General features: G+C 44.8%; 9 protein-coding genes and 3 long non-coding RNA genes across 17 annotated transcripts in view; 6 read left to right on the forward strand and 6 right to left on the reverse strand.

Moving 5' to 3' along the window:
• The first annotated feature begins 15589 nt into the window (after positions 1-15589).
• Positions 15590-37729, forward strand: LOC310712346 (uncharacterized protein). 2 transcript variants are annotated; one of them, XM_083515303.1, is made up of 6 exons: positions 15603-16417; positions 17983-18135; positions 19637-19765; positions 29344-29496; positions 31581-31709; positions 37223-37729. In XM_083515303.1, exons 1-6 carry the CDS (start codon positions 16240-16242, stop codon positions 37315-37317), a joined length of 837 nt encoding a protein of 278 aa, XP_083371429.1. In that variant the 5' UTR covers positions 15603-16239; the 3' UTR covers positions 37318-37729. The 2 variants fall into 2 exon arrangements, with proteins under 2 accessions (XP_083371430.1, XP_083371429.1); XM_083515304.1 differs by lacking the exon at positions 31581-31709 and having other exon boundaries at positions 15590-16417.
• A 1255-nt stretch (positions 37730-38984) lies between these two features.
• LOC310711733 (uncharacterized protein) lies at positions 38985-47284 on the forward strand. The gene is made up of 4 exons (XM_083513949.1): positions 38985-39372; positions 40783-40935; positions 41650-41784; positions 43909-47284. The coding sequence occupies exons 1-4, from the start codon at positions 39195-39197 to the stop codon at positions 43986-43988; spliced, it is 546 nt and encodes a 181-aa protein (XP_083370075.1). The 5' UTR covers positions 38985-39194; the 3' UTR covers positions 43989-47284.
• Positions 45379-52069, reverse strand: LOC310711732 (uncharacterized protein). The gene is made up of 5 exons (XM_083513948.1): positions 51941-52069; positions 50169-50364; positions 47946-48092; positions 46066-46200; positions 45379-45903 (listed from the first exon to the last, which is right to left on the reverse strand). Exons 1-5 carry the CDS (start codon positions 51941-51943, stop codon positions 45815-45817), a joined length of 570 nt encoding a protein of 189 aa, XP_083370074.1. The 5' UTR covers positions 51944-52069; the 3' UTR covers positions 45379-45814.
• A 20338-nt stretch (positions 52070-72407) lies between these two features.
• On the reverse strand, positions 72408-80060 carry LOC310712428. Its single transcript, XR_014528881.1, has 5 exons — positions 79916-80060; positions 76676-76792; positions 75151-75303; positions 73927-74082; positions 72408-72668 (listed from the first exon to the last, which is right to left on the reverse strand). It is a non-coding gene; the product is annotated as an uncharacterized lncRNA (long non-coding RNA).
• Positions 80061-84133: 4073 nt separating this feature from the next.
• LOC310712423 (uncharacterized protein) lies at positions 84134-93246 on the reverse strand. Of its 3 annotated transcripts, XR_014528878.1 has the most exons (7): positions 92941-93246; positions 92016-92198; positions 91597-91786; positions 90044-90190; positions 88043-88174; positions 86942-87388; positions 84134-84478 (listed from the first exon to the last, which is right to left on the reverse strand). XR_014528878.1 is itself a non-coding variant. In XM_083515469.1 (6 exons), the coding sequence occupies exons 2-6, from the start codon at positions 92037-92039 to the stop codon at positions 87300-87302; spliced, it is 582 nt and encodes a 193-aa protein (XP_083371595.1). In that variant the 5' UTR covers positions 92040-92176; positions 92941-93246; the 3' UTR covers positions 86883-87299. The 3 variants fall into 3 exon arrangements, 2 of the variants coding, with proteins under 2 accessions (XP_083371595.1, XP_083371594.1); XM_083515469.1 differs by lacking the exon at positions 84134-84478 and having other exon boundaries at positions 86883-87388; positions 92016-92176; XM_083515468.1 differs by lacking the exon at positions 84134-84478 and having other exon boundaries at positions 86883-87388.
• Positions 93247-93469: 223 nt separating this feature from the next.
• On the forward strand, positions 93470-97938 carry LOC310712431. The gene is made up of 2 exons (XR_014528884.1): positions 93470-93584; positions 97718-97938. It is a non-coding gene; the product is annotated as an uncharacterized lncRNA (long non-coding RNA).
• Positions 94043-101988, reverse strand: LOC310712422 (uncharacterized protein). Its single transcript, XM_083515467.1, has 5 exons — positions 101836-101988; positions 100140-100338; positions 97841-97987; positions 95237-95371; positions 94043-94364 (listed from the first exon to the last, which is right to left on the reverse strand). The coding sequence occupies exons 1-5, from the start codon at positions 101851-101853 to the stop codon at positions 94255-94257; spliced, it is 609 nt and encodes a 202-aa protein (XP_083371593.1). The 5' UTR covers positions 101854-101988; the 3' UTR covers positions 94043-94254.
• A 1460-nt stretch (positions 101989-103448) lies between these two features.
• Positions 103449-109391, reverse strand: LOC310712421 (uncharacterized protein). Its single transcript, XM_083515466.1, has 5 exons — positions 109216-109391; positions 107954-108155; positions 106571-106717; positions 104908-105042; positions 103449-103751 (listed from the first exon to the last, which is right to left on the reverse strand). Exons 1-5 carry the CDS (start codon positions 109291-109293, stop codon positions 103690-103692), a joined length of 624 nt encoding a protein of 207 aa, XP_083371592.1. The 5' UTR covers positions 109294-109391; the 3' UTR covers positions 103449-103689.
• Positions 109392-109916: 525 nt separating this feature from the next.
• LOC310712418 (uncharacterized protein) lies at positions 109917-121047 on the forward strand. Of its 3 annotated transcripts, XM_083515462.1 has the most exons (8): positions 109955-111679; positions 112065-112434; positions 112840-112898; positions 114904-115107; positions 116357-116479; positions 117213-117344; positions 118588-118740; positions 120197-121047. In XM_083515462.1, exons 3-8 carry the CDS (start codon positions 112880-112882, stop codon positions 120286-120288), a joined length of 723 nt encoding a protein of 240 aa, XP_083371588.1. In that variant the 5' UTR covers positions 109955-111679; positions 112065-112434; positions 112840-112879; the 3' UTR covers positions 120289-121047. The 3 variants fall into 3 exon arrangements, 2 of the variants coding, with proteins under 2 accessions (XP_083371588.1, XP_083371589.1); XR_014528877.1 differs by lacking the exon at positions 116357-116479 and having other exon boundaries at positions 109917-111679; positions 117187-117344; XM_083515463.1 differs by lacking the exon at positions 116357-116479 and having other exon boundaries at positions 109982-111679.
• A 4346-nt stretch (positions 121048-125393) lies between these two features.
• LOC310712420 (uncharacterized protein) lies at positions 125394-130482 on the forward strand. Its single transcript, XM_083515465.1, has 4 exons — positions 125394-125912; positions 126752-126898; positions 127595-127729; positions 130217-130482. The coding sequence occupies exons 1-4, from the start codon at positions 125738-125740 to the stop codon at positions 130387-130389; spliced, it is 630 nt and encodes a 209-aa protein (XP_083371591.1). The 5' UTR covers positions 125394-125737; the 3' UTR covers positions 130390-130482.
• Positions 129155-131629, reverse strand: LOC310712429. Its single transcript, XR_014528882.1, has 3 exons — positions 131505-131629; positions 130756-130814; positions 129155-130099 (listed from the first exon to the last, which is right to left on the reverse strand). It is a non-coding gene; the product is annotated as an uncharacterized lncRNA (long non-coding RNA).
• A 74-nt stretch (positions 131630-131703) lies between these two features.
• Positions 131704-141032, forward strand: part of LOC310712419 (uncharacterized protein) — a 10426-nt gene continuing 1097 nt past the window's right edge. Inside the window, exons 1-3 of the mRNA XM_083515464.1 lie at positions 131704-131998; positions 139489-139638; positions 140772-140906. Of these exons, the coding sequence (XP_083371590.1) occupies positions 131782-131998; positions 139489-139638; positions 140772-140906 (502 nt within the window). The 5' untranslated portion in view covers positions 131704-131781. The remainder of the gene's footprint in view (positions 131999-139488; positions 139639-140771; positions 140907-141032) is intronic.

Below are 141032 nucleotides of genomic sequence, written 5' to 3' on the forward strand. Positions count from 1 at the left end.
ATGCTGACATGATTCTCAAACTCTTTTTAAAAAATTGCTTAGAATATTTTCCCACCCCCATGTCATCAGATTCTGAAATTTCCAGGTCCCCCCCCCCAACTAAAGAGATTAATAAAACAAGCATATTTTAGAGATGAATGCACAGGGAAACATTTGGAAAGTGCTTATTTGATAAAAACTGCATGCAAAAATGCATATTTTACAGATGAGTGCATTGGAAAAACATTGAAAAGTGTGCATTTCCCCTGCATTGCACTTTGGATTTTCCATTGCACTTTTAATAAATAGTGCATTATATTTTTTTTTCCTGTCCGTTGTCTCAATGCTATCAGTCAAATCTAGTTGTGTCCTCTCTTCATTCCCCCCCCCCCAAAGTTTATTGTTTTTCTTCTTAGAGGTTTAATGACAACCCATGAATAATGAAAGAACAAACACAAACCCTCACTTAGGAACTATGATGTGGAGCAGAATATAGCCATGTTATCTAACACACCAAAGAAAAGAGTGGATGCAGCTTATCCAATGCAATAAAAGAAAACCAACACCCTATCAGAAATAATAATAATAATAATAAAAACATCATTCACTGTGTGGAGCCCCCTGTTGTCCATCTTGTTCATATGTGTAATAAAACAGTATAGTTGCACTGTAAATTGATCTGTGCCTTTTTTTCTTTTCTCCCCTTGCTATTTTTAACTTGTGTCTTAAGTTTTTTCATGTAAAGCAACCTGCCACACTTTTGGGAACCTTGCCATAAGAGTCGCCCCTTCCAAAATCTTAAAGCCTTTGTTCTCTGCAGCTTCTCCTGTTGGTTGATTGCATTCCTCAGATACTCCGGGGATTAATATTTAGGTTTCCTTCTGTTCCTCTTTCCCTCTCCCTCTGCATTCCCACATGCAAACACTACCTAAGTTGCAGCCCAAGACCTCTGTCATCATGGCAGTCTGTTGTCCTCAAGCTCATCAGCATGCCTCTCTTTCTGCTCAGCTCCCCACTGACAATCTCTGCGATTTGTACCAATCACTGGGTCACGAGACCCACCTTGTTGGGCCCTTCCAACGAAAGCCTGTGGGACGTCTGTGCACCGTGGGGATGCAGATTCCTGCCCCGAGGATGGGGTAAGTGGCTCCTTTTGTGCTCAGCAATCCAATCACCCGGTGCAATGCCTCTCTTTGCTAGGATTGCCAAATGTTTTTTTAATTGCCAGCTTCTGCTCTTCTGTCTTAAACAGCAGCATGGTCTACAGTCATGAGAAATGTTGTTAAAAATTTATTACTAATTCCTACTCTCTCAAAGGCACAGGAGTTGGCCTGGTCAGTTTCTTCCTTGCCAGTTGACAACCTTACTCTCTGGCTCTATTCTTCCTCATGAATCGGGGCCTAGCATCTACCATATTTTCCTATGTATAAGACAACACCTATTTTTTGAACCAAAAAAATTGAAAAATCAACCAATCGCTCAATCTTTCAGTCAAAAAGATTTCCAGCTTTGTACTGCTGGAAAACTCTTTAATGAAATTAAGGAAGGGGAACAGATTCCATTGTCCTGGAAAGAAACCACCTCTGAGAGGTGTACTCTTTCTCTCTCTCCCAGTGCTCGCCTCGGATCTTCTTTCATAGCTGTCAACGTTTCCCTTTTTAAAAGGGAAATTCCCTTATTCCAAATAGGATTCCTCGCAAGTAAAGGGAAAAGTTGATAGCTATGGTCTTCTTTCCCGGCCGCCCCAAGCAAGTGAGCGAGCAGGGGGGGAAGTGACCAACAGACCGACTGAGCATCCCCTTTGGTCTCTGCTTCAACATCAAGTGTGTGGAGCTTTTTTTGGGGGGGGGGAGATTGAATCACCAGCTATGGGAAGGTAACTAGAGTGTTGTTGTTGTTTTGCAACCCCCAAGCATTGAACACCTGTGTATAAGATGACCCCCAATTTTGGACTAAAAAAATTAAGTGAAAAACATCATCTTAGACACGGAAAAATACACGAATCCTCCAGCCACTGACCCCACCCTGTGCTCCAGGAACCTAGCTGGCACCTGAGATTTCAGCTCCTGAAAAAGGTGGTGAGATCTGGCACTACCTCTCCTTCTTCCTCCTCCTCCTCCCCCCCCCCCTGCTGCCATTCTTACTGCTGCCACCCTACTCCTCCCATTGTCACTTGCCTACTTTTGGTCCCTTTCGCTGCTGTTCGTGGCATCAGTGTTGGCTGCCTCTCCACCTCAGCCTTGCTTCTTTCCAAAGAAGGGCCACAGGAGACCTTCTACAAAAGGAATAATCCCTGGCTGAATGAGGTGCCTGCACTGGCTCTGCTTTCCTACAACTGGGATAACTTTGACTTAAAGGGACTCCTGACCATTAGGTCCAGTCGTGGCTGACCCTGGAGTTGCGGCGCTCATCTTGCTTTATTGGCCGAGGGAGCCAGCGTACAGCTCCCGGGTCATGTGGCCAGCATGACTAAGCCGCTTCTGGCAAACCAGAGCAGCGCACGGAAACGCCGTTTACCTTCCTGCCGGAGCGGTACCTATTTATCTACTTGCACTTTGACGTGCTTTTGAACTGCTAGGTTGGCAGGAGCAGGGACTGAGCAACGGGAGCTCACGCCATCTCGGGGATTCGAACCGCCAACCTTCTGATCGGCAAGCCCTAGGCTCTGTGGTTTAACCCACAGTGCCACCCATGTCCCTTAACTTTGACTTAACCTCGGCTAAAAATATAAATTACCTTAAAGGATATAGATCACCTGCCACAGTTAAGTACAAGCAGTGCAGGCACTTCTGAAGCCAACTTGCCCTGAATGCTTTGCTCTGAGAAAGGACCCTCCCTTGGACATTTCACAAGGTGTGGTGGGGTGTGTGTAGAATGAGAGATGGTGGAAGAGGACCCCACTGCTGCCCCAAGGCAAGTGAGGAGCCCCCCCCCCCCCGGGCCACCAATTTGCTTCCTCTCCAAGGCCCATTGGATTGAGACAATTGTCACATTCTGTCACATGTTTGGACTTGCCTTGTCTAGGTTCTTGGCTGATTTCTAATAAGACTGAAGCATGTCTGGAACTCACATATCATCGCTTCAGTTATTGTCTTTTAAGGAATGTGATCTTCAGGTGATAGGGTTCTTCCAGCCCATTGTGATTCTGTCAATCTCCTCCCCCCCCCTTCTGCAGTCTTCAACACCTTTGTCGTAGGATTCCTGGTGGTGGGGGCAATGTTCGGGTTCCTCTGCGCTGCAAGTTTTATGCTCCTCTTCATCTGCACAAAAAGCAAATGGCTACACAAGTGTTTAAGGAAAAAATTCCTCACCCCAGGTATCTCAGACACAGCTTGCCTCCAACTTTTAGGGTGGTGTTATGTGTGCCGGCGTGGTTGCTCAAGAGCGAACAGGCAAGACTCCCACTGGTCTTTTCAAGGCTTTATTATCTGTCCAAAACATTCATTGTGCAGAGCATCTCAATTCCATGTCTGCTCAGTCGCTAGCAGAATCTGGGAGTGGGCGGTCCTTAAACTTTCCCCAGCATAGCAGTCTATTGACCCCCATCCTACGCCTCCCCTCTCTGCATTTAAACAAACTGTGCAGAGAGGTCGTGGGCAAAGGGGGACCTGCCCCCCCTCACTTTGCTCAGGCTCGGTGTTGCGGCTCTATCTGGCACCCTCCAAGCCCTGCATCCCTTCCCCACTGGAGGCGTGGCTTCCCTCCTCACTGGCTGAAGAGCTGCTTCTCATGATCTTTGGAGGTTCCCTGTAACACAACTGCTCTTCCACCTCTCGCCTCTGAGCTGATGGCAGTTCCCTGACAGGCGGCTACTTTTCCCAGTGAGATCGTGGCCCTGAAAGATGCACTTTTTCCCTGGGAAAATCGCGCAAGATCACAATAACCAAAACAGTCACCCTTCTCTCATGTTAAAAAAAAAATGGGATGTTCTGGTTTTTCCAGGACACTTGTGGGGTACGCCCATTCGCATGATCTGCTTACATCTGTTCTTAAATTTGTTTTTGATGTTCAGTTGTGTTTTATTGCTTTTAGACATTTTAAATAGAGTTTTATTTCATTTTAACTATATTTTTTAAATCACAAAATTGTTTGCCACCCTGGGCTCCTTTGGGAGGAAGGGCAGGATGTGAACCAAATGAATGAATGAATGAATGAATGAATGAACCTTGGCTGGGTTGGAGCAGAAGGAGAGTCACACACACACCACAACAAAGGGGCATTAATCCTTCTTCATATGCTTCTTCCTAGCACTCACTATGATGATCGCAATGTCTATGTATACAGGGAAATATACTAGCAATGTTCCTCTAGAGTTCCGTGGCTGGTCCTTCTACTTTGCCTGGGCTAGCTTCCCACTTTTCCTCAGTGCTGGTGAGTTCAAACCAAAGGGTGTGGATGCTTATGGATTTAGGATGGACTGTGTAGAGTTAGGACCTCTGTTGACTTTGGAGTTGTGGGTTAGAAATCTCCAACCCCTTGCAATAAAAAATGGACAGGTGGGTGGGGCCTTCACAGTACTTTCATGAATGGAGATCCACAAGCTTGAAGTCACCACCTACCAGCCAATGGGTGGTGACTGGAAACCTGATGTCTGCGAGGATGGGCTGTGCAATTGACTCCCCTGCGGTGAGGGGGTGACTTCACAGCCGGTGGAGGGGTGGTGGTTTCATACCTGCTTCCTGCAGGGACCGATCCAGCCATTCTTCTACCTGTTCCACAACTGACCTCTCCTGCGATGCTATGTATGGGGAAGTAGGCAAGGTTTGGGGACAGTAGTCTCACAAACAAAGCTGGGACCCACACACAGTGAATGGACTAAGTTTAAGATGGATGTATAAAGTTCAAATGGCAATCAAAAAGCTTGAGAAAGTTCCTTACTTTGACGTTTACCGAACATAGTCAACAACCGCATTCCCTTTATATAATTTTGAGGTGCAAATGCTGTTGATTATGTAGCCAAAACTCACTTTTGGTGGTGGGGGGTAACTTTGACAGAAATATTAAAAATATTGAGGGGGGGGGAATTAAAGGGGCCTTCTGACCAGATGCTTGGAAGCTGTGGCTGGATGGTTTCATGGGAGCTGATTGAAACTAAATCCTTCGAAGACAGAGGTCCTATGGCTGGGTTGGGATGGCATGGGGATGAGGGATCAACTCCCTTCTCTTGCGGGGGCCCAATTAGTGCCATTGCCTTCCGTTAAGAGTTTGGGTGTAATCCTTGACGCCTCCCTTTCCATGGAGGCGCAAGTTACAGCAACAGCCAAGGCGACATTTTTTCACCTTCGCCGCATCAAGCAGTTGGTCCCTTACCTTTCCTGCCCCAACCTGGCCACAGTGATCCATGCGACGGTCACCTCCAGGCTTGACTACTGTAATTCGCTCTACACAGGGCTGCCCTTGAAGTTGACCCAGAAACTCCAGAGGGTGCAGAATGCTCTCTCTGTGAATATTGAATAAAAAGCAATTGATAAGAACTTTTCATTGTCTTATCTGTTCCTGGCGACCTGCCTGGGGGTTGGAGCCACTGACGCCTGATGGTTGGGCAGCCCCACCGCAAGTGGTGGTACGATTGCAATCTTTGCACCACGTTGATACTGTTCCAGAAGTAATATGGGACAACTGCACTGGTGTTCTATAGATGCAAGTGGAGAAATAGTCACTACATAGTAAATAGAAATACAATATATCTCACCACAGTGAGGAGGGCAATGACCAGATGAGCTGTGTAAACTTGCTCAATTTACTGTTGAAAGCGCTCACTGTGAGTGGGCAGCTTCAAGCCCTCCTCCTCACTTTCCTTTCATGGTGTTCTTTAAAAAAAATATATTGAAGCCAATAAATCAAATCCATACAATAACAATAATAGTGTTCTTTAAATTTAAAGCCATCTTGAACTGGTCAGCCTTCAAAACAGAGGATATCTTCAAACAGAGCAACTGTATTCTGTGACGTAGGACGTGCAGCAATCCTGCCCCTACCACCAAAAGAAACACAGCTAACAGGGATTTGGAAATAAATAAAATAAAATAAAAATTGTCCAGGAGCACCTTATAGACCAGCTAAGTTTGTTCTGGGTATAAGCTTTCGTGTGCATGCACACTTCTTCAGATACACTGAAACAGAAGTCACCAGACCCTTGTATATAGTGGGAGGGTGGGGTGGGGTATTTCTCAGAAGGGTAGTAGGAGATGGGTGATTGACTCAATGGGTATGGTAAACCTGTTGACGACTGTTAATGACTGCAATTAGTCCTACAGGGGAAAAAGCAAGAGATAGTATGCAGATGACCAAAAATAGCTTTAGCATGTATAATGAGACAAGAATCTAATGTCTCTATTCAGTCCAGGTCTCTCCATAGTTTTCAGTTTGGTAATAACTTGTAATTCAGCAACTTTGTGTATGCCATCAAATGCCAGCAGTGCGCTTCAGCTCTCTATATTGGACAAACAGGCCAAACCCTATGCCAAAGGATAAATGGACATAAATCTGACATCAGGAAATACAAGACAGAGAAACCAGTGGGAGAACACTTCAGTCTTCCAGGACATTCAGTACAAGATCTCAAAGCAGCTGTCTTATTACAAAAGAATTTCAGAAACAGACTTGAAAGAGAAGTTGCTGAATTTACCATACCCATTGAGCCAATCACCCATCTCCTACTACCCTTCACAGTGGATTTGCTCCAAGCTTAGGAAGGGCAGAGGCTAGACCCTAACACAGTGCGACAAGCCCTTCCTTCTGATCCCGTCAGCGGTAAGAAGAACACACTCTGCACATGCTCAGACAGAATATTTATTATAACTTTAGATATTCCAGGGATGAGCACTAGTGGATTCAAGAGGAGGGTTCTGGAGGAGGCCAGCGACAGCAGCCATTGAGAAGCTCAGGACAAGTGCTCAGCAGTGGCTGTGTTAGAGGGGAAAATCATGACATTCCTTGATCGAATCAGAAGCTGGGATGGCTTCTGTAATTCTGGGAGTGTCCCGGAGAAATTGGGACGGTTGAAGGGTATGCATCATTTGTCTAATGAAAAGATAAGGGCCTAAGGGAACAATGGTACTTGTCAGCTTGGAACACCATTTCATAAATGAGTGAAAGGTCAACAAGATATTGACAGCTGCTAATGCCAGCCTGAGAAAATGTGTCACACCCAGCAGCACTCAGTTCTTGACCTTCCATGTGGAGAGTCTTATCAACAAGACTCAGCTCTTTGCTGGAGACTTTCAACCCCCAACACGTGAGAGGCTGCAGCGACAGGTGTGTGCAGGTGGGGCCAATGGCTTCCCAGCTTCTCTCTCCCTTGTGTGATGTATCAAGCTGACTGGGTGGCGTAACCATGAAATAGGTCATAACACCTGCCAGAAAGCAAGAGCCGTACATTAGGCAATCCAAGGGCTGTGAACCCTGCTGCCAAACGGCTTGGAGCCCGTTTTGTTGGCAAGATGCCTTCTGCTATAAAGATCTGATGAGGGGTGGGGGAACCTTTCTGGCTGGATCCCAAGCTTCCCATCCCTGGCTGGCTGCTTTGACAGGTGGGAGCCAAATCACCCGCCTATCTAGTGCCCAATATCACGATACCAGGTGGAAAGTGCGAAGGGGCTCACTCTTAGCATCGATCAGGTGGTTGAAGCTGACTGCAAGCCTCTCTCCCGAGCTGTACTATTGTGTTCCCTAGCATAGCTAATCCCAGTGGGGATCTCTGTCAGTGCTGTTCCTTTATAGCCATGCTTTTATATGTCCCAGACCTGACAGATGTGGGGCAGCTGGGGGCGGCTTGTAGAAAACAGCCTTGTGGGTCGTGTTTAGCACTCCTGCCGGGTCTAATTTGTCTCATGGACTGGAGGTTAATCATGTTTAATAATTTATGATGATGATGATGTCTGCCCTGCTACCAACACACAGTGGTTTAAGGAAAGGAGGAGGGAACACGAAGGAAAGTCCCATTTCATATCGTTCCAATGACTTCCCTTTGCACCATGTGGGCCGACTGTATGTATGTCTGACTTTGAAAAACTTTGCACTTTGTACGCAGCTAATGATAGCTTGCATCACACACACCAGGGATATTCCTGCTATTAATATATTTGCTGCTTCCTGGTCCTTTTCCTCCCTCTTGCCTGCGGTGTTCCTAGCACCGAAGAGCTTTGACTAGTCCTGCAGTTCTTCCGCCTAAAGATCCAAGCTTAAGAAGACCGCCGGCAATGTGGCAAGTCCCTTTTCTCAGATTTGGCTGCCTGGGTCTTCTAACACTCAGCACGGCGATGCTACTTACTGCTATGTTTACTGGGCCCTGGGTTGTTTGGCCTTCCATTTTCGGACCTGCTTATGAAGACCTCTTAAGTCAGTGTTTCCTATCAACCTGCGTATCCCTGGAGCGAGGCTGGGGTAAGTGGCTGGTTGGTGACAATCACTCCAAACACCTTGGATGAAATGCCCCCATCTAGGGCTGCATGCACTCCAACATTTCTCCGATGAAAATAGGGATGTCCTATATAATAATAATAATAATAATAATAATAATAATAATAATAATAATTCTCCACCCACCTGACTGGGTTGCCCCAGCCACTCTGGGTGGCTTCCAACATACATAAAAACATAATAAAACATTAAATATTTTTTAAAAAATCTTCCCTATACAGGGCTGCCTTCAGAAGTCTTCTATAGGTTGTATAGTTACTTATCTTCTTGGCTTGGGGGGGTGGGGTGTCGCATAACTCCATACCCTCCAACATTTATCCGATTAAAATAGGGACGTCCAAAGAAAAGCAGGACATTCCGGGATCAAATTAGAAACTAGGATGGCTTCTGTAAATCGGATTACTATCTTTGGAAAATGGGGACACTTGGAGGGTATGGGTTTGCCAACTTTTCTTCTTCTTCTTGCCAGTTGCTGCTCCTCTGTTTTTTAACAGCAGCTAGATCTAGATCTCATCTTATATCCCTGTTCAGGGAAGTTTTTAATGTGTGACATTTTAATGTATTTTTAATCTTTGTTGGAAGCTGCCCAGAGCGGCTGGGGAAACCCAGCCAGATGGGCGGGTTACAAATAATTTTTATTATTATTATTATTATTATTATTATTATTATTATTATTATATTTACAATGGTTGCTCCGGTTGTGCATGGGATCCATTTCGGAGCTCCAGTTGGATCCCGAGGAATCCGCAACTGGAGGTGCTGCGTCTGCGCATGGTGCGTAGAGCGCTTCTGTGCATGTGGAGAAACCCGGAAAAATACTTCTGGGTTTGCCACGTTCACATCCTGAAGGATACACAACCGGAGGTGTGTATGTCCAGAGGTACCACTATATATCTCATCTCCATGTCAAACAGAGTGCCCTTTGCTAATAATTCCTGCATATAAAGCTCCTCTTAAATGCACACAATCAATTTTTAGCCTTCTCCTCCTGTTTCTTCTTCCTGGGTTTGAGCTAACGCAGAACCTCCCTTTTTCATGTGAGATAAATCTAAACCTGTGGCTAATTTCAGGAGGTGTGAAGGGGTGTTGAGTGGGCTATGCACATGCTCAGTCCTCAGTATAAGCAACTGACTCTGGAGATGAAAGGTAGTCACACCCACACCATACATTTAAAGCACTTCTAACAAACTACAGGGACGCGGGTGGCGCTGTGGGTAAAACCTCAGTGCCTAGGACTTGCTGATCGTAAGGTCGACGGTTCGAATCCCCGTGGCGGGGTGAGCTCCCGTTGCTCGGTCCCTGCTCCTGCCAGCCTAGCAGTTCGAAAGCACCCCTAAAGTGCAAGTAGATAAATAGGAACCGCTTTATAGCGGGAAGGTAAACGTCGTTTCCGTGTGCGGCGCTGGTGTTGGCTTGCCAGCTGTAGCTTCGTCATGCTGGGCACGTGACCCGGAAGTGTCTTCGGACGGCGCCGGCTCCCGGCCTCTTGAGCGAGATGAGCGCGCAACCCTAGAGTCGGACACGACTGGCCTGTACAGGCAGGGGTACCTTTACCTTTAACAAACTACAGTTCCCAGGATTCTTTGGGGCAGGGGGAAGCCACAACGGTTAAAGTGCTTTAAATGTACATGATGCTGTAGCATACTAGACTCATAAATTAACCTTGCAAAAGGGAAGGACAAAAACAAACTCCCCCTCCCAAGAAATTCCAGAGCATTGGTGCCACATAATGACGATGATTGCTGTTGTTTCTCTTTTGCAGTGTACAATGTCTTTGTCATAGGATTCCTTGTGCTCGGGGTAACCGATGGAGCCATTCTGGTTGTTGTTTTCATGTGCCTCTCCATCTGCAAGAAAAGCAAGAGGGTGAACAAGTTAATGAACAAACATGGTGCCGTGCCAGGTATTTCAGTCACTGAATGTCCCCTTCTGCCCAGTTCAGGGTTGACTTTCCTGACCCGTCACGCCCAGGAAGCTTCTAGGTGGGCCTGAACTGTACCTCCACTGTTGGAGGTGACCTGCTTCTGAACACCAGTTGCTGGCAGCCATGGAAGTGCCTATTTGATCTCACATCCTATTTGTAGGTTTTGTCATCGGTTGGCCACGATGAGAACAGGATGCTGAATTGGATTTGTCATCGGCCTGATCCAGCGGGCTCGTCTTACATACTTAATGTTAGCATTGCAAGTTGTATACTTCTGCCATGTTGGGGGTGGAGGATGGCTCCAACAAATTTTCCTGATCTGATAATGCTTGCAAAAATCCCCCCCAAAACCCCTAATGCATAATCTCCTAGTCTGTGATGCCTGGTTATTATTGCTCTTCTTTTTCTTCTTTTTTAAAGCACTAATTACACTCTGAAGATTGGCACAAACAGTAATGTCCAGATTGATAGTGGAACAACTTGGGTGTATTATGTGAGAATCGTTGTGGGTTGTATTCAACAAACTTTTACTCAAGAGTAGACCCATTGAAATTAACTCCGAGTTGTAAACCACTTTTTAAAACAACAACTACTACAACAAAGCAGTGTATAAATTCAAATAAATAAATAAATAAAAGACTAACCTAGGTCCATTAATTTCAGCTTTTAGTTGTATTTCTAATTACATTTAATAAATTTCCAAAAATTTCACATATACATTCCAATGCATAATATTTTTTTCTTTTGCTTGGTTGACTTCCCACCCTATTTCCCATGGTATTTTTTTTATTACTCCCCCTTGCTGCACCCTGTCTTCCCTCTCTTATAACAATCATACAATAATCTCTAATTCCTTCTGATGCTCATAGTTCAAATCCCGCTTGCGAATTCATCGTACTGTAATATTTCTTTAAATAGGTCCAGTAATTTCTATGGCTCTGCTCTGAATAAATGTTAGTTGAATACCAACCACCCTGTTCCATTAAAAAAAGGGAAGAAATGATTATAGGCTCCTGTGGGTCCTAAATACTCACCCACCGTATAAGATTATTTGCAGCGCTTCTGCATAGTTGGTTGCTTTGGCCTTGACTCCCTTCAAGCAGCTCCCAATGTTGGGATGGGGATGGGGAAGAGCAGGGTAAGAAGACGGCAAGGTGGGGGGCAGCAGCCCCACCATTGTGCACACACCCAAGTGTGGCTGCTGCTGGCAACCAAGAATAACTCTCAGAACAATGCCATCGTGCCCCTCCTGCCCAAAGAATACAGCCACTTCTAAGAGGATCCCAATGCTTCAATCTCATGAGTTGCCTTATCTGATCATCAGCTTGGACTCCATCACTTCCAGTGGGAGATGTCTTTTTGTGTCTTGGTGTGAGTCACTGAACTTCCTGCTTTCAGATGAAAGGTTCACCCAGGACCATGACTTGTGCAAAACCAGGGCAGGTTGAGGTTCCTCTTGGGACAGGTCATTTGGGCACTTGCCTACTTTAAAAGCAAACCTCTGTAGTGTGCCACCTCTGACCATGTGTACCTGTGTGGACGTTCCCCAAGTTTCTAGTAACAAGCCTTTCTGGTTTATCCACAAATGACAGTTGGAATGTCCAACTTCCCCTATATCTGCATCATTGGTTGACTGGACAGGACAACAGGGCAGCAGTCTGTAGTGAGTCAGGAGGAACCAAAAAAGCAATGAGGACCAGAGGACGAGGCTGGATTCAAGAGGCGTCAGATTAGAAACCAAGCCCCAAGAGCAAGACCAGATCTCAGGTAGAACTTGGTCACTCATGCAGAGTCCCTTAGCCTCCTTATACTCTTTCCTTCCCAGGAGGAATCGGTAGCCACCATGGAAGGCGTCAGCCCAGCAGCTGCTGTACTGAGAAACTGCAGTGATGCAGCTCGCCACACGGGGCAATGGTCAGCATTTCCCGACAGGGACAGAGTGGGGCAGGGCAACTGTGTAAACTAAGGGGTATTATGAATACTCCTCTATTTACTCCTTCCTAGTGGTCGCTACGTTGATAGGAATGTCTGTATATACTGGGAAATATACTCCACAAGTTCCTGTGAAATACCGTGGGTGGTCCTTCATCATGGCTTGGTCTTGCTTTCCACTTTTCTTCATTGCCGGTGAGTTAAACAAAGATAGAGCTATTGGGGGGTGGGGGGTGGGACATGGACTTGCATCTCTTGCAAGGAGCATGGAGACCATGGCTTCTTTCTGGAGGCGGTGGCATCTCTTGAGAGGGCCTTCTTGTTGGTTGCAAGGAAAAGATAGACATTCCCTGGATGCCTTTACCTCTTGAGCTTTTGCAAATTTGGGGGTTCCGCCTAGTCAAGTGACACCTCTCTTTTGCATGCAGGGGTTGTTCAGGGTGGTTAGAGAATTGTGACAAAAATGGAAACAGAACCAGACCTTGTGAGCTTCTCTTACTCACCCTATGTCTGGAACGGGAATCAGTCCCTGGAGTACATTTTGTATTTGCTGCTACTGTAGCTTTCAGTCCCCCAATGATGGCATAGTCAAATATGTATATTATGTAAGTTACCGCATTTCGCCACACACTGGGCACACTGAATAAAATAGTTTCTGGTGGGAGATGAACTGCAGCAGAGAAGGAAGTGTACCGCATGCAATGAATGCAGTGTGGAAGGAAAATGGCGTCTTCTTGCATCCCTAGGGCTATTTTGGTGGCATAAGGATAAATGCCTACTGTCTGAACTTTGGAACTGGAGGAAATAATTTCCTCTCCCCCCTGACATTCTGACGAACATTTCTCTCTCTCCCACAGCTATAGGAATCCTGTTTTATCAAGTGTTCCAAGAAATAGAAGAAGAACAGCTTGAGGACAATGTTGTACCCCAAGGGATGCCAAACGGCAGCTATTCCTTGGAAACGGAAGGGGCTAAAGGCTGAGCTTTCTGAGCATGGATATGGAATGCATCCAGAATGATTTGGAATTTATTCTCGCCCCCCCCCCCCACCGCCACCGAAGATTTGGAAGTTTAAAGTTACTTACTCCATGCATTCTTCTTCTTCTTCCCTGAATTAAATATGCATAGGAATTCTCTGTCATTCTGTTCATAGATCCAAATTCTGTAGACTTTGCAGCAGGTTTCAGCTCCTTTGCATCTCTCTTAAACACATGTATTAATGCACATATAACATTATGGAGACTTCGGGGAGCCCTTGCTGATGCTGGCCTTAGGGTCCAAGCTCCCCAATGTGGCTGCAAAGCATCAGGTGGCAGAATTTGTCATCCGATGTGATTATGTGTATGGGGGCAGGTACCCACATGGCTTGAAAGGAGCAATAAGGAGTTTAAAGTGGGGCCTCTTGCTCATTTGCTGGAACAAGGCGCACTCCCCCCCCCCAGCCATCAGCGCATGGGCAGTGGTGTGGAATGTTTTCCACTGGGAGCAGTCAAATACAACATTCCTTGTTTTCCTAGAGTGGACATGCAAGGGAATGTTTGGTACAGCCAGTTGAAACTTCCTGTTCTTCCTGGCCTGAAGCATCCTTCCTTGCATATGACTAATGGGTGGGCGTGATTTTTCCAGACCTGGTGAAAGGACAAGGCGTGCTGCCTCTCTCTCTCTCTCTCTCTCTTTTCCATCTTCCTTTCGTCCTGCGAACTTCCTGGATTGAACTGCTGGCTGCCAGCCAAGCAGTCCCCCAGGTCATCTCCCTTATGGGGTAAACCTGTTTTTATACATTTGTAACTTTAAGCCTAAAGCCTGCCTTCAGGGATCACACTGTGCTTTGCCTGATTGTGAGTAAACTTTATTTTTATTGCTTATGAATAAGACTGTGGTGTCTTTATTCTTTTAGGATGGATTCAAGGGGTCTTACCAGGAAAATATTAGAAGGCATTTTGTAGCCTTATGAGGCTTTGCCCTCGGGTGGGAAAAATATTGCGCCTGGGAAAGGGAAGTGGGAGTCAACAGACACTCAAGGAATAGTTTCGGAGAAAAGGCTTTTATTTCTACCATCCATGAACTGGTAGAAGGAGCAAGTGTGATAAGGCACAAAAAGCATGGACGAAGTTCACAGTCCTGTGCACAAGCATATATACCCCTTTCCAGTTCCCTCCCCCTTTCTCCTCCCTCAGGAGTCCTGCCCCATGAGTTCCTCTGAGCATGAACAGAAAGCTGTCGTGGGACTATTGGACTCTTCCCAGGGAAGGGGGGGGGTGAGAAGCCTTGCATTCAGCTTGTTCAGATGTGTTGCAACTAGAATGAGATAAGATTCGTTTCTCAGGCCTGAATATTCTTGCCAATGACAGAGTCTATTCATTAGCCTTTTGAAGCCTTCTTGTGCTGATAAAAGTAACGGTTTTGCCTTGCAACAGCAGAGCAAATGAGCAGATGCTTAGCTGCTGAGAAAATGATTTTGAAAAGCTTTGAACCTGCTTTGGGGGGGGGTGACTTCAGGCCTAGGTGGGGTCACCTGTCTTCACCTTCCTTCAATTTCAATCCAGGCAAGCCATATTGAATTGTGTATTGTCTTAAGAAACACAAGCGAGTTTGCAACTAGTTTTCTGCTGTGTAAAGGGGCAATGCACTCTGCTAAGTAAAGGAACTTGCTGGCGCAAGTTAGGAAGGATATTAATAAACAATATATCATCTCCTGCCACTCTGAGCCTTCCCACAAGTAGGAGTCTGCCTTGCTCCAGAATCAGAAAAGAGTTTGCATGGAAACTCCTTCTAAAATGGAGGGGGGAAGCTCTGTTTCAGCAAGGGTTTCAATGCCACCACCTTCCTGATCTTGGAGCAACCCTCTGCGAAGGTGTGCTGGAAGAGGGTTATTGTGCTGTCAGGTGATGGAATTTGTCATCCACCCAACTGTTAAATTAAACCCAGGATAGGTAGGTCAGAAACAGTTTTGGTCTGCTGGTGGAGGGGAAAGTTTCTCTATCACTGCATGAAATGAACTACAGGACGCGGGTGGCGCTGTGGGTTAAACCATAGAGCCTAGGACTTGCTGATCAGAAAATCGGCGGTTCGAATCCCCGCAACGGGGTGAGCTCCCATTGCTCGGTCCCTGCTCCTGCCAACCTAGCAGTTCGAAAGCTCATCAAAGTGCAAGTAGATAAATAGGCACCGCTCTGGCAGGAAGGTAAATGGCGTTTCCGTGCGCTGCTCTGGTTCACCAGAAGTGGCTTGGTCATGCTGGCCACATGACCAGCTGCACACCGGCTCCCTTGGCCAATAAAGCAAGATGAGTGCCGCAACCCCAGAGTCGGCCACGACTGGACCTAATGGTCAGGGGTCCCTTTACCTTTACCTATATAATATCCCCTTACACCCAGGCTAGTAGTTACAGTTCCTACCTCCTCCTTCTTTGTCCAATTTATATACCACCCTTTATCAAAAGATCTCAGGGTGGTGTACAACCTTCAAAACACATTACAAGACCTCAGTGATAAAAACACAGTAAAAAGCATATTGACAGACAGCATAATGGTGAAATTATAGTAATACCCACACTTCTACAGGACATAGATTATTTAATAGCCATGGGCCTGGGTAAAGAGGAATGTTTTTGCCTGGTGTCTAAAGACATGTAATGATGGCACCAGGTGAGCCTCCTTTGGGGAGAGCATTCCACAATCGAAGAGCCACCACAGAAAAGGCCCGTTCCTTGTTTCTACCCCCCCAACCTCTCTTTGGCCTTAACTTTAGTGAAGCATTGCAGATATGCTCATATGAACCTGCCCAGGTTCTGTTCTCCCAAGAGCATGGAAGTTCCATGGCAGTTGGAGTCTTAGAATGATAGAAGTAACGGGAAATAAACATTATCCCAGGACCCTTCTTGCTCTGTACTTTACCTGCCCCCACCTCCTGTGTAATTCTAGGGCAAGGCAAGGATTGGGTTAAAGGCAAATACAAGCAAAGCCTGTCCAAACTTAGGCCCAATGTCTCTGCACAGGGCCATAGGTTTTTCACTTTCCCTCATCCACATTGTTCTGCTCTTCATCGTCCATGCATCTCATGGCTGGATGATGACTGAATCTCAAGTAGACGAGTATCATGCTGGCCTCTGGACCATCTGCTCAGAAAAATTTGGATGCAAACCCCTGAGACCTCATGATGGTATGATAGATGGGGCGAAACGAAAATCAGTATTGTGGTTTTGTTTGACTTATGAATGTAGAATTTGAATTTATTGTGATTTGAAGCACCCTTTAGAAAGAAGAAAGAAAAGAATGAACTCTGTTGCAAAGTAGCCAAATTATCCACAGCAGGGATGAAGAACTGACAGCATTCCAGGTTTTGTTGGACTATAGCTCCCATCATCCTTGACCATTGGCCATGCTGGTTGGAGCTGGTGGTAGCTGAAGGTCCCAACAACTTCTGAAGAGCTATCAGTTCTTCACCTCTAATCTGCAGGCCCAGAGCAAAACATTTTGCCTCTTCAACTGGCTGCTGTGTACGGAAGTTACTAGTCCAAGAGTTCCCTGGGAAAAAGGGTTGACTGTTAAGGGTGGGGTGCGGTAACATTCATTGCTGGGTCAAACCACATCCACTGGTGCAAGAGAAATTTAGCATGACCTGCAGGTATATTGGTCAAAAAGTCATGGCTCCATAATGCCACAGTACTGCAATGTGAAAAGAATGTTAGAAAATGGTGCTGCTAGGGTTATAATCAGGAAAACTAACACAGTATTTTCCCCACATCTGAATGTACCCAAACGCTGTGGCTGAAGGAGCTGGGCTATCTAGATTGGATTCCTTGCTTTTTGGGGGTGTTTGAACACTATAGGGGACATAGTCCCCACTCTGACATCATGTAGGATTGACAGGGAGCCAAGCCACTGTATTGGAAGAGATAAAACATAACTAGCTGTATTTTCCGGCTTGCATCCTCTAACTTCTCTGCCTAGTGCCACCTGTTGGTTCGTGCCTGTGCAACTAATGTCTCCATCTTCTACTGTTGCCTGGGTTTTGGCTTCATGCTTGTTTGCTGCTGCGTCGCTTACCACGATGCCCAGGACTCTGTCTCACCCAAAGCAGCAAAAAGCTTGCCCAAAGGTCCTAGCCGCTTATCAGAAAACAACACAGACATGACACAATGCCGTATTCACTGTACATTCGAAGCACTGTGGTGCCACTTTCAAAAGTCATGGCTTCCCCCAAATAATACCACTCTGAGAGTATTCTGTCTTAAATCTCAGGCACTACAAATGTTAGAAACCCTCCCTCTCTCTTAAAGCTGGCAATCTGTGGATTATGGTTCATCCTTTGCCAGCCCCCTTGCCCCTCCCACCTCTGTGGAGAGAGATGCATCTAAGTCCTACATGTTTTTGCATGGGAGATACACAGATTCTCCCTTTACACCACATTATTTCAAATGTCACACCTCGTTTTGAGTGCTGCAGGTCTAAATTTCATAGGAAAGGGAACTGCTTTGTATAATGACAAGCTCCCACAGGGTTTTTCTTGGGGGAGGGGGCAGGAACCCCAGGAAATATATTTGTTTAATCTGTGTCATTATGAATTGATTCAGACCCATTGCCGACCTCCCCCCACAACTAGAGAACCATAGAATAAAATCTTTGTTGCCCCACCTATCCAGTTACCCAAACCTCCACTCCTCCCCAACTTTGGATGATGGAAGAGAAGAACAACTTTCACAAAATTCCCCCTTTTTCTTTTAGTGCACCTGGACCTCATGCGAAGCTTCATGGTGCTAGCAACACTTGCATCTGTCTCAGCTATGCTATGGGCAGTGGAATGGGACCACATCATCCACTGCAACTACTGCTTTCCTCCCAAATCCCTGATTACTTCCATCTTCAACTTCCTTGCAGGTACCATTGTGAACTGAATAAATTTTAGGTGGGCGTTGTTTGCGTCCTATCGCTTTTTGCATGGAATTTGTTTTGGTGTGGTGCCCTGGTGCAAGCCAATGATTCGTGCGAGAGCACGAACCTTCCCCCACCCCGGATCTTTTGGTCTGTCGCTCTGTCCCGATGCCAGACAAAAAAGGAGGATATTCCAGGATCCAATCAGAAGCTGGGGTGGCTTCTGTAATTCCAGGATGTCCTGCTCAAAACGAGACAGTTGAGAGGTGTGTCCTGCAGGCCACCATTTTGTCTGCAGTATATGAAGCTGTTGGGAGCAGTTATCTGGCATTTTGGAGCGCACATCTCTATTTCTCCACAATTTCTGAATCAGCAGAGGTTGTGCAAGCCCTGCACTGGTGCCGTATTGCAGCGGTGAACTGGATGAGGGCCAATAGACCCTACGGGTGGGTGGGTGATTCCTGAGTCTGCAAGATGGGCCCATCGCCTGTTCTGACATGGTTTCCATCCCTCTAAGGAACCAGGTACAGAGCTGGAGGGTACTCTCCTGTTTACATACCTGCCATTAGAGGCCCAAGTGACCCCTGTGGCTAAGACTGTCTTTTGCCCACTTCATCTGGCATGCCAGCTATGGCTATAACTGGAGAGTGCAGTGGCTGGAGTGCTGATGGGGGCAGATGGCCATTGGCCAGTAGCATTTGACACTTTGGCTAAGACATCACTGGTATGCTATGGGGTCAGTTTCCTGGTTCTTGTGCTTAAAGCTGGGCTCCAGGATACCTTCAAGACGGTTTGAGACCTTATTTCCCAACTCAGTCAAGGCTGTCTCCCATGTTATGGAGGTCCAAGTGGCTTCACCTAGATGGCGGTCATTTAGTGTTGCTAGTCTCATGCTGTGGAACGCTCTTCTAGCAGAGATCTGGCAAGCATCCTCATTTTTGATTTTCAGGTGTCTCTTGAATATGTTTTTGTGCCAGCAAAGCCTTTACAGCAGTTTGATTTTTGTTTAGCCCATCCCCTTAATGATTATCTCTGTTAGTTTCTGTGAATGCCACTGAGCAGCGTGTCAGTACAATCTCAGTACAAACCCAATTTCTGTACATAGGTACAGTGTTGATCCCTTGGAACAACCTTGGACAATAAATCAGCAGGAATTTCGTTGCCTGGCATGTAGGACACCATTACGAGTCCTTTCGGAACACATTCTCTAGCATGTTGCAGCTTCAACTGCAAGTGCTTTGTGCTTTGCTTACAACCTGTGCTGGAAACTCTGCTGGATGAAGAATGTGCCTGAGGCCTTATCAAAGGCTCAGGTCGTTATTCGTCAGGAGGCGATTCCGAATGGCTCGGGGGAAGAAAATGAGCTTTATCAGCTTGGTTGAGCGGAGATCCCGACAATCTCTACGTATATATGGTGCTTTATGTTTTAAAGGTGCCTTGATATTTAACGAGACAGGAATACCTCTATCAATCAATCAATCAATCAATCAATCAATCAATTCCACAGGAATCTTTGTGCTGGTTACTGTGGTGGTGTTTCACATCAAAGTCAACCAGTTATCAACAGCTGTGCCTCCTGCTAAGAAATGGGCTTTCTACTTAAGCTGTGCCATCTGCATCCTGTGCTTCTTGACAGGTGAGTGTGAACATTATTCCTGAAAGGCTAAAATTAATATTGTGAAATCTCCTCTGTTGGTATGTCACTCTCTGGTGGGCCAAAGAAAGGAAAGGGAGCCAGATTGGCTCTGTAGGCTGCTAGGCTACACAGGAAAAAAACCCACAATAAATAAGTCAGAAATTAGATCGTTAAAAAAATATATGGAAAAACGTGTATAAATTATGTTTATAGTGCATTCAAATCATTGTTTCTTTACTAATGTAGCTGAGTCCCCAGTTGCCTACCTGCTCTCAAGAGCTCAGCCCATTTACTTACAAGGTGGCCTATGAACTATGATTCTATGAGTTCAGAGACGGGACAATCCAACACACACTTTTTTAATGGATTGGACAGTCTGTTTACATTGGTACCGGCATCTCCAAGGTCTATGCAATGGAGGGAGTACCACACAGTCTCCAATCTGTCACCAGGCACCTCTGAGGAGGAGAAAGGCTCAGTGCTAGCATGGTGCCCGGGGTGGCTCTGTAGCAGGAGGAGCCCAAAAAAAGAGTGCCTGATATAACACAGGGGTGCAATCTTTCCCTCACAACCGACTTGGCCCTTCTCCTGGAGCCACATCCTTGCTTCCCTGCCTGCAGACCTTCTCCTCTGCCACCGAAACTGTTTCACATGCATTGCCTTCCAAACCCCGCTGGAACCTTTCTCTCTTTTTTTGTAAATAATTTTTATTAAATTTCCATTTACCAAACCAATCATATCATATTAATTATTCCAAATTATATCAATACAGATCACAAAGTCCAAATAGTAAACCAAATTTTAATTTTTTTGTGAGGGGTACCCATGCTTCGAGTTCGGTAGGAGTCCAATCATCTTATATTTCTGCTGCTTTGATGTTCACAGTCCCATCTTCTCATCTCCTTGTCATTATCCTTTTTCTTTTTAATAACCTTCGAGTTGTCTCCACAAGCGAGTTGAAAGAAACAGCCTTGTTTATATTTCTGTGTGAACTTTGTAATGCTCTCCCGTAATTCATCTCACATAGATCCAAGAATCCAAAAGTCCTGTTCAAGCGGCAGTCACCATTTTAGTCAGTTCCGATGAAATAGAGTCTAGGCGTCCGCTCCTTAATTTTCCCAGACCAGTTGCACCATAAACCAGTCTTTCCAGAAGGGTTATTGCCCTTTCAAATTTACGATCCAAACCTGATAACAGAACAGTGGCTCACCCCCCCCCCCCAAGACTGCGAATCTTGCAACAAGGTCTGCCTCTTAATGGCAGATCGCTTTTGTAACTATGCCACAAGAAAGCCTCCCTTCTATTATAGATCTTTCACAGAGTAAAACCTTTTATTAGTATTTTTTATTTCCGCACAGTTTATTTTTCAGTCTCACTTGCTATCAGTCATTGTGACGGTTCTTCTAAGGGGGGGAGGGTTTGGAAAGTCCCCCCCCCCTTTCCATTCCGTTCAACATACTGACATGGCTGTGATTCCTTGATGCAGTCCTCTGTTCATTCTGTTCCATCACTCTATCTTCTCAGTAGTAGATTTATTTAGCAGATAATACACTCCTGACCTCGCTCGAAACATGTGCATTTACTTCTCCAATTTTTTTTTATCTTAAGCAACGCAGCTAGTTTCGCTCTTGAAAGCGGCGTCCAGGCGCTCCAGAGCTCACACAAGGGCTTTCCACCCAGTGCTCCCACCCCCTACTTCTTTCGAACTCGGGGGTGATTTATGGGCAACCGTGGGTGAGGCAGCCCTTCTCCAGGAGCCACATCCTTGCTTCCCTGCCTGCAGACCTTCTCCTCTGCCACTGAAACTGTTTCACAGGCATTGCCTTCCAAACCCCGCTGGGACCTTTCTCAGGGTTGTGTGGTTCTCACATCCAAGCTCCTCCCAACCCTCCTCCTGATCTGACCACTCTCTCCAAGACACCACCACAGAGCTCATGGCAGTACAGTGGTACCTCTGGTTACAGATGCTTCAGGTTACAGATACTTCAGGTTACAGGCTCTGCTAACCCAGAAATAGTACCTCGGGTTAAGAACTTTGCTTCAGGATGAGAACAGAAATCGTGCAGTGGCAGTGCAGTGGCAGCAGGAGGCCCCATTAGCTAAAGTGATACCTCAGGTTAAGAACAGTTTCAGGTTAAGAACGGACCTCCGGAATGAATTATGTTCTTAACCCGAGGTACCACTGTACTGCCATATTTGTGTGCGTGCTTGAGAGATCATATAACACCTATAGGAAACCGCGGGTGAGGTCAAATGCGTATTTAGAGAAAGATGCCCTTCACTAGGCTGGCAATACACACCTCTTGTTCGTCAGAGGATGAAAGAAAGAGAGGAATGGGGAACGTCAGGTTCAGGGGCCAAATGTGGGCCCCAGGCATCTCTCATTGGCACTGGGCTACATCTCCTCCGCCTCAGACACATCCCCTCTCCCAAGCCTACACCCTTCACAGCCCCTGCTTCTCCTTCCAAGGGTTTTTGCCTGGTTGGAAGGTGTCTTTGAATTGGCCTTGAAAATGCCTCTTGCTTGCCTCAGTGCAGGACAGAGAGGGGTATTTGAGTGTGTGTGGAACCTGCCTCCTTTACAAAGGTAAAATTTACATTACAGTGGTACCTCAGGTTACAGACGCTTCAGGTTACAGATGCTTCAGGTTACAGACTCCGCTAACCCAGAAATAGTACCTCGGGTTAAGAACTTTGCTTCAGGATGAGAACCATAGCTGTCAACATTCCCTTTTTTGTGGGAAATTCCCTTATTCCAGTGCCGTTTCCCGCTGCTTCCTGCTGCTATCCCGGATTGTTAGATATCCTGTAGACTGTCCCTGGGACAGGTGAGGCTGCTGATCCCTTATTTTCAAATCTGAAAGTTGACAACTATGATGAGAACAGAAATCATGCAGCGGCAGCGGCAGAGCGGCAGCAGCGGGAGGCCCCATTAGCTAAAGTGGTACCTCAGGTTAAGAACAGTTTCAGGTTAACAGCGGACCTCCAAAACAAATTAAGTTCTTAACCTGAGGTACCACTGTACAGTAGAACCTCACTTTGCGAACATAATCCATTCCGGAAGTTCGACTTCCGAAACATTTGAAAACCAAGGATCAAAGGGCTGTCAGCAAGTTCAATGGGGGAAATTGAGAAAGCCATTCGACTTCCGAGGTGCATTCGAAAACAGAAGCATTCACTTCACGGTTTTCAGCATTCGGCTTCCAAAACAGACGAGACATTGAAAAACCGAGGTTTGACTGTAGTTGCTCTGCCTCTTTTGCCTCTGGTCCAGCCCACCACCGGCATGTTGCTCAGAAAGGACTGTGGCCCTCTGTCTGAAAAGGTTTGCCTACCCCAGGCTTAATATGTAATATGCAGCTATGCTAAGGTTCCCATCTGTCTGAGGTCTGCCGCTCTCCAGGCACCTCAAGTTAACATAAGAACCTGCTGGGTGAGGCCAGTGGAAAACTAGCCCTGCTGTACATCAGGGAGGGCTGTGTGGAGAGAGTCTCTTCCTTTAAATTCCTAGGAGTTTATCTCAGTGAAGACCTTACTTGGAAAATCAATACAACCCAGGTGGTTAAGAAAGCCCAACAGAGGCTCCATCTCCTCAGAGTATTGCGAAAGAACAATGTCAATCAACATTTGATAATCTCCTTCGACTGGTCCATAATAGAAAGTGTCCTTTCAAACTGCATCACGGTGTGCTAGGCTGGTTTGACCTCAACTGATAGGAAGTGCCTACAGAGGGTGGCGAATACAGCACAAGATATTATGGGCTGTCCCGTAAATCCACTGGATGACATTGAGGAAGAACGTTGCCTCAAGAGAGAGAGGAAAATTCTCAGGGATGATTCACACCCTGGCTGGCACTTTCTTGATCTCCTGCCCTCGGGCAGAAGATATAGAAGCATGATTAGTCGCACCAACAGGGTAAAGAACAGCTTCTATCCGTAGGCTGTTAGGCTGCTGAATGAAAAGATAACAACAGGGCAACTGACTTTCGGGTTTGGTGGGCGTGCGTCAGTAAGGGGAATTAAGACTAAGAGAGCTGAGTGGGGGGTGCTCGTGTAATCTCACTGTATACAAGTTGTACAAGTGACAATAAAGTATTTAATTTCATTTCATCTAGTTCAGCATCCTGTTCCCACAGGGGCCAACCAGAGGCCTGCAGGAAACCCGCAAGCAGGATTTGAGCACAAAAGCCCTTTCCCCTCCTATGGTTTCCTGCATGGCTATTCAGATGCATGGCTGTCTCTGACAGTGGAGGCAGTGCAATGCCATCGTGGCTAGTTGGCTGCCAGAGTGGTGCCCCTTCATCTCACAATGGAGGCAGCCGCTGTCTGCTGGTGCTAAACACCTGCGGAGTGCTCCTCACAATTCTAAGCCTCTTTCCACCACTTCTCTCCCAGGTATTTACAACTTCTTGTGCTACAAGTTCTCAGTGTGGGGGACAGGAACGTCAACCACTCACGTTGGCCCGGATATCGAAACACCTGTGCTGCTTCCAGAAAGACATAAGGCTGTGCGGCCTTCTCTGCTCTGAACGAACCAGGTTCTTAATGTCCAAATTCATCTCATCGTGTGCGCATGCTCAGTGGAGGAGCCTCATCCTTGCAGGGCAGTTCACCATCTGCACCAGCTTCTTTGAGATGTCCTCTGCCATCCAGTTGGGAGGACTCTTTGATTTTCTGAACACTTTGGGAACTACTGAAGATCTCCCTTCCTTGCTTTGTGCTACTCAGCAACACTGGAGAACATTTTACTTCAGGAGCACTTTTCTTGATCAATGAAATATTCCTTTTGTTACCTGGACTCTCGTCCCCTATGTTAAACATCCATTCACTCGATATGTTTCTGCTGACTGTACTTCAATGGATAGACGTGTACCTCCTACCCCATCTATTGCTATTAAATATCCCTTTACTGACCAGAATACTTTCCTGTTATGCCATTGGGATCCTCTCCATTTTGTCTGTGTGATGGTGTGTGTGTGTAGGGTATATTTATATTTATAAATAACTAGGCAGATAGATGGGGACACGGGTGGCATTGTGGTCTAAACCACAGAGCCTAGGGCTAGCAGACTGGAAGGTCGGCAGTTCGAATCCCCGCGACGGGGTGAGCTCCCGTTGCTCGGTCCCTGCTCCTGCCAACCTAGCAGTTCAAAAGCATGTCAAAGAACAAGTAGATAAATAGGTACCACTGCAGCGGGAAGGTAAATGGCATTTCCGTGCACTGCTCTGGTTCACCAGAAGCGGCTTAGTCATGCCACATGACCCGGAAGCTGTCTGCGGACAAACGCCAGCTCTCTTGGCCTATAGAGCGCGAGGAGTGCCGCAACCCCAGAGTTGTTCGTGACTGGACATAATGGTCAGGGGTCCCTTTAGGCAGGTAGATTGAACCTGCATTGCAGGTTCAATCTCCTTCTAATATCAAACTTGGGTGAAGAGGGCTGTACATTTGTAGCCAAAATGGGGCCGCTGAGGAATATGAGGAAGTTGGAAGCATGCCTGGAGGATTCTTGAAATTCACAGAAGTATGGGAAAATAATATTTACAAAGTGAGTGAATCACATAATAAAGCATAATACAATATATACCAAAAAAAATCCGATATAAAATCCGCCCCCCCTCCCCCCCAAAAAACAAGTACAGTACCAACAAGAAAACCAAATCAGTTGTGGAGGTAAAAGGTAAAGGGACCCCTGACCATTAGGTCCAGTCGTGACTGACTCTGGGGTTGCGGTGCTCATCTCGCTTTATTGGCCGAGGGAGCCATTGTACAGCTTCGGGGTCATGTGGCCAGCATGACTAAGCTGCTTCTGGCGAACCAGAGCAGCGCACGGAAACACCATTTACCTTCCCGCCGGAGTGGTACCTATTTAGGTTGGCAGGAGCAGGGACCGAGCAACAGGAACTCACCCTGTCGCGGGGATTTGAACCGCCGACCTTCTGATCGGCAAGTCCTAGGCTCTGTGGTTTAACCCACAGCGCCACCCATGGTACTTAAATAATTCCCCATCCAAATCAACCCCAATTAAAACAGCTTTTCCTCACAGTTCCTCTTCAGCTGTTTAGTGGAGGGAAGCAGAATCTGGAGCCTTCCAGATATGGCGGGACCACAGCTCCTATCATCTCTGACCGATGGCCATTCTTGCAGTGGCTGATGGGCGTTGGAGTCCAACAATAGCTGAGGGCTGATTTAGCCCCTCATTCCCCTGAGTGCCCCCCCCCCAAAAAAGCAAGAGGCAGGTAGCTGCTACCCACAGAAAAAACTGTATTTTAAGGGTACTTTGTTAACAGCACCAGGGTACTTTGTAAGCACAGCACAGAATGTACACCTCTTGTTATCTTTCCCCTTTGATCTTCGGTTTGCAGATAAGTAACAGTGTGCACCTAGCCTGGGTCTTGATGAGCTTTGAGGGTAAGCTATGTAACTGTCACCCTCTTCTTCTCTCAAGTTCTCCCTCCACCGCTGCAGCTGGAAGGACACTAAGTTGTATTCAGTCATGGTGAATGAGCTCTTCACGGTTCCCTTAAGTGGAGCCCAACCGCTCTTCCCAGAGACACACTCTCCTCTCTTTCCTTGACCTAAGAGGAAACCTAAACTACAATTCCCACCAACCCCAGTAAGCATGCCTAATGACCAGGGATGATGGGAGTTGTAGTTCAGAAACACCTGGAGAACCAAAGGTTCACCCACACCTGGCCTAAGGGTTGAGCAAAGAGCCCTGTTGGTGAAAGGGGCCAAGTTGGTGAAGGATGGCTTAGCATTATGCACAGACCAGACCTGTGTCCTTATTGCCCATTGAACCTTTGGTGATTGAATTCCAGCTCCACACAAGTACTGGTGATTCAGCTGATTCATTGACAGCATTCCATGGAACACTCTGGCAGGACTGCTTTAGATAAGCCTACAGGAGGCTTTCTCTTAGGACAAGGGAAGGAAGAGTGTGCATCTGTGTTGAGACTGTCTCAGCTCCACTTAAGGCAGCGGTTCGCAACCTGTGGGTCCCCAGATGTTGTTGGACTATAACTCCCATCATCCCTGAGCTCTGGCCTTGCTAGCTAGGGGTGATGGGAGTCGTAGTTCAACAACATCTGGGGACCCACAGGTTGAGAAAGGCTGACTTAAGGGAACAGTAAACAGCCAACTGACCAAGTATAACTCAGTGTCCTTCCACCTGACGTGGGGGATTCACAGAATCTCCACCCCTTGTTCTAGGTGTTCCAGACTACAACTTCCAAGCTGGCTGGGGCTGATAGGAATTGTAGTCCAAGACATCTGCTGGATTGCAGTCCATGTAGACATTGCAGAGCATTGGGTTAAACATGCCTAAGGCAGCCTCCCATGTTACTTAGCAATGACCTGGCATCTCAAAGGTGGTTCAGTCATAACTTCTTGAGAACCATTCCATACTGCTCTGTTCCAGAAGCAGAATGGAAGTTCCATGGCAGTTGAGGCCAGAGTGGAGGGAGGTGTATAAAACTGCCACCCTTGGCAAGAACTGGGTGCTGCTATCCCCATGGTGGGGTGGAGGGTGTCCCTCCTGTTCCAGACCTCCCTTGCCAGCTCCCCTCTATCTGTCTAAGGCTGCAGTTGAGGCAAAAGGAAGATTAGCTTGGAAGGAAATTGTGGAGATGCCATTCGTGGCCTCGGGTCCTTTCTACAGAAGCACCAGCGTTCTCTTTTCCATGATTAATTTTCTGCAACTTGTCATTGCCCATGCATCTCCCACTTGGACTTCGTATATTGCAGATGTGGACCATTTTGTTATAGGACTCTGGCTCCTCTGCTCAGACAAATATGGATGCCAATCCACAGGAACTCGTGATGGTATGGTATATGGCGGGGTTAGGGAACTGTTGTTAGCTCAACCTTTTCAGCAACCTTCACATGTGGGTGGGGCCAGAGGCAAAAGTGGGTGGGGCACCATGTTATCTTTGTACAAGAGCCTAGCTTCTACAGACACCTGCACATCCCTCTCTGACCTCCATCCAGGCATGCAAAAAGGTGTTATCCATGTTCAATGACAAATTGCAGCCGGGGGTGGGGGTGGGATATCCAAGAAAGATGCAAACCAGGACCCAGCAGGATGCTGACCTGTGAAGAGAATCTGAAGGCCAGATGGAAAGGGTTGAAGGGCCATATTTTGCCCCTGGGCTTGACATTTCAAACCCTGCCCCAATATATAAGGTGCAACGAAAACCAGTATTGTTGTTTTATTAACATATGAAAGTAGACCTGCGTCATTTGAGCATGCATTTGAAAGTATGAGAGAGAATGGGGGCAGCATTTTCCTTTGCAAAATAAAGGTCTTGATCAGGTGTGGGGAACAGCCCCAACAAGCATGGCCAATGACTAGGGATGGTGGGAGTTAAGCAACTTCTGGAGGTATGACGGTTCCCCACACTTGCTCTAGAGGTCTGTCCTCAAATGTTTTGCTACTCTAATTAGCTGCAGTATATGGTCTGTCCTCCCAGCATCCCTTGCAATGTCCCAAAGGATGTTGGGGGCACAACTCTTGGATTTCATGGGACTTTGCCAATGCATGTACAAATACTCTGGTCCTGAGCAGCTCGTTCCTACTTTTAAAACTCAAATGCAATCTGGGGCCCAAGTTGTTTACCCTTTCTGCATTAATGTTGGAGCAGCCATGTCATTGAACTGAACTCGATTTCCCATCAGCCCCAAACAGCATAGCAGGCCAACAGTCAGAGATGAATAGGACCTGGATTCTAACAACATCTGGAGGGCAAGATATTGGCTGCCCCTGAATTGATGTAAGCACCTTGAATTGGGCTCAGAAGCAAATGGGATGCCAGTGCAGATGCTTCAGGATAGGTATACTATGGGTCCTCGCAGGCATCCCAGATGACATTTGGCACAAGTTGCAGCCTCTGCGCCATCTTCAAGGGGAGCCCCACATAGAGTGCATTGCAGTAGTCCAATCTGGAATTTACCAGGAATAGAATGCAGTTACCCAGTCATTTCTGTCTGTAGCTGGCAATCCATCTAGAACTTGAAATAGGAGTGCATACATTTGAATAATAAGAAAGGTACACAAGTTATTCTATTGCACATTATACAATGGGCACGGTAACTTCTGAGTGTTCCCTGGGAAGAGGGACCATTGGTTAAAGCACACTGCCATTTATAGCTCTGTGGGAGAATCGGGGTCTCCTAAAAACTTTCACTATCCTAAATGAACTACACTTCCCAGGATGCTCTGTGGGAAGCCATGACAGTTTAAAATGGTGTCACGGTAGTTTAAATGTATAGTGTAGATGGGTTCTTACAAAGATGAATCCGTTTCAATGGGTCTGCTCTTAGTAGGGTCAGCACTGGGATGTAACCCATACTTTTCAAGTGAAAATCAATTGTATATTCCATGTGAAGTCACTGAATTTGTTCTGCTTGAAGTAGCACCAAAGGAACAAGCGAGTGTAAAGGCCAAATTATAGATCTGACCAATTTTCCCATGAGTACAAACTGATGTGGCTGTGACCAGGCTCTTGCAAGGGGGAAGAAAAGGCTCAGAATTAGCCTCCGTTTTCACAATATCTCTCCTTTTTATCTCTCTCTCTTTATAGTATCCCTCAATATCACCCGGATCTTCATGATACTTGCTCTCATTATGTCCTTCGTAGCTTTGGCATTATCAATGCCATGGGAGTGGATTGTTCGCTGCTCCTCTCCTTTTCTTAGCAGGCCTCTGCTTATTTCCATCTTCAGCTTCATTGCAGGTATCATGGAAAGTGCATAAATATACAGATGACAAAGCTCTAATTTGTGACAGGCACCGTGAGTTGAAAGGAGCCTCCCTGTTCCCCTCAAGGAGCTGCAATTCCCAGAGTTCCCTGGGAAGAGGGATTGATATGGTATGACAAATGCAAGGTGTGGATGTGGCCAAAATTGTACCACATAATAATATTACTTTAATAACAATTTATTAAATTAAATTTATTATCGCGTTTTTAATATTCTCCTGGGAGCCACCCAGAGTGGCTGGGGAAACCCAGCCAGATGGACGGGGTATAAATATCTGGCTGAGTTTCCCCAGCCACTCTGGGCAGCTCCCAACAGAATATTAAAAACACCAAACATTAAAAACTTCCCTAAACAGGGCTTCCTTCAGATGCCTTTTAAAAGTCAGATAGTTGTTTATTTCCTTGACATCTGGTTGGAGGGCATTCCACAGGGTGGGCGCCACTACCAAGAATGTGCTCTGCCTGGTTCCCTGTAAACTTGCAGTGAGGGAACCGCCAGAAGGCCTTGGAGCTGGACCTCGGTGTCTGGGCAAAATAATGGGGGTGGAGATGCTCCTTCAGGTATACAGGACCAAGGCCGTTTAGGGCTTTCAAGGTCAGCACCAATAGTTTGAATTGTGCTCAGAAATGTACTGGGAGCCAACATAGGTCTTTCAGGACCGGCGTTATGTGGTCTCAGGGGCGGCTCGCAGTCACCAGTCTAGCTGGAGATGCAGCTGTTTTTAGGGAAGAGCAGTGAAACGTCTCTTCCTCCTCTGGGGAGTGGCAGGAATAGTTCTGTGCACTATGGCTTCCACAACCACCTCAGTGTATTCTGAGGTCTGCAACTGCTGTCCTTGCCCCTTTGGCCCAGAATTGGTCCGACGTGACAGCATGGAACCAATTTTGCAGCTCCAGTGACACAGCATGGCTCCTGGCAGTCCTGCTTCCATGTGCCACTTTCCTCCAGGGCTTCATCACCTGCAATGGGGAATCTTCCTCCTCCCTGGGGGCAGCTTGCCTGTTCCACTGTTCCAGGACACTTGACTCTGCTGTGTTGAGAAATTCCACATCCTGGCCAGTAGCTTGAAATGTGAATAGGTGGACCTCAAGGTGCTGTACCTTCTCTTCCAATGAGGAAGACAGCTTGCAGTTGCTGCAGGTGTAGATTTGTGCCTTTGTTGGGTTTGTTGGATTAAGTTGCTCACTTGGAGCTGTCCGCGATCCAGAAATCCACACACCCCACCCCACATTGGTCCTGTCATCAGACCAGAACACAGCATAATCTCACCGAGGGCTTTTGCCAGGCTGCCACAGGTTAGATTTTATTGTGTAGATCTGGAAGCTCAGTGCCAGAGGCATGATGTCAGCATCACTCCATGGATAGAGGCCAGCAGAGCTCTGTTGGGCTGGCAGGGGTGGGGAGACCTATGTCCCATTCAACCTCCACCTCACCCCAGTTGCAGAAAAGGGTTGAATTGCAGCCTTACCTTTTTGAAAAAGCAGCATTCTAAGGGTCATATATAATATAAAGCACATCTTAAACAGAACAGTTTTGATAATGTTTTTAATGTTGGCGGAGGAAAGGTGAAATTAGCCCCCTGAGAGGCTGAATTTGAGCCAAGGGGCCATCAGTAAGAAGGTCCTGTCTGTCAGATTCACATTTTTCCAATCTTTCAGTTCACCCCATTTCTGTATCAGCTTGTGTTGCTGTTTTTTTTAATCATGAAGATTCATGAGCAAACATTTTTTGCAAAAAAAAATAATCCCCAAACATAATACATTTGGGTATTTTCTGCCCCTTCCATTAATACAAGCACTTTCATGGACACTCTGCCTCAAAACTACTTAGGGACCATGCATAAGAGTTTAAGAATTCCCCCTCTTTCAGGTTTCTAATAATATCATACGGAGGCCAGAGGTGGGGAACCTGTGGCTCTCCAGATTTTGTTGGACTTCAGCCCCCACCAGCTCCAGCCAGCATGGCCCACAGTCAAGGATTATGGGAGCTGGAGTCAAACAACAGATTTCTCCATCGCTTATCAAAATGGAATTCTAAGTATCTCCTTTGTGTTTTGTAGCAATCTGTTCGCTAATTGCTGTGGTGGTATTTGGGGTCCAAGTTGATCGGAAGTCAGACTCTGCACATCCTTCTGGGAAATTTGCTTTTTACTTAAGCTGTTTCACCTCTGCTTTTTCCTTCTTGGCAGGTAAGTATCAGTGGGGGGGCTTCTTCTTCATCATCATCTTCTTCTCCTTCTCCTTCTTCAAATTTATATACTGCACTATACCCAGAGGTCTCAGGGCAGTTCACAGAATAAAATCACAATATAAATCATAGACCTCACCATCAATTATATTCCTTTCCTTGTAGGAAACTGTGTTGCTCACTGTGAAGTCTAAGATTTTGACTTTTTGCTTTATCTATGCCTTCTCTTTCCTGTGCTTCTAGTTTCAGCGTTCCCCATGAAGAAGGATTGATTGTTTAACTACTCTGGGAGCTGTAGCTCTGGGAGGGGAATAGAGGGTCTCCTAGCAGCTCTCAGCACCCTTAACAAACTACAGCTCCCAGAATTCTTTGGGAGAAGCCATGCCTATTTACAATGGTATGATACTGCTTTAAATAGATGGTGTGAATGTGGCCTTGAACATAACAAGGAGCCCATTGTATACCTTTGACACTGTACCTATTTATAACTCACAGGGGGCTCTTTCCTTGGGCATAAGTGTTCTGAAATGGTGAAATGTACTTGTGCAGATCATCTTTATTTTAGTGGGGCTTCAGCAGGAGATTTTCCTAATGGATTGCTGCCAATCTTGCAGGCTTATTGGTTTGCTATGTGGTTCCCTTGTTGTTGTTTAGTCGTTTAGTCGTGTCCGACTCTTCGTGACCCCATGGACCAGAGCACGCCAGGCACTCCTGTCTTCCACTGCCTCCCGCAGTTTGGTCAAACTCATGCTGGTAGCTTCGAGAACACTGTCCAACCATCTCGTCCTCTGTCGTCCTCTTCTCCTTGTACCCTCAGTCTTTCCCAGCATCAGGGCCTTTTCCAGGGAGTCTTCTCTTCTCATGAGGTGGCCAAAGTATTGGAGCCTCAGCTTCAGGATCTGTCTTTCCAGTGAGCACTCAGGGCTGATTTCCTTCAGAATGGATAGGCTTGATCTTCTTGCAGTCTGTGGGGCTCTCGAGAGTCTCCTCCAGCACCATAATTCAAAAGCATCAATTCTTTGGCAATCAGCCTTCTTTATGGTCCAGCTCTCACTTCCATACATCACTACTGGGAAAACCATAGCTTTAACTATATGGACCTTTGTCGGCAAGGCGATGTCTCTGCTTTTTAAGATGCTGTCTAGGTTTGTCATCACTTTTTCCCCAAGAAGCAGGTGTCTTTTAATTTTGTGACTGCTGTCACCATCTGCAGTGATCATAGAATCATAGAATCATAGAATCATAGAGTTGGAAAAGACCACAAGGGCCATCGAGTCCAACCCCCTGCCAAGCAGGAAACACCATCAGAGCACTCCTGACATATGGTTGTCAAGCCTCTGCTTAAAGACCTCCAAAGTAGGAGACTCCACCACACTCCTTGGCAGCAAATTCCACTTTCGAACAGCTCTTCCTGTCAGGAAGTTCTTCCTAATGTTTAGGTGGAATCTTCTTTCTTGTAGTTTGGATCCATTGCTCCGTGTCCACTTCTCTGGAGCAGCAGAAAACAACCTTTCTCCCTCCTCTATGTGACATCCTTTTATATATTTGAACATGGCTATCATATCACCCCTTAGCCTCCTCTTCTCCAGGCTAAACATGCCCAGCTCCCTTAGCCGTTCCTCATAAGGCATCGTTTCCAGGCCTTTGACCATTTTGGTTGCCCTCCTCTGGACACGTTCCAGTTTGTCAGTGTCCTTCTTGAATTGTGGTGCCCAGAACTGGACACAGTACTCCAGGTGTGGTCTGACCAGAGCAGAATACAGTGGCACTATTACTTCCCTTGATCTAGATGCTATACTCCTATTGATGCAGCCCAGAATTGCATTGGCTTTTTTAGCTGCCGCGTCACACTGTTGGCTCATGTCAAGTTTGTGGTCAACCAAGACTCCTAGATCCTTTTCACATGTACTGCTCTCAAGCCAGGTGTCACCCATCTTGTATTTGTGCCTCTCATTTTTTTTGCCCAAGTGCAATACTTTACATTTCTCCCTGTTAAAATTCATCTTGTTTGTTTTTGCCCAGTTCTCTAATCTGTCAAGGTCGTTTTGAAGTGTGATCCTGTCCTCTGGGGTGTTAGCCACCCCTCCCAGTTTGGTGTCATCTGCAAATTTGATCAGAATGCCCTTGAGTCCATCATCCAAGTCGTTGATAAAGATGTTGAATAAGACCGGGCCCAAGACAGAACCCTGTGGCACCCCACTAGTCACTCTTCTCCAGGATGAAGAGGAACCATTGATGAGCACCCTTTGGGTTCGGTCAGTCAGCCAGTTACAAATCCACTGAGTGGTAGCATAGTCAAGACCGCATTTTACCAGCTTCTTTACAAGAATATCATGGGGCACCTTGTCAAATGCCTTACTGAAATCAAGGTAGGCTATATCCACTGAGTTCCCTTCATCTACCAGGCTTGTAATTCTGTCAAAAAACGAGATCAGGTTAGTCTGACATGACTTATTTTTCAGAAATCCATGCTGACTATTGGTGATCACAGCATTCCTTTCTAGGTGCTCACAGACTGTTTTCTTAATGATCTGCTCCAGAATTTTCCCTGGTATTGATGTCAGACTGACTGGGCGGTAATTATTTGGGTCCTCTCTTTTCCCCTTTTTGAAAATAGGGACAACATTTGCCCTCCTCCAGTCTGCCGGGACTTCGCCTGTTCTCCAGGAATTCTCAAAGATGACTGCCAGTGGTTCTGAGATCACATCTGCCAGTTCTTTTAATACTCTTGGATGCAGTTCATCTGGCCCTGGAGACTTGAATACATCTAAACTAGCCAAGTATTCTTGTACTATCTCCTTAGTTATTCTGGGCTGTGTTTCCTTTGCTGAATCATTTCCTCCAAATTCTTCAGGTCGGGCATTGTTTTCTTTATCGGAGAAGACTGAGGCAAAGAAGGCATTGAGGAGTTCAGCCCTTTCTGTGTCCCCTGTTTGCATTTCACCATCTTCTCCTCTGAGTGACCCCACTGTTTCTTTGTTCTTCCTTTTGCTACGAACATACCCATAAAAGCCTTTTTTGTTGCTTTTAACCTTTCTAGCAAGCCTCAGTTCATTCTGTGCTTTAGCTTTTCTGACTTTGTGTCTACACGTACTGGCTATTTGTTTGAATTCCTCTTTGGTTGTTTCCCCCCTTTTCCATTTTTTGTACACATCCTTTTTTAATCTTAATTCAGTTAAAAGTTCTTTAGATAGCCACCCTGGCTTCTTTAGGCACCTTCCATGTTTCCGTCTCATTGGTATTGCCTGACGTTGTGCTTTTACTATCTCCCTCTTAACAAACTCCCAGCCATCATGAACTCCCTTTCCTTTTAGTATTGCTGTCCATGGGATCTCGCCCAGCACTTCCCTAAGTTTTATGAAGTCGGCTTTCTTAAAGTCAAGAAATTGAGTCCTAGTATCCTTGGCTGCTCCTTTCCGCTGTATAGTAAACTTCAGAAGAGCATGATCACTCGCGCCTAATGATCCTTCCACATCTACCCCACTAACCAGGTCATCAACATTGGTTAGGACCAGATCTAAAATGGCTGTTCCTCTTGTTGCTTCTCCCACTTTCTGGACAATGAAGTTGTCTGCAAGGCCAGTGAGGAATCTGTTTGACCTTATGCTCTTGGCTGAGTTTGACGTCCAACAAATATCTGGGTAATTGAAGTCCCCCATTACTACTATCTCCCTTCCTTTTGCATGCTTGGCCATCTGTTCCAGGAAGGCATCATCTATGTCCTCCGTTTGGCTTGGGGATCTATAGTAAACTCCCACAATGAGGTCTCTGTTATTCTTCTCTCCCTTAATTTTGACCCAAATGCTCTCACTTTGGCTTTGAGGTTCTAAATCTTGGATCTCTTCACAGGTATACACATCCCTGACATATAACGCCACTCCTCCTCCTTTCTTGTCTGGTCTGTTTCTCTGAAATAGATTGTATCCCCCCATTATTACATTCCAATTGTGGGACTTATCCCACCAGGTTTCAGTGATGCCTATTATGTCATATTTAGTTTGCTGTACCAAGAGCTCAAGCTCATCTTGTTTATTTCCCATGCTTTGCGCATTAGTGTACAGACATTGAAGTCCATTAATCATTCCCCCGTGTCTCTTATTTAAGGATTTTTTCCTCCCACCACTAGGTCCGCGTGCTGTTTGCTCCATTTGGTCTATGACATTTGGATGATCATCTTCATCAATTGATAGACTCCTACCTTCAGGAGCACTGTCTCATGGAGCCCAAGAAAGTAAAATCTCACACTGCCTCCATTTCTTCCCTCTCTATTTGCCAGGAGGTGATGGGAGCAGTGGCCATGATCTTAGTTTTTTTGATGTTGAGCTTCAGACCATATTTTGCGCTCTCCTCTTTCACCTTCATTCAGAGGTTCTTTAATTCCTCCTCACTTTCTGCCATCTGAGTTGTATCATCTGCCAATGACTGCTGTCTCATTTTTGCATCTGCCTCTGACTGCTGCCCTGGCGATTGCGGGGGCCAGTGCCATGTGATGTGCTCATGCCATGCATGCATGCAGTGCACTCACACATGCCGTGCAATGTGCTGACATGTCGTGCACAAGGGACATGAACACACAGCACTGCCTGCACACATGGCATGCACAAGGTTGCTGCAGAATATTGAGGGGGCCCGGTCACCTCCTTGAATTTTTTGGGGGGGCGGCCTCAGCTCCCCTGCCCTTCCCCCAGATGGCACCCCTGCTACACGTGAAGAACAGCTTCTGCTGATGTTTCCAAGCGGTTACTATTTTAGGATGGGATTCAATCACATACTAACAAGTTCAGTAAAAGCTGGTCTGGTCTTCTTTTGCAACAAACCAGCTTCTCCCAAAGACCAGACTTTTGGTGATAAGAAAATTGATGGGCAAAATGCAGTATAAACTTCATCTCAGCTCCCTGCAAACAAATCAGCATAAATGCTAACTCAGTAGCCAACATCACCTGATCTCATAGAATGATAGAATCATAGAGTTGGAAGAGACCACAAGGGCCATCGAGTCCAACCCCCTGCCAAGCAGGAAAGGTATCTCCCTGAAAACAAATCTCGATGAATATCCTACCTCCAGTTGCTGGGAATATCAAGTGGGGAGTGTGCTCTTGTGCTTGATGGTTTCTCATAGGCCTTTGGTTGGCCACTCTCAGAACAGGATGGTGGGCTACATGGGCCTCTGGACTGATCCAGCACACCTTTTCTTACTTCCTTATGCTCAATACACAGTTCATTTGGAAGTGCCCTGAGTGTTCCTCACAATTTCTAACGGAAATACATTATTATGCACAGCGCAAAAGACCTCCTCCACGTTATAAAATATTTCGGTTGCTGTGTTTGCATGTGGTAATGGGAACTGCCACGTTAACTGGAATACGGCAACTTAAGGAGAAGTAAGTTCTGATGTAATTCGACCACTACATAGGAGGTTGGGTTTTATAGTAATGCTGGTTTTTTTGTTCTTTATGTAATAAAAGAAAGCAAAAGAAACAATTTCCAATTTCTTTTTGCTGCTTTCTCTTCCAGCTGTTTACAATGGTTTGGTCCACAAGTTTTCACTCTGGGAGGTTGCAAGCTCAGGCCGTGTTGAAGATACGCAAAAGCCGGATGAGACAGCCTAGAAGCCAAGGCCTGCAAGCTCCATCGCTCTCCGAAGAAAGTGGACTCTAAACCCCCAGACCTATTTGCTCCATGGACATGTGAGGCTGTGAAGTGACCTCAAGCAGGGCAGGTCACAATCAACTCCTCTGAGATCTCCTCTGCCTGGACTCATTTTGACATGGCAATCCATCAGAAAAACTTCTTTTTGCCTACAACACTTTGGACACTGCTGAGTCTCAGTGCTGCTCAGTAATCCTGGAAAGAGCATTACTTGGGGAGATATTTTTCCTCTTCAGTGAAATACCCCTCTCCCACCTGAACTCCTCTTTGTTAAAATCAATCAATATATTTCTCTTGGCAGAACTCATATGGACACATATTTCTAATGTTTAGATTGCATTATATTTTATAAATATAATTCTCAGGCATGTGGTTTATTGTATGGTTCATGTATGTGCAGTTTCAATTTTTAATGGTGTGTTATTTTGAAATTCACAATTATCATGCAAACACCACGTCACTAGTGCAACCACTTTGCCAGTTCCCATGCAGTCTATCTACCCATAGGAGCCAACTCCTAAGGGCTGTGGTGCCTTCACACCTTCAATGTGTTGAATTAGGACCTGGGAAAGCAGGGTTCAAATCCCCACTTGGCCATGAAGCTCTCTGGGTCACCTTGGGCCAGTCCCTGCCTTTTAGTCTAACCTACTGTAATGGGTATGAGTTACTCGTGTGTAAACTGCCACCTCTCTAGGCTTAATTGCCTTGGTTAAACCGTTCTGACTGCACAGCCCATCTCCGCGCGGCTGTTTCAGTCGCTAGCAGAATCTGTCTGTGGGCGTTTCTTAAACCTCTTCCAGCATAGAAGCTGTCTGACTCCCAAACGCCTCCTTCTCTCACTGCGCGGGAGTCTTCTGCGCAGGGAGGGCGTGGGTAGTGGAGGACCTGTGCTCTCCTCACTGATGTCCAGAGAAGAATCCCGGAGCTCTCCCTCCACCTCCCCCATATCCCGGGTGTTGCGCTGATTTCCTTCCCCCTCTACCGAGCTGCTTCTCCCCCTGGTGCTGGGTCCTTCGCCCGCAGAATCTGGGAGCCCTCCCTTCGCCTCTCGCTCTGATGTCAGTTCCCTGACACCTACCTTGCAAGATTTTTGTGGGGATCACTTGAGGAGGGGGAGAACCATGTGTATGACCTTAAGCTCCTTGAAGGAAAAGATGAGATATAAATGCAACAAACAAATATGGATGGGTGGATTCAGCTGGTTCCCATTTTATTGTGGAAACCCATAATTAACAAACCCTACAACAATATGTAACCAGAAATACAACCTCCTTCAAAATTCTCACTTTTCCAACTGCTGCAATGCAGTTCTCCAATCCAATAATAATAATAATTTTTAAAAATGGATACCTTAGGGGAACGTGTGAAAATAACATACCAAAAAATGCATTATGTTCAGGGAAATGTGTTTGCAAAAAAAGGGGGGTGGCTGTATATCCTGAGCCTTTCACATGAAAGTGCCTGGTTGAATTTTCAAGAGAACTACAGTCCAGTAAATGAGTCACAAACTGATCCATTGAATTGTGGAGAACTGAACTTAAGCTCAGAGGAAACAAAAAGCCAAGGGGAACTGAAATGGACAGATTTATCCAATACTGAACTTCTAGCTACTCCCAGAGGAAGGTTCTCTCCCACCCAGTTCAAAGGTTCCATTTCAGTTGAAGGAACGGAACAGAGGAATCCAGTAGAAACCGTTTGAGGAGCACTTTGTCCGGCAAAAACTGGATCTCAGTGATCTCCTTGGAGCCTCCTGGGGTGACCTTGCTAGCACCACCACTACCCTCCTGGCTTCCTCAGGCTGCTGCCAGTGCAAAAGATCAGGAGAAGGAACCCCACCATGCTTCTCTACAGGGGAATTAGCTGCATCCTTTCCTGCATCAGTTTTGTGCTTCTCTTGGTTGCTCAAGCATCCTCTGGGTGGGCAGTGCATGAAACAGATATTCTGGAAGCCTCATACACTGGTTTATGGACCACCTGCACAGAAGATGGCTGCAGTTTCTTGGCCATCAGAGAATGTACAGTATGCCTGGGTTGGGCTGGGTGAGGTTGGGTTCAACAGAGATTGCTGCTGCTGTTTCTCTCAGGCTTTGAATTCCTCTTTCCACATGCACACATACTATGGGTGCTGCTACTAGTGACTTGTGACAGAAAAAAAAAAGATGGCTTCCCTCATAGATACAGCTAAAAATGTTTTCGTTATTTGTTTTAAAGAACAAACAAACAAACAAACAAACAGAAAAGGAAAACCCAGAAGGCTCTTAGGCTGACTCTATGGGTTTTATAGTTGCTTGGGGTTTTTTGTACAGATTTTTTAGGATATTATTATTATTATTATTATTATTATTATTATTATTATTATTCCGCTTTATATTTTTCAGAAAAATCTCAAAGTGGTTTACAGCATATTAAACATCAATAAAACAATGCAGAATCAAACATTTCTGAAGGAAATTCTGCCATTCAACAGAATGGGCTGGCCAGTCTATTCATGTTCAAAGCACATAAACTGGATTAAGATCATTCCCTATACATCCCTGACTGGATCCTGCCCATGTTTATTCTGACTAACTGATATGATCGACATTTGCTATTATTATACCATCACGAAGGTGCATTTATTGCAGAAAGTGCTTTACTATGTCATTTCAAATCACTGTTGCCATTATTATTCCACTATTCATTTTTCTCTACAACCATAGCAGCTGAACGAGTGCAGCTCTGTGAGGGGAATAAGGGGTCTCCAAACAACTTCCAACACCCTTCCAACTACAGCTCCCAGAAATCTGAGGGGGGGGGGGAGAGAGAAGCCATGACTGTTTAAAGTGTTTTCATTGTACTTTAAAAGTATGGCGTGAATGTGGCCCTATATTTTAATTGTCGCAACCTAACATTGTGGCTGTGGTTAAACCACAGAGCCTAGAACTTGCCAATCAGAAGGTCGGTGGTTCAAATCCCCGTGACGGCATGAGCTTCTGTTGCTCGGTCCCTGCTCCTGCCAACCTAGCAGTTCGAAAGCACGTCAAAGTGCAAGTAGATAAGGTAGGGTAAATGGTGTTTCTGTGCACTGCTCTGGTTCGCCAGAAGCGGCTTAGTCATGCTGGCCACATGACCTGGAAGCTGTACGCCAGCTCCCTTGGCCAATAAAGCGAGATGAGCACCGCAACCCCAGAGTCGGCCACGACTGGACCTAATGGTCAGGGGTCCCTTTACCTTTAACACTGTGGCACACTCTTGAGTCCCTCCTGCAAAAACACTGATGATCTTGAGGCATCCATAAATTTCATATCCTTTTATTCCCAGTCACAGAATTTGGGTTGCAGAAAGGAGAGACTTTCTTTGTGTTTCCTGAGTGCCGTCGTTCGGGTGGGGAAGAGCTACCTGGGACCACCCTCAGCTATTTTTACAAGTCTCTTATTCCACTTTAGTGAAACTGGACGTCGTCCGGAGCTTTATGCTCGTGGCTCTCTTTTTTTCCTTTCTGGCCATACTGTGCTCTGTGGAATCGAAGTACTGGATGAACTGCACCGAGGACTTTTTCATGGATGGCCCTGTTGCAGCTGTCTTCAGCTTGGCCTCAGGTACCAATTTCGAGAGGAATCATTTGTGTCCAGCTGGGATGTAGCTGCTTTGGGGGACAAAAGCAAGGAAACTGGCAGGGAGCAGGGGGAGTACAAGTACTCGAGAACTGCCTTCCGAAAACAGGACATTTGTTTGTCTGTTTATAGCATTTGTGCCTGTCTTTCAGCCAAAAAATTTCTCAAGGGTGGCTTACAAACACCAGTTCTACGATGGCCAGTTCCCTCAGACTCTTGATCTAAAAAGACACAACACATGAGGAAATGGGGAATGGGAGGGAGAAGGCAAAAGCAAAGTGCTAAATGCCATAACTGCTAGCTCCTAGGGGCTGAGGCTGTTTTGGCCCCCTCACCCATTTATTATTATTATTATTATTATTATTATTATTATTATTATTATTCCCTGGCTCTCAGTCGAACCTACCACATGGGGTGGTTGTGAAGAGTATATGAGGAGAGGGAGGACCATGTATTCCATCTTGAGCTCCTTGGAGGAAAATGGTGGGATAGAGATGCAATAAATGAATACATAAATGCTAACCTGCCATCCTGGGCTCCGTTAGAAGGAAGGGAGGGGTATAAATTGGATAGCTAAATAAAGAACCGCAGCACACCAGGGAGAAGAGTGTGTGAAGACCATCCATTCACCATGAGCACCGTTGCATTTGCAGGACTAACCAAACATTTGGATGGACCTTAATCCACTGTTTCTTGTAGGGATCTGTGTGCTGGTCGCTGTGGTGGTATTTGATAACTCCGTCCGTGAGACAACAGAGCCTGAACTGCAGGACCCTTCTGCTAAATGGGCTTATTTCCTAAGCTGTGTTGTCTGCGCCCTTTGCTTGGGGACAGGTAAATGCAAAGGCTATAATGGCCTATAGCCAATTACACTTTAGAGTAGACCCATTGAAATTAATGGCCTTACATTAGCCATGTTAATTTATTCCAGTGGGTCTGCTCTAAGAAGAACTGGCCACAATTCATATAGAGATAGAGGTTCCAACTTTCTCCCTAAGATCTCAGGTTGGGTTACAACCATTAAAACACAGTATTGAAAACAGTTTTAAAAACAACAAAAAATTACAATTGGAGAAAGCAGGTGGGTCCTAAAAATAAGGTCCATATAGTGAACGTGGCCCGATGCACTTCGGTGGGGAAGGATAGCCACAGAGAAGGCCCTTTCCCAGACACCGCCCCCTGCGAATCTGAGGGTTAACTCTGCCAGTCTTAGCATCTGAGAGGTTCTGGAGGGACGGAGGTAGTCTTTCAGGTATCTGAAAGGAGACATTCAGAGTAACCAGTTCTCATGTTTTGACTCAGAGTTTCAGCATCTTGGGAGGGGCTTGTCGTGCTGAAAAGTCAGAAACAAGGGAGGCTCCCCCTCTCTCATTGACTATGGAATTTGCTCTGACAAAACATAGGGATGGCCACAAACCTAGACGGCTTTAAAGTAGGATCAGACCAACTGATGGAGGAAAGGTCTATCAGTGGTGGTTGGTCACAACAGCTATGTTGTATCACCACTGTATGCCTCTGAATGCTGGTTGCTGGGAATCACAAATGCGGGGGAAGAACTTTTGAGCTCAGGTGCTGCTTACAGGATTCCCAAAGGCATCTAGTCAGCCACTGTGAGAACAGTGTGCTGGACTAGATGGTAGAAGCAACTTACGCAAATGCCTTATATTAGGGGAAATGTCCTAGTCAAACCTGCATAGAACAATGTGTTACCTTGCAAGAAAACTGTACTAAAATGCAAAGTGGGTTTTCAGAAGGAGAAATTCTCTTTCTTTTCGAAAATTTCAAACTGCTGCGAAATGTGAATAACCAAATTTATGACTGGAAAACAAGAAACCGAGAGAACTGAAATTGATAGGCCTTCCACACCTCAAGCCCTGAGGCTTTTTCTGGTGCCTGCAGGGCCCCACCCCCTGCCCCTCCCTCTGCTGAAAGAAACGTGGAGATGCTAAAGGATATGCAAATATTTTTCGGTGGCAGAACTGCATTTCAAAATTTGGATAAGTGCGAATTTTGGAGGGTGGTGGTGTTTGGGTTAGCATACTGCTATAGAAAGTGTGAATTTGATAGATTTTTACTTTAAATACAGTGGTACCTTCGTTCTCAAATGACTTGGTACTGAAACGACTTGAAACCCAAACACTGCAAACCTGGAAGTTAGTGTTCCAGTTTGTGAACTATTTTCAGAAGCCAAACGTGCTCCATTTTGAGTGTTACACTTCCAGTTTGAGTGCCACACTTCCGTTTTGAGTGTTAACGTTGCGGTCTGTCTGTTTTTGCAATTTATTTTGTTTTTCTGTTTTTGCGGCTCTTTGTTTTTGTGACTGTGTGGAATCTAGTTTAGCTACGGATTGATTGATTGTGTGACTGCAGTACATTGTTTATTGCTTTCTTTTTATGGATCAATGGCCTCATTAGATAGCAAAATTCATGTTAAACTGCTGTTTTGGGGGTTGCTTTTAAGAGTCTGGAACTGATTAATCCATTTTGCATTACTTTCTATGGGAAAGCGTGCCTTGGTTTTGGAACACTTTGGTTTTGGAATGGACTTCCAGAACTGATTAAGTTTGAGAACCAAGGTACCACTGTATGTACTGAACCATATTTCTCCTCCCCCCCCCCTTCCTGAGAGTCCATGTGTGTCCACAGGCACCATGCTGACAACCCATGCCAATGCCCACTCATCTCTGTACCTCTCTCTACGCCAGTGTGGTGTAGTGGTTAAGAGCGGTAGTCTCATAATCTGGGGAACTGGGTTCGCGTCTCCGCTCCTCCACATGCAGCTGCTGGGTGACCTTGGGCCAGTCACACTTCTCTGAAGTCTCTCAGCCTCACTCACCTCACAGAGTGTTTGTTGTGGGGGAGAAAGGGAAAGGAGAATGTTAGCCGCTTTGAGACTCCTTAAAGGGAGTGAAAGGCGGGATATCAAATCCAAACTCTTCTCTTCTCTTTCTCTCCCAGGGATATTCAGCCTGGTGCTGTACCAGCTCTCCCTCTGGAAACCAACAGCTTATTCCTCACAGGTGGCTCCCAAAGGGTAATCAGACACCAAAGGCCAAAAGTCTAGAAGGAAGATAGCATTGTATGCTTCCCCCATTTTTGAAGTGGCACTGGATCCTTGGAATCTACATTGACCATGTGCATTTTTAAATGGAGATGTCCACAACCGGGCCACATGATTCACTGTTTGCATTGGATATCATCCTGCCAACACACCTTCAAGTACATACCCACTGGACTTAGTGAGATCTTTGAACCTTTGAACCTTAGTGAGAATCTTTGAGCAACCCACATGCAGCTTACTGCGTTTCAGCAGCACTGAAGAAGAAACGACCCTTTCCCAGGTCTCCTCTTTATTGCATCCCATTTGATGGGTATTTAGACAATTTTTTTCTTCCTTTCTTTTCTTCCTGCTTCAATGCCTTGTCCTGCTATTAAATCATTCGTTTGTATGGAAGATTAATAGCCCTCTCCATATCCTTGAGCAAATGAAGGCCAAAGCAACGAGTTACAGATGAACATGTGACGACGTAGGGATTGGTTAGCTGTGATTCCCGCATCGCAGGGGAGTTGGACACGGTTGACTCTACAATTCTATTATTCTGATAGCAGTTCAAAGCAAATAGCTCATTCCTTGGTGGTGGAGCTGCCATTACGAAAGAATGCTATGGGTGAAGATACTATTCATTGCAGGGATGGGGGATCTGGTGCCCTCTGAATGTTGCTGGACTCCAACGCCCGTCCTTGCCATTCTCAAGAGCAGCACTCTGTTGTGTAGGGGGCACACAGAGAAGACCACACAGCACTAAGGGGGGCAAGAATCTATGAATTTTGGTTCCCCTCAGCTTCTCATTTTTGCCATCTTAAATTCAGTTCACATTTCTGCAGCAATTTGTAACAACAACAACAACAACAACAACAACAACAACACTCACAAACATTTGTCAACATTTCAGGGCAAATCTATTGCAATATATGTCTCTTTGTATGACGCTTTTAACTAATCTTCACAATTTTGCAAACCGTTTCCATTACCACAGTGATTTTTTGTATGCTATCTTCAGTAAGAGGTATGAGTAATTCCACACTCACTTCCCCCTAATATATGCTTTTCTATACCAAATGTTTAGTTACAGAGAACCACATTGCAAAATTCAGAGATATGTAAATATTGCAGGATAATTGTATTTTGCTTTGCATATTGGTATGAGAAGTGTGAATTAGACAGTTTCTGATAAAAATACAAACAAAATCATTTTTCTCCCCTATCCCTACATAAGCACAACTGGCTCTGTCCTCCACCCCCTCACAGTTGCTCCCTTTTCCTTATCATATGAGGCATGAGGGAGCCTATTCACTCTTCCTAATAGTAGGACCGGCCCTGATTTCAAGAGATTCATGAATTTCCAGTAATATTATGAGAAGTGAAAGTTGCTATAAGACATTTAATAATTAAGTGTTCATCCATAGCATCACATCTGACTGAGACATGGCCTGTCCTCACAATATATACATATATTATAATAAAAACAACAGCAGCAACAATTAGAAGCATGTGGGGAAATGGGGCAGTCTTGGAAAGCAAGAGGGATATTCCACCCAAGGCAGAAACGATTGCTGAATAAAAGGTATCTCGGTAATGGATGAGATAATTTTAAGGGTTCCAGCAGGGCACTTGGGTAAGAAGGCTACTCAAAAGTGATGTCGCAGAGATGAAAGTGGGCATCTTTTCTGCAATCCAGGCTTATTCCAAATGGCTCTTGGTTAAGTGACATCACCAAACAGAACGCCCATTGGCCTGTCAGCTTTCAAGGCCCCACCTGACTGGGGAACACCTGTGACAGGTGTCATAGGCCGTGGGCTACACTCAAGGGTCGCTGGGTGTTGATGACTCTTCCTCTTCAGATGGTTTTACTTTTTTGTGGAACTTCCTGTCCCATAGCAGGTTTTGTGTACCTGGAAAAGAAGTTGGGAAATGAGAAGACTAATCCTGGAAGTGTGAGAAAATGAAGCTTTTACATGAAATTGAAGCTCATTTTCATTCATATATATGAGAGAAAACTAAGCTGACCCAAGTTTACCAAGTTTGTTATCTGACTCAGAATAGGATGTACTCACCCAACACTAAGCTGAGTGAGAAGGAGACGCAAGCTATGCAGAAAGCCCAGTCTGGTGCCAGGTGTATAACATCTGCATCTATGACAACACGGACCTCAAACAACACAATCATTAGAGAACTGACAGTGCAGAGTCCTGCAAGCAAGCAAGAAACTCTTATTAGACAGGGATGTCCCAAGACATTTTGCTGCCTGAGACAAAGGACAAAATAGTGAATCTTCCACTCTGCCTCCAACCCCCCACATAGCATGTACTAAGCCCTACGAGACTGGCAACTCGGTGTGGATGGACCTGTCAATTACAGTTTGGTTTAACCCATTGCAATTCGTTTATTTGAAGTGGAAATTTCTATGTGTTTTGTGCACATATTCAAAAATAGATGCACTTTCTTACACAGTTTTGCCTTGTATAAGCATTTTTGCAAGCAATTTACCCCTCACCAACCCCACAAGCTGAATGTGTTTCTTTATGCTGTTTTCAGTATTATGCACATTGTTGTAATCGTCCCTTGGTTGGAGGCCAATGACCATTCAAAATTGCAAAATTCAGAGAAAGGCAAATTTCAAAAGAGAGGTATGCTTTGGTTTGTATACTGATTTGAGAACATTGCATTAGAATGTGAACCAAATGAATCCCCTCCAACACAGAATCCTTACTGGAAAATGAATCTAAGGTCCCACCAGCACTATGCATTTAAAGCTGTGTCGCAGGAGCCACCAAGCCCATAGGTGCCACAGTGCCCAGGAAGGTTTTCACTACTGCTCCCAGGCAAATGCTCCAGGCTCTGAGCTTTCATTAAAAAAAAAAAATGAGTACATCTCTAGCTCTCCTAGAAAGAAAGTTATAAAGCAAAATGTGCAGGCAGCTTTCTAAGCAATTTCTGTGAAATGATCCAGCCTGGTTCTCGCCTATCAGTGTTTTTTAGCCAATGAGTGAAGTCAGAACTGTGATTGACAAGAAGGTTGTTTGGACACCAGGCAACAGGAATCCCTGGAGTCCTAAAGAGCTTCTGTTTCCTCCCCATTAGTGTTCCTACTTTTGTCTTATTTTCAAGTAGTCCTTAGAATCTCTGCATTTTGCCCTTTCTTTGTCCCTTGCCAACCAGCAGGCATCTTTCCTATGATGCATTTGTCTGAGATTGGCTACTTGCTGAAGGTTATTATCTTCAAATACCACTCAACAAAAATTGTGTGTGGATGTTAAAGAATGCTGTCCCCCCCCCCCCGAAAAAATCCAAAAAATTAAATATGAAAACTGTCCAGGCACTCATTAATAATGTCCAGTCACACATACCTATTTCTGACGTAAGTCTCTTTGTGTTTAATGGGGCTTTCTACCAGATAAGTAGGTACAGGATTGGCATTAAGGAAAACAGAGTTCTTGTCCCATTCCGAGCTGTATCTTCACAAGGATACAACTGACTTTCTATAGTTAGTATGGAGTTAACCAGGGGCAGGAACAATGAAACAGCAGTGGCTGGACTCTATGTAACGTTATGCCATGCTGCCCACAGCAGCCATTTTGTCTTACACCATATCCCCTCCACAGCAGCCATTTTGTGACTGGAACCCTCGGCACTCTCAATATTGCCCTCTGGTCCAAAAAAGATTGGCAACCCGCTGCTGCATCATGCCGTTTTCAACAGTCATGGCTTCCCCTAAGGGACCCTGGGAACTGTAGCGCTGAAAGTTGCTAGGAAACTCCCTATTCCTTTCACAGAGCTACAATGCCCAGAGCATGCAAACAGTCAAGCCCTCTTCCCAGAGAACTGAGTTCCTCTGAGCATACTCCACTCTTGCCCATGGCTGGCGCTGTTTCTGCTCCATGTGGAGAACTAAACTCACTGTTATGCTAGATGATGGAGTGCCCTGACACGATACCTGCGCAGTAGTTAGCAATGGATGAAATCATACAGTCGGGAATCTCCCTCTTTGTGATGCGACTTAAAAGGTTCTGTCCGCACAGCAAGGCAAAGGAAGTAAAAATGAGGGCTATTATCATAAGGCCTCGGACAGCCTCCAGACTCTCTAGAAAAAAAGAAAAACAGTCCCACTGTAAGTGCATTTGTGGCATTATGCCAGTGCTTCTAAGAACAGATTTGCAGTGCATTCCTAGTCAGTGTATACATGAATGGGAGGGTCCACATGCAGCCAGGGGGGCAATTACATGTTTAGTTAATGTGGTGCCAGGGAACAGGTGGTGCAGGTGGTGCTCCTGTGTCAATTTAACTGTTATTCTTAGGTATGTGCTTTGATCCAGCATAATGTATTGGCCTGGCCAGCCACAGAGAAAAGGAGCATGAAAAAGAAGGGAGTGAAACAGTCCACTTCAAAGATGAACTTTGTCTCAACTCTGTGTGAGACCCTCCCTGCCCGCAGACTGTCTTGCCAGAGTGGTGCATGCTCTGGTTATCTCCCACTTGGACTACTGCAATGTGCTCTACGTGGGGCTACCTTTGAAGGTGACCTGGAAACTGCAATTAATCCACAATGCAGCAGCTAGACTGGTGACTGGGAGTGGCTGCTGAGACCATATAACACCAGTCCTGAAAGACCTACATTGGATCCCAGTATGTTTCTGAGCACAATTCAAAGTGTTGGTGCTGACCTTTAAAGCCCTAAACGGCCTCGGCCCAGTATACCTGAAAGAGCGTCTCCACCCCCATCATTCAGCCCGGACACTGAGGTCCAGCACCGAGGGCCTTCTGGTGGTTCCCTCACTGTGAGAAGTGAGGTTACAGGGAACCAGGCAGAGGGCCTTCTCGGTGGCGGCGAGATTGCAGTACAGAGTGGATGATTCCAGGCAGCCCAGAAGCAGGGCATGAGGGTGATAGCTTCTTCCCATTGTTGGCCCTCTCTTAAAGAGGAAAATGGCCAGTAAAGGTTCAATATCAGCAGTGAGCAGAAAGCAGATCAAATCTATCAGAGCAGAACTCTCAGAAATTTCGAACACCCCAACAAGGATTTCTGGCTCTGCATTGTTTAACAATTGGAGGGGGGGAGGACATTTGTGTATGTATTGTACATTCATTCTTATAACAAATTAGAACTCTGTTTACTTTGGTAGGAAGGCTGGGGGGGGGGGCAAACCAAGGAGATTGCTGAAATCTAAGAGGTGTGGAGGGTTTTTTTTGGCTTGGAATCCAAACCAGCCACAGCTTCATCTCTGACTTCTAATAGTAACAGGGAACTACAGTGCAAGGCTGCTGTATGATTTATGTATTTAATCATATGAAGAAGAAGTTTACGTTAAATAATATAAAACATAAGAAAACAACCCCTAAAATCAACAGAGTTTAAAAAACAAGAAGACATAACAACATCACCAAAATTTAGATAAAACCAACAGTTTTACAAACAAATATGCAAAACAAACAAAAATTGCATGTTCCTCTAGGCTTGTCTAAACAAAAAAGTTTTTAGCAAGTGTTGAAAACAACAGGCCGGTTCTCCACTAACTTTTACTCATAGTAGACCAATTAAAAGTAATGGACCTAAGTTAGCTATGGTCTTTAATTTCAGTGAGCCTACTCTGAGTAAACAGGAAGTGGCTACAACCAAGTTGTTGGCCTAGTATTAAGTTCCAGAGCATAGATGGTGCCACACTATAACTCCACCTGCCCTGTACATTTAAAGCAATATCATACCACTTTAAACAGCCATGTCTTCCTCCAAAGGATCATGGGGACTGCAGTTTGTTAAGGGAGCTGAGAGTTATTAGAAGACCTCTATCTCCCTCTGCCCCAGAGCTACAATTCTCAAAGTGGTTTAACAGTCAACCTCTCCCCAGGAAACTCTGGAAATTGTGGAGACTCTTAGCAACTCTCAACATACTTAACACACTATAGTTGCCAAAATTATGTGTGGGAAGCCATGATTGTTTAAAGTGATCTTATATTGCTTTGAATGTATAGCTAAGGTCTGAAAAAAAAATGCTACTTCTGCAGACAAAAGCTACTGAGTGGGTACCTAAGGGGTAAGACCGTCATTCAAGTTAACTCGTCCTAGCCTCCACTGCATGGAAATAAAACTCCTACCCAGAAGTCCGTTTGGCCCATGACCCTTAACCCAAGAAAGAAAAGTAACCCAGTTGTGCCTCCTAACCGATGCTGTACGGGTGTGGTTTACAGTCCTTCTCAAAGCAAAAAAGCCACAACCCCAAATGAACATTGGATTTCACACAGTGATGGACCAGCCAGTTGGGAGATGCTATGCAGATGATGAGCAAGACGATATTGACGCAGCACATGACGCTGTATGTTTTTCTGACAAAAGGCATTGGCCGGACTTTGGCAAGGATCTGCAGAAAGAGGAAAGGCCAACATTCAGAAGCCCTAAGAATGATACTTGGAATCTAGGTATGAGGGGTGTGCTGGAGGGGATCATTTGCCAGCTTGGTGGTCTGTTCTACCCCAACATCATCACGGCCTCCAGTTATGTGGCTTCCGGTGACAGGGCATACCTTGGCTACAACCTGAAAAAACTCAACTAGAAAGAAGTCCTTTTCTATGGTGGTATCCACTCTCTGGGGCCACAGGGGCCAATCAGATGCATGTGGGAAACCCTCTAGCAGGACCAGAGTCCAAGACAATTCTCCCTTCCCGCAGTTTCCAGCAACTGGTACCCAGAAACATTGCTGCCTCCGACTGTGAAGGCAGAGCATAGCCATGATGGCTAGAAGCCACTCTTAGCCTTCACGTCCATGAATTTGTCCTATCTTCTTTTAAGGCCATCTAAGTGGGTGGCTATCACTGCCTTCTGTGGAAGTGAGTGCAATGAATTACGTGCTGCATGTCAAAGGACTTTAATTTATCTGTTCTGAGTCTCCCAAGAGTCCTCCCCTGTTTCATAATTTTCCAAGGCGATGGTCATGGGATAACCAAAGGAGAAGTTTGGGGTACAGAACCTTACAATTCTCTGCCCTTTCCTCCCCAAACTTGCACAACAGCAACAACCAGGTCAGTTGTAACTGCAGCAAGATTAACACTGAGAAGGCAGATGTGCCACAAGACAGGGCTGACCAATGAAATAGACCTGAAGCTTCTGTTTTCCATAGGGGCCATGCATTTCCCAGCAACCTTTAGTCAAGCTTCAGCATAGTATTGTCTTCCTAACCATTATGCATCCAGGGACACAAAATGGAACCATCCATTCTTGGCAACCCTCAAGTTTAGACTCGCGTCTAAAGACCGGCCTTGGTCCTCAAGTCCCCAAACAACATCGCCTTGGCTATATATATTCAATGCTATCTCAAAACAGGGACCAGACTTCCCCTGCAATGTGGGACTCATACCATTGGACCTTAAGTTGGCAAGCATAGAATCACAGAATTGCAGAGTTGAAAGGGACACTGAGTGTCATCTAATTCAACCCTCTGCAATACAGGAATCTTTTGCCCAACGTGGGGCTCGAACCCATCAGCCTGAGATTAAGAGTCTCACGCTCTACCAACTGAGCTACCCCAGATCCATCATAGGTTCAGCAGAGCCCTCCATGGAAAACTCATTTTTTTCCTGCTGATTATTTGTGCCTGATCATCTGTTGCCTTTTTAAAAGCATATCTAAGTGTTCTCAGTCATCCCTTCTTTCAACTGAGTATTTCACCTTCCCTTGAATATCCCTCCCTTGGAGGAATATTTGAGGGAGGTTCTTAAAAATGTTTTCAATATTGTTTACAGTCGTTTTGGCAAATCATATTGCAACTTTGTCTTGGGCCCTACTGTGTGGGGTAGAGAAGAATACTATTTACATTTCTATTCTATTATTTCTGTTATTGATGTTCTTCTTCTGGATATGTCTAATTTCCTTGTGGCATAGGGCCTCAGTAAGTGGAGAAAGGGAGGCACAAGGGGTATCACTCTTGCTTTTGGACTCACCATAATTCAACTTGAAACATGAAAGCTTTGACCACCCCACATTCCAGGCATGCACCATACCCTCTTCTTTGTTGTTGCTCCTCTCTGTTGCAACCCAAACCAAAAAACCAGAATGGCCACCCAGCTTCTGAGAGTCTTGCTTTTCAACTGTCATGGAATTTTCCCTCCTTCCATGAACAGAGGGTTGTCTCCAACTAAGTTCTACTCAGAATAGACTGGTTGAAATGAATGGACATAATCAGGTCCATTCATTTTAATGGTTTTTTTCTAAGTAGTCAGGGTTCATAAATTCCAAATATTTCTCAAAGTGATATCAAAGTGGACTTCCGGTCGGTGCCAGCGCTTAATGGCGGTCCTAGCTCCGAGCTCCGGAGAAGGACTGCTTCGCAAGTTCGGGTCTTACCCGCTACGGCAAGCGGGGGACCCCTAAAATCCCAGGCGCTGAAGCCTGAGAACAAGGAGACTCGGTGGGCACCTTTGCGCCCCCCGGTACCGTGAAAGAGCCTTTTTAAAGGCTACGGATCGACATCGGGAGAGAGCGCGGTGCTGAGAGTCGCTACCCAGCCTGCGAAGTGAAGCCGCGTCGCCATAAGCGGAGAGCGCCGATTCCTTCCTGAAAAGAAAATTTGGACTGAATTCCCGTGAGTAAGAGCTGAAAAATAATCGGGACCCTTTAAATTTTAAAAATTGGACTAAAAACGGGGGAGATCTAAACAAAGGAAGTCTGCCTCCCCCCGACTGCATGAAAGCGAAAGCAACGGAGCTCTAAACTTGCATCCGTTTAAACCCGCTCTTTAATCAGCTAAACCGGACATTTGGACCTTTGATCTCCCCTCTAGCTAGCAGGGCAGAGGGGAGGTGAATTAGATTAATAACTGCATGAAATATTGGAAGTAAAAAAACCTCTGCCGTCTCACCCATCTGAAAGTATGAAACGGTCTGCCTTTTTAGCACACTGAACTGACTTTTCCCTGTGAAGCGATACTCTGATACAAAGTTTCCACAGTGCCTGGTTACTGTGTAATACAAGAAGAAATAGTATAAATTGGACAACTGTGGCAGTTTAAAGTAACAAGTTTCTAGCAATACTGACTTTGACTGTGTAAATCTCTTGTTTTATATCCTGGACAATTCCCCTTGTTTTTGTATTTGGAATTTTGCTCTATGGCCATTTTGATTTGCTCCCTCTAGAGGATAAAGTAAAGTTCAGCACAGCCTGATAGTGGAATTTTCCAAGGGAGAATAAATCCCGTGGGAATTGACCTTGACATGAGTGGCTCACAAGAAGAGATAGTCACAAGAGCCAAGACCAAGCAACATCAACAACAACAGCTGCAGCAGCAACAGGTAAAGAAAAGAGGTTCAATTTCAGGCGCAACAGCCGGATCAGCAGGAACAACAGGACAAGATAAAGGAGCAGCCGTCTCTATGGAAGCTGTGACAGATGCTCTGCTCAAGATAAACCAAACTCTGGAGTCTTTGACAAAACAGACTACAGAGAACACACTAAAATTAACAGAAATTTCAGCAAGATTAAACCAGAATACAGAATCTATAAATAAATTGGTCGAGGAAAATGCCACTACGCGCCAAATTGCGGAAGACGCCAAGGCCACGGTGGGAGAGACACAGGAGAAATTAGAGCCGATCGCCAAGAAGGTCTATGAGCATGATGCAACTTTGGCCTTGTGGGAGTTACAGAGGAAAGAGAGGAACTTAAAATTAAGACTGATTCCGGAGAATGAAAGAGACAACCTTGTGGAATATCTGACACGGGAGTTTGCGGATTGCTGGGACCTTGAGGAAGACGAATTCAAAATCACGACTGCCTTTAGATTGGGTAAAAAGCAAGACAGAAAGACCCCGAGAGACTGTTTGATTACACTCAGATCTAAGGAGGAAAGAGACAAAATACTAAGACTACACTTTGAAAAGGCCTTGCAAATTGGAAATTCAGCTGCACAGATCTTTAAAGACATCCCAAAATACATTTTGGACTTAAGAAATTTCTACAAGGACTTAGCTCTTTTGTTAAAGAAAAATTCTATCCGCTTCAGGTGGGAATTCCCACAAGGACTGTCATTCGACTACAAGTTAAGGAAGGTGAAAATAAAGACAATTCAAGACAAAGACAAATTTTTGGCAAGATACCAGGAGGACCTACAGAAGGGGACTGTGGATGTACTTGCAGAACAGAGGAGAGCATTGGATATCCTGAATCTCTCGATTGGACAAAATCCACCACCATCAGAAGAAGAGCAACAACTTGGAGCTGTTGGAGGAGCCCTAGGAAAATAGCAAGATGGCGTTGCAATTCCTTAGTTGGAATTGTAATGGGCTCAATGGGCCTTTGAAGAGAAGACAAGTATTTCACATATTGAATAGAGAACATTTGGATTTGATATGCCTACAAGAAACTCACATAACCAGAGCCCATAGGAGACTACTTATAAATAAAAGGCTAGGACAAGAATTTATCTCATCAGACAAAGTTAAGAAGAGAGGAGTTGTAATATATGTCAAGGAAAAATGGGCTCCAAAAATGATATTCAAGGACGAACAAGGGAGATATCTGGCAGTGGAGATACAAATACAAGGAGAAAAATTTCTAGTGGTTGGAATCTATGCACCAAATGAAGGCAAATCTGACTTCTTTAAGAGACTCCATGAAACCCTCACTGACTATTTGGATTACAATATGATCATCATGGGAGACATGAATGGCGTGGTCTCCACCAACATGGACAAGGCACAAAGACTAACAGTTAGCAAGGAAGGGAGACTCCCTAAGACTTTTTTCGAAATGACAGAAAATATGGACTTGATAGATATATGGAGAACAAGGAACCCTCTGGAGAGAGAGGGAACTTTCTTCTCCCAAGCAATGATGACCTGGACCAGAATCGATCAAATCTGGGTTACTAGTGGAATGGCTCCAAAGATTAAGAAAGTGGAAATCTGCTCAAAAACTTGCTCCGACCATAACGCCGTGAAGATGGAGATGAAACTCACAATAACTGGTCAATTTAGATGGAGAATGAATGACACCCTCTTTCGAGACAAGGAGATTCTCACGAAGGCCCAAAAGACCCTAAAAGATTATTTTGAAATAAATTTGAGGACCGACGTGGAGAAAAGAGTGATCTGGGACGCAAGTAAAGCGGTTATGAGAGGATTTTTGATTCAACAAAATTCAATAAAGAGGAAAAAACAAAATGAGAAAAAAGAGAAGATTTTGGAAATGATAAAGGAAGGAGAGAGAAAATTAAGAACAAAACCAAAATCTCAGGACATTCTAAGAGAAATCAAACTATATCAAACACAATATATGGAATTGATGAACCAAGAGATTGAATGGAAGATAAAGCAAATGAAGCAAAAGACCTTTGAATCAGCAAATAAATGTGGCAAACTTCTGGCATGGCAACTGAAGAAAAGGCAGAAACTAAATACAGTTACAAGCCTAGAGGTGGATGGAAAGAATATATCTAAACCTAATGAAATTAGAAACTGCTTTCTAAGTTACTTCAAAAAACTCTACACTCAAGGCCCGCAAAATGAAGAAGATATAGATAAATTCCTTGGAAAATATGGATTACAAAAAATCTCTCATCAAAGCAAGATGGATTTGAACCAGAGAATCTCAGAACAAGAGATAGAGGCTGCCATTCAGAATATGCAATTGGGCAAATCTCCGGGACCAGATGGACTGACTTCTAGATACTACAAATCGCTGAAGGAATGGTTGACTCAACCATTAAGAGAAGTGTGTAATGAGATTCTTGAGGGAAAAAGGGCGCCTGAATCGTGGAAAGAGGCATATATTTCACTCATACCAAAGTCAGAGACTGAAAAGACCCAACTCAAGAACTACCGCCCAATATCACTCCTTAATGTGGATTACAAAATTTTTGCAGACATTTTGGCAAAAAGATTTAAAAGAGTTTTGATGGAGAAGATTCATAAGGACCAAGCAGGCTTTCTCCCTAAAAGACACCTGGCAGACAATGTAAGGAATGTAATAGACATTCTGGAAAAGCTAGAGGTGAATATAAACACTAAAGCAGTATTGATTTTTGTGGATGCGGAGAAAGCCTTTGACAATATTTCTTGGAGTTTTATGAGGAAGAATCTTCATGGGATGGGGGTAGGCCAGGGTTTTGAGAATGGTATGGCTGCAATATATTCTGAACAAAAAGCTAAGCTGATTGTAAACAATGTTGTGACTGAGGAACTTAAGATAGAAAAAGGAACAAGACAGGGGTGCCCGATTTCCCCATTACTTTTCATTTCAGTTCTGGAGGTGTTGCTGAACATGATAAGAAATGACCAGCAGGTCAAAGGTGTGCAGGTCGGAGCTAAACATTATAAGTTAAGAGCGTTTGCAGATGACTTAGTATTGACTTTGCAAGAGCCAAACACTAGTACGAAAAGGGTTTTAGAAATAATACAACAGTTTGGCCAGGTAGCTGGATTTAAGTTGAACAAGCAAAAAACTAAAGTTTTAGGGAAAAACTTAACAGATATGGAAAAGGAGAAATTTCAAGAGGAAACAGGTTTGACTGTGGTAAAGAAGGTGAAATACCTAGGGGTTTACTTAACATCTAAGAATGTGAATTTGTATAAGGATAACTATGAAAAATGTTGGTCAGAAATTAAAAAAGATCTAGAAATATGGTCAAATTTGAAATTGTCAATGTTAGGCCGAATTGCAGTAATTAAAATGAATGTATTGCCTAGAATGTTATTTTTGTTTCAGACCTTGCAGATTCTCGACAAGATGGAATGTTTTAAGAGGTGGCACAAAGACATTTCGAAATTTGTCTGGCAGGGCAAAAAGCCCCGAATTAAATTTAAGATATTGACAGATGCTAAAGAAAGAGGGGGTTTTGCCCTGCCGGACCTAAAATTGTACTATGAGGCTGCAGCTTTTTGCTGGCTGAAAGAATGGATGCTCCTCGAGAACACGGACATTTTGGATCTGGAAGGTTTCAATAATGCCTTTGGTTGGCATGCATATCTTTGGTATGACAAAGTCAATAGTGCCTTTAAAAACCACATTGTCAGGAAAGCATTGATTAATGTTTGGATAAGATACAAAGATCTATTGGAAAATAAAACCCCTAGATGGGTGTCACCAGTGGAGGCTAAAGCAGTGAAGAAACTCAATATGGAGGTCGGATGGCCGAAGTATTGGGAAATCTTAGAACAGGATGGAGATAAGTTCAAACTACAAAGTCAGGAGAAATTGAAGCATAAAGTAGAAAATTGGTTCCAATATCGCCAAATAATGGAATTTTTTAAACAGGACAGGAAAATTGGCTTCCAGGTGGAAAAATCAAAATTAGAAACCGAACTGTTAGAACCCAATACTAAGAACTTATCTAGAATGTACAACTTGCTGTTGAAATGGAACACACAGGAAGAAACAGTTAAATCGGCTATGATTAAGTGGGCTCAGGATGTTGGACATAACATTATGTCAGCTGACTGGGAGTGGTTATGGAACACCGGTATTAAATTTACGGCATGCAATGCCTTAAAGGAAAACATTATGAAAATGGTATACAGGTGGTACATGACCCCAGTCAAGCTGGCAAAAATCTATCATTTGCCTGATAATAAATGTTGGAAGTGTAAAGAGACTGAAGGTACCTTTTATCACCTTTGGTGGACATGCCCGAAGATTAAGGCCTTCTGGGAAATGATCTATAATGAAATGAAAAAGGTACTTAAATGTACCTTCCCTAAAAAGCCAGAGGCCTTCCTTTTGGGCATTGTCGGCCAATTGGTGACAAAGAAGGATAGAACTTTCTTTATGTATGCTACAACAGCAGCAAGAATACTTATCGCAAAGTACTGGAAGACACAAGATTTACCCACTCTGGAAGAATGGCAGATGAAAGTGATGGACTATATGACATTGGCCGAGATGACAGGCAGAATCCGTGATCAACGAAAAGAGACGGTGGAAGAAGACTGGAGAAAATTTAAAAGTTACCTTAAGGACCACTATAAACTTAATGAATGTTAAAAATGTTGTGGTTTTCAGAAACAAAGGGGTACAGGGATATAAGGTTAGAATATAAAAAAAAAGGACTAAGATGACAGAGATTTGAAAGCAACAATTGGGAGTTGCTAGTTGAAGTATGGACATTGGGATGCAGAGAGGGGGGATATGGGGAAGTCCAAGAAAAGAGGTTTACATGAAAATATGTTTGAAACTATGCGTGTTTGTTTGTCTCTTTTAGTGTTTGTTTGTCTTTTTAAAATTTTGTAAAACCAATAAAAATTTTATAAAAAAACAAACAAAGTGATATCAAAGTGATATCAAAATGATATTTGAGAATCATTTGAAAAGAGGTCTGTACCCCAATCTCCTGTATAAGGAGGCATCTAGCTCCCAATTTTCTTTACCTGGGTTGCAGATATGTCTGTTTAATGCAGGAAACAGGATCCATTAAGAATTTAATTTGACCAAATTTGTATTACTGGCTTTTGGTGAAAAGCTAGGTTGTCAAGTTCTTGTGTGAATGTTGACATTTTGATCTATTTAAAGTTTAAGATTTATAAGGCTGCTTATTTTATTTTATTTATTTTATTGCATTTTTCTTTTTTTAAAAAAATACAATGATAGCATACACTAAACATTACATCTGGGGGTGGGGATAAACAAGTATACCAAATTATTCAAAGGATACAAACAGTGATTTGATTTATCTATACGCCAAGTTCCCAGAAAGAAATTACTCCTTTTCTTTCTTTGCAGTCACCTTTCTGTTCCGGAAAACTATTTTAAATTCCTTCTATGTTAGTTGACTTCCCTCTATCTCTTTGCGGTTTCAATACTTTCCTTAAGTAGTAAGTGTTCTAAATTCATTTATTAATCTCAGTTTTTCCTGTATATCTGTGAAATTAATCTAAGCACAACCAAGTATTATTTTTGGAACCATATTTTATCAGGTAGTTTTTGAAGCAATCCTTTTTTTTTTTTTTACCTTTTCATCTGAGTGGTTTCTTACTAGTTCTGTCATTTTGGCTAGTTCGAGGTACTCGCACAACTTTAATTGCCACTCATCTTTTGTTGGTATTAACTCACTTTTCCAATATTTTGCAATTAGCACTCTGGCCACTGTTGTCACATAGAGAAACATTCTTTTTATTATTTGGGATGCTTATCGTTAGAATGCCTAATAGGAATTGCTTCAGGTTTCTTTAGGAATGTGAGTTTTAGCATTCATATAGTTCCTCATAGATCATGTCCAATTTTTTTTTTTTGGGGGGGGGGAAATAACAGGGTTGCAAATTAATTGGTCCAGATCAGAGATTATGATATTCAACTATGATGATGAAAAATGATTTTTTTGAAGGAAATAAAAATAGATATAAAATTAAGAAATGCAATAAAGTACTTGGGAATAAATATAACAAGAAAATTCAAAAATTTAGAACAAGAGAATTTTAACAAATTAAAGAGGGAAATTAAGGAAAAGCTGGAGGAATATAATAAAATTAAGCTTTCATGGTTTGGAAGAATAACGATAATTAAAATGAAAATCTTGTCTAGAATATATTTTTTTATTTAGAAGATTAAGATATTGGAGACAAAGATAAAGGGTTGGAAAAGAATGATCAATAAATTTTGTAATGGGGATAGGAAACCTCAAATTAATAAAATAAGATGGTATAAACCCCAGAAAACAGGTGGGCTGGGTCTCCCCAACACAAAGTTATATTATATAGCAAATCAGTTAAGATATATTGTAGATTGGATAACAGAACCAGGAGAGTTAGAATGGTTAGAGACTGGTACACAGGAAATGAGGGAGAAGTTAGTGAAATATAAAGGAAAATTGATCCCAGCAAATTCCCCGCTAACTCCAGTTGTGATGATAGAAGACTTCCCAGTAAATTTAAAAAAGGAAATTGGAAAAGAAGGGAAAGGGAAGAAAATACTTGAAATAAAGGATTGGGGGGGAGAAAATGAGAAGCTCTAACAGGAAGTAAAATAGCTTGGTTTGACTGTATACAACTGCAGCAATGGACAAAGAAATGCTTAAGGGAAAGCAAGAACTGCAAAGAATATACAATTTTTTAAAAAAATGATTATAAAAACGGGAGATAAAGAAGAAAATACAGCTATAAAGGGGGAAACCTGTGAAATTTATAAAATATTAGTAGAAATGGAAGATCAAGATCAATAAAAAGAGATGTGGGGTAAGGATCCAAAATAGTCAAAGCTGAGGGGGAATATGGGAGAATCATACACTGAAACTGTTGTCTATAAGAATAAAAGAAAATTATTATGAACTAGTTTGGATATGGTATTTCACACCAGTCAGATTAATTCAAATAAGCAACGAATATTCAGTGCTATGTTGGAGGGGATGACAGGAAACTGGGAATTATGTTCACATGTGGTGGGGGTGTAAATATGCACAAATTTTCTGGCAAAGCGTGTTTAATTACTGGGTTAAAGCTGACTGAAAGCCCAGAGGTAGCATTATTCTCAAGTTTACCATGGGGTGGAAGGTTCACTGGCTATGAAGGACTTGCTCACAAATTTATTGACAGTTGCACGAATTATGATACCCTAGGAAGGGGCAAGCAGAATATAAAGTGGGAAAATGACATGAAGAGTTGTGGGATATACCGTAGCTATTAATGATAAATTAGCATGTGTTGTTAAGGTAAGATGGGGAATACGCAGGAGAAATGATTCTGAGGAGATACGGAAGGTGTTTGTAGAATTTGTACTGTTAAAATGGAAAGGGGTCAAACCATTGCAAGAGGTTTTGAAATTTTGGGACGTTGGATAGCTACAATGGAATGGTCTCAGTGGTGGGGTGCACATTTTTATTCTTATTTATTTATGATTAGTACTTTGTCAAAATAAAAAATAAAAACAGAAAAAGAAGACAGATTACATGTGCCAGAAGAGTTTATTTTTCATGGTGAATTTCACCATGAGGCCTGAGCTCTTCCTTTCACCACTAGGCTCCCAATTTCTTCTGGTGCTACTTTTAGGATTCCTCAGCATCGTAGCATTTGGTTTTAATCTGAAATAATGGAAATTCTCGAAAGCCAACACCTTTTCCATTAAGGGCACAAACGTCTTCAGTTGCACAGCCTTTTATTCTCAGTTCCCAATAATCAGTAAAATCTGGGAAATAAAAGGCATAAGGTTTGAATGAGTTTGCATGATGGTATTGGTATGAAAGCTCAGTGTTCTTAGAACCAACAAATTGTATTATTTTTCTGGCAGTCAGATATCATGAGCGCATGCCTTTGGAACCTTACCCTGTGTACCAAATTAAATCCAGCAGGTGGCCAAATTTGACTATTTTACCAAAGCTACACCCACTTGCCTTACATATTACATATAATATGTGTCAGGTCAATCTGCTGCTGCAGCAGAACAGTTGGTAGCTGTGATAACCACCCTGAATTGTGGCTTGAGGAGCAGGGCTTGGAGTCACAGTCAATAGGCTGAACTTGTTGAAAGCAAAATCTGCTCCCTGTGTCAATCACCCACATGTCACATAGGAAGCTGTGCTGGCATCAGGATCCAGAACTCAATGCAACATATTTCTGAGGAAATGATGTGCTGACCAGCATAGCTGTCAACTTACAGATTTGAAAATAAGGGACGAGCAGCCTCGAAAATAAGGGATCAGCAGCCAAAATAAGGGATTTTCCAAACACAGGTATGTTCAACTTCTGAGCCCCTCCAAGCCAAAGGCAGAAAGCCCAGCCAGCAGCCAAACAAAGCCTTAAGCGGTGGTTCCCACAGCGCAGCAACCCGGCAAAGGGGATGCAGCAAGGAAAACCACCATCACCTCTCCGCTAGGAAGCACTGAGCAAAGGCGAGTCCCCAGGCAACACAGCCGATTTGATCGGCACAAGGCATGCAAGCTCCACCGCCCAGTTGTTCTTAGACTCCTTATTGGGTGAGCAACGCAGCCAAGCAACATAGTTGTAGCCTCCTTCCTCCCTGGCTGGCAGGGAGGGAGGGAGAGGAGCTGCTTCCTTTGAAACCTGGGAAATTTAAGGGGCATCATCAATAAGGGACAGCAGCGGGACACAGCACTGGGATAAGGGACTTTCCCGCCAAATAAGGGACGGTTGACAGCTATGCTGACCAGTCCTCCACCCTCCCTTGTATCCCTCACCTTTGCTGCCCCTTGTGCATTAGAGGACAAAGGTGTGCTGCAAGGAGCCCCCTGTACATTTGTAGGCTCTCCATGCAATGTTAAAACCCTGCACGTGAGTGAGTCTGCCCCCTCTAGTCCTTATGCAAATCATATGGGGGATAGTTTGGAATCCAAAATCTGACTAGAGCACCCTCCTTTCCCCGGGAGAAAAAAAATCAAAACTATACACATATAACATATATAAAAAGGAAAGAAAGATCAGTCATTGCTTTTCTGGCAGTGAGAAAGGGACAGAGAGTCAATTTTCTGGCTGAATGGCAATATTACTCACCTCCAGCTTGACTATAGAAGTCAATACACTTGGTCTCATTGGCAAGGCAGCTGACATTCCCCCGAGTTTTGCAATTAAGTTTCCCTTTAAAATAGGTACGACGGAAGCAGGCTGGGCACTGTCGACCATTGGGAGAAAGATCCTCACGTGTCGGAACTACCAAAGTATAAATGCAGTGTCGGCCTATGAATGCAATACATTCCCTCCTCTCTCTCTTAACTTTACTTCAGTAGTTTTCACACCTTCTAGTAATGTCTGACCATAGCTGGACTTGGAATGTCCCCATTGTGTCCTACAATTGTCATCAACTTGGCAGATCAGACATGTCTGCTGTGCTTGCTCTAAATAAAGTTTTTGTGTTTCACTTTCTGTCACGCATTTTCTTTCTCTGTGGGTTTTCTGAAGTTCTCACTTGGTGTAAAGGCATCAGGCAAGCGATCTACTCTCTGTTTCTAAAACTCCATATGTGAGCGTACAGATAGCTGAATTCTCCTGGAGGTAATCCCCTCCCCTCCCCCCCTCTCTCTCAATGCAAGCAAGGAGTGGGCAGGCCCAGAACCCAAATTGGGCAGAACTAAGCCAACAGTTTCCATATTTCTTTCTATTTCATTTACTCCAGCCTACCCCCCTCCCCACCCAGTTAGAAATTTGACCGGTGTAAGTAAGGAGGACAAAAGTATTCTGCTTCCCAAAAGGACATCATCTACTCTATATATCCCAGATCTAAGGATAAACTATAGATACTCCTTAGAACAATTGAACCCAGTGTCTTAATGGACCGAATAACAGAAATGCTACACTTTACCTGTAACTAGGTGGCACTTTGTGTAATGGCTTTATAAGCCTTTAAACTTCAGAGATAAATATACTTACTGTGGACAGGTTCCTCATTGCACTGTTCGGTATGGCAGCAAAAGACCTTCATCTGGAGGAATTTCCCATAGGCTGAACTGATACTGAAATCTCCTGTGTGGCAACCTTTAGAAAGAACACAACCCCGGACAGTTGCCATTGTACGCGTTGGATCTGTAAAGAACAAAAGGAAATAAATCACAAGATCTGCAAAGATTCTGGTTAATTCCTACCAAATGTATTTATTTTTAATGATATTTCCCATTAAGTAAATTATGTATGTACCCTTCAGTGAGAAAGTAAGCAATTCAAAGTTCTTGAACCAATAGATAAACCAAAGCACAATTTTCCTTCAAATTCCACTATTCTCTGATATCGCTAAGCAGTTCTCCAACCAAACTGTGCAGACAAAGATGCAAATATTAAAGAATATGTGCATAGAAACAGGTGGCATTCAATGCTAGTCCAACTCACAATAGACCCACAGCGATTAATGAGTGTAGCTAACTTAGGGTCATTAATTTCAGTTGCTTTCTCTGTGTCAGACTTAGTTGAGTGCAATCCAGCTATAGTAGTTAAAAAAATGTATTAAGAGAAATGGTTTGCAAATACCTTTATATTAGTCAAAACTGCAGGAGAATGTTGTACTAGGAGAAAATTGCTCTTAAATGCTGGCACATTTTATGAGTTATTTATTTATCTACTGAATAGGATTCAATGTAATTTGGAAAAAATGAAAAGGTGAGAGACAGATTAACCCCCCCCCCATCAGAGACTGTAATATATCTGTCTGTCTGGAAGGCTCTAGTTGAAAGACGTAGCAGATGGAAAGGGCACCTCATTTATCAGATGAGAGTGAATTTGCAACGTTCTGATGATGGAGGAAGGTTTCCCTGACTCAGTGGCATATCGTGGGTTGCCATCACCTGGGGCCATACAGAGGGAATGTCTAACAGTGTCTACATCACCCAGGAGATTGCAGCCACAGAGATAAGTCATTCCACAATCTGCAAAGGTCACTTCCTGGTTTACATAGAAAAGCCGTTTTCATTGGAGCCAAGCAACGGAAGCACATAGCTGTATTGAGGCAGCACTGGGTGTTGAAATTTTGCAGCCCAACAATTTTGTGCCCAGGGAAATCACCCATGCATGCCAAAAACTGCCCTCACATTATGCACAGTTGTCACCAGTCAGCCTTTGCATACTTTGTTACTGCTGAAGACTCACCAATTGTGACAAATGATGTCTAACTTTTTTACCACAATCTGTTATCTCAGGTCATTATTCCAGGGCCTGCAGGCAGTGAGATAACTGGAAGCTGAAACTGAGAGATAGCCAACATGCCAGGGGCCATTGTGAAGCTGAGGCCATATAGTCCTTCCTTGTGTTCTAAAATCAGTGCATAAAGGTAAAGGGACCCCTGACTGTTAGGTCCAGGCACGGACGACTCTGGGGTTGTGGCGCTCATCTCGCTTTACTGGCTGAGGGAGCCGGCGTACAGCTTCCAGGTCATGTGGCCAGCATGACTAAGCTGCTTTCTGGCAAACCAGAGCAGGATAAAAGTGTCATTGCACTCTGAGTTTCGCAACCATTGCAAGAAACTGAAGGGGACCTGGATTTCTGGGCAGAACGACATCACGGCACACATTGTCTTCCTCAGGATGTTAGTTGGAATAATGCAAGAAGGAAAAATAGCCTTTCAGGACAATTTTCTTTCTTTCTTTGTAAAATCTAATCTGGACCAGCAGGGGTAGCAGCAGGGAAACAGGGAAACTCCAGCTGCCCCAAATGATGCCTGCATTGAATTTCTAATAATTTATTTAATTTATTTATTTAACTGAATACCTTGCCTTATGATGGAAAGCTCACCACAATCAAACTAGAGCTCACTCTTTCTGGTTAAAGCAGGGGTGGCTATGCTGTAGCCCTCAATTATTTTCTGAACTACAGTTTCCATCATCTCGATCCATTGGTCATGCTGGCTGAGGTGGATGGGTGGATGGGAGTGGTAGTCCATCAACTTCTAGAGAGCCATAGCATAGCTCATGCATGCCAGGATCTTTATGCTGAAACCTTCATGTGATGCAAAGAGAGAAGCAACGATGGGATAAGAAGAGTTTGGATTTGGATCTGATATCCCGCTTTATCACTACCCGAAGGAGTCTCAAAGCGGCTCACATTCTCCTTTCCCTTCCTCCCCCACAACAAACACTCTGTGAGGTGAGTGAGGTGAGAGACTTCAAAGAAGTGTGACTGGCCCAAGGTCACCCAGCAGCTGCATGTGGAGGAGCGGAGACGCAAACCCGGTTCCCCAGATTATGAGTCTATAGCTCTCAACCACTACACCACACTGGAATAAATTTATGAGACAGAGGATAGCTGCTGTGTGATGGATTAGAACCTAGGCTGCCAGGGTTCAACTCTCCACTCAGCCATGAAGCTCACTCAGTGACCTTGGACACTTTCACTCACAAGGTTACATGCAAAGGGTAAGAACCATGTACACCACCTTGAGCTCCATGGAGAGAAGATGGGATATAAATACAATTCATGAAGAATAAATAGTGTTAATTTACACACAAAAGTCATTCCTTGGGATGACAAAGAGCAAACGAAAAGATTCAGCTCACCTATATTGTTATGCAGAACCATAGAGGCACAGGTTTCACTAGAATTACAGGTAGCTTTTTCATTCCCTTTACACGAGGTTTCGTTCTTATGACAGGAGGAACATATCAGAGATGTCACTGCAGAAAGGAGATAGAGGTGGGTGAAGGAGATTTCTTGAAATGGTAATGAGATGGTAATGGGGAAACCTTGCATGCAAGTATGTCAAATGTCAAAAGCAACTGGGGGGAAGTGGATCTCTCACCCACAGTTCTCTGCACCACCAAGCTGCTACACTTCTGCGACTGCTTTGGGGGAAAGAGTGAAAGTTCATCAGAGTTAAATTCCTAGTTGAATGTAAGGTGTTGGGTGCCTACTAAGCTGGTGGAGCATAACTGCTGAGCTGTTTAATGGGAATTGTTGAATTGAACATTTTAATCACGGTGGTTTATATTTTAAAGTGTTTTTATTGCATATTTTAACTATGGTGTATATCTTAATCATTCTGGATTTTAATAAAAATGCAGATTTGTTCATTTGTTTTTAGTAAATGATGTAGAAGCAATTTAGAGATGAATAATTTATTAATTAATAGTGGTATAATCTAGATAGATTTGCTATACCCAAGTATCCCAGAAACTGTAGCTTTCACTTATTAGGCCTGAGTGTGATTAATCAGATTCCTCCATTGCGTGTCGGGACCCTGAGACCATCCCCTTGTTGATGAATAAGACACAAGGACACAGATATTAGGTTAATGTTATTGGGCAAATTTAAGCCACAACTTTATTGGTTACAGAATGTGAGCGGCATTGGCTTAGGCATTGGAACTGACCCGACTATATCTGACTCCTGCCCATCATGCAGGGAGTCCAGTAAGGGTCAACTACTGGTAGGGGGAGCCCCGTCGATGCAAACCAACTCAAGCTCCCCCTGGTTTCCCGAGAGGGTTGTGTCATGGCCCTAGCCCAACCCCGGACTTCGGGCAAGATCCACACCAGATTCCTTTAACGGAATACCCTTAAGCTTGAAGGGGCAGGTGGTGGCCACATCTCCCCTCCCCCATCATAAGATCAACCAATGCCTAACCGCCAAACCTTACCAAGTTGTGACAATTGCTACAAGGTAGGCGAAAACCAAATGACCCATGCCAATTTGCTAAGTGGAAAAATTCCTACCAGGCCCTTCAGCGGCCACCAACCGAGGTCCATAGCAAGGCCAAGTATCCCAGAAACTGTAGCTTTCACTTATTGGGCCTGAGTGTGGTTAATCAGATTCCTCCATTGCATAAATACATGTTTGGAACATATACTTGGCTGTCAAGGCTTAAGTGCTTAAATTCTTGAGTTGACCCTCCCCTACTTCTCCTTGGTAACCCAGCAATATTTGTTCTCTATTATGCTGATCTCCTTTCCTCACTGTCCTTCCCTCCCAAGGAGCAAGTCTTTTCAGTGTCATCTAAAGATGAAAAGATTCCCATTCTGCTGGTCCCTACTTACCTGAAGAAAGCAGGGCCAAGAGGAGGCATGTGCTCAGAAGTGATTTCATCATTTTCGAAAGATGAGGCGATTCAGAGCAGAGATGGACCAGGAAAGAGAACTGATGCAGGTGAAGTCTTACAACGAGATATTTATAGACCAAGGATTCATTCTGTGGGCAACACTTGGGAACAAATGGTTCAGTGAAGTCCGGGAGTGGGGGCTGTGTGTTTGCCAAGAAGACACTGAGGGACATAGTGAAATCCTAAGCTCCATTTCGAAATTGGCTAAATTAGTCCTTTTTGAGTGCCAGGCACTTTTCAGAAGTCATTTTCTATGTAACTAATTTACAATGCAGTCTTAACCCATCTTGGCTTTGTATTGCATGGATGCTCTGGAAGCTTCAACTCGTAAAACTGATTGCGCAGACCCATAAGCTGGGGTTGAACTGAGCCACTTTTTGTTTTGACCTTAAATAAAAATCAACCAAGGGGGGTTACAATGGGGTGGGAGATGTGAGCCAAGAAGTAAGCCTCAGGAACAATCCATCACCTGAAAAGTGCCTAAAGAGTCTCACCAGGCTAAACCAAACTATTTCTTTTCATGCACCTAAACCACCACTGAAAGGGAAGAAATCTCTGTTTCCTCATTTAGTCCCTTTCCATGAGAGGTACTCCTGCATCTCCCTCCACAGGTCGGGAGGAAGATGTCATAGCTGACATCCATCAAATGGACTCCATCTGGCCTGTACAGTTAAACCCCACCAAGCTCAATGCCTTTATGGAAGATTACTTGACCTGCCAGGTTCTGAACTGCGAGCCAAACTTACCTGTTGACTTTTTTCTTGCCCTGTTTATTCACCTGAGATCCCAAGAAACCTACTGAGCTCTTCTTGGCAATATTTTGTATAAATCACATGTAACTGCCAACCACTGTTGCCAGATAACTTGAAAATCCAATATGGCCTGCAGGCTCAGAGCCTTTACTTTCAGCAGACCCAGATCATTGTTGCCCAGGTGTCAGCCAAGGGAGGAACCAGTTGAAACACATGCCTCTGTGGCCCAACCACCCAACTGAGGTCAACTGACTCAATCCCAGTTGTGTGTCCAAGTTGTAAGGGGTGGCTCTCCAACTGGCCCCGAAACACCGTGCTGTGAACACAGATAAGGACCCTCTATCTCTCCCTCCCCTAGGGGACATCAGTAAATTTAAACTAGCCTGCAGTGCCACTGCCCCACCACTTGGAAAAACCTAGGTGAGCCATGGTAGATGCTGCACCAATATGAAAAAAGGGTCCCAAATGAATCTGGATCCAAGCCCAAGTTGTACCTTAATGACTGCCCAGAATTGAAAATGTGCTAGTGGTAAAAACTACACATGCATAAAGAAATATCCCAGATCTGGTGTAAGGCCAGAACCTGACATCGCTCACCCACTGTGGAGCCTGCCAGCTGAACTCTTGGTACCATCTAACTTTAGCAGTAGAAGGAAGTGGGGCTGAACAAAATAACATGCAAAATCTCATGTTTTACTTCAAATACCCTTTATCATCATTCTGCACATTCTGCACACATAAAACAGAGATAAAGAATACAGACTCAATTTGCCAGAAATTTAGTTTTCATGATGAATGTCACCAATTGTGAAAAAGAAAACCCATGAGGCCTGAGCTCCTCCTCTCACCACTAGGCTCCCAATTTCTTCTGCCACTACCATAAAATGGTGAACAAGAAGGAGTGCTTTGCTGTCTTGTATCTACCCTTCAAGGTCGATATGCTTTGAGGATATCTCAGCATTTTGCTTTAATTCTATGGAGTGTCAGCTCACCATATTCTAAGCTTCTTCCATTAAGGGCACACCAGTCTTCAGCTGCGCAGCCTTTGAATTTGAGAGTCTCAAATTTCTGAGAACGATCTGTGTAATAAAAAGAATAAGCTTTGCACGAGTTCTTTATTTGGGCCTTAGGGATAGGGATGACTGTGGTTATTAAAGCTCGGTTGTTGGGGAGCCACAGTCTGTGGCTGTCTTGCGAGCATGAGTGTCTGGGGGAATGCTTCTCTACCAGAGCTATATAAAGTCTTCAACTGCATATAGTTTCTGAATTAAATTAAATTTGGTTTTCAGTTCCTTCAGGAGTGATATTCAGTCAATATTGTAAAATGGTTCATCAAGAGCGGAGGAAATCAGCTTCTGCAGTTTCATTCCTCCTTGTTCCAATTGTATCACATTGTTGGGAAAGAGTGAAGATACTTTGAGTCATCTGATTTGCTTGCCTTTAACCATGTTGTCTTGAATTGAACCAAGCTTGTTCTTTACACCTGCTTCTCTACCCATCTTCAGTAACAACCTCATCTATATGCGTTATATTTCTCTATTTCTCTGTGGGCGGCTCTGCGCTGCGAGTTTGGGGCGACCAAGCTAGTGAGACGCTGAGGCGGCCAGCCGGCTCTGCCCACCTGCGCGCCTGGGTTTGGGCAACGTAGGGAGGGGCGCTGGGTGGATCTATGCATCCCGGCACCACATATGCTTAAGACAGCCCTGACCAGAACCCAACCCCACAGAGCAAACTTCCATGGTTGGAATGTAGAGATATTGATAAATGTTTTAAGGCGAAGACTCACAACTTAAGCATGTGTGGGAGAGGATTGAAAATGAAATTAGAAGATCAATCGATATGTGTGTTTGAATGCCACAGTTTGGAATTTAGAGATAGTTGAGGTATTCTATGCACAGTGGGTAGAATATGCCAGGGATGTGTTCAAAGGCAAAGTGGTTGCATGAGCAAAGTGTTTGCTAATGGGTTACAGTTGCTTCAAAACCCATACTTTAGATCTCACGTGCATATTTCGGGTGAATGCTGGACAGTGGGACAAGGTGCCTTTGTTGGGTTTACAGCCAATCTCTCCCAGGAAGGAGGGAGTTGGTTCTTCTACTTCCATTGTTGGGAGCCACAGTTTGTGGCTGTCTTACAAGCCTGGGGGTCTGGGGAAATGCTTCCCTAGCAGTGCTGTATAAAATCTTCAACTGCCTGTAGTTTCTTTATTAAATTTATTTTGGTTTGCAGTTCCTCCAGGAGGTGGATATAAGGCCAACTTAAGGCCTACATTACTCCTCGCAAGGCAGGCTTGTGCAGTCACATCAGGATTAAAAATCTTAGAGTACATTTTCCACATATGATTTGTTTTCCCCTATGCAATTCATGGTTCTTAAATTATCATTTATAAAGATGCCCTACTGAAATCCCCCCCCCTTTTTTTTTGTCTTGCCTCATTTTCATTCTCCTAATGCGATGGATATAGAAACATACAATGTGCTCCTTCGAGACATTATTGTTTTCATGCAGCAGGGCTACTGAAAGTCTTTCATTTTATTGATATTCTCTTTTTTAAGGATGATGGGTTTTTATTGGAAAACAGGGTATATTTAACATGAGCCATTGCCTTTGTCTTTGCTTTTGTTTTATGTGGTGTCTAACTTGGTTCAAAAGAGCATATATATTTTTATCATCTTCCAGGCCCCAGAGAAAAGCACTGCTGAGGTGGCAAAGCTAGACATTGTTCTGGGTTATTGACAGGTCCCAGGGACAAAGTGATATTCAGTGAATATTGTGCAATGATTCGAAAGGGATTACCAAGAGCTGAGGAAATCAGGTTCTGCAGTTTCATTCCTCCTTGTTCCAATTGCACCACATTGTTGGGAAAGAATGGAGATACTTTGGGTCATCTGATATGCTTGCCCCCAGCCACGTTGTCTTCAATTGAACTAAGCTTGCTCTTTACACATAACAACCTCATCTAAATGTATTCTATTTCTCTATCGTCTGGAAACCTTCCTTATTCTCTGGTACCTGGGCCATTTTTTAAGTGTATATTTTATTGGTTTTCATAAACGTATAACAATCACTAAACAGCTGCACACAATTGAAGTATGCCACCTTTTCTGCAATCTCTCCAGCTACCACATAAGTATTCATATTTTTCTAACATTTGTTCTTCTTTTAGATTTGCTGCAAAATTATCCTACGTTATTTCATCAGCTTTGTATGGAAGCATCCATCCAGAGTGTGGTCATCTTGAACTAAAGAATCAAGAAGGTGACGGTATCCAGATTTGTTGTCATTCTACTGATAACACATTGCTTAGATGCTTTTAGCTAGGATATGAAGTAAATGGCCATAAAATGTCAAAGAATGCACCAGTTGTTTCTTTCCTTATACTTGCACTGACATACTTGTAATAATAATAGGGGTTGCTCATGCGTAAGTTGCCTCCACTCCTGGCTAGGTTGCCTGGTTAAACCTTTCTGTCTGGACAGCCCTTCACTTCGTGGCTGTTTCAGAATCCGTCAGTGGGCGTTTCTTAAACCTTTTCCAGCGTAAAAGCTGTTTGACGCCAAGTCTCCTCCTACTCTCCCTGCGCGGAAGTCTTCTGCGCAGGGAGGGTGTGGGTAGCGGAGGACCCGTGCTCTCCCCGCTGGTGTCCGGCGAGGGGTCCTGGAGCCCTCTCACCGATTCCCCCATCTGCCCCCCTTTATCCCTGGTGTTGCGCTGATTTCCTTCCCCAGCTAATGAGCTGCCTCTCTCCCTGCTGGGTCCTTCTCCAGCATCACTTGGGAGCGTTCCCTCCGCCTCTGGCTCTGATGTCAGTTCCCTGACAATACTGAATGGCCGTTCTGACTGTAAGGAAAACATTGGGAATGCAGAACATGAATGAACTTTGAATTCTCATGTTAAATGTGAGGTTTCTGAGAAACTCACATCTCCATTTGAAGCAGTTGTTCCTAGCTATTGCCTTGAGGCTCATGTGGTCCTGATGCCACGTTAGATATGGAAGACATGTACTATCTGTCAAAATTACAGACACAGCATCACCCGTGTCCCTATAAGGAAGTAGGTTTGAACAAAATACTATGTCAGTTCTCACACTTCCCGTCAAATACCCTTTCTCATCATTCCACACATTCTGCATATACAAAACAGACAGATACAGAATACAGATTCTATGTGTCAGAAGAGTTTATTTTGATCATGAATTCCACCAATAGTGAAAAAGAAAACCCAGGAGGCGTGAGCCCCTCCTCTCACCATAGGCTGTTAATATATTCTGCTGGTACCATGAACGGTGAATTGACAAGGAGATCTTTCCTCTCTCCTACCTACCCTTCGAGCTCAATCTGCTTTGTGGCATCATAGCATTGGGTTACAATCTTATCCAGATTAAAACGGCCAAGTGTAATCTTTTTTCCATTAAGGGCACAGACGTCTTAAGTTGCACAGCCTTTGAGTTTCAATTTCTTAATTACTGAATCTGGGAAATAAAAAGCATAAGGTTTGCATGAGTTCTTTATTAGGTCCTTGGGGATAGGGAAGAACATGATTATAAAAGCTTAATGTGTTTGGAACCAATACATGGTATGATTAATCTGTCAGCAAACTATCACTAGTGCATGCCTTAGGAACCTTAACCTGTTAGCCAATGAAGCCCAGCAGGTGGCTACATTTGTCGCTTTTACCAAAGCTATACCTAATTGCCTTACACCAACAACACATCACATATGATATGTGTCAGGTAGATCTGCTGCTGCTGCAGAACAACCGGGAGCCTTGAAAGCCACTCTGAATTGCTGCTTGAGAAGCAGGGCTTGCAGTCACAGTCAATAGCTGAACTCCTTGTTTCTGCCAGTGCCAATCAGCTGAGTGGCACCAACAGGAAGCTGTGCTGGCATCAGGATCCAAGAACACAATGCAACTAATTTCTGAGGAAAAATGAATAGTTGTGCACTGGCAGAATGTTTCTTTCTCCCAGCCTCCTTTTAAAAAAACTTTTGGCCAAGGTGTGTGGTAAGACACAGTCCTCCTGGACCAGCACCCAATGGTTCATACTGCTGTGCGGAGGAGCAGTCATGTGCCAGCTGGTTCTGCACCTTCCCTTGTATCCCTCTGCCCTGATGCCCCTTGCACATTTGAGGAAAAGGGTGTGCTGCAAGGAGCCTGTTGTACTTGTTTATGTTCCCCGCACAATGCAAAACCCTGTGCCTGAGTGAGTCTGTCCCCTCTAGTTCTTACCTAATTATAACAGGTGTAGATTGGAACCCAAAACAGAATAGAAACTTACTTGTCAGCTGGAAAATCCAAGCTTGCACTACCTTGTATTAGAAATACGTAGAAATTACCAAAACCTTCTACTAGAAGCCAGACTATAAATGATTTCTACACATTAAACCAATGCTTTCTGTACTTCAGAAATGCAAGGCAGGACAGTGCTATCTGGTCCTACACCCTCCCTTGTATCTCTTGAGGAGCCTATTGTACCTTCGTAAACACCCCACACAATGCAAAACCCTGCCCATGAGTGAGTCTGTCCCCTCTAGTTCTTACATAATTTTAGCGGGGGTAGATTGGAACACAAACAGGACTAGAGCATCCTCCTTTTCCTCAGAGAAAGAAATCAAAGCTATATACACATAACACATATAAAAAGCAAACAAAGATTAGTCATTGCTTTTTTGGCAGTGACAAAGAGACAGAGGAGCAGATTTTCTTGGCTGATTGGAAATAATACTCACATGAAGCCAGGGAAGTATAGTCAATGCACTTGGTCTCATTGCCAAGGCAGCTGACAGTCCTCTTACTTTCACAATTGAAATTTGATCGCAAATAGGTGAGGTCGAAGCAGGCTGGGCACTCTAAACCATTGGGGGAAAGATCCTCACGAGGTGGAACTATCAAAGTAAAAACCTACAGTCAGTATATGGATGCACTTCATCCACCCTTCTCTTTGTTGTTAACTTTATTTCATTTATTTCTAACCAAAGCTGGAAGTGCTATCTCCATATTGTACTCTATATTTGCCATCAGCTTTGCAGAACAGTAACATCTGCTGAGCGTCTATAAATAATGATTTTGGTTACACCTTTTGTCAGGTATGCTCATTTTCATTCTTTTTTCCGGAGTTCTTACTTTGTACAGTGGTACCTCGGGTTACAGACGCTTCAGGTTCCAGACACCTCAGGTTACAGACTCCGCTAACCCAGAAATAGTACCTCGGGTTAAGAACTTTGCTTCAGGATGAGAACAGAAATCGCGCTCCAGAGGCGTGACGGCAGCGGGAGGCCCCATTCACTAAAGTGGTACCTCAGCTTAAGAATGGACCTCCAGAACAAATTAAGTTCTTAACCCAAGGTACCACTGTATGTGGTGATCTAGCAAGCTATTTGAAGCTACAGTCAGCTGCATTCTCTTAGAAGTAATCTCGTCTCTGTCTATGGGTGCAAGCAAGTAGTCGGCAGACCCAGAACCCAAATTTGGTAGAGCTATGTCCAGAATTTCCACATCCATGCCTCCAGCCCCAGCCCTTACATGTGTGAAGTTTGACTGATCATCTACTTCATCCATTGCAGATTCATTGTAGAATCATGGAACTGTTGAGCTGGAAGGGACCCTAAGGGTCATCTAGTCCACCTCCTGTAATGCAGGATACCCAGCTGGCCAGAACAGATGGCCATCCAATCTGCTTCAAAACCTCCAATAAGGTGATTCCACACTGTCCTGATTGAGACCACTCCACTGTAAAGCAGCTCTTAATGTCAGAAAGTTATATCTGAAGTTTAGGTGGAATCTCCTTTCTTGTAACTTGAATGATTCAAGGATCAGTTGTAGATACTTGTCAGACCCTTGCACCTAGTGTCTGAATGGACTGAAAGACAAAGATGCGCTACTTTGCCTGTAACTGGGTGGAAGTTATATGACGGGTTAATAAGCCATTAACTTACAGAGATGCAGATACTCACCATAGAGAGGTTCCTTATTACATTTCTCTGTTCCGCAGCAGAAGACCTTCATCTGGAGGTATTTACCATTGGCTGAAGTTAAACTGTAATCACCTGAGTGGCAACGTTCGGACTTACTACATCCCTGGAAAGTTGCCACTTTATACTTTGATTCTGCAAAGAACAAAAGGAAACAAATCACAAGATCTGTGAGAATTCTGATTAATTCCCTCGAAATGTATTTATTTTTAATGATGCTTCCCATTAACTACCGTATTTTTTGCACCATAACACTCACTTTTTTCCTCCTAAAAAATAAGGGGAAATGTCTGTGCGTGTTATGGAGCAAATGCCTACGGATGGCGGGGGGATCTGCTGCAGTCGTGAGCAGAGGATCCATGGTTCCCCTTCCTTCCCTCCTCCATGGCTCTCTTTGAAACAGAAAAGCGAGAGAAGAGCCGCTGAATGGGGAGGAGAGAGGGACAGAGACCCTGCTTGCTTTAAAGGAGCAAAGCGGGAGAGGAGGGGAGCCGCTTACACGAGTGTAAGCGGCTCCCGTCCTGTTGGCTCCTTTAAAGCAAGCAGGGTCTCTGTCCCTCTCTCCTCCCCACTCAGCTGGCTAAATAGCAGCAAAGTTTTTCAGCGAGCTGGGGAGGAGGGAGAGAAGCAGAACCTGCTTGCTTTAAAGGAGCAAAGCGGGAGAGGAGAGGAGCCTTCTCCTCTCTGCATTATTAACAGCATCCTTCTCCACCCACCCCACGCATGTTCCTTGTCCCTTGAGTGCTTTTCCTTCCCTCCCCACTTAAAACGTGGTTACAAAGCACGGATCCACATGGATCCTCAGGATTTTTGCATTGGGCTACCCCAAACTCACCGTCAGATCACATGTCTGTGGCCACAGCATGAACCACAAAAATCATACATCCACTGTTTCGTTTAGAATATTTTTTTTCTTGTTTTCCTCCTCTAAAAACTATGTGCGTGTTATGGTCGGGTGCGTGTTATAGAGCGAAAAATACAGTAAATTCTTTACTCTTCAATGCGAAACTACATAATGCAAAGTTCTTGAATCAATAGATGAACCTAATCACCCTGTCCTGAACCAACAGCATAATCAGGGTACCCCATTAGAAGGGTCTCGATGGAAGTCTCCATTTCCAGCAATGCCCTTATCAAGTCAAGTCAATCTGGGTAGACTGGCGCCTTGTGAGAGGCCATATTTCATGACATGACCCTGAAGTGATTTCAGCCCTCCAGCAGGAGATTGGAATGGATTTACAACCAATGCTTGAGCCAAAATTCTACCTACACCTGTAATCAATAAAGTTGCGGCCATTTTTAATCTAGATCATTTTCTGTGTGAGTTCATTAAATCACACCTCACACAGGGGAGGGTGGCACTGCGACTGGTACTGAAACCATGTACAGCACATTGTGCTCTTTAGGGAAAAAACTGCTATTTAAATGCAAGTTATAATTTTAAAAATTATATTAATTTACACATGAACATGGGGTGAACAAGAGTAATTGAAAAGTTTCATCTCACCTATATTGTTATCCAGAACACCAGAAACACAGATTTTATTAGAGTAACAGAGCGTAGATCAATCGTTTTCGCATGAAGTTGCCCTACTACGACAGTCGGAACATTCCAGAGATGTCACTGTATAAAGGAGATAGAGGTTGGTGCAGGAGATTTCCTGAGATGGTAATGAGCTTAATGGTACATCGGATGGAGATGGAAGGTAAGTCGATATAAAACATGAGAACCCCACATGCAAGTACCGTATTTTTCGCCCTATAGGACGCAATTTTCCCCCTCCAAAAATGAAGGGGAAATGTGTGTGCGTCCTATGGGGCGAATGCAGGCTCCTTGGCTTCAGTGATAGCAATACGAAGCCTCCAAAGCCTGCGCTCCGGAGGCTTCACGTTGCTTTTGCTGAAGCCAGGAGAGTCTGCTCTTTGAGGCTGTCGGTGGGGGAAAGCAGCACTTCCCCCCAGCGCCAGCCCCAGAGGATCGGGGGGGCAGCGGGAAGGCATGCTATGCCTTCCCGCTACTCTCCGACCTAGTTTGGAGGCTGGCGCTTCCCCCCAGTGCCAGCCCCACAAGCTGGGTCGAAAAGCCCGCAGGATCCGCGCAGCCTTTAAAGCCAGTGTGGTGTAGTGGTTAAGAGCGGTAGTCACGTAATCTGGGAAACCGGGTTCGCGTCTCCACTCCTCCACATGCAGCTGCTGGGTGACCTTGGGCCAGTCACACTTCTGTGAAGTCTCTCAGCCCCACTCACCTCACAGAGTGTTTGTTGTGGGGGAGGAAGGGAAAGGAGAATGTTAGCCGCTTTGAGACTCCTGAAGGGGAGTGAAAGGCGGGATATCAAATCCAAACTCTTCTTCTTCTTCTTCTAAAGAGCACGCCGCTCTTGGGGGCTTTTCCCCAAGGAGGGAGAAGGGACTGACTGGCCGAGTCAGTCCCTTCTCCCTCCTGTGGGCTTTTGCGGGAGATGGGGAAATTCCTCCACCTCCCGCAAAAGCATGCAGAAGCCGCACACTCTTTAAAGGCTGTGCGGCTTCTGCTGGCTTTTCTACGAGGTGGGCGAATTCCCCCACCTCGTAGAAAAGCCTGCAGGATGCCGCGCACCCTTTAAAGAGTGCGCCGCTCTTGGGGGCTTTTCCCCGAGGAGGGACAAGGGACTGACTGGCCGTTTCAGTCCCTTCTCCCTCCTGGTCAAAAAGCCCGCAGGAGTCGCGCGCAGCTCCTGAGGGCTTTTGCAGGAGGTGCGGGAATTCCGCCATCTCCTGCAAAAGCAGGGAGAAGGTCTTGGAGTAGTGCACAGGCTGCCTGCGGCCTGTAAGCTCCTCCCAGAGCTGCGGGGGGAGGGTGTCATATTTTTTCCTTGATTCCCCCCCCCCAAAACTAGGTGCGCCCTATGGGCCGGTGCGCTCTATAGGGCAAAAAATACGGTATATCAAATATATTTCAGATTTATACATTAAATTTATGAAGGCAAATGCATGTTGATCACCCTAGTGCTGTTTTACAAACAAGCCAAAATACTTTAAAGTGGGAGAAAGTGTCCTTCTTCCTAAGGAGGTGGCAAACAAGCGGGTAAATATGTTTTAAACCGGAAGGCTGTCACTTTGATAGTAATGACTGGGTGCCAATGCAACATTCCCATCCCAGTAATTAGGAACAGAATCTTGATGTGTGTTGATTGTTTTATGTAGTGAACTGTCCTGTGATTTTTGAATGAAGGGCAGTATACAAATTTAATAAGTAATAAATAAATAAGTAAATTTTGTGCTCTTCTCTCTTTCACAATGGGGCCTCAAAAATTATTTGGAGGTGTTCAGTACATGCTGTCAATAAGAAAACCTATCTATAAATTACTCTAAGAGAAAGATTAAGCAAGATTAAGATTTTGGCTGTTGTCTTTGTCCATGGAGTTTTCTTGGCAGGGATACTAGAGTGGCTTGCCGGTTCCTGCTCCAGGTGGATCACGTTTGGTCAAAACTCTCCACTATGACCTGTCCATCTTGGGTGGCCTTGCACGGCATAGCTCATAGCTTCTCTGAGTTATTCAAGTCCCTTCACCATGGCATGGACTGCAAGAACATCAAACCTCTCCATTCTTAAGGAAATCAGCCCTGAGTGCTCACTGGGAGGACAGATCCTGAAGCTGAGGCTCCAATACTTTGGCCACCTCATGAGAAGAGAAGACTCCCTGGAAAAGACCCTGATGTTGGGAAAGATTGAGGGCACAAGGAGAAGGGGACGACAGAGGACGAGATGGTTGGACAGTGTTCTCGAAGCTACCAGCATGAGTTTGACCAAACTGCGGGAAGCAGTGGAAGACAGGAGTGCCTGGCGTGCTCTGGTCCATGGGGTCATGAAGAGTTGGACACGACTAAACGGCTAAACAACCACAACAACAAGATTTTTGGCAAAAGCAGTCCTAGGTATAAATGGAGTTTAGATCAGCAAGCTATAGAACAAACCTACTCATGAAATCCCTATGTATCCTGTTTGGTTAAACTCATCTTGGAAGTGTCAAATGGACACAATGAAATTCAAACACAGAAAACCATAGTAGAATTGATGAAGTTCTATCACAATAAGGGAGGGCAGCTGAATGAACCTGTCCTAAAGATATTTGGTAGCAAAGTGCTTACTAAAATGCTCTGTGGTATTGAATAAAACATTTTTTTGAAGCTAAACCCTTTCCCATCAGTAATATCAACAGTTCTTATTTGTACAGTATCCAGGCGGCCAACCAATAACGCAAGAGCTGCTTGCACTCAGTTCAGATTACTACTCTTTTCCAGACCTGACCTCTGCATTGACCTTATATACTTATACTATAATAATAATAATAATAATAATAATAATAATAATAATAATAATAATAATAATTTATTTATACATACATACATACACACCCTGCCCATCTGGCTGGGTTTCCCCAGCCACTCTGGGTGGCTTCCAACACAATATTAAAATACAGTAATGCATCAAACATTAAAAGCTTCCCTAAACAGGGCAGCCATATTATGGTTAATCAGATTCCTCCATCACATAAATACATGTTTGGAATAGACTATATTTGGCTGTTATGGCTTAAGTGCTTAAACCTTTGAGTTGACTCTCTCCTACTTTCCTTGTAACACAGGTGTCCTTACACTCCATTATGCTCATATATTTTACTCACTCTCCTTCCATCCCCAGGAGTAAATATTTTCAGTGTCATTGGAAGATGATTAAAAGAATCCAATTCTGCTGGTTTCTACTTACCTGGAGAAAGCAGGGCCAAGAGGAGGCAGGTGCTCAGAAGTGCTTTCTGCATTCTTGAAAGATTTGGCGACTCAGAGCAGAGATGTACCAAGGCAGAGAACTGATGCTGGTAGAGTCTTACATGGAGATATTTAAAGGCTATAGACATGATGTGGGCAACTCTTGGGAATAAATGGTTCAGTGAGGTCTGGGAGTAGATACTGTGTGTTTGCCAAGAAATTCAAAGCTCTGTTCCAAAATTGGCTGATTTATTCATCTTTGAGTTCCATTAGCTGTTGCAAGACACTTCTCAGAATTCTTTTTCTATATAATTATTTTTCAATTTACTCGTAACTCGTGTTAGCTTTATATTACATGGATGCACTGAAATGGATATACAGCCAATGCCTGAGCCCAAATTCCACCTACACTATTTTTATTTTTATTTTTTTTAAGATATTTATTAAAGTTTTTAAAGTATAACAGTAAAAATGAAAAATAAAAAGAAACATACAAAATAAAAACAGTTAAGAAACACATTGATTTTCCATAACATATCTTCCTTACACTTATTTCCCCGGACCTCCTCGTACCTCCCTTTTTTGTATTCCACTTCAGTTTGTTAGTTCAGCAAATCCTTACCATTAAGCTTTTACCCTTTTGTAAACCATTTTTCCTATCTCTTAAAGCATTACAGCTGGAAACCACTTAGTTTCTATCCAACATCCTTCTAGCATTCATTAATTTTACAATATTTCTGTAAATAGTCTTTAAATTTCTTCCAGTCTTCTTTCACCGACTCTTCTCCCTGGTCTCGAATTCTGCCAGTCATTTCTGCCAATTCCATGTAATCAATCACCTTCATCTGCCATTCTTTCCACCTACACTATTTTTAATCCACATCATTGTCTGTGTAAGTTCATTCTATTGCGCCACACAGTACTCACTGCACAGAGGAGGGTGGAACTGCAGGCCTCAGGTGTATCGCCTTCACATGGGGTTGCATTACGATGACAGTAGGAGCATTTCAGAGTTGTCACTGCATTAAAGTGATAGAAGTCGATGCAGGAGTTTTTGTGAGATGGTTATGAACTTAATGGTATATTGGATGGAGATGGAACAGTAAGTCTATAGAAAACATGAAAGCCCCACATGTAAGTATGTCAAATATATTTCAGATTTGTCCTTCAAATTTTAAATTTAAATTTGAGAAAAATCAGAATATACAAGGGTTAAAATACTAAAACAGATTAAAATTGCAAAAACCTTCTAAGCATCTCAGTAGGCTTGTCTAAACAAGAATGTTTTTAGTAGGTGCTGAGCAGAATACAGCGAGTGCTCCTGACTGTTCTCAGTGCTAGAGAAAGTAATAGCAAGAAATCCTGCAGAGTAACTGAATTATTTTGCTAAAAGACTATTTCCCAAAATTTAGCCACTTAATAGTACTCCAACTAAAAGTGGAAATATGGCCCTTAGATTGTTCTACAATAACCTTGCCCATCTGGGTTCGTATGCCACACCTGGGCAGCAACCCCACTGCACTGTCAAAGGGCACACAGTACAATAAGCACAGGTGCACATCTTGACTGAACCCCATTTTGGGAAGGATCAAAGATGCATGAATATAAATTTGCTGTATACTGTTTTCAAGACCAAAAATAGCAGGGATTTGGCCAGGGGGAAGGCATGCAAGGAGTGAGGAATGGACCTAGTTCTCTCCCCTTACCAACTTCCTTAGCAATCTTTTTAAAATAATGACCTCCATCTGTTTCACTGATTTCAAGCTTTGGATAAACTGAAAAACTCTCAGACTAATATGTGTATATATGATGCAGGATCCTAAAACCTTTCAAATTGTAAGTAATATCATTTGGGTCTGGATAACCCTTCAAGACCTTTTGTAAAACTAACAAATTGATGGGGGTTGATTGTTCCCATACAACCTTATATACACAACAGAATACATTTCTGAAATATTTCCACCCACCCCTAAAGTTCTCTTCTTGGACAGCCCTGCCACAAGCGGTAGCACGGCTCCCTCTAACTAAAAGCTCTGCAACACATTGGTTCTTTTCAGAAGCAATATGGACCATTGCTCTGCAACTCTATGCCATCTATGTATTACTTGAATGTCCAAGGGACTATATGAAGTTACAGGGTCCTTGGTGGACAAAGCAATATACTGGCTATGAAATACCACTGCTGCCTTTCCTATAACTTGGTGTGAGCTCTGATTTGGTTCACAGAAGCATTAAAAAAAAACCCATGCAATAAAAAAACGTCCATGACCCAAATCAAAGAACAGCTAAAGACTCAAGGTATGGCACGGGTGCCTGCTTAAGTAGCCAAGCTAGATAGAGCTCGAGGGAATTGGACAGGGGTAGGAAGACCATGGTATGCACTGAATATTGGACAATGGAGCCAAAGTTATTACTGAGACCTATCAAAATCACTATTATGTGGAACATTGTGGAACATTATGTGGAACATTGTTTCTCCTTGTTCCAATTGCATCAGATTGTTGGGAAGGAGACAGGATACTTTGAGTCATCTGATCTGTTTGGTGAGACTGTACTGAATTGAACCAAACTTGTCGCTTATGCCTCCTTCAGATCCCATCTTCAGTGCCATCCTTATCCATATGTCTAAGACAGAATCTGGAGAGATCGGTTGGCTTTTAATTGCAGATAAAATGGAGAATACTCTATTCCAAAGGTTTTTAACATGGGGGCATGATCACCCCACAAGGATAAATGAACCAGGTTTTCCACAGCTGTTCAAATATGAAGGGGAAAGGGGGGGTTAACTTTTGCCAACCAGACTGGCATCCAGTGCCAGTGGAAGATGACCTTGAGTGTGGTTTCCTGTAAGTGAGCGGAGATCATTTAAGGAGGGGAGGGGTCCAGGTACCCTCCCATTTGTGCTATTCAGTTATGTGGTCTAATTCTGATTCCCATACAATTTAAAGGCCTCTAGCATTCCCTGCTTCATGATCTACTAGATTGCTGGGTATTAGGGAAGTGGTACCCTTCGCGTCATATGCTAGATTTCTGCATAAGGATTCAAACAAGTTAAGTGTATGTAGGTGTATGTATGCAAGTGTATGTATGCAAAAGAATGTGCCTGAGTGACTTGAAACCAGGTACAGTGGTACCTCGGGTTAAGTACTTAATTCGGTCCGGAGGTCTGCTCTTAACCTGAATCACCACTTTAGCTAATGGGGCCTCCTGCTGCCGCCGCGCCGCCGTAGCACAATTTCTGTTCTTATCCTGAAGCAAAGTTCTTAACCTGTAGCACTATTTCTGGGTTAGCAGAGTCTGTAACCTGAAGTGTATGTAACCTGAAGCGTACGTAACTCGAGGTATCACTGTAGTATGAATGCCTTTTAATTTACCTTGCAGTTCCTCTTTGGAGATTGCTTTGGGAAAGAGGCAACGGATGGTGTAAATGCCTACATCTTCCCGCCACATGTCCACCAGGTCCCATTCAGTTAATATTTCTGCCACGTTTGGGTTGCAGATTTTGTTCACAGGTTGGTGCCTAATTTGGTCCTTGGTTTCATCTCTGCAGTTACTGAAGTCTCCACCTATTGTAGTTTGTCTTCTTTTAAAATTGTTCTAATTCTGTGAGCGTGTTCCAGAGAAAGCATTCTTGTGATGAGTTGGTTGAATATAGACAGGTGATGGTGAATGGATGGCTGCCTGTGACACCGCAAACAAAGAGGTATCTCCCCCTTGGGACTTCAAAACTTCCCCCAACACTCAGAGGGCAGTGCTTCATTATCAGGATAGCAACTCCCTAAGTTTTCCCAGAACCAGGAATTTGTAGTTGCTTGCCTATCCAGCATCCTTTGAGATAGGCAGCTTTTTGGTTCTTGCATTGATGTGTCTCCTGCAGGAGAACAATGTCTGGATCAGGGCTTTTTTCAGCTGGAACTCACCATAAATCAGTTTTGGCATCTCTCAGGTGAGCACCATTGCCATTCTAAGAGAACTGTAAAGTCTGATTGGGAATGTACTATGCAAACTTAATGGGCAGGTCTGTAATTGGTTATCACTGTACTTTAATTGTGCATCTATGCATATTCTGCAGTATCCATAGAATATTTTTTATCTGCTTTTTAGTTGAAATGACCAGGATGGTTGCAACAACAACAACACTTGGATGGAACTGAATTGGCTATCAAATACCCATTCTCTTCACTCCACACATTCTATACTTATAAAACATACAGATATATTAATGCAGATGTTATGTGCCAAAACCATTTATTTTGATCATGAATTTCACCAATTGTGAAAAAGAGAACCCAGGAGGCCAGAGAATCTACTCTCATCACGAGGCTCCAATCTACTCATATCACTAGGCTCCAATATTCTTCTGTGGAATTCAAAAGGAGGAGACTTTTCCTTTCCCCTATCTACCCTTCATGGTCATTCTGCTTTGAGGAGCTCTCAGGATCGTAGCATTTGGCTTCATATGCTTTTAATATAATTATTTTATATTTTAAAAGTTTTCCTTGAAAGGCACACAAGTCTTCAGATGCACAGCCTTGGAATGTCAGTTTCCATGTGAACGTCCAATCTGTGAAATTTAAAACATAAGGTTTGCATGAGATTGGATTATGATGGTTATTTAAACTCATTGTGCTTATAACCAACCCACTATATGATTAATATGGCTACCAGATATCCCTGGTGCATGCCTTAGAAACCTTACACTGTGAGCAAAATTAAACCTAGCAGTTGGCCTAATTTCACCCTTTTACCAATTCGAAATCACTTGCCTTCAACTGACATTCTACTACATCAGATATGTGGCACGTAAATTCACTGCTACAGCGAAACAACTGGGATTTTTTGAAAACCACTCTGAATTGCTGCTTGAAAAGCAGGGCTTGCAGACATAGCCAAGGAGCTGAACCCCTTGTTGAAAGAAAGGTATGGTCCTTAAAAAGTTGGTTATATTGTTTATGTATGCTACCATCGCAGCCAGAATTTTGTATGCACAGTTCCAACAAAAGTGGAGTGGGCTTTAAAACTATTGGTTTTAAACTACACTTTTTCCCCTCCAAAAATTAAGGGGAAATGTGTGTGCGTCCTATGGAGCGAATGCAGGCACCTTGGCTTCAGCGATAGCAACGCAAAGCCTCCAAAGCGCAGAGGGAGCGCTCCCTCCACACTCCGGAGGCTTCACATTGTTTTCGCTGAAGCCTGGAAAGCTCTCCAGGCTTCAGGGATAGCTGCCTGAAGTCTTCGGAGCAGTGCAAGTTCCCGCTGCTCTCCGCAGGCTTCGGGTTCCTTTTGCTGAAGCCAGAAAAGTCTTGCACCGGAGGCTTCGGGATGCCTTCTGCTGAAGCGCACCAACCCCTCTCGCTCTCCAGGCTTCAAAGATAGCCGCCTGAAGCCTCTGGAGCACAGCGGGAGCTCTCTCTGTGCTCCGGAGGCTTCAGGTTCCTTTCGCTGAAGGGTAGGTGCCCCTTCAGCTAAGCGGGAGGAGAAATGGAAGGGGCTCCGTTTCTCCTGCCGCTTCACTGAAGGGTCGCTGCACAGAGAGGGGGAGATTTTTTTTTTCTTGTTCTCCCCCTCTAAAACAAGGTGCATCCTATGGTCGGGTGCGTCCTATAGAGCGGAAAATACGGTATATGAAATGGACAGCAAAAAATAAGATAACCAAACTGTTACGATATTGAAGCAATGCAGCCGCGAGCTGCTGGTAGCTTGAAAACAAACCATAATGGGAATGTTGGGACTGTTCCGTGGGAAACAGAGGGACAGTCAATTCACAGTGCAGAGGGCACTGGAATTAGCTCAGAGTGTAATATGAGCTGGACAGGAAGTGTTTGTACCCTCTCGACTGCAGGAGTTTGAAGAGAGCAGTCATGTTTTCTGTAACGCTGCAAAGACAGAAATAAAGGCATGTAAATACGTTTCTGTCTATCTCTTTCCCCTGCCCGGGGGGGGGGGCAGGAAAGAGGGGTGTGTTCTTCTCACGCTGAGAAGGATCGCCTGGATCTTGCCGGGAAAGCAGACAGGGAGGTCAACAGGAGACCAAGCCAGGTGCCTGGGAGAGTTGCCAGTTTCTCCTGATAAAGGCTTGATTTCCAACACAAACTAGCATTGCATCAGGTGCAACCCAAAGGCCACACTCAGATGACACTTCTTTTCCTTTTCCCAATATTTCCTTATCATCTGTTAATTTTTGCATTTTAAGTGATCTTTCACACAACATAAAAGCCAGATCTAGTGGAATCTAACAGATGTTTAGCACTAATTTAGCACTAATCTCCATGATAATTGTTTCCAGAAAAGAAATCCCTCAGCAGTCATGTTGACTCAAAATTGCCTGGCACCTTTGGGTCCAATGGAGGACACTGCCCTGTTGCTGGTGTGGATGTAAGGGTCAGCTGTCAGTCAGCTTTTGTACATGGATTAGGAGGCCAGTCTCATCTTGCCCTTTGCCTCAGGCAAATGACTGAGAAAAATGCATTCATCTCTATCTATAGCTATAGGTGTTATGTGGAACTAAGAAGGAGACATAAGAATTATCTTGGAAACAGAAGAAAGATCTTTTGTTTCAGAGCAAAAGAAAGATATTTTGCTTTTCAGTAGTGGGAATGTGAAAATAACCTAGCTGCAGCTGGGATAATGCAAGTGTTCCTGTTGGACCATATTGGTATTGCACAAACGCCCTTCCACATCCCCAATGGGTCCTGGTGAGGTGACATGACTGCTTAGATTATGAATGTCTATTGTCCGTTTGGACTCCAAGACCCAACATTTGCCCCAGAGAGTAGAATGCCTGTGCTTGATCAGTGCCTGTGAGATGACCAATGAACCCCACATTAAAGATACTATTGGAGGCAAGGATTCCGTTAAAAAAAAAAAAGTCTTGTCCAAACCACCACCAGCTCTTCAGAGTGTCCAAGATCTTCTTCAGGTCAAGCAGATGATCCCCAGTCCCTCACCATTCATTTGACAAGAGAGGGTTTTAAAAAAAATATTTAAAAATCTGATTCATTTATTGTGAATTTTGCAAGTAATATACCCCAAAATGTGGAGAGACATGGACAATTGTCCTAGACACGGAAAGGGATGTGTTCTGTGTTCGGCAGAAATGGTTAGTTGTTAAATATCGCTGAAGAGGCCGCACCCCTGGGGAAGTTCAAGCAGGGCAGTTCCAGAAGACGGCTTTTCAGAAGTGACTTTGTGGAAATCTCCCAGAGCCCCTTCCATCTCCAAAACATCAGTACTGTTCATTGTCCAAACAGGCTCCAGGACCGTTGAGCTTGTTTCAGAGAGCAGAATGCCTGTTATGGTGGGCACAGCCCAGCAAATATCTCATTACAAGACCCTCCTATCTGCTGGTGTGACGGACCAAGGGAACTTTATATGCTCTGCAGTTGTCATGGTGCTTCTTCTGCTGGGGTTATTCGGGTGGCTGCCTTTTTCTGGGCTGAGACCAAGTGTATGTACCACCATAGGTTGACTGTAGCTAGAAAAGAAACAGAAAAAGTAGAGGCCTTTAACCACCTGCCTACTTCCTTTAAAGCAGGTGTGGCAAAACCTTTGCCCTCCAGCTGTTGCTGAGCTACCACTCCCCATCATCCCTGTCTACAATTCCCCAGAGTGGGTTAACAACCAATCCTTCATCCCAGGGAATTCTGGGAATTGCAGCTCTGTGAGGGGAACTGGGGGTCTCCTCCCGGGAACCTGAACAAACGACAATTCCCAGGGTTCTTTGGGAGAAGTCACAACTGCTTCTCCCAAGTGCTTTAAATGTACAGTGCAGATGTGGACTAAACACTATCTGTGTATGCCAAAGGCAGAAATCCCAAAGCCTGTCCCTTGCACTGATCATGCTTATTTATTTGGGATCCTTTGGCGTGGGTCTTTTTTTAAGCCACAACAAATGCTTTGAAAATATTCTGCCCTCCCTCCTCGTTTAAGGGCAATTTAACTTTGTGTGCACATTAGCATGCGGAGCTTGCAGAATTTTGCCCTGACATTCCTGTCCACCTGGCATTGCTTGACTACACAGCTCTGGATTCTAGCTTAAATTAGACATCACTCTGCTTTAGATTGTTGGGCCAGACTACTGAGTTCACCATCTCACTCCACACCCTCTGGACTGCCAGGGTATATTTACCTAAGGCGAAGAACAGAACAAAGACAAAGCAACCAAGGAAGAAATCCTGGCATGGCGACAGGAGCACAGCATCATCTACTGAAGTTCTGAGCTTTGTGTATATAATCACTAGAGCAGTCAGCATGCAGATTGCTGCAGGCAAAGAAGAGAGTATTAGGGTTGTGGTGTCCTTCATGATCCCCTAACAGCTTATCCCCGCCTTCCCCAACCCAGGGCTCTCCAGATGTCATTGGACTACAACTCCCATCAGCCCCAGACAGCATGGCCAGTAGTCAGGGAGATAATGATAGGATCCATAGTCCAACACATCTGAGGGGCATCAGGTTGGGGGATGCTGGGAGCATTACAAGCCTTTAAATTCCCCTCCATGCATTATATAGGGGAAGTTTCAGGAGGGAGGAAATGGGAAATGGCACCTGACCTCTCCCCTTTCTGTTCCCAGAAACCTCCCCTCCTCCCCAATAAAAGATAGTATTATTGGGATAGTTCTTCGGTCACCATTCCTGAAAACAAAAATTGGCTCAGACTGGAAGGATCTGCTCTTTTGCAATGAGCACAGAAGCAGACTTCTGGTGGTTCCCTCATTGCAAGAAGCAAAACTACAAGGAACCAGGCAGAGGGCCTTCTCGGTAGTGGCGCCCACCCTGTGGAACGCCCTCCCACCAGATGTCAAAGAGATAAGCAACTACCTAACATTTAGAAGACATCTGAAGGCAGCCCTGCTCAGGGAAGTTTTTAATCGGTGACTATTATTCATCTACTACCCTGTGGTTTACTGGGTCTCAACCGTCCTCTATCAACTGTAAGGTTTCCTTTCCTCTCCCCCCACGCCGTCACTGATTCTCCAGGGCATTTTTTGGTTTGTTTTTGTTTAATGCCAAGCCTAAATAAAATGTCTTTAAAGCTCAAACACTTACTCACTGTACGTGTGTGCACGCACACACCCCTCCCGCCCCCCGCAATATGGTGTAGTCATTAGAGTGCTCGACTAGGACCTGAGAGGCATGGGTTCAAATCCTACCTCAGCCATGAAGGCCGCTGGGTGACCTTGGGTCAGGTCACCGTCTCTCAGACCAAACTACCTCACAGGGTTGCCGTGATAATTAAATGCAAAAGTTGAGAACTAGGAGCTCCCCTACCCTCCAACATTTCTCCAATGAAAATAGGGACAACCTATTCCATAATAACAATAATATTATTATTTATACCCTACTCAACTGAATGGGTTGCCCCAGCCACTCTGGGTGGCTTCCAACATATATTAAAACCTAATAAAATATTAAATATTAAAAAAACTTCCCTATACTGGGCTGCCTTCAGATGTCTTCTAAAGGTTGTAGAGTCACTTATCTACTTGGCTTGGGGGTTGCATGACTCCATACCCTCCCAACATTTCTGCAATGAAAATAAGGAAGACCTAAGGAAATGTGGGACGGATGCGGGTGGCGCTTTGAGTTAAACCACAGAGCCTAGGACTTGCTGATTAGAAGGTTGGTGGTTCGAATCCCCGTGACGGGGTGAGCTTCCGTTGCTTAGTCCCTGCTCCTGTTAACGTAGCAGTTTGAAAGCACATCAAAAGTGCAAGTAGATAAATAGGTACCACTCCAGCAGGAAGGTAAATGGCATTTCTGTGCACTGCTCTGGTTCACCAGAAGCGGCTTAGTCATGCTGGCCACATGACCCGGAAGCTGTATGCTGGCTCCCTCCCGATAAAGTGAGATGAGTGCCGCAATCCCAGAGTCGTCCGCAACTAGACCTAATGGTCAGGGGTCCCTTTACCTTTTAAGGAAATGTGGGACATTCTGGGATCAGATCAGAAACCGACATGGCTTCTGTAAATCTGGGACTGTCCCTGGAGAATAGGGACACTTGGAGGGTCTGAGCTCTTTGGAGGAAAGGTGGGATGCAAATGCAACAATAATGAATAAAATCTACAGCTGTAATATAAAGGCATCCTGTTACTCTACCACCCTTCGTAGGTGTATGGCATATACATAATACCTGCAATGAAGTTAGTCACAAACGACATCATGGCTTTGTCAGTATTCTCTTTCAAACAGTGAGAAAAAGAAGTCCACGATGTGATCAAGGCAGTTAAACCACAGCCAATGGCTATTATCAAAAGGGCCCGTACAACAAATAGATATACTAAAGGAAAGAGAAAATAACAAGTACATGTAAAGTTGCCTTACTATAATGTGTCATTCTCCTGAGAGAAAAGAGTTTCAGACTACGACCTGGGCTGCAGTCTCCACCCAGTCATGAAAACTCATTGAGTGACCTTGGGCCAGTGCTCTCTCTCATTGTCCCCTTGACAGGTCCTTGTGAGGCTAAGAACGGGCAATGTGGAAACAAGTATGTCAGGATGGGGGAATTTGTGGTCCTCCAGCCGCTGGTGGTATCCCAACTCCCCGTCCCGATGGTGGAAGTTGTTGTTCAGCAACATCTGGAAAGCCAAAGGTTTGCCATACCTGGGTTAACTCCACAAAGCCCCATAGCCCTGACCTGGGCATTTACAGTTCCACAAGAACACCAGCCATTGGCCAGGCTAGTCAAGGAATTTGTTTGTTTTTCATTTGGTTCAGGCTTTTGTCTAGAAAGACGGTTGTTTTTGCTCAGACCTATGGGTAAAAAGGGGATGCAGGTGGTGCTGTGGGTTAAACCACAGAGCCTAGGGCTTGCCGATCAGAAGTTCGGAGGTTCGAATCCCCGTGACAGGGTGAGCTCCCGTTGTTCGGTCCCTGCTCCTGCCAACCTAGCAGTTCGAAAGCACGTCAAAGTGCAAGTAGATAAATAGATACCACTCCGGCGGGAAGTAAACGGCGTTTCCATGCACTGCTCTGGTTCACCAGAAGTGGCTTAGTCATGCTGGCCACATGACCTGGAAGCTGTATGCCAGCTCCCTCGGCCAATAAAGCGAGATGAGTGCTGCAACCCCAGAGTGGGTTACGACTGGACCTAATGGTCAGGGGTCCCTTTACCTTTTATGGGTAAAAAGCTTCCCCCTAAGAAAGTAGCTCAGTTTTCACTAACTGGAAGCTGATCTTATGATGAGCACCTGTGTTACCTCATCTAGGTGGGTACCTCAAGTCCACAATGGCAGTTTGATAATTCATCAGCTGTGAGATAACACACTTCCTTTAAAGTTCTGAAAGGCCAAATCCTTCTGAAAAACTACATCCTACAGCCTGATTGGCTAGGAAGACAGACCAGTTGTTAGGCCAAATTCTGGAAAGTTACTCATATCCCTTTCTTTGGTGCCTCACATTTTCCTTGACTGACACCTGGGCTATAGCAAATATTATAAAAGGTCAGCAGCGATCCCTCCTCTAGAAGGAAGCCTGGCTCAGAAAGGGCTGGTGCCGGTGCCAGTGTGGTGGTTAGAGTGTAGGACTAGGATCTGGGAGACCAGGATTCAAATCCCGTCTTAGCCATGATACCCACTGGATTGCCACACTGCATAATTTAGGCAGATTGTATAACTGCAACATCCCCGATTGTAACTCATTTGGCCAAGGACACTAAGCGAAGTGAACACAAGTCATGTCTCTTACCTGACCTTTCAGAAACGAGGCCACATTTTTTCTGAAAGCAGTAAGTCCAAACCCCCATAGTAAAATTGCCTGCCTCTGCAGAATACCCCAGCCAGTAGGGAGATACGGTGATGATTAGAAGCACCAGGAAGTTGACACAGCCGGCACCATAGTGTAGTTTTTTGTAGAAACCAGGCCGGAGCTTGAAGAACTGCAGAGGGAGGGAGGGGAAAGATCAACATCAGAATAGTAACTGGCACTGGTTCTTCAAAGCACTCGGCATATGTGATGGAGAGGGACATGTGCAGAGGAGGGTGACCAGGATGATATATATATCTGAAGGGCTGTCACAAGAAGTGCTGTGAGATTCAAGGCCCCTTCCCGCCATTTTTTTATTGAGGTGACCTGTAAACAGGAACCCACTGCCTTGGCAATCTTACCTCTTCTGTTGTGTCAGCTTCCATGTCAAATCCACTCCCTGTTCCATCGTTTTCTCTTCATGCTTCTTTCAAAAGGGATCTAGAAGGGTTCTCCCCCTGCTCTTCCAGAGATCTTAGATGATCGGTTGTTTCCCCTTAGGGATTTCTCCCCCTTCTCACTACTGCACACACATAAAGTAAAGGCTGAAAAATATTTTCAATGTAGGCAGGTCATATGCACATCAAACTTACTAGTCTAACACATCCTCAAAACACACTCCCCACTCTGCGACCAGGGTTATAACTAGTGCTGTTTTTCTAGAAAAAGAGGTGCTGGAACTCACCATAAATGCCTCCCTTGTTATAAGGACAATGGTGCCCACCTGAGAGGTGATGGAACTGAGTTCTGGTGAGTTCCAGCTGAAAAAGCCCTGGTTATAAGCAACCTTACATGCCTCTAGTCAACAGAGGAAGGGGTTCAGGGTAACAAGTAGGGGGGGGGGGAATGCACTTTGTGGTTTCCCACCAAACTCTGGCCCTTCCTCTCTCCTGCATGAAGCAGCCATGAGAAACTAGCTGCCATCCTGCAGGTTTAGAATCCGAAGCCATCATTGTAAGTAAGAATAAGCCATGAGTAAAGAACCTTTCTTCCCCCTTTACCAGTGGGATCTCTGTGTGTTTTATATTTTTAAAGCAGTGTGTGTATGAGACATAAAACGCAACATAAAGGGTGATGGCTATATCCAGCTTCCAAGCTCTTAACTCTGCTCTAAAATAGAAAGCAATTTTATTTTTTAAACCCAAGAATTTCAATCTCGCATCTTCAGCCCACAGCCCACAACTCAATTTGTTTTGTTTACGCCAGAAATGCCCATTCCACTCCCTGGCAAGGCAGGTTTCTTGATCGCAAAGAGGCTGGTGAATATGTTCAGGCAAATGCACTTACAAGGCCTCTCTGATAACCCATTTTGTTGCTTTCCAGGCGGGGCAGAGATGCTGTATAAGCTGTTATACTTAATATTTCTAGGGTTCTTGTTATCCTGGAAATGTCCTGTGGCTCAGGGCTGCAGTAAGTGGAGGAGCGGAAGCACAAAGACCCCCCCCCCCCAACACACACTTGCTTTTGGCTTCACCACAATTGAGCCTGAAAAAAGAAAGCTTCAGCTATCTCCCATTCCAGCCATGCTCTCTACCCTCCTCTTTGTTTGCTCTCCTCTCTTGTCATGACCCTAACAACAAAATGGCCACCCAGCCTTCAAGAGTCTTGGCTTCCAACTGCCATGGAATCTTCCCTCCGTCCAGGAAAAGTGTCTCAAGAGACCAGAGCAGCTGCTTTTCATTAGGAGACATTCTCTTTTGTTCCTCGGAAGAAATTCACATTAAAATGGTGATTAACTGACATAAGGGTTTTTTAAAAATCATGATAACAAAACGGGGCGGAAATGTGCCAATTGCTGCAGAAGTATGGAGAACTGAAATTTTCGTTTGTTTATTTATTGTATTTACGTCCCCAACATTTTCTCCAAGGAGATCGAGGTGGCATACATGGCTCTCCCCCTCCTCATTTAATCTCTGCAATGACCCTGTGAGGTAGGTTAGACTTAGAAGCTCAGTGTCACTCAGTGAGCTTCATAGCTGAGGGAGGATTATGAACTTTCAGGTCTTAGTTGAACACTCCAAGCACTAAGCCATACTGGCTATAAGCTTGGAAATATGAAGAAACTGAGGTAACTGGAATGGACAGGTTCTTACATTCCTTCTGTTGGGAGGTAGTTGGGGGCTGTCCTGGCCATGAGACGTCGCTACATCCAGCAAAACCAGGTGCAAACATGGATGGGACTGGTGGTATGAGGCAGGCATGGTTGGGGGAGCGGCCTGGAGATGCCTACTCAATCCCTGTCTACATATGAGGCAACAGGCAAGACTGAAAAACCAATAACCCTGAGTAGCACTGATTAGTACAGAGACAAAAAATAACCACGAGGTGTTGGAGAATTATGTGATCATCTGTTGTCTTGCCTCTGACTGAGAAACATCCAGCTGTCAAGTGTTTTTATTATTTTATTTTATTTTTCAATGTTGCTGAGTAAAAGTGATGTGGGTAAAAAGTGAGAGTAAAGTAATCAGCTGTTCCGGGAAGATGTGGAGGCCACCATATTGGCCAAGGCAGACCATCCTAAACCATTATCCAATCATGTTCCAGGGCCCCATGTTTAGCTCCAATAGGGAAATGTATGTGGTTGTAGATATGGACTATGGTCTACAATTGCAGCTCCGTGTGGTGGTGTGTACTCTTCTCTGGGGATATTTCCATGCACAACCTCTCCTCTGCTGAAGTGAAGCCCAAGTGCCGCAGCAGGCTCTGTGTGCCTGGAAAAGAGGGGAAGAGCGGATCATAACGGATCGTCCTGCAACTTGGCTGTTTCATGGTGCATTATTATTATTATTATTTTGTAACTAGTAAAGATGCCCAGGTGATAGTGTCACCAAAGTAGTTTCAGGTGAGCACCAACAACTTCAGCCAACCCACCCGTGTTAAAGGACACTATCATGCTGAAATGGTGAGTCATAGCTCCGTGTGCAAACACTCAACAATCCTGCAAAAATATTCAGCCTCCCCCAGCTGAAAAGTGGTGGAGGGGAAGTCCCATCTGTAGCCACTGAGAGTCACTGTCCGAGGGGAGAAAAAGCACTGAGTCAGCATAAGGTCGCTATGGGTTCCTATTGTGCATAGTGTCATCTTTCCTAAAGGTAAAGATAAAGGGACCCCTGACCATTAGGTCCAGTCATGACCAACTCTGGGGTTGCGGCGCTCATCTCGCTTTATTGGCCGAGGGAGCTGGTGTACAGCTTCTGGGTCATGTGGCCAGCATGACTAAGCCCTTTGCCCCCCCCCGCAATTTCCACATTAGTTTTGTGAACTTTTCTTCAAGAAGTCTGCCTGAAAATCTGCATGCGTTTTCACAGAAGATGCCTTTTCACCTTGCCATGTCTCATTATGGTGCCCTTGTCTAGACTAGCACTCCAATAACAACAACATGAAAAAGAACAACAACAACAATGCCCAAATTAAGTCTCTCACTCCCACAAATTATGTGGAGTCCCTTGCATTTGGGGAAATCCCAGGGGTCAGCACAGCCCGAGAAATCTACCTTCATGATCATGTCAGGTGAGAATGTAGACTAGCTCTCCTAGACTCCCAGCTTCACCTGCATCCCACTCCTTCCCACCTGTATACTCACCCAAGAGAAAGCACAAGATGCAGACAAAGCAAGCTAGGAAGAAACCACAGAAAAGTGTGAGGCGAGTGCCATCTGTATCTACTTCGGTTCTAAGCTTCATGTCTGTAATCACCAGAGAGCACACCAGGATGATACCTGCAGGCAAAGAGAAAGAAGCGTTGGGGTGATGTGTGTCCCTCCTTGCCTTTGGGGCCTGGTTTCTCTTTCTGTCTCTGTTCACCTCCTCCACTCTTCCCACATTCCACCATCTTCAGCTGACCGGAGGTCTCCCTCACCATTGAACAATTCCACCCATTATCCCTTGCTGCCCTGTTCTCATATCACTTATTTCAGATTCCTCTGTGTGACCTTTGGCTTATCCCTTGCACCCTCATTCTCAGTTGCAACCAAACATAAATGATGCACAATCGCTCTGTGGTTTTTCCATGCTGACCATTCTAGATTGTAAGCTTCTTGGGGACAGGGACTTGTGTGTTTCCTTTTTTATATACGTAATTTTTATTAAGTTTTTCTATTTTACGTTTTTAGAATATTCATCTAAACAACCTTAAAATATCAGTGACTTCCCTTCTTCTCTTTCCGTGGTTCAATTTACATATCATAAATCCCTGCATATTTTACATAAACTAAACCATTCAGTATTCCATTATTACATCCATCAAAACTTATTTACACTGTTGAATTTATCTTAATGCTGCCAACGTTTTCAAATGTACACAATTACCCACCCCCATATATTCAATAAACATTTTCCAATCTTCTTTAAACGTATGTTCTTATTGTTCTCTGATTCTATATGTTAGGTCCGCAAGTTGCGCATTATCCATCAGCTTAAGTTGCCATTCTTCTTTCGTTGGGACCTCACTCATTTTCCATTTTTGGGCTAACAAAACACGGGCTGCAGTGGTGGCATACATAAATAATCTTTTTTGACACCTGGGAATGTCCATCTGAATTATCCCCAACAAAAAGGGCTTGTGTCTTTCCAAACATTCTGCCCCACTTCTCCTGTTCTATAGAATCAGAGAATTGTAGAGTTGTGGGGAACCCTGGGGTCATCGAATCCAACCTGCTGCAATGCGGGAATCCTGTCCTGGGTGCATTCAAACCACCAGCCTTCTGGTTAAGAGAAATATGCACTGACCCATTGTATCACCTCAGGGATTAGCTCAGGCTTCCTCAACCTCAGCCCTCCAGATGTTTTGAGACTACAATTCCCATCATCCCTGATGACTGGTCCTGCTAGCTAGGGATCATGGGAGTTGTAGGCCAAAAACATCTGGAGGGCTGAGGTTGAGGAAGCCTGGATTAGATGCTCCCTCATCTCCCAAGTCTTTGTTCCTCATTGCAGGAGTGAGGAACTGAAGCCAACCAGTAGGTACCTCACCTTTATTTCCCTGCAGCCCAGCCAAGTTGGACAGGAGGGTGAGGCCATCACACATCACAATGATGTCAGGTGGCATGTTTTCACTTGCACGGTTTTGGAATTGAACCATGCAGGGTTGAAGCCACAACAGCCAGCTGGTTGTTAGGACTTCAAAGCACCACGCAGGTCTCTCTTCAAGCACCCAACTGGCTGGTTGTCGGAGTTTGTAAAGAGCTGTGTGGGGTGCTGTTCACAGTGCTTTGCAAACCCTTTGTTGGCTCTGCACCATCTTTACCTGCACACCTGATTTCATATATGCATGCAACTCCAAGGTTCATGTAATCAAAATCATCACACGTCTGTCCAAGACGCCATTCCCACCTTCCACTGCTGTTTCCTCATCAAATGTTTGAAATTCTAAACTCCCGTGGAGCAGAGACCTGTCTTTGTGATGTTCTAGGTATGCAGCTAGCACAATATAATTATAATCGTCATAATGTACTTTGATCTATTATCATTACTACGGACATCAGACACTGTGTACATTTACAGCCAATGTGGTATAGTGGTTAAAGTGTCAGACTGGGACCTGGGAGACCAGAGCTCAATTCTCCACTCAGCCATGAAGCTCACTGGGTTCCCTTGAGCCAGTCACTGTCTCTCGGCCTAACCCACCTCACAGGGTTGTTGTGGGGATTAAATGAGGATTGGGGAGAACCATGTACACCCCCTTGAGCTCCTTGGAGGGAAAAAAAAGTGGGATATAAATGCAAATAAATAAATAAATAAATAAATAAATAAATAAATAAATAAATAAAATAAATAAATAAATAAATAAAACATTATAAGACTAAATAAATAAATAAATAATATAAAATAAATAATATAAAAACATTATAAGAATGTATTTTATCACTATTATCAAGAAAATCTGCCAATGTGTACATTGACTCAATTAAATCAACAAGGTTTATTTAATGTCCCATTAAAAATAGAAATTCTGTGCTCAGATGATCCTGATCAAGGATTCAAATGACCTCCCCCTATATATTATGCCAATGGTACAGAATTGCACATTTCCTCTGATTTAGTATGCTTTATTTTTGTTTTGTTAGGAGCAAGATGCTATATGAGGCACTGAAGGCATACATCACAGTAAATGGTGTTCATCTCTCCCTGGCCCCAGCCCTCTGGTTTCTGAGGTTGCAGAGGCAGTGCCTCTGAGGTTTCAAATGTACCTGTGCTGAAGTTCGCCAGAGAAGAAATCAGGGCTTCACATATCTGCACGGTTGCAAGGCGAGAGAGGAGATCCCGTGATGAAACCACAGCAATTAAACTCATAAGGACAGCCAATATTGAAAGGATCTGAGTAGCCTCCATATATCCTGGAAGGATTTTTAAAAAACAACAACACACAAAACAATTATTAAATATTAAGCTTCCTTAGACTAACTCAGGCTATTGACCCACTGGTGACTCACCTGTGGCCCTCTGGTTGTCATTGGACTGCAACTCCCACCAGCCCCAGCCAGCCTGGGAAATGACCAGAAATGATAAGAGCTGTAGCCCAGCAACCTCTGGAGGACCACATGTTCCTCACCCCATTTCTGCCCCAACTAGAATTTTGTGTGTCCAAGACCTTCTGCATCCTCCTTCCTAGATTTTTGGAGATTTGTTCCAAGCAGTATCACTCCATTGTAATACTGAAAGGTATTCCTTTCCAATACCCAGAGCCAACCCACCCATGAGACAAGGTGAGCTGACTGCCTCAGGCAGCAGAATCTCCTCCCACCTTGCCCCTGATGTAGATCTTGCCTCACCCCTCTTCCCTGGCAGGGAGGTGAGCACCATTTTGGGGACCGCCTCAGGTTCCGAAATGTCTTGGGCCACCCCTCCAACATCTCATTTCAGATCATTGGCTTTGACCCTTGTGCTGAGGTCCTGAGCCTTTTCCCCAAATGATATGTCCCTGGGGAGTGTTTTATTATTTCATGATTAATATCTGTCCCGTAAAGCCATTCTTCTTTGGTCAGACCTCACCTGGAGTACTGTGTCCAGTTCTGGGCACCACTGTTCAAGAGGGACACTGACAAACTGGAACGTGTCCAGAGGAGGGCAACCAAAATGGTCAAAGGTCTGGAAATGATGCCTTATGAGGAACGGCTAAGGGAGCTGGGCATGTTTAGCCTGGAGAAGAGGAGGTTAAGGGGTGATATGATAGCCATGTTCAAATATATAAAAGGATGTCATATAGAGGAGGTTGTTTTCTGCTGCTCCAGAGAAGCGGACACAGAGCAATGGATCCAAACTACAAGAAAGAAGATTGCACCTAAACATTAGGAAGAACTTCCTGACAGTAAGAGCTGTTTGACAGTGGAATTTGCTGCCAAGGAGTGTGGTGGAGTCTCCTACTTTGGAGGTCTTTAAGCAGAGGCTTGACAACCATATGTCAGGAGTGCTCTGATGGTGTTTCCTGCTTGGCAGGGGGTTGGACTCGATGGCCCTTGTGGTCTATTCCAACTCTATGATTCTATGATTCCATTATTCTTGTCTCAGAGAGACTTACATTTTTTAAAAAAAGCAGTGAATGTCAAATTGAAATGCACAAAAGATTTTTTTTTATTAAAAATTACCTAAAATTACTCATCCTGCAACAACTAAAAAAGGCCCGGTCAGATCCCAGCCCAGCTAAAGGATGAACACCAATTAATAGCAAAATGTCTTTGCTAATTGGATGCTCTGCCTTTCCATATAAAATGTGCAAAGCAGCAAACAAGAAAATGCATAGTGAAAGATAACAAATCAAAAGCAACAATAAACCTGTCAGCAATAGCTCAATGAGAGCTCCACCTCATTCCGAGGAGATGGAGGTGTTTAATGTTGACATGATGATGGAGAGGAATGAATCTGGCCTCCCCTGCCTGCTTGCTGTGGCTCTGGTGGGAGTTGCTCTCCCCACAACATCTGTTTACTTATTTAGAATAATTACATCTTCCCTGCATTGCCCCCAAAGGCTCTCACGTGGCTTTCAAAATATTTTCATGATCAAAACCATACTCAAGTCTGGTATCAAGAACAGGAGTAACAAGGTGTCTCTATAGAGCCAGAATTATCCAGGTGACATTTTTCTGTTCTCTCTCTTTGTCCTCCCTGGTTGGTGGCCTTTGACTTCTGCCTACTGGGTAGCAGAGCCCCCACGAATCATCTCTAAGAAAATAGATCAACTGGATCTTGCTCATGATGGAGGCACATGTTACCCTGTTGCTAGCTGAAGTGCTGGATGGAAGGGAGAAAAATCCCAGTGTGTCTCCTACCTATAAAGTAGTAGAAATGTGCAGACTACAGTATGCAGTTTAAAAGGTGCATTAATTTGCTCAGTTGGTTGTTGTTTTTCTGGTGATAGTGTTGCTAACATAGGATGCATAATTTCAGCTTAGCATACTGCACCATTTATAGCCCTGGTAATCAATTAACAATTACTCATTTGGCCCAGGAACGCCCCACCCATCCCCAATATTAAACAAGCATGCCACTTACCATTTATGACAAAAATGGCATCGCATCCTAACTGATCACATATGGTCCACCATCCCAGCATTAAATATTGAGCATCTTCATAATGATGCCATAGCATTAAGGGAGATCCTATGACAATAACGAGCAAGGTGAGGTTGATGCAGCACAAAGTAAAGTATGTCTTTTCCCGGAAAGTTGCCTGGCAGATCTTGAGGAGGACCTGCAGAAAGGGGGGGGGGAGTCCAGCATCATCAGGCATCCTTAAAATAGTAAGACATCACATTGATATGTCAGAGCAGGTGTGGGGAACTGCCCTGCTCTGGTAACAGGAAGGAGGTGATAAAGCAATACAGGTTGCTTGTTTCAGTACCATGGAGACCTCCTAGTGAGCAATGTACTCTAATAAGGCTTGGGATGATGACACTCCAGTCCACCTCGTCTAGGCTCTGTCTCCTTTTGAACAACTAGAGTCTCTTAAAGGATCATCCCTCTGGCTTGATGAATGGCACATCTCCTGCACTCCATAGGCTCCTACTCTGTGCCATTGGACTTGCAAGGTGGTTTGGGAGGTGCTCATAGGAACAAAGGAAGCTCCCTTATACGGAATGAGACTATTTGGTCCATCTCAGTAGAGAATGGTCCATTTGGAAGAATGAGGAAATGCACAACAAACCTCAGTCTGCCCTCAGAAAATCCTCACATGCCTGCCTTCTTACTTGGAACCAGTTGAGAGGGTAGCACTATTCGTCAGCTTCCAGGCCTTTTAGTGTTTACCTTGTAGAACATAACTTGTGAAGGCGATGGGGACAAAACTAGCATTAGTTGGCTCTGCTCTGGGATTCTTCTGAACAGAGTTCCACCTGCCCTACCTGCACTACACATTTGAAGCAATATCATGCCTCCTTAAACAGACACAGCGTCCTCCAGGAAGAGGGCCTTCTCAGTAGTGGCACCCGCCCTGTGGACGCCCTCCCATCAGATGTCAAGGAAATAAACAACTGTCTGACTTTTAGAAGACATCTGAAGGCAGACTTGTTTAGGGAAGTTTTTAATGTTTGATCTTTTATTTTTTATAAAACCTGTTGGAAGCCACCCAGAGTGGCTGGGGAAACCCAGCCGGATGGACGGGGTATATATTATTATTATTATTATTATTATTATTATTATTATTATTCCTCCAAAGGATCCTAGCAGCTGTGGTTTGCTAAGCGTGTTGAGAGATGTTAGGAAAACCCCTTTCCTCCCCATGCAGAGGTACCGTTTTCAGAGTTCCCTGAAAGAGGGATTGATTGTTAAACCCTGCCAGAGTGTGGGACCCTCAGCTCCTAGAAAAGGATGCCAACTGCCTGTGCTTCCCAGTTCATTTTCCACACATTTGTCCCTAGAAGAAAAGGGTAAAGAGGAAGGAGAAGGGGGGGGCAAAAGACTGGAAGGCAGAGGGGCAAGAACTATATGGAACTTAAGAACACAAGCATCCTGTTCTCTCAGTGGCCAACCAGATACCTGAGGGAAACGTTCAAACAGGACCTGAGAACAACAGCCCTCTCCTCTCCCGCAGTTTCCAGCTACTAGTATTCAGAAGCATTACTGCCGCTGAAAAAAAGGTTGTGAATAAAGGAGCAGCTTGCCAGAGTCTTGCCTACTCTGTCTTCTTGACCAGAAGCAAGACACAAAGTGATTTGGTAGCATATTCTCGGGTCTGTGGATTGGGATGTACCTTATTGCTCAGTATCATCTCTCCCTATAGTTGGTTCTGTCCTTCAGCATCTGATCACAGGAACACTGCCTCCTTTCCTCTGTGCTGCTCATCTAGCAAGCATGATTCTGGGTGGTTTCCATGTCTGCCTTTGTGATATTTCCAATGATGTCACACACCCCTCTTTCTGCCTAGACCTAACAATCCCCAGCTCCCATGGGAACAATGAAAGCCATGTTTTAATAACAATGTACTAGCTGTCCTAGGGGAGTGGGTGGCGCTGTGGTCTAAACCACTGAGCCTCTTGTGCTTGCTGTTCAAATCCCTGCGACTGGGTGAGCTCCTGTTGCTCTGTCCCAGCTCCTGCCAGCCTAGCAGTTCAAAAGTATACCAGTGCAAGTAGATAAATAGGTACCACTGCGGCAGGAAGGTAAACAGTGTTTCCATGTGCTCTGGTTTCCATCACAGTGTTCAGTTGTGCTAGAAGCGGTTTAGTCATGCTGGCCACATGACCCGGAAAGCTGTCTGTGGACAAACACTGGCTCTCCTGGCCTGGAAGAGAGATGAGCGCCGCAACCCCATTGTTGCCTTTGATTGGACTCAACTGTCCAGGGGTCCTTTACCTTTTACTAGCTGTCCTACACAAAGTTTCTTCTTTAGAATGAAAGAAGCCTCTGATTTCATTGCACAGGTAGCCAATGTGGTGATTTTAGCACTCAGAAAGGTCTATTGGCAGTCTTTCAGATATGTGGGGCCTCATTTAGGACTTTACATATCAATGTGAGCACTTGAATTGGACCTGGAAACTCTTCTCTTCTCTCCCTGTCCTCTCCCCCCCCCCACAATGCCAAAAAAAGCCTCCCTTGTAGTCATTGCTTGGCCGTCCAATTCAAGTACTGCAAAATTCAGATAAGTACATGTTTTAAAGGATGGCTGTTTTCCTGCTCACATATCATTGTGCAAAAGGCAAGTGAGGTAAGTTTGCCTCTAATTGCGAACTGAATCAAATTTCTCCCTCATGTTCACCAGAATAAAAATAGTGCAAAGTTGACCAGAAATATGGGTTACTGAATCTATCAATTCCAGTTTTTCTCAATTTCTTATTCACATTTCCACATCAGTTTGTGATTAAAAAAAAACAACACAGAGAAACAAACAAAAAATGTTTCCATATGAAACATGAAAACCTGGGAGATCCTCCTGAAAATTGTGTTTGCTTCATAGTTTCTTCGTAGTTGCAATTTTGCCAAATTATTAACATTATTTCAAGCAGCTTCCCGCTATGTAATACATGTTCTTCTGCCATTCTACCTAACATAAGCATTTTGATGCACACTTTGCCCCTCTACACACACACGCTTCTGTACCCATTGTTGTGGGTTTGGAGTCATATTACAAACTTCAGAGAAGTGCAAATTTCAAAGGATAGCTGTGTTTCAGTTCATGTACTGATTTGGAAAGTGAATTGTTCATGCTGACAACTGAACTGACTTTCTCCCTCATCCCTAGCCGGAAGTGAACATTTGGAGAGGTGTGGGCTTTTGAATAACATTAACGCAGAGACAAAACTAGCCATGAGAAACTGAATAATAAAGTGACTGTGCTTAGCATTACATATCAGATTGAGAAACATCCATTTGACAAACAGTTTATTTTTAATGCTGCTATGTGTATCTTGCTGAAGTCCTTCAACATCTCCAGTGACTCTATTAAGTGACATCACCTCACAGAATTTCCATTTTCTAGACAGGCTCCAGGAACTGGTATGTGGCTTATGGAGAAGAATGCCTGCAATGATGGGTACAGCCCAAAGACTGCACAGGAGATATCATGTGATCCAGCAGTAATGCCCTTTGAACCCACGGCTGGTGTTATTTAGATCTTCATTATTTTATTTCCAAAGAACCACCTCCTGTGCTGCAGAAGACTCAGGGTTCCTGGGTGCAGGGAGAGTAGAAAATAAAAGAAGCCATCACTAGTCCAACAAGACTGCTGTTCAGAATCCACTAAGCAAGTAATAACAGTAATTTTAGATTTTCAGCTATATGATTAGATTTATTTAGCAAGCAAAGACGTCAGAGCTACAATTCTCAGAGTGGCTTAATAGCCCGCCCCTCTTCCCAGAGAACTCTGGGAATTGCAGCACTGTGCAAGGGTCTCCTTACAACTCCCAGCACCCTTAACAAACTACACTCAGTCTGCTGAACAGGTGTTGCAACCAGGGGTGCCAACTTGAATAAAATAAGGGGGAGCCTAGGTAAGCCCCACCCCACATAATCAATCACAAGATGACACACCGTTTGAATGGCAATGGCCACCAACTCTGCAGGGGCCTGGATTCCTCAAGTATTTTATTGTGGGGGTGGGTTGAAGGGACCTCAGCTCCTAGGAGTGCCATGGCTGCTGTGCTACTCATTGCTGGTGGGCAACGCCAAGTTTCCTGCAGCTCTCCCTTCTGACGGCCCCTAATCTTAAAAGCGGGTTTGTGCCAGTCAACTCTTCAAGTAGTGGGTTGCTCTCTGAAAAGTAAGGTGCCTGGGTAGGGTTGGAGTGCCCTGTTTTGCCACCTAATGTGAAATGGGAAGGTGCAGCCAGTGTGGTGTAGTGGTTAAGAGCGGTAGACTCATAATCAGGTGAACTGGGTTCGCTTCCCCGCTCCTCCACATGCAGCTGCTGGGTGACCTTGGGCTAGTCACACTTCTTTGAAGTCTCTCAGCCCCACTCACCTCACTGAGTGTTTGTTGTGGGGGAAGAAGGGAAAGGAGAATGTTAGCCGCTTTGAGACCCCTTTGGGTAGTAATAAAGCGGGATATCAAATCCAAACTACTACTACTACTACTACTACTACTACTACTACTACTACTACTACTACTCTTCTTCTTCTTCTTCTTCTTCTTCTTCTTCTTCTTCTTCTTCTTCTTCTTCTTCTGTTGCTCCCACTGCTGCCCCCTTTACCTGGGTGTCATGGCAGCTCCCACAAGGACAACAATGGCAGCAGGCTTGTGAGATCTTGCAGGGTAACTGCCATTTCTTTGCCGCCTGTGGGGTGCCCACTGCATGGGAGAGCCACTCCTGTGTATGGGCTGTACTTACCTAAGAGGAAACACAGGAAACAGGCAAAGCAGCCTGCGAAGAATCCCAGGTATGGTGCTGCATGAGTCCCATCTGAATCAACCTCAATTGCAAGCTTGCAGTATGTAACCACTAAAGAACAGAGCAGAAAGAAACCTGCAGGCAGAAGGAGGATGAAAGAAGACTTTGTTGTGATCCCATTCTCCTTTCTCTCTTCTTCTGGATGCCTTAATTTTATTTTCAGAATTATCTGGTATGGACACCTTAAACATACATATCCATCAATAGTCGACATAAAGCTTTCAAATACCCAAGATCAACTTAAAATCACACTTAGTCAGCCCTATACTCCATGGCTGAGCAACCTTGGGCCCTCCAGATGTTTCTGGACTGCAACTTCCATCAACCACTGGCTACGCTGGCTGGGGCTGATGGGAGCGGGAGTCCAACAATGTGTGGACACAGATACTTGACCCCTGCCCTACTCTCACTTCCTTGAAAGTAAGTCCCATGGACCTTAGTAGGCTTTATTCTCAGCAGACATGAATATGATTGCATGAGCAATACACATACAACAACAACAACTTTCTTATTTAAACCCTGCCCATCTGGCTGTGTTGCCCCAGCTACTCTGGGCATCCCTGTCAGTGATAAAGGGAAGAGGAGGAGGAGGAGGAGGAGGAGGAGGAGGAGGAAGGCACTTGACATAAGAGATGACCAGCTCAGCCTGGCCTTGTTCACTCACATGCATGAGTTTCTGACTGAAATAGGAAACCCAAGGTCTTCACATAGGTTGGGGAGAAGTGAAAGGGCTTCAAAGATATCTGACCAGGAGACGTAACATACAGACATGTGTATACAGATGTATTTTTTATATCTGCCACCATTCGGTGTACAAAGCTGGGGCTTAAACAGAGAAAGGAAATGAATTGTATGGACTATTTTCTTTTTTAAAGATGCATTTTTACTTTTGACCTTCTTATTCCAACTTGTTTAAATAATAATAATAATAATAATAATAATAATAATAATAATAATAATAATAATAATTTATACCCCACCCCAGCCAAGGCCGGGCTCAGGGCGGCTAACAAGCAATAATAAAAACAAGTTGAATTCACAAACACACACACACACACAGAGAGAGAGAGAGAGAGAGAGAGAGAGAGAGAAAGAGACAGAGATGGGGGGGGGGGCTTAAACTAGGGACAACCCCTATCAAAGTAGTGTTCAGTTATTTATAAAGCCAATTTGCTTGACATAACGGCCTTCATGAGCCCTGGGAATTTAGAGGCTACTGGCCTCCCGCTTTCCAAGCCAGGTGAGGGTAACCTTTGCTCCCTCCACCCAGATGTTGCCAAACTGCAGTTCTCATCATCCCTGCCCATTGGTCATGATTGCTGGAGCTGTTAGGAGTTGTAGTTTAGCAGTATCTGGAATGACAAAGGCTCCTCACACCTGCTCTAGAGAAAGACTATCACTCAGGGAGGAGGCCTCACCGTATGGCACAGGATTCCTGTCCCCTTTCGCATTTGCTCCCTTTTGCAGTGTTCCTTTCTCTCCAATCCTGAATCAACACTCTTCCAAGGCTCACTGCTCTGTGATTTTTAGCTGGTTCAGGGGTGGGGGGTGGGGGTCAGGAGTGCTGTTCTATCATATATTGCTATTATGGCTTACACAATACCTGCGCTGAAGTGGGCCACAGAAGAAAGCAGGCTTTCGGATACCACCTTTCTCATGACCTGAGCAAGAAACTCCCATAACAAAAAAAGGGCAACGAAATCACTGATTAAGGCTAGTATCAAAAGGAGACGGACCACATGCAGATATTCTAGAGGAAGTGAAAGGAGTGGGAAAGAATTAATGATATATAAAGCTGCATTATACCATATCAGGTTACTTAGACTTGGAGTGGTGCAGTGCTTTAGGCCACATGCAAAGCACACATTTAAAGCGGTATCATAGACAGTGATGGCTTCTGGGAGATAATTTTGGGAGCCATTGTTTGTTAAGGGTGCTAAAAGATGTTAGGAGACACTTATTCCCCTCACAAAACTACAATTCCCAGATCAATTGCTCTGCCCAGGGAAATCCAGGAATTATAGTTTGGTGAGGGGAATAGGGGGTCTCTCCTGACAACTCTAAGCCCCCTTAACAAACTGGAGCTCCCAGAATTCTTTGGGGGAAGTTATCGCTGTTTAAAGTGGTGTCAGATACCCTCCAACACTTCTCCAATGGAAAGAGAGATGTTCCCTCCAAACTTTTCTCCAATGAAAACAGGGATATCCTATTCCCTACCCTCCAACACTTCTCTGATGAAAATGGGGGTATCCTAAGGAAAAGCGGGATATTCAGGGATCAAATCAGAACCTGGGATGGCTTCTATAAACCTGGGACTGTCCCTGGAAAATGGGGGCACTTGGAAAGTCTGGTGTCATAGTCTAGCCTAGGAGTGGACAGCTGAGGGTTCAAGTTAACACTCAGCTATGAAGCTCTCTCACTGGTTCATTTCACATACCACGTACAGTGGACGCTCGGGCTGTGAATGTGATCCATGCAGGATGCACATTCGCAACCCACAGCGTCTGCAACCCGCAGCGTCCGCAACCCGTAGCGGTGCATCTGCGCACGCGCAGGTTGCGATTCAGTGCATCTGCACATGCGCAAAGCGCAATTTAGCATTTCTGCGCATGCACGACTGCCAAAACCCAGAAGTAACCCGTTACGGTACTTCCAGGCTTCGGTGGTCAGCAACCTGAAAAAACACAACCTGAAGCATCTGTAAACCGAGGTATGACTGTACTGGTAAATTCTGAATGGCAGGAGCTAATAATGAGAGACCCTGTAGCCACACCCCCAAAGAAGGTCCAAAAACACAGCAAACCTCCCCCCCACCCCCAGCTCAAAGAGCATCAGTACTATTATAGCATGATAGCCAGTTTCTTGTGAATAGCACATCCTCAATCCCCTGCAATTTACCATGGAACAGAATGTATACAGCCCCGATCATTCCTAACTCATTTGTCCTGGGACTCAAGAAAATGGAAACCTGTCTTGTGTCTCTCACCATTGACGGGGAGAAAAACGTCGTCACACTCTAGCTGATGGTTGCATATGGCCCACAATCCGAAAACAAAGTAGCCGTCCACATAGTCGTGTCGGAGCCATAAGGGAGTTGCCATGACATTCACGAGCAGCATGAAGTTGATAAAGCACAAGGTGCAGTAGGTGCTTCTGTAGAAGGATGCCGAGCATATCTTGGCAAGGATCTGAGGAAAGAGGAAAGCCCACATCAAGCCATCCTAAGAGAACAGTAAGGCTTTCATGGTGGTAATTGGTACAATGATGGAGAGCATTTATTATTTTGATGGGAGGCAGCCAGAGTGGCTGGGGCCACTCTGGCAGATAAAGTTGATGGATTATGCCGAAATGGCAAAAATGACTTGAAGAATCAGAAATCAGGAAGACCAAAATTTTAAGAAAGAATGGGGGAAATTTATAATTTATAAAACCATTGTAAACCGTTAAAATTGTTAGTAGGTAGATTGTGAATTTTAGATATAACAGAGATATAAAAGATTTGGATTATTATAAAAGGTGCAGGAGGAAATGACTAACAACAGGACCCACAAAGCGGAGGAAGGAAGTTCAGGAGATTCTTTGGAATCTTGTTTTTAAGTTGTATGTGGGATATGTGATTGTAAAACTGTAATTTGAAAAACCAAATAAATAAATTAAAAACAAAACAAAACAAAACAGAGTGGCTGGGACAACCCAGTCAGATGGGCGGCTAATAATAATAATAATAATAATAATAATAATAATAATAATAATAATAATAATTTGTTGACTGACTGACTGACTGACTGACTGAATGACTGTTTTTAATATATGCTTTCAGCTGTTTCTATTTTATCTGTAAGTCACCTTGAGTCCCTTCTGAATAAAGAAGGGATATCAAGATGATGATGATGATGATATCCCTCTGCTGCTGTTGCATCCTTACCCTTTCCAACTTTGTATTTCAGACACGTGTCTCTTGAGAGCTGCAGTACAGGTGTGGGCAACATTTCATTTTCCAGAAGTTGCTGAACTATAACTCCCATCAGCCCCAGCAAGTGTGGCCCATGACCAGGGGTGATGGCCGTTCAGCAACATCCAGAGTGCCAAAGGTCCCTCACTCCTGACCCCATAGGAAGAATGAGAGGGTGGTGAGAGAAAGAGAAGGGAGGCGAGATCGAAAGGAAGCAAGAGGTGGAAGAAAGAATACATGAACGATAAAGGAACCGTTTGTTTGTGTCCGAGCCTTGCCTACTGTGTCCTGCTTACCAGGGGCAACAAAGCAGGTAATCTGGCAATAGATCTTTGGATCCCATGTATTGTCAAACACTTCTTAGTCACTATCATCTCTGCCAGGAGTTGTTATGGACCTTAGGCATCAGAGAATAAAAAACTGGTTTGAGGCCTCCTTCACTCTGTGCTGGTCACCTAGCGACCACCACCTGAAGTTTCCATGCCTGCTTTTGTGATGTTTCCAGTGATGTCACACACATTCCGCAGAAGCGGATTTAGGGGAGCACAACTGGTTCTGCCACACTGGGTGCTGAGCCGAGAAGGTGCCACAGGGGGTGCCACAACAATGACTTAGAATGGAAGGCGAGAGGCAGGGGACTCTGAATTTTGGTGTTGCATTTGGCGCTGCTGAAATTTGAAGAAGCCCACCACTGCATTCCACACATCACCTCTCTTCCTGCTTATTCCTGGCGTTCCCCAGCTTCCATGAAAACAACTGAAGTCATTTTTTTAATATTTATGTTATATTATTATGCTATTCCACAAGCCCATTGGCCATCATACAGCTACATGGTGCCAAGTGATCTCCACCTATTTATTTGTTTATATGCATTTATAAACCACTTGATTACAAAGCTGCTGCAATTCTGCAAAAGCGTAAAAACATGGAGCTGGATGCATAATCCACAATCTCGAAAAACTCAGTTTCTGGTGCTCACAGAGAAGACCAGCAGGAAACTCAGGTTTCTGTTTTAAGGACCAGGCAGGTTCCCAGTCCTTCCTGTTGTGAATATATGCTGGCAGGTGTCTGGGGAGTGCTTGTAAATGCCTCATGAGCTATAGGAGCTGTTCAGCTTGTGCATTTGTTACATCTGAAGTAGCAATTAAGAGAGAGTTTGGATTTGATATCCTGCTTTATCACTACCTGAAGGAGTCTCAAAGCGGCTAACATTCTCCTTTCCCTTCCTCCCCCACAACAAACACTCTGTGAGGTGAGTGGGGCTGAGAGACTTCAGAGAAGTGTGACTGGCCCAAGGTCACCCAGCAGCTGCATGTGGAGGAGCAGAGATGCGAACCCAGTTCCCCAGATTGCGAGTCTATTGCTCTTAACCACTATATCACACTGGCCATATCCATCCCTTACTGACTGTCTCAGGCATTAAGCTCTGCAGTGGGAGCTTAGTTGGTGGTTGCATCACCCTCAGAAGGGCAGAGAATAGCAGCCCAAAGAGGACGTCCTCCATGACAGCCCCTATATTGTGGAATTCCCCCTTATTGGAGGGGCATCTAGCAGCTTCAGGACACAGTTTTTGGCACATGCTTAAGATGAACCGTTTAAAAATTAATATTTTGTTTTTCATGACCCACCTGAATTTATGTTGTTGTGTTCCATCCTGGAACAGTATTGTGTGTTTTAAAATTGCAGTGATTTTTATCCATTCTAAAATCGCGTTTTGTGTTTGCTGTCACCTACCCTGGCAATGTGGGGATAATAAAGCTTATCAAGCAATCATATGCTTACATTACTTAGACCAGGGATCTAAGTGGCCATGGACACAAATAATGCCAACTCTGTCCCTATATCTGCTCTGGCAACACTCATTACAGGACCTAACCATGTCGCCCATAGCATCAGAGGATTCGTTTGCCTGCTCATCTTCACAGATCACCCCCCGAAAGAGGAAATGTATCACCAGGACAAATGAGGACACAAATTGGCAGAAATCTGGCACACACCAATTTATATGTACAGCTGCAAACTTAGAGATCATGGCTATCAATTAAGTAGAGTCACAATGCGTCCTATTGCAGTGAGTAAGACCAGGTGGTCTGTGTGCCTGCTCAGTCTGAAACTTCAAGGCCTTTCCCGCATCTCCCCCTTTTGATGGTTTATCTCTAAACCAGACTTGGGTTGGGCAGTCCTTCAAATAGATGGCACCTTCAAATGGAGGACCGTCCGGTGAAAAGTAGGACACCTGGACATCATTGCCATAGGCTATGGCTCTAGTCTCTCTTTCCCTTGGTAATGTCTACCATCACAGAACATGTGGTGTGGCATGAGACCACCATGGAGAGAATTTCCTGGCCATATGAAGTGAGGTTGAGATATGGCATCACATGTTTTCGGTTTTGACACCATCGATGGGAGCCAAGCTTGATCCTCATTCACAATGTGCTCCATCACCCACCCACCACTAAAATACAGAGCTGGCTGGTGCCCATGGGGTCTAATAGGGCAGAAGGCAAGGAGACCAACATTAGTTGGCACCAGAACCAATGACAGCCAGAGCCAACTCACTCTAATTTTGCTCCCGTTCTTCTGCCTGCTAAGTTCTACAAGGGCAACAGTGAGCTTGAGGGGGAGGAAGCTAACAGGCAGTTCCACCCACCGGAACTGGTTGCAAATACAAAGGTAGACAGGCGGGGACTGGCTGAGGGCACACTGACATTGGCAGGGCGGTGGCCCTTTTACCCAACTGGGCCAGCCTCCCCTGCAAATGTTGGGATACTGCCAGGGCGATAAAGTCCATCATGGCCCCAAGCCGGCTGTCGGACGATCCATCGATCTCTGTAGTCACGCAGTATCAGCAATAGCGGCATGAGTGTCTAGAAATACCTTGCCACATTCCAGAGCTCATGCACACTCTTATCAGCAGATAATGCACAGCCAAAAGTTGCACGCAGGTGAGCATTATCTACAGACTTTATTCAGCGTTGATCAGAACAAAGAAAGACATGACTGTTCTGCATCAGTGTCTTCGACAGAGAGAGAAATTGAAAGCAACAGCAGACATAAACATCCTGTGAACAGGACATGCGCAGACTCTGTGACTCACAAAGCCTGCTCCCTTTTAAGGTGGAACGGAAATATCCTAACAGCAAAGCTGTCATATTGAGAGTTGGGTCTGGGTGTGGGGAGGGGGCTGAGGAGGGAGTGTGGCCGGGAAAGAGTCCCCAAGGGCATATAAGGAGGCCTGGAGGGTCAAAACTGGGCCGCTGACTCCCACCCCTACTCTTGTGGAGAGAAGTTCTTCTGAGAGCCAGGTGGGTAAAGAAGGTTCTATGGCAGTTACAGACATTTGGAACCTGGTTAGGAGATTCCAGAAAGCTGAGCTGAGCTGGGGATGTTCTATGGAAGAAGGGGTGCGTCCCACTGAGCTTGTTGCTGTGGCCAGAGGAACTGCTGACCCCAGAGGGTGAAAGCAAGCATCTAAGAAGCAAGCCTAAGTCACGTACATGGGAAACAGAGGACTGGTAAGTGGAGAGGAGCCAGAAAAATAGCCACAGCTGGAAACAGATATATGACAAAGATAGATACTATTTTAGAATAGCCTCCTCTACATTGGTCGCCAATGTGGTGCCCATGGGCACACGTGTACCCATAGAGGTCTTCCCAGGTACCCCTACAGCAGGGATTACCAACTGCCACAGGTGGGAAAAGGTAAATATCGTCTCAAAAATCCACTATGCATGAGAACTGGCTTCAGGATGGTGATGTCAGAGCGAGGGCAGAAGAAGGAAGTCCTTGCTCTGCCTTCATTCTGGACTCATCATCTGCACAGGAAGAAAAGCTTTGGCCTCTGCTCTGTTTTTATCCAGTGCTAAAATCTCTCTGCTGAAAGCTGAACCCAAGTTCCCTTTGGTTGTGCCTCTTGACAGTGCCTCTGCTGTGCTTGTGACTCTTTCCCACCGCTTAAAGATGCATTTTTCGAGGAAAAGTAAGTATGAACAGCACAAAGGATTTTGACGGAGACATCTCCATTTATTTAATGTGCCTACTATTTAATATGAGTTAGATACAGAAGTGTAGAAAGAAATAGATCTTATGATATAATAATAATAATTTTATTATTTATACCCCACTCATCTGCCTGGGTTTCCCCAGCCACTCTGGGCAGCTTCCAGCATATAAAAAAACATAATTAAAAAGCTAAACATTAAAAACTTCCCAATACAGGGCTGCCTTCAGATGTCTTCTAAAAGTTGTGTAGCTCCTTATCTCCTTGACATTTGATGGGAGGGTGCTCCCTGGGCAGGGTGCCACTGTCTGTCTGTCTGTGTCTGTCTCTGTCCTATCTCTATGACTTCATCTGCATTATACATTTAAAGCAGTGCCATGACACTTTAAACAGCAATGGCTCCCCCCCCAAAGAACCCTGGGAAGTAGCACTTATGTATGCATAGCAGATATCCTGCCATTAATCTACAGCCCGTCCTTGAGTGCTTTTGCCTGGCTGGAATGTGCTCTTCAGCTGGGACCATGCCTCTTGTTTGTCTGGAGAGAGGCGAATGGCCTTTGTATATATGCAAACCACTGACTCTTGGGTGACTGCAGCACAGCCTCCTATAAAGAGTTAAGTACAATACCTGTTGCTTTGCCCACTTTTGCCTCAGTTCCTGTCCACCTTTTTCTATGTGGTCCCTGGAGAATTGTCTATGGGGAAATGAGGCTCTTGTTGTAGGCCCCCTTAAGCTTGGATGAAAGCTTGGTGGAAGAAAGCAGGAGGAAGCAGCCCAGATAGAGGGTTAGCAGTTTCAGCGCCTCACCAGCAGCAACCTGAGGCCAGAGCCATGGAACAGAAATGAGCAGATGGTCAGGGACTACATCTGGGAGCTCTTGGAGGAAACTGATTTTCTAGATCTATTTCGGTTTAGACGCAGCCAAGGCCGGGATGGAGGCCTGGATGGAGCAGCCAAGTAATTTCGTTGTCCCCGAGAGGGGGCAATGACAATAAAGATATTATTATTATTATTATTATTATTATTATTATTATTAAAGAAACTGCTTTGTTTGCCCTGTATGATAAAGTCTCTTGGGAGAGAGACAGGGGAGATGTGTTCCTGTTAATTCTCATCAGACCTCTCAATGGCTTCTGGAGCAACTGTCTGAGTTAGGGTTGGGAGCCACTGCTTGGTGGTGGTTCTGGTCTTACTTGAGTGGTCATTTTCAGAGGGTGATGCTCGGGGAGAGCTGTTCAGCCCCATAGAGCCTTCAATTTGGGCTTCCTCGGGGTTTGATTTTATTCCCCTATGCTCTTTAACATCTACATGAAACTGCTAAGTGGGGTCATCTGGAGGTATGGAGCATGTTGCCAGCAATATGCTGATGACATACAGCTCTGCTTATCCTTTATATCTGCAGGTACTTGGACCCTTGTCTTGCCTTGGTAATGGACTGGATGAGAGCCAATAAACTGAAGCTCAATCCAGATAAGACTGAGGCACCATTACTGGGTGGTTCCCTAGACCAGATGAATGGGAAGTTGCTTGCTCTTGATAGGGTTACACTCCCTGTGAAGGATCGGGTATGCAGCTTGGATCCTTTGCTCAAGCATGCTGGTTATATGAGGCTGGTGACCCTACAGATTTTTTTATTTTTATTTTTTGAGTTCGATTTATATTTACAAATTCCAGAGCAGTTCACAAGTCACACTGTCAAAAATAGAACATCATCATTGTCATCATATGAGCAGACCTTTCCAGAGAGGATGCAAGACTCTTCTTTTCCATAATGAAGGTGCCTGGTGCCTAACATCCTAGCACAGGATTCTATGCTGGCATTGGATGTTAGCACACTATTTAGAATACTGCTGCCTGCTTGTGTTTTTGATGTGGAGGTTTGGAATTTAATGTTTTCACGAACCACGTTTTATGGATGCTGGTGCTTCTGGCTTGTTAAAACATCTCACTTCCATCACCCCTTCCCATTCCACCTCCCGGCAGAAGGCCACCTTCCTGAAGATAGCCATTTGTCCTTCCGGTACAACTTCTTCATCAGAATATTCAGCTGCGTTGGCCTGGTTGGTTTGTTTATCAGTCTTCTCTCTCCGTCCTGGGTTGAGATCTTCCACAAGGATTTCGTCACCAATTTGGGCCTCTGGAACATATGCATAAACAGAAGATGCAAGAGAATTAGGCTGAACTCAAGTAAGGCAGCCCCCTTCCCTCCCTGCCTCCCTCCATCTTTCCCCACCCCAGCAGTGAACCTGGGGGTTGGTCTTTGAATTTCGGCAACCCATGTCAAGGATTGGGGAAATGTGTTGCCAGGTCCGACCCTACCAGTGAATGGCAAGGGAGGAGGTGGAGTGGGAAAGTGATGTAGGGTGGGGCTGCGGGTGCTCCTGCACCCCCTATGTCAGGGTGGTCCACTATGCAGTCCTGAAGGCCTGTTTTGGCAGGCCGGCAAAAGCTTAGTTTACCGGCACCAACTATAAACGGCCTTGGGTGCCTGAGCACCCACAAACTATTGTGGGTGTTCAACATCCACACCGTGGGGTGTTCAATGTGACTTCCGGTGCCTTGCAAAGCACCAAATGTCACATCTGAGGCCTCATGGGTGTCAGGAATGTGCCCCCCCCCATCGCAGCGGAAGAGTCAGCCTCAGAAATTGAGCTGAGTGAGCAAGGGGCTGCCTCTGGGGATGAGAGCAGTCTGTCAGAGTTTAGAGAAGACAGCCTGCCCCCCCTCCTTCCCAGAGAACAAGCTGTTAGCTCCCAAAGAGAGGAAGAGCTGGACGTCGGCCCAAGTGTTGCCAGGCAACCAGCAGATAAGCCAGAGTCGGAGGGTGCATCTTCTGGGGAAGAGATAGGCCGGTCGTGCAGTTCCCATATGAGGAGGTTGGAAAGAATCAGAGAGCAACAGAAGGGAAGGAGAAGAAAGGGATTTTGGCATCCTTCCTTTTGGGGGAGGGACGATGAGTCAGACTGAGCAACTAAGGTTAATGAGAGCAGGCAGAACGCCATGCTCTGGATGTGTTTTTTTTGTAAATAAACTAACAAAGAGTCCTTACTGCTTAACAGGCTGCTTGCCTGCCAGATATCATTATAATGGGGGCCCCAGGTGCTGCTGCAGCGCATGCAACGTGGCGCAAGTTGATGCCCTTGGCTTAGTGTTTTCCCCACTTTGGGAACAAGGTGGGAGGTCTCTAGGACCCTGCCAGTGTCTCCCACTTCCTTCCCAAAGCCTGGTACCACAATTAGTCCACCCGCCGTGTGACACGGCAGTGTGTGGCCTGCAGGTCTGAAGTACCCTTGTGGCCCACTTGGTATGAAAAGTTGGACCGCTCTGCCCTAAGGGGTAGTGAGGAACACTTTCCTATTACCAGTGTTGAAGGAAGATTGAGGTGCCCGCCTGATTGGCACACAGGAGCGGGATGCCATCTTGTCCTTTGCCTCAGGTAGCAAAATTTCTTGGGCCAACACCATTGTCAGGGAGTGGCTGGAAGATGAGGAGTGGTTGGAGGCTTCAGCCAGGGAATTCCCAAGGGAAACTCCAGAGGAGGAGTGCTCGGAGCCAGGTGGTTAGTGTTGGAACACTGGGGAAAGGTCAGAGGGAGGGAACTGGGAGAAGGGGCTGGATGCTGAGGGGGGCAACAGGGTTTAGTGAGCAGGGAGAGCCTGTGACAAGCAGAAGTTTAGACTCCAAGGCTGCTGAAGAATCCCAGGAATTGCCCTCTCCTGCTGCAGCAAGCCCCTATCCCCCCCCCCCCGGTCTCCAAGAACATGCAGAATAATGAGAGCAAAACAGTGGCCAGAGGTGTGCAGACACAGTTTGAGACAGCTTGGAAAACATCTGGGAAAAGAGGAGCCTTAGAAAGGGTGACAGGCAGGGCCCTTCAGCCCTGGCAACTGTCCATAGAGGCGAGACCTGCTGGGAAGGGTTGCTGAGTTGTCTGCCATTTCCTTGAATAAAGAGTTAACTTCACTGACAATTGACTCTGCCTCTTCCTGCTGACGTGCTTGGCTGACTCCAGCCCTGGCACCTGTGTACTTGCACAATCTCCCTTAAAAAATGCTTTTCTGTGCTCATTCTTTGGTTGCAGAACTGTGCTGCAAAATTCACAGGCGTGGGGATTGTAAAGGACAGCTGTGTTTCAGATTCCACGCTGGCTTGAGGAGTGTGCGTGAGGGAGCTCCTCATTAAGATGCAAATAAATTAGAATGACCCCCCTGTTCCCTACTGTTCTGTAATGCTAAGAACCGATTCTCTCACACATCTGTCTTTCAGCATCACTCACCTTTGATTCTCCCCAGACATCCTCCTTGTCATCAGAATCTTGATGTCAATCAGCACATTCCTTGGCTTGGTGGCAGCTGCCTGCACACTGCTGTCCAGCACCAGCTTAAGGATATCCAGGTGGCCAGCTGTCACCAATTTATGCACAGGTACCGCTCTCTCTGCAAGGCTGATTATTTGCCCTTAGCATTTGTGTAATACTTCAGTTCTACTATGCCCACGTTGCATTATTGTGATCTTTACAGCTCCCCTGTTAAGTAAGTGAGTATTATTCAGTGCTGGGATGACCCTCCCAGTTTTATTGCCTCATAATTGCTGCACTCCCCATAGCCTTGGATGTGATAGGGCTAATGTCTCTTCCAGCCTCACATTGGACAAAATATTCCTTCATTGCAGAGGGTTGGATTAGATGGCCCTCACAGTCCCTTCCAATTCTACAATTCCATGATTCTATGTTTTATTTCCCAGTTTATATAACACCCAAGTAAGGCTTTAGAGTTTCACCAGCCTCTTCAGCAGGCAAAGAGGGGAGGAAAAGTTGCAAACGTCTAGCTTGTTTGCAGCTTGACTCCCCTTACTTGATCTGCTAGTGAGAGAGTAAGTAGGATGTTGCAGTTAGGCTATTAGGAAATTTATACAAATAGGATATTAGCAGACAGAGGGAAAGCAAAGAATTATTGTAGTGGAAACAAGGAGATAGAGAACTTTTTTCAGTTCAAAGGCCACTGAGGTCCAAAGTATTGCTGGAAGGGCAGGTAAGCCTTGCCCGCAAAATCAATCACAAGACATATATACACTCATCATTTGAATGGCAATGGCTATCAACTTATTTGGGGGGGGGGACTGTCCCCCTCCAATATTTTATGGGGGGGGCAAAGGGACCACAGATCCTATGCTTCTGGGCAGTCTTCCAGGAACCCCATGCCAGTGGTGGGCACTGCCCTCTGGTGTCACATTTCAATGACGCATTATGAACGTTAAAGGCAGAACATAATGTGTCCATCTGCATTATGAAACCGATTCCTTAATGCTTCCTTAGCGTTATAAACCATGAGTGTAGGTCCTCCCTCACAATTCTCTATCCTCCAGCCAGGCGAGCAAGAAGCACGGTCAGAGTTCAAAAATGCATTCCAGCCAGGCAATTGCATTCTAGGGGGGGTGCGAAGCAGCATCAGTAAGGGGTGTCCTGGGGGGGGGGCAGATGGAGGGGCGCCTGGAGGGATGCTGTTGGCCTCCAGGCCTGGGGTTTCCCTTTTTGTTTGAGTGAAATGTTAAATGTGGGCCGAGGATCTTTGGTGCATCGAATAGCATACTGCAGGGTACGTCAACTCCCTGCAGGAGAAGGGTTTTTGTCAGGGCTTTCTGCTGAGTGCTCTTTTTTTGTACCCACAGGAATCATTTCACTGGTCACCATGGTGTTGTACGGCACGTCAATCTCACCCAACAGCACCTTGGGCAGCCCAGTCCCTCATACTACCTCTCCAAAGTATCTCTCCTGGTCCTTTGTGATAGGCTGCTTGGCCAGCTTTCTGTTCCTGTCAAACAGTGAGTTTTCCTTTTGTGCCCTGATATACAGGAGGAGGGAGAAAGAAGGGAGGGAGAGGAGAAAAGAGGAGGAGCCGCCTGCTGAAGCCACGCTATGCTTGGCTCTGCATTTTGCCGCTGTGCTTTCTAGATGTTGAAGGGACTCAGCCCCAACCCAAAAATATTGGGAAGGAGCTGGCATCCCAGGGGGCTAGAAATTCTTTTAAAATATTTAACAGCTTAAAAGCATAAGCATGAATTTTCACGAGCCACAGCAACAAAACTGCAGCAGCAGGCACTCTCCTGGACCGACCTGCGCAAACCGCCTTGCTCTGAAGGACCCCAGCCTTACCTTAGAGCAAGCCAGAGGGGAGGAGGAGCCTGAAGCTGAAGGCATGGCAAATGGTACCCACATGTTAGTGGCTGCAAAAGTGTTAACAAGGGGAACGACCAAGCAGGAGCCAGGGCAGTGGGGAAGAGGACAGGGGTTGGTTCTGGAGAGACGTGTGCAGAGCCAGCACATCCATGAAGCAAGTTTAGGCGACCGCTTCGAGCAACAGGATCCACTGGGGCAGCAGATCCAACCACCAAGGAATACGGTGGCAGCAACAGCTGTGACACGCTCCTTGGAGGCCAGATTTGCTGCCACTCTTGATGAATAGGCGGTGTGGCTGGTCTCCTCTTATCCTTGTTCCTGATGTAGACCTTTGTTTTTCCCTTGTTCTTGATGTGAATCTTCACTCACCCCTTCTTCCTTGGCTGGGGGCGGAGGGCACCTCAGGTTTGCCTCAGGTACCAAAATGCCTTGGGCCAGCCCTGGCCACGTGCACAATCTGGGAGAGCCAGCGAGTGAGTGGAGAGCCTGGGGCCAAATTCACACCCAGCCATGCCCACCACCCTAGGCAATTGCCTCCTTTTGCCTCAGGATGATAGAGCTGGCCCCTTGCACGCGTCGATGGGGGCTGATGACCGTCAGCGCATAGCTCTAGTGCTCAAAAGCTTGCACTGGCTGTGCATAGATGACTGGGCCTGCTTCAAGACACTTGAACTGATTTACATCTTGTAAATCATCTAGCATCTTGGGTATAGTATATCTTAGGGATCACCCAAACCCTTATACCCCTGCCTGATCACTAAGATCTTTGAGGAGTCTCTGCCATGGCTGACATGGCTCAGATATACAGCTTGACACTAACTGCAAACGATGTATTCAGTGTTGTGAGCCGAAACCTGTGGAACTCCCTCCCACCTGACATTAGAGACAGAGCCCTCTTTGCTGAACTTCAGACCCGTGGCAATGTGCTTCTTATTCCTGGAGTCATTTTAAGGTAGTGTTTGGTTTTATGATTTTTATTTTTTGGGTCCCTGTTTGGTCTCTTGCTTAGAAATGCTGATGATTAATAAAATAATAAATTAAGTCTACCAACAACTTGTGTTCTCCCCAATCCCACCCACCCACCCACCCTGCCTCAAACAGTACTCCTGTTCGTCCTGATAGACCTTGAGGGAAACACCAGCACGCATGATGACCTCAAGCCAAAACAACGTCGCCTGATCTTGGTCACATAGAAGAGTGTGGAAGCGCATCAGACTTGCACCAATCAAGAATGTCCACATTTAAGGATTCTGATGGAGTTTTTTCTCCCCACCATCGCCGAAGAAATACCCTGGAAGGAATATCCAAAAAATCTTGTTATATCAGAACGCACTTTTCCCCCCTTTTATTTTTTTAAAAAATATTTTTATTTATTTAATTTTTTAACATTAAGTATGCAGAGTGCAAGAAAGAAAACCAAGCAAGAACAACCATACGCAAAGAGCTTCCTGCCTGAATCCACAATGGTGTGAACAGGGAATCCCAACATAAAGCAAAATCACAAGATCCGAAATTTACTGTAACAGGAAAGGGCCGGGAGATCAGCCTACTTCTTCAAACCCCAAGTGTGACATTCAGCTATTATTATTTTTTACTGAGAGCTGAACCATTGAAACGAACATCCACGTGGGGACTAAGGGTCCTGTGTTCTGTATTTCTAGGCACAGGTCCGGGCTTTCCGGGTCCGAGTCCAAGGACTTTATTTGCTTGTTTATTTTTGCCCCAGCACTTTCCCCATGAAAACCCCACTCTTTGCTGCTGAAAACAATTCCAGTTTGGTGGTAAAGACTGTGTTTACCTGGGGAGAGTGGCAGTGCAAGGGTGAGAGGTAGGTGTCAATGAGCCCGAACTTTGGTCCCTTAATTTTGATGCATTTACTTTGAAAATTTGTTCCATACAAACCCACTGCTATAAAATTTAGATTTGGTAAAGATGCTAACATGGAATGCAAACACTCGTGTGTGCATCTCTCTCTCTGTTTTTTAATGTTCTAACACCTAACTTTTTCCATTCTCCTGCGGTGGACTTTGATAATGTAGCGCCCTGTGCAAGGCTAAAATATCTGAACCAGAGGTGGGTGGAGATGGAGGAGGGGCGATTTCATAGAATCATAGAATCATAGAGTTGGAAGAGACCACAAGGGCCACCGAGTCCAACCCCCTGCCAAGCAGGAAACACCATCAGAGCACTCCTGACATATGGTTGTCAAGCCTCTGCTTAAAGACCTCCAAAGTAGGAGACTCCACCACACTCCTTGGCAGCAAATTCCACTGTCAAACAGCTCTTACTGTCAGGAAGTTCTTCCTAATGTTTAGGTGGAATCTTCTTTCTTGTAGTTTGGATCCATTGCTCCGTGTCCGCTTCTCTGGAGCAGCAGAAAACAACCTTTCTCCCTCCTCTATGTGACATCCTTTTATATATTTGAACATGGCTATCATATCACCCCTTATCCTCCTCTTCTCCAGGCTAAACATGCCCAGCTCCCTTAGCCATTCCTCATAAGGCATCATTTCCAGGCCTTTGACCATTTTGGTTGCCCTCCTCTGGACACTTTCCAGTTTGTCAGTGTCCTTCTTGAACTGTGGTGCCCAGAACTGGACACAGTACTCCAGGTGAGGTCTGATCAGAGCAGAATACAGTGGCACTATTACTTCCCTTGATCTAGATACTATACTCCTATTGATGCAGCCCAGAATTGCATTGGCTTTTTTAGCTGCCGCGTCACACTGTTGGCTCATGTCAAGTTTGTGGTCAACCAAGACTCCTAGATCCTTTTCACATGTACTGCTCTCAAGCCAGGTTTGCAGCCCAAGACTGACGTGGTTGCAGCTCTTGTAGCCCAGCCACCCGGGGAAAATCTCAGCAGTCTGGGGGGGGGGGGCGGCAGCTTTATTGCAGATATTATTGTGCAGCTTGAAGCAACTGGATGCATAAAAACTGACTCCTTTTGGAATGAAACATTGTCCAGACCCATCAGATATTACTCAAAACTCTATTTGCAGAACTTTCTTCAAAACAGAATAGAAAAACAGTAAATGATATATCAAAATAATTCCACAAAATATCTTGCACAAGTCCAGCACAGGTTCAGCATCTTAGGGGGGAAAAGATAATTCCAAACAGAGCCAGTGTGGTGTAGTGGTTAAGAGCGGTAGACTTGTAATCTGGTGAACTGGGTTCGCTTCCCCGCTCCTCCACATGCAGCTGCTGGGTGACCTTGGGCCAGTCACACTTCTCTGAAGTCTCTCAGCCCCACTCACCTCACAGAGTGTTTGTTGTGGGGGAGGAAGGGAAAGGAGAATGGTAGCCGCTTTGAGACTCCTTGGGGTAATGATAAAGCGAGATATCAATGGCCTGGAGCCATTTCCTCTCCCTTCAGGGGACTTGTTTACACATCCTTACTCCCACAGAGCCTGAGAAACAGACTCAGCCACCACCCTTCCAAGATTGAGAATTTGCAATTCAATAGCCTCTTATGTGATCTAAGGTTAAACACTCATGTCAGAGCTACCAGAGAACATTAACAGTTAATTATCAATGCATCAAGGAGTTCAGGTATCACTTAGTATACTCCAGTGGCATTTCCCCATGTTATACCTTTTCAGCAATACACATTCTTAATTAAACAATTATATTTAACAGGAATTTTTGGGGGGAGGGGGGATTATGGCGTGTTCTTTGACACATTCCTATACAAATTTCTGGGGTGGTTTTTGCACCCCCGGGGCTCAGTGCTTCATGTGGGGGAACCAGTAACACTGCCCTAAATCTGCCTCTGGTTAATTCTTCTGTGGATCAGGCCACAGTTATCTCTGGGAAGTGTGAGGGACAGGACAAAAAAAGAAAAAAGAAGAAGATATGAGGTGTAGGACAGAATCTACAAGTGGACATGCCCACACACTGTATCCTAAAGGCACAATCCTGCCTCTGATCTGCACCGTAAGGTTTCCCCATGAAACAAAGAGGCTGTTTGCCTTGGAGACATTGGGCAACTCTCGCCAGCCTTTGGCTTTTCCCATTTCCCCAATATGCCTATTAAGGATGCATGTGTGTGAACTGATTTACTCAACATTTTCAAACTTCACCTCAGCTTTTGTATGGATTTCAAAGCTACAGCGACACCTAATGGTGGCAGCTGTGGGAACACACCAGTGTGGGTATGGCAAGGTCATGGTGTCCACGTAAGGCTTAGCGGTGATGTGGTGAGACACCAAAAACTGACAGATGAGCCCATATCTATGCACTGGCCCCCCATTCAGGGCACGCACATGGTTTTGAAACTTTGCGGTCCCAAAACTGTCTTAACTGAGGGCAGTGTGCGCGATTGTTAACCAAAGAGATACATACAGCACAGCAATAGGCCCGATAGGAAAGTCTGTGGCCACATCCATGCCATACATTTAAAGCGTGTGATTTCCCCACCACTGTAAAGAATCCTGGGAATGGTAGTGTGTTAAGGTTGCTGGAAAATGCAGCACTGCAAGGGGTAAACTACAAGTCCCAGGAATATTTGGGAGAAGCCATGTGCTTTAAATGGGTACACCGTCTGTGCCAGATCTCCCCCTGTGTGGTGATGCACTGAACTGAAGGGGGCAGGTCCCCGGTGAGGCACCTTGAGACCCTAGACTGGCTATGTCCACCCAGCCTGGCCACTGGATCCTCTACGACAGGAAGCGGGACTGAAATGCTTCCTGTTGCAATTGAGCTGTGCTTGAACATCGTGGTCTTTTTGTATCCTTGGCTAGGCCAGGCCATTTGACCCTGCCTCCTGGCTTTGGTGGTTTGCTCACTGATTCCTGGCTTGTCCCACAGTTCCTGGTTGCCTGCTTCTGGCTCCCCTCTGATGGCTATCCCAACCAAGCCTGGGCAACCTGCCTCAATGCTCTGGAAAGAAGCGTCAGTCCTTCCTTCCAGACATGTGGAATGTGTCATTTCTGTTATTACAGTGGTACCTCAGGTTACAGACACTTCGGGTTACAGACGCTTCAGGTTACAGACTCCGCTAACCCAGAAATAGTACCTCGGGTTAAGAACTTTGCTTCAGGATGAGAACAGAAATTGTGCGGCGGCAGCAGGAGGCCCCGTTAGCTAAAGTGGTACCTCAGGTCAAGAACAGTTTCAGGTTAAGAACAGACCTCTGGAACAAATTAAGTTCTTAACCCGAGGTACCACTGTACATCTGTTGATACAGCACTGAACTTCAGGGAGTTACACAGATCTCTGCCCTGAGGAGTTTACGATCTAAAATATATGGGCATGAGGGTGTGGGGCGAGAGAGATGAAAGCAAGATTGACACACTGCTTAATGAGGAAGGTCACTCTCCGCGTGCTAACAAGCACTAAATATAAATATTCATATTCAGAGCAGGCAAGGGACATGTGGAAGGAGGTTTCACATATTGCTGGTCTATTGGGTTGGAGGAGTTCAGTGAGTCCGAAAACCACACTCACATGATATATTTAAAACATCGTGATACCACTTGAAGCAGCCAGGGAAGAACAGCCAAAGAATTCCGGGAGTGGTAGTTTGTTAAGGGATCTGAGAGTTGTCAGGAGACCCCTATTCAGGACCTCAGGACCTAAACAACCACCTTTCCCTATACAAACTATTATCTGTTATCTAAGGCCCCTCACTATGTCCCCACACCCAAAGGGGTTCAGATGGTAGCAACAGGAGAACGGGCCTTTTCTGTGGTGGCTCTCCAACTGGAATACTCTCCCCCAAGAGACTCACCTGGTATCATCATTAGATGTATTTACGTGCCACGCAAAAACATTCAGCCTTACCCAGGCCTTTTGGTCATTAAATAATAATCTATGGCCTGTTAAAGCTAGGTGAGGGGGCAGCTATTATGGTAATTTTATTATTATGTTGTCGGTTATTATGCTTTTTTATTGTGCTCCATAAAATCCATTCTTAATGTTGTACACTACCATGGGATCTTTTGATAAAGGGTGGCATATAAATTGAGTTGTTATTATTATTATTAATCTCCCCCCTCACAGAGCTACAATTCCCAGAGTTCTCTGTGAAGAGAGCTTGATTGTTAAACTATTCTGAGAACTGTAGCTCTGTGAGAGAAACATAGCTGTCAACTTTTCCCTTTTCTTGCGAGGAATCCTATTCGGAATAAGGGAATTTCCCTTTAAAAAAGGGGAAAGTTGACAGCTATGGAGAAAAATAGAGGTCTCCTGAGAACTCTCAGCACCCTTAAAAAAAACTACAGCTCCCAGAATTCTTTGGGAGGAAGCAATGACTTTAAAGTGCTATCATGGTGCTTTAAATGTATGGAAGATGGCCTAAGAGCCCTTGCGCCCTATCAGCGAAGATGCACCCATCCATTGGATAGTTAGGTCAGGCCTGCTTGGCCAACAGAAACCCTACTGATGGCTATGGGATGTTCCACGGTAGTCAAGGTAACCAAGAAGCAAACGATGGAACTAGGAGTGGGATTCGACTCTAAAGAGAAGGGTGAGGATTCCAGGTTGTTAGCTTTTCATAAATCGAGTGGAAGCAGGGGTAGATTGCCATTTCTGGCCATGTCAAGAAACCCTGTCAGGAAACCATTGTTTGAAATGGGATCCGCTTAGAGAAAGCAAGTGCCGAAATAGAGGGAAGCCCTCAGACCTACTGACAGAGCTATGGGGTGGAACGAAGTCTTGGCTACAGGGTTCACAGTCTTCACTATCATTTTGCTTGTCTGCGCTGTCATGGATCACCACTGGATCCTAGTCGAGACCAAGATGCAGAATTACTATAGCGGCATTTGGAAAGTCTGTATCAAGCAGGTGTGCTCTGATCTCATTGCCGCTTCACGTAAGTTTCCCAAACCTGTGATTCTAGATTCTTTTTCTCAAGTTCCCAAACCTGTGAACCCAGATTCTTTTTCTCAGGAATTGGTCATTCAGAGGTTCACCTATAAGGAAGGATATAAAAAGCCACCTTTTCCCCATCCTACCTTGTGCTATTTTTTTTAGGAAAAGAGGGGCCAGAGCTCACCACAAACTTCTCCTTTGTTCTCTTAGAATGGCAATGGCGCACAACTGAGAGATATGGCAGCTGAGCTCCTGGGAGTTCTGGCTGGGGAAAAAGCTAAATTGCAAAAGATAAATAATGGCACAGGGGGGATGGATTTCCTAAATGCAGAATTTGGATTTGGGAATGGATGGGAGGGGGGGGCTTGCAATACCTTCCAATGTGGCTCTCTAAGTCTCACAGTCTTGCCCTCAGCACTCTCCTTAGAACACACCTCTCAGTGGCCCTGCTGTGCCTCTCAAGTGTTTTCCACCTGGCAGGAATGTGTCCTTGAACTGTGGCAATACCTCTTGCTTGTTAGGATAGAGAGGGGTGGGTGTTGGTCTTACTGTGTGTGGAAACTGGCCTAACTGCGCAAAGGAGAAACTTAGATAGTTGCTCAGAAGGGAGTGAGCTCTCGGTCTGAAAAAGGGTTCCTTTATAAAAGGTACATTTCCTTGATGGAGAATTTGGGTTTGGGAAGAGACATGGGAGAGTGTGTGTGTGTGTGTGTGTGTGTGTGTGTGAGAGAGAGAGAGAGAGAGAGAGAGAGAGAGAGAGAGAGAAGGCGACCGTGGAAGAGCCTTGCTATTCCCCCACCTCTAATAAGTCTTCCTTTGTTTTCTGTTCTACCATTGCAGCCAATGTCTATGGTGCCCGGACGCTCCTGGTCTTAGCCCTTTTCTGTGGAATTGTTGGGGCCTCATTTATGACATTCACTTACCGCTACAACTCCCCTTTCACAATATACCGCTACCTGGTTGCTGCAATGGGATCTTTGATTGCAGGTATATATATACACACATATAAAGAAGTAGAAGAATGTTGCATTTCAGGGCACATACAGAATGAGCTTACACTAAGTCAGTCCATCTCTAACCTGGTTTTGAGGGTGGGCAGACAGCAGGTTGGAATGCTAAGTCATTTGTGTGGGAATGGGATGGGGGTTATTGTTTTGCTGCTTTGTTTTAATGATTTGCTTGTTTTTATCCTGTATTTTATTCTGTGAACTGCCCTGAGATCTTACGATTAAGGGTGGTATATTATTATTATTAATAATAATAATAATAATAATAATAATAATAATAATAATAATTTGCAGCAGAGCAGCAAGGACTTCTGCCTCCTGGTGGGGGAAATGAAGAGCATGAGATGCGCCAGTGAGGGGGCTTTCTGAACTCTGAGGACCCTCAGCCAGTGCCCAACTCAGCTGACCACTGGCACTAGGCTTGGGGTGCATCAGTAGTCAAGCTGTCTCCCAAAGCAGCTCACCCACTTTCTCTCTCTCTCTTTTAGCTGGGGAACCTCAGATAAACTCCTGGCAAAGCCCAAGTTCCGCAGGGCACAGTTTGGTTTGGTTCAGGGGGCCCAAACCAAAAACTGGCCTAAAACGTAGAAGCCAGATTGTTGCAGTTCTGCTGTCTCTCTTAAAACATTCCAGGGGACCACACACTAAATTCCTCCTTGTGTTTCCCCCCCACCAGCTGCCTTGGTGTTCTTAGCTCTGAGCATTTACACCATCCGTATCTCCACGCACTCCATCAGCAGAACAGGCAATATCACGTACTTGTGGTCTTTTTACATGGCCTGGACCTCTTGCCCTTCCTTCATTTTAAGCGGTGAGTCAGGAGGGAGAAGATATTCTGTCCAGTTTGCATTTAAGGATGACTCTTGTCAGATCTGAAGTTTCTGATACACAGAAGCGTCCTTTGAAATTTGCACATCCGAATTTTGCGACGCAGTTCTTCAGCCAAACAAAGTTGATCAAATAAATGCATATATATTTGGGGAAAGTGTGTATTGAAATGGATATATTAGTGAAAACGATACATTAAAAAGGCATTGTATTAGGAGAAAATGCTTGCAAACAACAACAGCACCATGTTATCTGCATACAAAATGTGTTCATTAAGATGAATTTGCCCTATAATATCGAAGAATTTGCATTAGGATTTTTATTCTATTTTTTACTGCAAATTGCTGCAGAAATGTGGATACCTGAATGTCACATTGGAAAAAATGAGAAACTGAGAAGAAACCAAAGTTGACTGATACTTCCATCCCTAGTGGTGAGGGAAGAGGATAATGTTATAGGCTGCTTGTTGTGTGGTATGTTGGGGAGGAATAATAGGAAATGGGCTGCTCTGAGTGAACACCTGAGTGCTGGGAAGGAGTTGCCATGCAAGTTTCTGTACACAACACAAGCTATGCATCCAGCTCCTGTGTCTCATGGAACTGCTGTCTTGGCTGTTCCAGCCTCATGAAAAGGCCTGGCAGCAAGGTGGCCATTTTGGGGTGGCACCAGTTCATTCCTATTATCCTAATGTGTGTCAGGCACATGGATGTCTTTATCCCAAATGGGTATCGTTTACCTTTTATGGTTGGTGTCACATCACATTATCATTCATCAGCCGGACAAAAAATGGTTCCTACTGAGAATTTATGCAATTGCATTCAGGGCCGCTGCCATTTTCACTTTTGGACTTTGAGACACCTGTATCTGCACATTACTCTGTATTTTGCTACCTGTTAATGCTAATTTTGCATTTTTATGCTTGTTGGTGCTAAGGCCATGGTTTTCATGCATCTACTTCTTTTTGTAATATGGATGTATATGTTGGGATACTGCCAGAGAGATATAGTCCATCATGGCCCCAAGCCGGCTGCCGGACGATCGTCGATCCCTGTAGTCACGCAGCTGCTAGCGACACGAGTTTCCTGGAAATACCTTGCCACATTCCAGGGCTCGTGCACACTCTTTATCAGCAGATAATGCACACAGCAGAAGATGCACAGCAGGAGAGCATATTTACAGACTTTATTTAGCGTTGATCAGAACAAAGAAAACATGACCGTTCTGAGTCAGTGTCTCCGACCGACTGAGAAACGAAAGCAATAGCAAAACATAAACATCCTGTGAACAGGAAATACGCAGGCTGTGACACAAACTTCCTGCTCCCTTTTAAGGTGGAACGGAAATATCCTAACAGTATATTTCTTAGAGTCAAGGTCATTCAGTTCCTGCTTCATCCCCCTTTGCTTTGTCTTTTTCAATGAATGTGTTTCCCCTCCCTTCTCTTTGTGTTGCCTTTGACTTGGACTGTATCCTGAGCCGGCCTCCCCATGAAACAGACTGGAGTCAGGACTTGAAGGACTCATATATGCCTTGATGAGTTGCATTTCCCACCTCTGCACACTAGACGGCACAAGATCTCCTTCCCTGTCTGCACCAGTTCCAGTTCAGACTGTCTGCACATTGAGCATGAAGGGGCTTAAGGGGACTTCTCGGTGCATTCAGCTAGAACATGCTTAGAAGCCTCCCTGCCATCAGAAACCCTGATCTTAAAGCCAAGCATACTTTGGCCACATCCACAACATACATGCAAAACATGCTTCAATCACTTTCACAGTGATAGCTCCACTCGCTAAGTATCTTTGGGGACTGTAGTTTACTTAAAGTACATAAAATGTGCTCTGGAAGAAATGGTGTTAGAGTTCTCATATGTATATATATATACACAGCCTGCGTGGCTCATGGTGCTGGTAATCTCAAGGTTGTGGGTTCGATTCCCGTATGGGACAACTGCATATTCCTGCAATGCAGGGGGTTGAACAAGGTGAGCCTCAGTGTTCCTTCCAACTCTATGATTCTATGATATAGCCTAGAGAGGAAGTTGCAAAAGTGTGAGGTCACCACTGAAACTATATTAGCGTTTCAGCTTTCCCCAAGGTCCGGGGGTAGGGGGAATCCGAAATTCTTTTCTTTAATCTGGATTCCACCCTGTCAAGTTCCTATCCAGGAACTGTGCTGGAAATGCAGAATGTCAAAGTCTGGGGAAGAATTCATTTGAGCCAGATTCATTCTCAGGATTACCAAGTGTCAATCCTCCTCAGTGATTTTTGCACCTTATGCTGGCGCCATCATCTTTTTTTGCTTGAATATGTTTTAGGTCTCCTTCCACATCAACGGCAAGCCATTGAATAGATCCCTGAAACAAGGGATCAAGGAATAAGAAAATAAATTCTAAATGAAATATCTAAATGAAATAATGTGCACTTTGTGCTGCTCCCGCCACTTCCCTTCCCCACCCCCACCCCCTCTGTAGGTTTGTTCAGCCTGATGGCACACCAACGTTTGCTGGTGCACGGATCCAGTTTCTCAGATGGAGAAATCACTTCGAGCTCCTCAGAAAGTACCTCGAGCTCATCGAGCTATTTGGAGGATTCAGAAGGGGAAAGAAAGATGTCTGTATCAGCAAGGCGGTCCCATCATAAATAATGGAGGGGGCGCTTGTCTGTGTTGTGTTTGTCGGGGGCATATGGGTCCCAAGCAATCCTTTCAGAAATTGTCAGTGCATGTACGGGAGATGGGGGTGGGGGTGGGGGGAGAGAGGAGATGCCTCCTTGGATGTAAACAAAGATTTGTAAATTGTATGCTGCCTTGTTGGGGTGGGGGTGGGGGGGATGAAAGTGTGGTTTATAAATTCTTAAATAAATGAATAGTGCCACTGTCTGGTCTTCAGTCTGTTTGTTTGTTTGTTTGTTTGTTTGTTTGTTTGGATAGTGGATATGTTGCTTATATTAAAGCAAGGCAACGTAGGTTAAAACAAACAGCAAATACAAAAAACATTGCAAAAACACGCACCACAGATGCGTTGACAGTTGAATGAAGCATCCTTTGGGGAATCAAAATTCAAATTGCATCTAAAAATCAAGAACAGGTATAAGGGGGAAACAATCATCGCAAATAACTAAACCTCTGTAAACACCACAAAGTAAAATGCTACAAATCGTGGTTTTATATTCTAAACTGCCTTGTGACCCTTGGATGAAGCACAGTATAAAAATTGTAATTATGATGATGTTAAAAAATGAAATAAAACTAAAAACTATGAGTACATTTTACTCAAAGTAGGCCCACTCTGAAATTAATGGACCTTAGCTAGTCCTGGCCATTAATTTCAATGGGGCTACTCTGAACAGGAATAACATTGGATACAACCGGTAAGATATGATTGACCGTTGGGCCAAAAAAGACAGGAATCAGCTTAGTCTTCTCAGTCACTGCCCCTGCCCCTATTATATTATTACCGTATTTTTCGCTCTATAAGATGCACCAGATCACAAGACGCACCTAGTCTTTGGAGGAGGAAAACAAGGGGGGGAAATTATGAATCTCAGAAGCCAGAACAGCAAGAGGGATCGCTGCGCAGCTGTTCTGGCTTCTGGGATAGCTGCGCAGCCTGCATTCACTCCATAAGACGCACACACATTTCCCCTTACTTTTTAGGAGGGAAAAGGTGAGTTTTATAGAGCAAAAAAAAATGGTAATTATCATTATCATTGCCACCATCAATCATCACCAATAACGCCAGCATTACATTTAAGACCTGCCCTTCACTGATAGGGGCCAGGGCAGGTTAATAGAGATTTAAAATTCAAGATCAAAAACAGTTTAAACAAATCACCACCACAGTAAATAAATCAACCCTGCGCCAGGCCACTTCCTACCCCCTCAACCCAAGGATATGAAAGAAGTCAAGATTCCACGGCAGTTGAGACCAGCTAGAAGTATCTGCAGGAGCCTTAACTGCTGCACAGAGACTCTAGGAACCACTGTCACCACAAGTTCTCAGTGGTCCTCAGTAGCTGTTTCTTCCCCCTAGCGAAGATGCCCCCTGCCAATGCCTGCCAGTGGCTCCGAGTGAGCTTGCCCTATCGAGCCACCACAGCCGCCTCTACTTGCATCAGTTTCCTCCTCCTCTCCATCTCCCTGCTTAGCCCCTCCTGGATGGAAATCATTGCCCCGGACACGAACGGGCCTCCTAACCCCGTGGCCAACAAACTCTGCAACAACGTGGCCTGCACCCAACTGAGCAGGAGCAGCGGTAAGGAGGTGCGCTGGTGCCCGCTCATCTCAGTCCTACACCTTCCGGCACTCCGCCCCAAACACAAGCAACCATCTCCTCTTGCCCCACGGCTGCATAACTCCAGTCCTGGGGGATCTGCCCTTCAGGAGATGTTTAAGTCAGTTTTTGGATCTCCAGCGAGATCCCATGCCAACATGTACTGATGTGTAAGCCCAAATGAAGCAAGGTGTTATGAAATGTTCATTTCATTATTTCCTGAGGAGATAAACAATTTGCTTCGAATCCCCGAGACGGGGTGAGCTCCTGTTGCTCGGTCCCTGCTCCTGCCAACCTAGCAGTTCAAAAGCATGTCAAAGTACAAGTAGATAAATAGGTACCGCTCCGGTGGGAAGGTAAACGCCATTTCCGTGTGCTGCTCTGGTTCGCCAGAAGCGGCTTAGTCGTGCTGGCCACATGACCCGGAAGCTGTATGCCGGCTCCCTCAGCCAATAAAGCGAGATGAGCGCCGCAACCCTAGACTCAGTCACGACAGGACCTAATGGTCAGGGGTCCTTTTTATTGTTGCATGCAACCCCAATCTCTAAGCAGTGCAAGATTCCAGGGCCCAGAGTTTGTGTTTCCTTTGGAATGAAGGACAGCAGAGACTGTGGTATTTTTATGATGTATGGTTTGTTTGCACATATATGCAACCTGAGCCTACGGTTCACAGAATTAAGAACCCAAGAGAGCTTGCTTCTCCCATAGCTACAGCCTTGGATTCAAACAAACATTGTTTGCGCGCGCTCTCTCTGTTTTGCTTCTAGCTCACACCACTCTACTTCCCCTTCACAGCCCTGGCTTTATCCTCCTAACTACCCAGAGTTGAGGGAGGGTGGAGCTCCACCCAATTACCATCGCCCACAGAGCTGCTTCCTTTGTTCCCACTTTAATGGCCCATCACCCAAGCAATCGCCTTAACAGGACACTAACCTGACTGTCCCAAGAATTAGAAGGCTTGATTAACTTTTAACACTTATTTGATCCAGGGATTAGGAGGGGTGTCTGCAAACAGCCTAACACTGTCCCTACAAACTCATAACTATATATATATATATATATATATATATATATATATATATATATACTTATCTATCATCTCCATATCATGATCTGAAGCAATTTGATATAGAGCAGAGATTTGCTGATTATTTTTAACTGTCGGGTGATTGAATTTTTTAAAACTGTTTAAAAGTGCCTTTACAGAATGCCAAAATCCAGACAGTATAGAGAGATTTGGTCTCAGGGTCATGATAAGGCACCTCCAAAAGTTCAGCCCCTGAACATGGCAGTGATTTAGCCAGCCTATAGGGAGCAAGACCCTCTTAAGGTATCTTGGTCCGAAATTATTTAGGGCTTTGAACTCTAGTCCTCAAACGTTGAAGCTGGACTGGGGACAGACGGCTGGTGCAGATGCTATGGCACTGTTGTTGCAAGCTGTCGGAAAGTTACTGATAATGATGATTTGTACTAGTGTCTACAACCGTCAGCGCCTCCTGAGAACTAGAGCTGTCAAGAGTGATGTTTAGAAGGGGAAACCACATCCCATTTGCTGCCTCCTGAGAGCTGAGCTGTTGAGCAGCTTTAAGAAAGAAACACTCCTACCCTCTGGAACAGACGTCAGGTGCATTGTTATTTAAAGCAAGTAGGGATATTCACAACTGATGATGCATCTATTTGCTCGGGGTTTTTTCCCTAATCCTCCCCTCCCACCCACCTCAACCGTGACCTTTTCTTCCAATAAGCCTGGGGCAGCGTGTGCAATTTTCTCCTCCTTCGCCCATTTTCATCCTCACATAACTCTGCAAAGTAGATTAGGGTGAGAAATAGCGACCCCAACACCCAGTAAGAGATCCATCTTCACCCAGTAAGAGATACATCTTCTGTTTAGGGATTGATGGATATTGGAATTATGTATGCAGATCAGGAAGGGAGAACCCCAATTCTCTCTGTCCAGGCCTGGCAACGATCTCCATGCAATGTGCCCAAAGTGTTTTTGTTTTATTTTGCCTAGTGAACTCATGCCTCTAGTTAAGGGTTTCCCAAACTTGGGTCCCCAGCTGCTTTTGGACTACAATTCCCATCATCCCTGACCACTGGTCCTGCTAACTAGGAATGATGGGCATTGTAGTCCAAACGCAGCTGGAGACCCAAGTTTGGGAAACCCTATTCTAGCTTCTCTAGATGGAGGACAGAGTGATGCTGCTGGTCAGTGTTGACAGAACTAATTTAGACAAACCAATGGTCCTTCTTGATTCCTATGTTCCATGCCCCAGTAATAAACATTCTATACAGGACATTCTATACAAAGATCTCAAAATAGCTGTCTTATTACAAAAGAATTTCAGAAATAGACTGGAAAGAGAAGCTGCTGAATTGCAACTTATTACCAAACTTAAAACCATGGAGAGACCTGGTCTGAATAGAGACATTGGATTCTTATCTCATTATACATGATAAAGCTATTTTTAGCCATCTCACCCCTTGCTTTTTCCTGTAAGACCAATTGCAGTCGTTAACAGTCATCAACAGGTTTACCACACCTATCAGCCAATCACCCATTCCCACCACCCTTCTGAGTAATACCCCTCCCCACCCTCTCACTATATATATAAAGGTCTGGTGACTTCTGTTTCAGTGTATCTGAAGTAGTGTGCATGCACATGAAAGCTCATACCAATAAAAAACTTAGTTTGTCTCTAAGATGCTACTGGAAGGATTTTTAAAAAAAATTGTTTCGACTACGGCAGACCAACATGGCTACCTACCTGTAACTTGTCTGGACATGTTTGCTAAGGTTAAACTAATGTAACCCCTGTCTACCCCTCCCCTTTGGTGACACGTCAGTGATGTAAAGATGATATGTTACAGATAGGTAGCCGTGTTGGTCTGCCATAGTCAAAATAAAAAAGTTCCTTCCAGTAGCACCTTAAAGACCAACTATGCACACTTCTTCAGATACACAGTGTACTAACTTAGTTGGTCTTTAAGGTGCTACTGGAAGGAACTTTTTTATTTTGTAAAGATGATATATCAATGATGCTGTGTGAACTGTATTCTGGGATGTGGTGTGAAGTTTTAAAAGTCAATGTCGCTCCATGCTCTGGGTTCACTCGCTGCTGTTGAACCTGTTGCGCAACAATACAGGTTCTAGGTCTACTTACTGCTGTTTTGCTGCAAATTGCTTGGCTGGAATTTCCTTCTTTTACTGACCACATGGACCCGCGGAGGACTGGTACCCCAACGAGCTGGGCTGTCTCAACCCAGAATTTTCCTTAAGAAGTATAACTTTTAAAACTCACTTGTAATAAGATGAAGGAGGTTTTAAAATTAAGTACCGTAGTTTTCGCTCAATTACACACATTTTTTTCCCTCCTAGAAAGTAAAGGGAAATGTCTGTGCGTGTTACGGAGCGAATGCTTCCCTCCTCCGTGGTTTCCAGCAGGAGAAGAGCCGCTGAATGGGGAGGAGAAAGGGACAGAGTGCCTGCTTCTTTAAAGGAGCAAAGCGGGAGGGGAGGGGAGCCGCTTACACGAGTGTAAGCGGCTCCTGTCCGGTTGGCTCCTTTAAAGCAAGCAGGCCCTCTGTATCTCTCTCGTCCCACTTTGCTGGAAATAACAGGAAAGATTTTCAGCTCGCTAAGGGCGGGGGGGAGGGGGGAGGGAGAGAAGCAGAACCTGCTTGCTTTAAAGAGAGCCAGTGTGGTGTAGTGGTTAAGAGCGGTAGATTCATAATCTGGGGAACCGGGTTCGCGTCTCCGCTCCTCCACATGCAGCTGCTGGGTGACCTTGGGCCAGTCACACTTCTTTGAAGTCTCTCAGCCCCACTCACCTCACAGAGTGTTTGTTGTGGGGGAGGAAGGGAAAGGAGAATGTTAGCCGCTTTGAGACTCCTTAAGGTAGTGATAAAGCGGGATATCAAATCCAAACTCTTCTTCTTCTCTTCTTCTTCTTAAAGGAGCCTACCAGACAGGAGCCGCTTACACGAGTGTAAGCGGCTCCTGTCCGGTAGGCTCCTTTAAAGTAAGCAGGCTCTCTGTCCCTCCTGCAAAGTTTTTCAGCTCGCTAAGGGGGGGGGGGGGGAGGAAGAGAAGCAGAGCGTGCTCCACGTGTGCTCCTTGTCCCATGAGTGCTTTTCCTTCCCTCCCCACTTAAAACGTGGTTACAAAGCACAGATCCACATGGATCATCAGGATTTTTGCACTGGGTCACCCCAAGTTCACCATCAGATCACATAGCATATCCATGGCTACAGCCTGCACCAACACACACACACACTGTTTCATGGGGCTGCAATGGTGCAAAAACGTGGTTACAAAGCATGGATCCACATGGATCCTCAGGATTTTTGCATTGGGCTACCCCAAACTCACCGTCAGATCACGTCTGTGGCCACAGCATGAACCACAAAAATCATACATCCACTGTTTTGTGTAGAATATTTTTTTTCTTCTTTTCCTCCTCTAAAAACTACATGTGTGTTATGGTCGGGCGCGTGTTATCGAGCGAAAAATACGGTATACTGTTAAGTATACAGTAGTACCTTGGGTTACAGACGCTTCAGGTTACAGACTCCGCTAACCCAGAAATAGTACCTTGGGTTAAGAACTTAGCTTCAGGATGAGAACAGAAATTGTGCAGAGGTGGCGCGGCGGCAGCGGGAGGCCCCATTAGCTAAAGTGGTACCTCAGGTTAAGAACAGTTTCAGGTTAAGAACGGACCTCCGGAATGAATTAAGTTCTTAACCCAAGGTACTACTGTATAAGGTTTTATGGACATGCATGAACCAGTATATTATAATGGAACCAAGAGGGGGAGTGGAGGGAAGTCGACCAAAAATTATGGTTTAATTTGGTTATTATTATTTCTTCTGCCCCCCCCCCCCGTTTTGTTATTTTTGGAAAATCAAAAAAATGTTTTTTAAAAAAAATAACCATCCAGGGGTTCTTTACCCTTTTCACCCTTTATGAAACCAATGGACTTAAGCCCCCTGTATGCAGGCATTCTCCAGCATTTCAGACAGGACACAAAGCATGAACAATCCGGGGGACTTCCAGGTTGGAGCCTCCGGCAATGGCGGAATTCCTCTGATCGGGAGCAATTTGTCCCATGGGAATTTGGGTCTGTACTGCCACGGCGAAGGCGGAGACCCGTAAAAATCACAGGCGGGAGAAGCCTGTGAACGTGGGATTCGGCGGGCACCTTTTGTGCCTCCCCTACTCGCGGGGAAACCCGGTTTCGGGGATCCGGGGCGATGTGGGGTGAGCGGCGCGGTGCTTCAAATCGTCTGCTTCTTCCACGGAGCGAAGCCGCATAGCTGTTGTCGGAGAGCACTGACTTTTTCCTGTGGACAATTTGACTCCAAAGTAATTACCCGTGAGTAGAGCTGAATTGGGAAGAATTGGATTTTTAAACGTTTAATCTGGCATCGAAATGGGGAGGTTCAATACAGGAAGTACGCCTCCCCCTTTTGTAGATAAACTGAAGCAAGGAGGCTGCAAGCTAAAGTCTTGGGAAGCCTTTTGTAAAAGACTAAATTTCCATCGGTAAAGAACTAAACCACCCCTTTTTGGAGACAGGAGAAGAGGGGGTGAAGTGGTGGACTGAATATGCCTGTAGGAGAGAGTTAAGAGAGTTAAAATACTGCCGCTCTGACCCTGGAAACGGGCTGCTAGCAGGATTGATGTTTTTGGAACGTCCATTGACAGTGTTTAGAATGTTCATTGACAGGTAGCTAAACAAGAGAATACATTGTTTCTACTGTCTCCGGTTGTTTTCAAAAAAAGGAGGAAAGTAACTGAAAATTGAAACTAACTTTGGATTATTGAAACTGTGTTTAAAAGAGGACATACTGACCAATACAAATAGAAACTGTTTTCCCCTAGTGGAAGCTTTTGAAACTGGTTACTTTACAGGAGCTGGGCTAGGGGAATTTCCAGCTGCAAGATAAAAAATTGTGAGACTTTGGAATTGACCTTGAATCTCTTAAGTGTTATGGCAAATGGAAAGGAAAAAACAGATGGGATGTCGACAGAAGAGGCCTTAGTGGTTGCATTATTGAAAATAAACGATTCGCTGGAACAACTTCACAAGAAAACAGACGTGATAAATGTGGAAATGGATGCTGCAAATATTGAAATTGACTTAATTGTAGAACGTTTAAATAACTTGGGACAAAAGATGAATACCAATTCAGAAACCACCCAGAAATTGACACAGGAATCTACTCTGATACGGCAAACTGCAGATGAAGTCAGGGAAAAAACCCTTGCTGCTGAATCTAAAGCAATACAACTGGAGAGGAGAGTCCCATCCGTACAAAGACAATCTGATGATCATAAGCTGACATTCGTTATGATTGAACTTAAAGAAGAACAGATGAATTTGAGGACCAGAGCCCTATCTGAACTGGAAAAGGAAAGCTTGACAGAGTTTCAGGAGGCGACAGGACTAACACTGGTTGAGAAAGAGAGGTATTTGGGGGTTAGTATGACCGCCGAAAATGTGAATCTGTTTAAGGATAACTGTGAAGGATGTTGGATTGAAGAGAAGGGGGATTTGGAAATATGGACAAATCAGAAGTTGTTACTGTTGGGCCGAGTTACTGTGGTGGGGATGAGGGCTGCTGTGTTGCTGGGGATGTTGCTTTTGTTTCAAACATTGCAAGCTTTGGATGGGATGGATTGTTTCAGGAGGTGGCAGAGGGATGTTTCTAGAGTTGTTTGGCAGGGCAGGAAGTCTCGAGTAAAACTTAAGATATTGATGGATGCCAAAGAAGGAGGTGGACCTGCCCTGCCAGACCTCTAAATTTCATTGTGAACCATCTGCTTTTTGCTGGTTGAGAGAATGGCTGCTTCTTGAAAGCACTGAAGTGTTGGATAATGGCAGACGAAGTTGATGGACTATATGGAATTGGCGGAAATGACTGGCAAGATCCGAGACCAGGGAGAAGAGTCGGTGGAAGAAGATTGGAAAAAGTTTAAAGATTATTTATACAAATATAGTAAAATTAAGGAATGTTAGAAAAATGTTGGAATGAAGTTATATGGCTTTAGTAGAAATGTTATAAGGAATTAAGTATAAATAGATTAATAGAAAATTAAAGGAAAAATAAGGCAAGAATGTGTTAAGATAATTATAGGATAGAAAACAGAGTAAGATGGAAAGGAATTGCTGAAACAATTAATAGAAGTGGAATACAAAAAGGGAGGTGTGAGGAGGTCGCTGGAAATAAGTGAATGAAATATAAGATATTGAAAATGTTTGAGGTGTTTTTAAATTGTTTTTGTTGGTTTTTGCTTTGTTTTGTTAGTCCATGTAGCGTTTTTGTATTGTATTTGTATTGTTTTTTCTTTTTTCTTTTTTTGTTTGTAGTGTTGTGTTGAAAATGTTGAAAAAGTAATAAATATCATTTAAAAAAAAACAAAAAAACAAAGCATGAACAATCCGTATTAATCTTTCTCTTCCTGGCAGGTCTCATGAGAGTTTCGAGAATCCTCCTGGCATTTGCTACGGTCACTGGCTTTGTGGCAGCCATCTCCCTCCTCATCTCCTGCCAATGCCTGAGGCGTTGTGGGGGACCTTCCAACATGCTGGTGTCCTCAGCAGCAAGCTTCACCACAGGTAAGAAAGAGGACTCCCCCTAGTTTCGGAAGGGCTCAGTGGGACAACAAATGCTCACATGCAAAAGGTCTCAGGTTTAAGGCTTCATGGGTCAAAACTAGCACTTTGAATTGGGCCCAGAAACTAACCGGCAGCCAGTTCAGTCGGCCCAGATTTGGTGTAATATGCTCACCCCACTGAGCAGCTTGGCCATCGAATTCTGCACCAGCATTCAATCCCCAGCATCTGCTGGTTGGCTGGGGAAATCCTCTGTCTGGAGCCTTACAGGGCAGCTGCCAGTCAGTGTAGACAAAACTAAGCTTGTGTTGCCTGTGGCTTCATGGTAGAGGAATTTGTTTTGCATGCAGAAGGTCCCTGGTTCAATCTCTAGGGGGGCCTGGGAGGGAACCCAAGAGAGCCTCTGCCAGTCAGTGTAGAGACCATTGGTAGGCAAACTAAGGCCCGGGGGCCAGATCTGGCCCAATCGCCTTCTCAATCCAGCCCGCGGGCAGTCTGGGAATCAGCGTGTTTTTACATGAGTAGAATGTGTCCTTTAATTTAAAATGCATCTCTGGGTTATTTGTGGGGCATAGGAATTCGTTCATTTCCCCCCCTTCAAAATACAGTGGACGCTGGGGTTGCGAACGTGATCCGTGCGGGATGCGCGTTCACAACCCACAGTGTTCGCAACCACAGTGTTCGCAACCCACTTCTGTGCTTCTGCGCACGCGCAGGTTGCGATTCGGCGCTTCTGTGCATGTGCAAAGCGCAATTACTGCTTCTGCGCATGCGCGACTGCCAAAACCCAGAAGTAACCTGTTCTGGTACTTCCGGGTTTCGACAGTCCGCAACCCAAAAAAACGCAACCTGAAGCGGATGCAACATGAGGTATAGTCTGGCCCCCCACAAGGTCTGAGGGACAGTGGACTGGCCCCCTGCTGAAAGTTTGCTGACCCCTGGTGTAGACGGTACTAAACCAGATTGTCCAATGGTTTGGCTCAGTATATGACAGCTTCCTGCCTTCCGGTGCATTCACAAGGCTTATTTTGCAGGCTTAAAGCCTCCATTCAACAGGTTCATGAAAAAACCTGGATCAAATGGATCCCCCATCCCTACTCAGGTGTCATCTCTAACTCACTTTTACTCCTTGTTAGGCATCTTCGGCTTTGTCACAATGGCCTCATACACAGTTGACATGACCCAGAAAGATTTGAGCTCTGTCGGCCACCTTCACTTCACCTGGAGTTTCTGCCTCGCCTGGCTGGTGTTCACCCTCTATGTCATGAATGGTGAGCTTTGTTAAGCCACAGTTTCTTAGGGCATCCCTACTGGGAAACTGTGGTTCAAGTACTGCTAACAGGCCAGGATGCTATATTAAGCCATCACTTATTAGGACAGCAAAGTGGAAGGTGGAT

This window comes from Podarcis liolepis (genome assembly GCF_965112155.1).
Source record: "Podarcis liolepis genome assembly, chromosome: 7".
Lineage (NCBI taxonomy): Eukaryota > Metazoa > Chordata > Lepidosauria > Squamata > Lacertidae > Podarcis > Podarcis liolepis.

Coding starts and splice junctions, on each gene's coding strand:
- LOC310712346 (XM_083515303.1), top strand. CDS start 16,240: ATGTCTCTGCACAGGGCCATAGGTTTTTCACTTTCCCTCATCCACATT. Junction 16,418..17,982: donor ACCCCTGAGACCTCATGATG/GTATGATAGATG, acceptor TTTTTCTTTTAG/TGCACCTGGACCTCATGCGA. Junction 19,766..29,343: donor CATCCTGTGCTTCTTGACAG/GTGAGTGTGAAC, acceptor CTCTCTTTATAG/TATCCCTCAATATCACCCGG.
- LOC310711733 (XM_083513949.1), top strand. CDS start 39,195: ATGCTTCTCTACAGGGGAATTAGCTGCATCCTTTCCTGCATCAGTTTT. Junction 40,936..41,649: donor TGTCTTCAGCTTGGCCTCAG/GTACCAATTTCG, acceptor TGTTTCTTGTAG/GGATCTGTGTGCTGGTCGCT. Junction 41,785..43,908: donor CGCCCTTTGCTTGGGGACAG/GTAAATGCAAAG, acceptor TTTCTCTCCCAG/GGATATTCAGCCTGGTGCTG.
- LOC310711732 (XM_083513948.1), bottom strand. Junction 48,093..50,168: donor ACCACACCCGTACAGCATCG/GTTAGGAGGCAC, acceptor CTTTTTTTCTAG/AGAGTCTGGAGGCTGTCCGA. Junction 45,904..46,065: donor CTCACTCAGCTTAGTGTTGG/GTGAGTACATCC, acceptor CTTCTTTTCCAG/GTACACAAAACCTGCTATGG.
- LOC310712423 (XM_083515469.1), bottom strand. CDS start 92,039: ATGGAAGCTGACACAACAGAAGAG. Junction 91,787..92,015: donor AAGCTGACACAACAGAAGAG/GTAAGATTGCCA, acceptor CTCCCTCTGCAG/TTCTTCAAGCTCCGGCCTGG. Junction 90,191..91,596: donor CCTCGTTTCTGAAAGGTCAG/GTAAGAGACATG, acceptor TCTTTCCTTTAG/TATATCTATTTGTTGTACGG.
- LOC310712422 (XM_083515467.1), bottom strand. Junction 97,988..100,139: donor TGCCATTTTTGTCATAAATG/GTAAGTGGCATG, acceptor AAATCCTTCCAG/GATATATGGAGGCTACTCAG. Junction 94,365..95,236: donor CATCTTGTGCTTTCTCTTGG/GTGAGTATACAG, acceptor CCTCTTTTCCAG/GCACACAGAGCCTGCTGCGG.
- LOC310712421 (XM_083515466.1), bottom strand. CDS start 109,293: ATGATAGTGACTAAGAAGTGTTTGACAATACATGGGATCCAAAGATCT. Junction 106,718..107,953: donor CGTTTTTCTCCCCGTCAATG/GTGAGAGACACA, acceptor CACTTCCTCTAG/AATATCTGCATGTGGTCCGT. Junction 103,752..104,907: donor TTTCCTGTGTTTCCTCTTAG/GTAAGTACAGCC, acceptor CCCTGCACCCAG/GAACCCTGAGTCTTCTGCAG.
- LOC310712418 (XM_083515462.1), top strand. Junction 117,345..118,587: donor TGTCACCAATTTATGCACAG/GTACCGCTCTCT, acceptor TTGTACCCACAG/GAATCATTTCACTGGTCACC. Junction 118,741..120,196: donor CTTTCTGTTCCTGTCAAACA/GTGAGTTTTCCT, acceptor TGCCTCAAACAG/TACTCCTGTTCGTCCTGATA.
- LOC310712420 (XM_083515465.1), top strand. CDS start 125,738: ATGGGGTGGAACGAAGTCTTGGCTACAGGGTTCACAGTCTTCACTATC. Junction 126,899..127,594: donor AATGGGATCTTTGATTGCAG/GTATATATATAC, acceptor CCCCCCCACCAG/CTGCCTTGGTGTTCTTAGCT. Junction 127,730..130,216: donor CCCTTCCTTCATTTTAAGCG/GTGAGTCAGGAG, acceptor CCCCCTCTGTAG/GTTTGTTCAGCCTGATGGCA.